At 40.1% G+C, this 144179-nt stretch overlaps 1 protein-coding gene across 9 annotated transcripts; it reads left to right on the top strand.

Moving 5' to 3' along the window:
* Positions 1 to 29966: 29966 nt before the first annotated feature.
* Positions 29967 to 89380, top strand: LOC133503422 (ephrin type-B receptor 3-like). 9 transcript variants are annotated; one of them, XM_061825050.1, is made up of 16 exons: positions 29967 to 30666; positions 60512 to 60576; positions 65293 to 65965; positions 69644 to 69799; positions 70690 to 71025; positions 74017 to 74141; positions 74768 to 74930; positions 75186 to 75294; positions 76649 to 76701; positions 77256 to 77378; positions 80306 to 80553; positions 81500 to 81715; positions 82621 to 82770; positions 83038 to 83237; positions 85972 to 86127; positions 87863 to 89380. In XM_061825050.1, the coding sequence occupies exons 1-16, from the start codon at positions 30603 to 30605 to the stop codon at positions 87969 to 87971; spliced, it is 2946 nt and encodes a 981-aa protein (XP_061681034.1). In that variant the 5' UTR covers positions 29967 to 30602; the 3' UTR covers positions 87972 to 89380. The 9 variants fall into 9 exon arrangements, with proteins under 9 accessions (XP_061681034.1, XP_061681032.1, XP_061681029.1 ...); XM_061825048.1 differs by having other exon boundaries at positions 77244 to 77378; XM_061825045.1 differs by having other exon boundaries at positions 77244 to 77462.
* Positions 89381 to 144179: the final 54799 nt, after the last annotated feature.

The raw sequence follows: 144179 nt of genomic DNA, 5'->3' as shown, positions 1-144179 counted from the left end.
AACAAACAGCGTCCTCTCATTTAATAAATAGACTTGGCCATATGATGGGATGCAGGTGAAACGATGAGAGTTTAGTTTCCTGGAAGAATAAAAAAATATATATTAGAGGTCCAGATTTTAACCCAATTGACAGAGAAAGCACGTAGGCGCAAGGTTTTCCGTGCATTTTTGGAAATAAGCATAAATGATATAAATTGTATTCTGCAGTATATCAAGTAACTACAACAATGCAGTATATAAAATGGATTACAACAATCTAATATTTTGTACCAAGAACATGTTACAAAAAAGACATTTTTCAGTTAAATGTAATCTTTCTCAGGATATCAATAGTTGAAAGGTTATTGGAAAAAGTATTTGTGCTTGTAGTCAGTATGTGTCAATAAACATAGCTAGTTCAAAACGAATTATGCTTGGTTTTTATGTCTCCCTCACAGTTCTGAGGTTCAGAATTTGAATGCTGACTCCGGCCTTCCTATATCGACTTTGCATGTTGTCTTTGTGAGATGTTTTTTTTCCCCTCCAGGTTGTATGGTTACTCCAATGTTAATTTTTTTGAAGACTAAATTGTCCAAAGGTGATATTGTGTGCATGAATGGTTGTGCCCTGCACTGGCAACCAGTCCAGGGTGTACCCTGCCACTTGCCCAGAGTCAGTGAGGATAGGTCGTAGTCCATCTGCAACCCCAATGAGGTAATAAAAAAGAATAAGGAGGGTGTATTTTATTGCATTATTTATCAAACAGTTCTAAAATTACAACAGTACTACATTGTGCAGGTCTACCTAAAAAAGTTTTCCAGCGATTGTGTTATGAAGTGGTTCTGTTAAAGGCTTGTTGGTGATAGCAATGTATTTATGATCCATCAAACAAAATGAAGAGGAAACAAGGAAGAAGAATCTGAATATTAAAACCAAACTGGCATCGCTTTCTTATAATTTGCGAACTGATCTCTGTGAAAAATACAAAACTTGGATGTGGGTGCATAAAAAGCCACGGGAGCGTAAGCCTTGAATGTGAACTGGCTTAGTTGCTACATTCACAGCTCCTTCTTCCTTCTTTGTATATGTTTTTCTTCACTTTGAAAGTCAGATGAAAATCCATTTGTAAGCGTTCCAGTCTTATCGGCTTTCCTTCGTGCCCCACACTTTGACAACTGCTGGTTTACCTTTGTGTGCATGTGTATGTGTGTCCCAGAAAGAATAAATCTGGCACTCACTGTAACTGTCAGACACTTATCTTTAACACAAATAACCATCTTAGACCATAGTTTTCACCAAGCAGTTTGGTTCAATTTATGTCAAGTATGGCATTGATTTTTTTACCCAACATTTCTATTTTGAAGTATTCTAAAATATGTACTGTACTTTCTTAATGGATCATCATCATCATTAGATATACATTACTAAATATTAATATCCTTTAAAGTACTTGTGTTAAAGAAGTATAGTACATAATAAATAGGTGCGCAACTTGTTCAAGGATTCTCCTTCTTTCCTCAGCAGTGGTTCTTCCACTCGGGCATGTTTGGCATCTTTCTTATTGGTCCTCCCACAGCTGAAGCCATTAAGCATGCTACGCTTCACCTAGCAGTTCCAAATGTTAGAAGTGTGCAAATTGTTATCCGCAGTAGCTCAGTCTGATTTCCCCAACACAGCTGGGCCCCCTTGAACCAACCGGGTCACAGCTTACCTCACCTTGTGACCAGTAGGGGTCACAGAGGAGAGGTTAAAAGATCAAGTCCACTTCCAGAGAGGCCACTGTGAAGGGAGATAGGGTGCTTCATTCAGTTATTGGATTATGGCGCTAATTATCACGCTTCTGTGTTGCTTAAAAAAAAAAAGTATATGCCCCAGGATATTTTTCAATATATACTGATACTTTTTTTTTAAAATCTGAGCTCCACTTAACCTCCACTTAACGTCATCGTTATTCTACCATATATGCAGCTTTTATGCGGGTTGAAATTAATTGCATGAGCTACCTTCACCAGATCCAACAATCAGGAAAAATGCAATAGAATTTCAAAACAAATTTAAAAACTCAAATGTAATGAATTACTTGATGGCAAAGAGACCATCCATAGCATACATATTACAGAAATTCCCTAAATTGAAAAAATATTCTAATAACACAAATGTCAAATGTGTTGATATTGTGAAAGAAACTGTGATATGATATTACAATCTAATTATTCCATATTACACAATACTTTCTGATATATATTCCTATGGGTAAACCATGACCCATCAAAGACAATTTTAAATATCCGAGTCAAGTATATATTTTTTCTCACCTCAGTGACAATTGCTGCCATAAATTATGATCCACATTTGGTTTGGGTGTTTCAATAAAATGGATCCAAAATGTTCAGGCCACAGCTGAGAAAATTAAAGTGGTGTCAGAACGGACACTTAGACCAACACTTGCCTGTGTGAACATCCTGGTGTAAACATTTCCGTGGGATAGGTGTAATAGGGTTAAAATACTGTCAAATGTCAAAGAAGGTCATCAAAGTGAGTTCCTTTGATAGAAGTTTTTGAGGGGGGGCAGTTCTTCATTTCTTTTCATACCAATAGCATTATCGACCCTGAAAAGGCAAATATTTGAAAAACACCAAGAGAAACATGACATTTGACATTAACATTTAAACCAGTCGGCTTTACACAATATGATCAAGATCATGTTGGAGTCAGCGATTCACATGTAGAAGAATTATTGATCATTCATTTGAAGTGCATGATGAGTTATTGAAATGGGTGTCTTTGCATGACTCTACAAGTCTCTTATTATCTCTACATATCTTGTATCATAACATCCCTACTGTGGACGTGTTGGTGAAAATGCAGACCATGTACATGTCCAGTCGGGCCACAGCATCACAATCAACAACTACGTCGGACCAGAAAGATTCAAATGTTTGCGGCGGTATAATTTTGCAACATTTTCATAGTTACCCCAAGGTGGACCAATCAGTTTCGCGATTTCCATTCTGAACCACATTATGGTGAGATTAACTACATATACCTGTAAATTTTCTATGGACCATTCTTGAAAAACTCTTACTGCGATGGGTCAACAGATAAATAATTTAAAATCTCATTCTTGCAAATGTATTCTTATGATGGCAGTCATTAAAGGAGAATCACAGACACAATCTTTGATGAGCATTCATCTCACTTAACATAAAAGGGAAGTGATGACTGACTGCTGAAGTCTCAAGGGTGGATGATAATGTATTGGTAATAATGAGATTAGTTAATGAAAAATGCATTGAGGTTAAGTAAAGTGGGATCAGACACCTGGGTTGTAGCTGTCACCTCTGACTGACCAAATACTGTGGCTGAGCAAACACACACACACACACACACACACACACACACACCACACACACACACCCACACACTCTCTCTCTCTCCCTCTCTCTCTCTCTCACATCTCCTGTACCTCTCACCCTTCCGTCACCTCCTGACTTCCAGCAGTCTCCGGGGATGCATTTTTCTCCCTGTTCCTCTAACGCAAACACATACTCACTAATCTCTTTGCCTCATTGATTGTCACTTGGTGTGAGTTCTCACAAAAAAGTAGGCCCCACACCGTCTCCCCCCCACTCAAGCCAACCAATGGGCCAGTCCTTCCATGGCTTCCATACCAGTCCCCTATTGGGCATCCAGGATGTTACTCTGAGAGGGCAGCAATGAACTTCATCTGTGTCAGGATTAAAGCCTCAACTGGGTTATGACAAATCACAGAGTCTGATCCTTTGAAATGCAAAGTAACATACGGTGTATGGGAGGTAATACACATCCCCCACCACCCTTTTATTTTTTAGCTTTTGCCTGTAAACGTTGCTGTGAAATTTGTCAAGGATTACTCTTGTAGCACAAATCATGGGATTGTTCTCAGTCTTGACAGCCTGGAGGAATATTATGACTTTGAAGTGAGTGTGTACACAATTTCAGAAGGGCCTCTAGAAATAATAAAAGAATGTCAATGAAGAAATACATTACTGCGATGTTGCCGTTTTTCAACAAATATCAAGAGGACTTGAATGAAATAATCCATAACCCCACTCATGCCTGCCATCATTTTTTTTTTTACACCAAGTCACCTTCATGACAAAAATCCCCCCCGTGGACTTTCAAAGAATTTTTTCACACGCACAATGTGTTTGCAATGTGTTGTCTTGCTGTGACAAATAAGCACAAATGGTCAGGGGAATGGAGGTTTTACAATAGTAGACATCCTTTGTGCTGTGAACCAAATAGAGAGAGAGAGAGAGAGAGAGAGAGAGAGTGTGTGGGCCTGTTAAAACTGAGGCGACAGATGACCCAGGAAGTGTGAGGCACTTGGTCACAAGGGCATCCTGTGTGAGTCATTCTCAAAGGGAGATTGGCTAAGGTGTTGCTGGATGGACACACTGGAGAAAAAAAAAAAATGCTTTACCGCTTAAACACTTCACGGTTTCATTCTGGTGAATTGTCGGTGTTTTCAAATTATGTTTGCAAATTTGGGAGTGTCTGACAAACGCTCACCAATTCCTGCCTAGTGCTATTTTTCTCATAAAACCATACAATGTGTCAAGGTCCAGCAAGGAAAACTTACGTACTTGATTTCATTAAACGTCTTCCATTTCATTCTGTGTACAAAAACTGCATCATAAACTGTGATCATAAATACTGTCATCTCCATGTTCTTATTTGTTGTAAGCTGATCTTGATTTTTTTTTTTTTTGTGCAAATTTTTTTCACATGAAAAGGTAAAGGTGGCACAGTGGGGCAGCTGTAGAGTATTGGCTTCACAGTTCTGAGCACCGGGGTTCAAATCCCAGCCCCGCCTGTATGAAGTTTGCATTTTCACCCCGTGCCTGCGTGGGTTTTCTCCAGGCACTACGGTGTTCTCCCATATCGCAAAAACCTGCATTAATTGGAGACTCTAAATTGCCCCTGGGTGTTGCCTTAAATTTTTGGAGGAAGAGTGAGAGGAAGACCAAAGAGAAGGTGGGTGGATATTGTGAGGGAAGACATGAGGACACTGGGTGTTAGAGAGGAAGATGCAGGAGATAGGCTTCAATGGAAAACGACGACACACTGTGGCGACCCCTAACGGGACAAGCCAAAAGGAAAAGAAGAATAATTTCCTCTTGAAACAAAGGAAAGAAGCAAAGCAAATTTATTTATATAGCACATTTCATATACTAGGTAACTCAATGTGCTTTACATGATTAAAGATTAAAGATTTGAAAACAAAGAGATAAAACATTTAAAATGGGATAAAAACAATAAAAATGACAAAAATATTTTCAAAAAAGATAATTAAAACTGTATACACTGCAAGTAATATGATCAAAAAGTGGATATATTCTAAAAAGCATGCGATAAAAGAAAAGTTTTCAACCTGGATTTAAAACATTCACACTTGGGGCTGACCTCACCTCTGTTGGCAACTTTTTCCATTTGTGTGCAGTATAATAGCTAAATGCTGCTTCACCATGTTTGCTTCGGACTCAGCGTTCCACTATTTGACCTGAGTCAGTCGATCTCAGAGCTCTACTGGGTTTGTATTCCGTAACCATTTCTTGCATGTATTCAGACCCAAATGATGTCATGATTTATAGACAAGTAGCAGAACTTTAAAATCTATTCTAAAGCTGACTGGAAGCCAGTGCAAGGACTTTAGGATTGGCGTTATATGCTCTTTGTTTTGGTCAGAACGCGAGCTGCAGCATTCGGAATGAGCTGCAGCTGTTTCCTACTCTTTTTGGGGAGTCCAGTCAGAAGACCATTACAGCAGTCAAGTCTACTTGCGATTAAAGCATGGTTGAGCTTTTCCTGGTCTGCTTGACACATACAAGACTCTTGATATGTTTTTCAGGGGGTAGAAGGCAGCTTTTGTGATTGACTTGATATGATTGGTAAAAGTCAGGTCGGAATCAATCAGAACACAAAGGTTTCTTTTTTGGGCTTTGGTTTGTAAAGATAGAGAGTCCAGGTGTTTACTAACAGGCTTTGAAGACTTTTTCATCGAGAGCTATGAATTGTTCTGTGTTATAGCAAGCTGATTTTTAATGTCTCATCTCACAGATGCACTTATTAGTACTTTGATAACCACCAGTTCACCAAACTTTAAGGATTTAATCTGTAAACCATCAAAGCACTCCTCACCAGAACCAAAACTTGACTGAAACGGTTATGAGGCACGTACACATAAAGATGAATAATGAATGGGTGCATAGTAAATAAGCACATCTCCAATCCTGGCACATCTGCTGTAAAAGCAGTGATTTTATCCATTGGAAATCAAAATGTATGTTAATTTTCATCCTGTGATACAGAGAGCTGTAAGAAAAATCCTTTGCATGTCAATGACAAATCTACACTGAGCCTTCGCGTCGACATTTAAATCTGTAGATGGCATTTCATTCACTCTCTTCATCTACTCCACCTGAGTTTTTCCATTTGACCGATATTCATTCTTAATGGAAGTGGTTTCATCACTAGGATGGATGGACATTTCACAAAAACCACCACATGACATTGACAATGCTAAATTTGACATAAAGCCACTTCATGGTATTGATAATGCTAAATTTATTATAAAAGGTTCCAAAGCCAGTGTGACCATAATCAAACAAACAACGGAAAGTAAACAACTACTACATTTGACCACAACAAAGGGAAGGAAAGGTGGAACTAATAGGAGAACAAAATAAAAACTGTGATCCCAAATGACAAAGGACTGAGACTATGTTCACAAATCAACATAAAGAGGAGTAAGGGTGAAGTTTTTGTCTTTGTAATTTGGATCTAAGAGATAAATTAACCAGAGTAATTTATTGTTAATTTATGTGAAACTATAAACACAATCTAAAATAATACTAGAAAAATGAAATATGTGATGGTGGAAGTTTTTTAAATATTGGTTGATGGTAAACATGATGAAATTTTGCTGCTATTTTTAACTGTCCTTTATTTTGCTGCAATAACAGTGACAGATATTCAATGCGTATCATGTTTTTTCCCCATTTAGTTGAGCATCAAGTTTGATTTGATGATTGCTAATTCTGTGCATTTTTTGGTTTATGAATTGGTCATATAATGCATACGTAGAGGCACTCATTGGATTTTTATAAAAAGGCCAGTTTGTTAATTTTTTTAAAGAATAAGAAAACATTTCCTCCCGACAATGCTCAAAATGGATCAGATTAGTAGATAGATAGATAGATAGATAGATAGATAGATAGATATAGATAGATAGATAGATAGATAGATAGATAGATAGATAGATATAGATAGATAGATAGATAGATAGATAGATAGATAGATCGTGGTATACCCCCACCATGGTCCCCCACATCCCACCACTACTCTGCTTAGGTTTGGGGCGTAACCCCACTCTGATTTAGATTGGGTTGGTGTTGAACTAACTGGATGAAAAATATATTTTGTCCCTTCATGCTTTCATCAAATACTAGGCCTTACAGGTACAATACTGCTTCAATCAATTGGTGGAAGAAGGTGGATTGAATCCGAGGAGCCGAAAATTAATTTATTTTTCCACATTTGATGCATCAAAGGCCACATGCCACACCTGTACCCCCACGGCTCTCTGAGAGTACCTTTCAATTTGCTAGATTACCTCCTTCTCTCTGTAGCTCTGGAAACATCCAATGGGACTATAAACCAATAAAAAAAAACACCATCCATTTCTTCAAACACTTCACAGTCAGAATAAACTAATTTACTCTTCATCCCTTATGTCAATTGAATTCCATCTAACATTTGTTTAATCTACAACTCTATTCTTAATCAAATTCGAAGGTACTCATAGTGACTTTTCCAGAAATGTGAGCAAAAGAGAGGACTTTATCCTAAACAATGTCCTCCAAAAGGCTAATAAAAATAATAATATTGTGGCTGGGATACGTTTCTGCTCTAGTGATGGCAAACGGTGTAGAAAAAATGGATGGGGGGTTATCGATAATGTTGCATTTCCATGTAATGACCTCACTGACTTTATTTAGTAGAGGCGGGATCACCATTTTGTGGAGAAAAACATTTGTTCAGGGGGGGCTTGAGATCAGTTTTAGGGGGCTTAGAGAATAAACCTTTTCCATTAACACATACATAAATATTTTGGGGGCGGCTTGAGAAGATTTAGGGGGGCCGAAGCCCCCTTAAAATGGGCTTAGCGACACCAGGTAAAAATAAAAAAGACCATGAGAGACTGCTTACTTTCGTCCATATCAATGACAAAACAATGACAGCGTTCGAGACTGGTCGGCAGTTCAAATTCCAGCTCTCACTGCCTGCTGTCATAATGTCCTTGGGAAGGACACTGAACCCTTACTTGTTCCCAGTGGGCCTGGCAGCCCCTTGGATGGCAGCAGCCGCCCATTGGGGTATGACTGTGTGGGTGAATGGGTGAGGTCACAGGTCTATACTCCTAGGAGATTGCTTCAGGGGAAAACTTGTAGTTTGTAGATTTCATTTTAAGTATAACTTTTGCGACACTAATCCTGGAACTTTAATGGCACACCATGTTTAATTATTGCTGTCCAGGGAAGCGTTATAGTTTTAAACAACCCCCCTGATAAAAAAACAAAAACAAAACAATCTTAATTTATTTATTTCACAGCCATTGATCAGATCATAAAACAGATGGACTACAGCATAACATTGCCCCCCCCCAAAAAAAAAAAAAAACAAGCTAGTGATATCTTTTATCTTGTCTGTCTGAATATACAATGAGACATGAGCACATTGGGAAGAAAAAGGAGTATGTATCACTGCAGGAAAGGATGTGGCCTTTCCTTTTCAGGAAGTATCGCGTATCTGATCAGAGATGTTTTATGACAATGTTAGTCAGGGGAATTCAAATGCCCTACATTTGAACAACAGTTGTGCTGTTCTGGATATTTATTTATGCTGTTTTAGATTGGACTAACAAATATTGGACTAAAAAATAAACCAATAAAACAAGCTTCAATTTACTGCGTCCAACAGAAAAGAAGTTGGGGTAATAACTCAAGTAAGTACAAATTATAACTTAATTTACAGGGCACTGTTTTCAACTGGGCGGGACGGTGGACCAGCTGGTAAAGCATTGGCCTCCCAGTTTTGAGGACCCGGGTTCGATCCCAGCCCCGCCTGCGTGGAGTTTGTATGTTCTCCCCTTGCCTGCGTGGGTTTTCTCCGGGCACTCCGGTTTCCTCCCACATCCCAAAAAATTTGCAACATTAATTGGACACTCTAAATTGCCCCGAGGTGTGATTGTGGGTACAGCTGTTGTTTGTCTCTATGTGCCCTGCGATTGGGTGGCAACCAGTTCAGGGTGTACCCCGCCTCCTGCCCGTTGACAGCTGGGATAGGCTCCAGCATTCCCCGCGACCCTTGTCAGGATAAGTGGCAAAGAAAATGGATGGATGGATATTTTCAACTGAGACTCTTATGGCTGCTCATTTACATAAGACCTATGTTTCCGTGCCTGAAAATAACAATGTCAAAACAAATTGAATTAATTTTTGAAAATAATTATTCTTTAGTAATTGGTCAAAACCAGGCATGTTCCGGAATGTGAACATTCACTTTTATATCAAACACTTAAAGGTCTACCGTCATCCCTGTATTCATTTTAATATAGATTTTGTAATGAAAACTACTTCTAATATTATTCACTTCAATGTCTATACGAAAACAAAATGAGCAGAGAGTGTGGCAGTAATGGGCAAAGTGGCGGAAGTCTCACTCGACATCCCAGTAGCACCCATATTGCCTGCGTCATTTACAGATGTCACACTGGGACAGTCGCGATTGAGAAGAGGCTGTGCCACCTGCTATGGGAGACGAAGAACAGACCGACCAATGCCTCTTCTGACACGGAAGCTCTTTTTGAAGAAGAAAACACCTCACAATCAAGTGAATTGACCGGGGCAATATTACCTTGTCGTTTCGAGCCATATTTAGAAGATATGCAGATCACTTCTAACCAACAACAAAGTCCTCGACAGACGGATGAGGAACCTGATGAAATATTCAAAATGACAGGCCTATAATTGTTCAATTTCCTAATTCTTTTACCAGTCTTGTGTATGTTGCGCACTCAGGAGGACCCATGCCGGGCCAAGTATCTACTTTAGCAGTGCCCAGACAAAGGTGGCCGGTGAGGTGGGGAGCTCCATTCTCCTCCCCGCACATGGCCAAATCACCTCCCCGCCCAATTCACCTCCGCGTCGGGGATAAGGCTGCGGCCGACGGCTAGCGACAACATTGCCACCACCGCCAAGCGACAACAATGCTGCCGCCGCGCACATCGACACATTTAGCAGCCCCAACTTACGTACTTTATGAAGTTATTATGACGCGGATCTTTTGTTATGGGGACGGAGATTTTTAAGATTGCTGCTTTCGGAGAAGTTGTTCGAGTTTGGTGACTATACATCCAGTTAGCTGGTTAGCTCGTGTTACACGCTACTAAACTGTTTTTGTCCTTCCATTTTATTGTTTTGTGTTGTATTCTATTATACTGTATATTTGATTAAATTCTCTTAAACACAAAACAAGTGTTTTGTTATATGATGCCGGTTTGACCAAGGGGATTTGTTCCAAATTCACATGTATTATATGCTATTAACTGTGACACAAATTAGTCCCCCACAACTATTCTTTTTTAATAGCCCTATACACACGTACACGTCATTTAGAACTCGCAAAACCCTCGTCCTTTGCACCTGTGCAATCCATTTTTCACGATGAACCGGATGTTTTGGAAAAGTGTGAATAGTAAATGCATCCTCCCGAGTGTTGGCGCAAAATCCAGCAATACGACGAGCCAGCATTTTGGCTAACACGATGAAAAAAAACAAGTAATTTTGCATTGGTACAATAAGTATAAACCAATATAAACACTCAACCCCGCTAACTGTAAAAAATGTCACTTCCTAGTGCTTCTCCAACACAAATGCCTCGAGAGGATTTTCATGGCGGGAGATGCAAAAATCCATATTTGACAATATCATGACGTGTGATGAAAAAAATGGATGGATCCATTCTGGCTGCCTTTTTTTATATTAAAAACATACTAAAAATCATGCTTTATGTGTCGGTAGACCTTCAGGCAACATATTAAAGATCTGTGCATCCATCTACTTTCTACACTGCTTATTCTGCTCAGGGTCACCGAGAGCTTGAGCTTAACCCACCCAACTTTGCATAAAGGTTCTACTACACTGCACTGGCTGGCATTCAATCTCTGAGCGGAGCGTTCATTAAAGTCCCAAATTTAAATTAAAACATCCGTACCTGCTATGTCAATATTAACTGCGACATTTTTGTGCCAGTAATTAAAAGAATACAACATTAACAAAAATGTGCTATCAGAAATGGAATGGGTCCTAGTTCTATCTTGAAAAGGGATGTTTTGTTTCTTTGTGTTTTACAAAACTTTAACATAATCATACAACTTGGTCAAAAACATTTCTCTTCAACCGGATATTGGGCCTTTCATGTCACGTGATTAAATAGAAAGTCAACGCAGTTCATGCAGGTAGATGCGAATCTGTGTGGGGAGGTCATCCGCGCCAACGCATGACGCCGGCACACACAAATTCCCCTCCTTTGCCCGAACACGCTATGTTGGGACGAGCTGGACTCGTCTTTGAAGAAATATTGTTGAGGCCTCCCTCAGGGGAAGAGCCGCCCTTTGCCGTGTTTACATCGCTGATGAAGCGCTTGCACCTTCATGTCTCACTCGATCAAACTCAAGCGAACGACGCGAAGTGAGGCAATCTTTTGCGTCCAGTAGGTACGTAGCATTCGGCACTAATTTACCTTGTATGCCCGTTCCATATGCTCTCACTAATTTCTCGTCCTCAATATCTTATGTAAAGCATATTTCTTGCATAACATATATTGTACTTACGAATTTTATGCTGTCCTACAGCATAGATTATCATCAACAACTTTGACATCAACATCAGCCATTTTGACATGTACTTTTGCGCTAAAGTTTGTTTTACCATTTTTTGTGAGTGATACTTCAGCGAATATGAGCACCAAGATGGGCTGAGGATGTAGCTGGAAGGACGGATAGAAAGGGTTCCTAAATTTTACCCCCCTCCTCAAAGTGCAGACTATGATCATCTTCTTTACATGAGCAGATAAGCTTGACCCTAAACCAAACAATGTTTTCAACATCTAGTGAAACAACAATGTGCTCTCTCAACTAAACCAACAGACCACCTTAAGAAAAAAGAAGCCCCACCCTGGGCACACTTCCCTTGACTCATGACCAGCCATCCGGACCCCTGACATTTCTTTTAACAGCATAAAGAAGTCCCATAATGAATTAAGAAAAAGCTGGAAGGAGACGGAAGGAAGGATGTTAAAGGCTTCCTGAGCGGCAGCTGACAGAAGCCATTGTCAATAGGGTGTGAAATTCCTGCTGGGATGAGACCTCTATCTGGTAAATGGCTTAAAGCACAACAAGATGGAGGAAACACGTCAGCCTGTCTGCCCACACTTGCCCCATGAGTCCTCCTATCATGCCCTGGTAGAGTGAGGAAGGTTTTACCCTCCCTACTGACCTTTTACGGCACCAGCAGTTATAAAGACCAATAACAAAACAACGATAGAACAGTGGGCAGTTGTTGTCCCATGAGTAGCCTCACAAAGTCAGAAAGCTGAGGTTTCATGCTAATGAAAAATGTAGAATGAGAAAAAAAATGGATCACACAAATTGGCCCCACAGTTCCACCACATTAATTGCATCAGAATTCGCTTGGAATTTAAGTTGATGCAATGTTATGAAACATTCTTTGTTGATAAAAGGAGCATTCAATTTTATTGTGAATCCAGAGCTGCCTCAACAATATGATAATGTAACAAAATGAGCAAAAAACGATCACAATAGAAGAAAATTAAAACTGAGAAACATTTGCTGAACTGAATTATGCAAAGGATGGATATATCAAAAACTTTGAAAATACAATAGAGAACAAGCTTAATGAATCACCCAGTTTATACCTACGAGTAAGAATTGTGACTTTTTTGGACCAGGGTCACACTACTCTCCATGACCTCTCCTCAAACTCCGTGACACATTTCTCCAATTACAGCCCAGTAATTAGTTTAGTACATTACACAGTTCAGAGGTGGGACAGTTCTTTGCCTGGAGCTGGTCACCCCCATCTCAAATGGAGAGATTCATGCAAATCTGTTTGTTTCATCAAGTGTGAATTCAATTTGCAATTTTCTTTTTAATCGAGACCACCTTTGCCCCCAGCGAATAGGAGGACACCGTGGAGCTCCAAATTTGTCAAAGTTTTGATGAACAACAAAAAGGGAGGGCAAGAGGAAAGGGCAAAAGGATAAAAAGGGAAGTCAAAGTGTTCTAATGGCAGTCAAATATGCGAAATCCTGACAATCTTGAGGCGTTTGAAATGTCACCCAGATGTAACTGGGCATGTCAGAAAATGCTTTAGACAACATGATAAATAATATTCAGTCAAACCTAGATAACTGCCAATGTTTAACAGTTAACTACATTGGAAATAAAGTATTTGTCTTTGTCCATTCATGTGTTGAATGACCACTTTCTAGATCTTATACATACAGTTGGACCCCCGCTATTTGCAGGGGTCTAACTAGAACAAAAGTCCGACAGAAACAAGGATGATGTGCTCCGGTTCAGTTTGTTCTCGCAATGCTTGTGTGGGTTTTCTCACGGTGCTCCAGTTTCCTTCACCTAAAAACATCTACAGTAGAGTATATTTCCACTGGAAGGTAAAACTTGAAAAACTGAAACGTCAATCAACACCGGACAAAATTACTTGGGCAAAGCCAGAGTCTGCTTTACTTACAATGCAAGGCTTCTTGTTTCAAGGTAACTTTTGGTGCGTGTTTTCTATCAGCGTTCTCCTTTCAGAATAAGTGTTCGGACAAGTGAAAGTAAAAAAAAACAAAACAAAAGATAGAGATAAGACTTTGGTGCTGGTTGAATAAGGTTAACTTGTCTTTTTGGTGAGTCACAAAATTGGGGCATGATGGCACATCACACCAACAAAAAAAAATAAATAAAAATAAGAAAGGGTTGAAATCCTGGAACAGTTTTTCAACACATTTTGATTGTATTCCAATTTTTATGGGATATGACAGCTTCATTCTTTATTGTGCCACTATATAAGGGCGTCACCAAAAAAGCACAAGAATTGCCTGATTTATTTGTGAAAACATGAACGAACATTCTCCCTTTCATCCTAACCCGAGTACACACTGCCAGTAGCACTTACTCCATCCACACGGGACTCACAATACAGTACAACCTTCCCATTGATGTGAACCTATCATTTTGATGTCTCATTCCTTTACAAAACCAATCAACAGCAGCACATGCATAAATACACAAAGTCCATCCATTATTGTATAGTCCAAGCATTTTCCATCAGAGGCATTTCAACATCTTCATCGTTTTGAATGAGCTGCTCAGATGTTCCGACTGCCCCATTTACACTAACATCAACACAGCTTTGTTGTTATTTTGGTCACGAGCTAATAGGAAGGACTCTTTGTGTGCTTTCCATGGAGTAGCCAGGTGCAATTATAGAAAAAAAAAATGTTCCTCATCTGAAACAATTGTGAAAACTTGAATGCCAAAGTAATGAGCTTGGACTCATTTGTGTTGTGCATGCACACAAATTATCCACAAAACTTAGTCTTTCTGACTGATTCGGATGATTGTGTTTCATGAAATGTGTTTAGGAATCCAAAGGTGCTCCTCGACTTTCAACCAATGAGGCTATAGTTAGGTTTGAGACGGTGGGGGCGAGGAAGTTACAGCGTGTGCTGATGACAGACAGCCAGTGTTCTCCGTTCACTGTTAAAGATGAGGCATGCAGTAGCATGACAGACTGTTATCATGTGAATGTGAATCAGCCCCAAAAGCAACAGACCACAAATCAAAACACTGACGGCAACATGACCACATTTTCCATTTTAGGGAGAACATGGGTGATGAGTAAAAGGCTCCTTGGGCCAACTGGTGATGTTATCTCTGAAATATTCTTTCTTTTCTGCAGGTTTGCAACTACATTGATGACATTAACGAGTGTGTTTATAATGGCTGAGTTTGACCTTTTGAACAATTCCATGCTTCAACTTTGTGAGAAAAAGGAGAACTCCTTTAATGTTCGGTTGCACAAAGTATGGTCCATTTAGGCATGCCCAGATAAGTTCTGAATGGAACAGCTTCATTGATCCACACAGAGCCCTTCCCTGAAGCGTGGATGTCATTAAAGCCACCAAAACATTTTTTATTCCACTTTCAGTTGTTGTTGCTATAGCAATAGACAGGTGTCCCAATAATCAGATTTCTTTTGTCATACTGTACCAAATAGCCTATAAATAATACACGTGTCCATTTTCAATGCTGCTTATCCTGGTTAGGTTCACGGAGCGCTGGAGCCTATCCCAGTTGACTTTGGGCAAAACGCGCTGAACTGGTTGCCAGTTATTCACGAGGCACATATAGATATGGACAAACCATTGGTACTCACTTTCACGCTGTTACTGAGTGGGAATGCAACCCTGGTTGTGTGCACCAAAGTCAGGCGAGTGTACCGCTACACCATTAGTGACTAAACACTCAGCAAGTATACAAATATGAGCTCTTTCTGGCTTGTAGCGCAACACCATAAACACAATTAGCAATTACACCAGAGGATATTCAGGATATTGAGCCCTGGTTCAAAAACTATTTCTTTGCCAGTTCAAATAAAAAGCAAACATGTCGTACTGTTGAACTACATTAAAAGGCAAATAATGAGTAAGAAAGAGAGTCACCTTGTCTCCATTAAGCTATATTTTCCATCAGAGTATAAGAGTCTGTCTATTATATTCCGTAAAGGAAATAAAATGAATTATAAGTGAGAATACAGAACATTATTCAGATAAGACAAATCAATAGTCTGTGATAATGTGTAGAAAATGATAAATTAATTACATGTAAAGAATGTTATTTGCTATCGATTCACAATACACCTTCATGTAATAGTACTGAATTTCTAATTATAATTAAGAGCATTGTTAATAAAATTGATACAATGCCACAACAGAGTTTGTAATTTGCTGTGATTTTAAACTTGCAATTAAAGTCTAACGTCATTTTCATTGTCGTCCAATGAATTCATAAGTCTTCATTGTGTCAAGGTAGTTTATTTAAAGTAAAACACATTCATATTTGAAAACACCTGGGAGAATAAAGGTTTGAAAATAATTTAACAAGTCAAATTCTTTCAGAAAAGCCTTTCATTGAGTTTATATCCCCATATACTTTTTTCATGACAAGTTTGACTTATTATTTTAACAATCTGTATAACCTGTGATGTAATGTGTGACCCCCATTTATTTCTCTCATTATGAGAATGAAGGTTTTGGATCTGGCTCATCTCTGGCTAACTTCTTTTTGCAGAGAACAAGCTGCCCACTGGGAAAAGGATAGAAAGACTTTATACATGTCATTGTAATGCAATGCAAATGAATCCTACCATACATTACATATAGGACAAAAATAAGGCAAAATATGACAAAGTGTTTGTTTTGTGCCTGCGTATGTATACAATTGACTATGTTTTGAGGGTGGGGCGTTCAAGTACTGGTGAATGCGTTACATGTGGATGTTTGGGCCTGGTGGCCTGTCTCACCAATGCACCTACACGCCCCTTCCGTGAAATATTTGGTCGTGAAATACGGCGAGTGTGCAGCAGCTTGTTTGTGTGGATGTCCACCTAATGCTGCGCAGCTTTTGCCCCCACCCCAACATGAAAAAGTCCACTTTGAAATACCAGGTGCTCATTTGGCAATTCCAGGCAACTGGGGTGTTTACATTTGAGCAACTGAGAGGGGAAAAAGACCAGATGCCCCCCTTGTGCACCTCAGCAGCGTCCATACAGAGATCACTCACATCGCCATGGGTGACAGACCTGTGAATTTGAGTGTGTGTGTGTTTTTTTTTTGGGGGGGGGCACACTGTGTAAAGTCACTAAACACCCACTGATTACTTTCAGCAGGGAAACATGAAATAATGCAATAATGGTGAAAATTAGCAACTAGTGATTTTTGCTAAGTTGCTGCTAAGTTTTGTACCCATCCATTCATCCAACCATCCATTCTCAACACAGCGTATCCTCTCCACGGTTCAAATATTTTGTACCATTTAGTTATTTATGTATTTAATAACATGAATGCAACAACATGAAACCCACGCTCTTCTCTCTGTGGGTACTTTGGTCCATGTATAAAGTAGTAAAAAAAAAAAATCTAGATAATGGGCTCGACAAAGCATACTTTTATTGCAACCACATCAAAACATAACACTCCCATAAATGCAAATTATCAACCTAAACATATTGAGAACAGAGCATAAAAATGTTTTTTACGTCCTTTAGGATTAGCAAGTGGTGGTCAGGCACCAACTGTGCAGCCTTGCAAGTATGTTACCGGAATGACAGTAAATTCAAGTTCTTTTGATGCGCCGCCTAAATGGGGAGCATTCTGACACAGTTGTAGTCAAGCAGACATTTTTAAACACAGAATTTTTGCCCATCTCCAAATTTCTCTTTTTGATTTCCTCTTTTTTTTCCAAACGGCACTACAGTCCTCACAAATGTTGATGAGCACTTCAAGTGCTTCATTCATCAGTAAAAGTAAAAACAATCTGGTTGGTACATGGCACACAATCAAACTAATTTAAATGTAATAGTTGTTCAGGGTGGCAGTTGAGGCATTTTTTTTGTTAGTTACATCAGAAAGGCTATGTTTTGTGTTGTTTGTTTGTTTTCCAGAATTTACAATAACGACTTAGCAGACTTCTACAAGCAATAGTGGAGGGGTGAGGTATTGGCTAAGAAGGAAGCCATTAAATTGAGATGCAGAACGAGATGCTGATATATCTGAATGTTAATGCAAAATGTGGTAGATGGGTATCTACAGTGTGCAGGTTATTTTTTTAATTGGAATTATTCGGGCCAAGACTCCAAGGCTAAGTGGCATTCTACATTCATTAGGTCTGCCACCACCTGAACAATTATAAATGTATCATTCTTGACGAAATCCTTAACGTCATTCTCATATCATTAGAATAAATCAGTGTATCTTTCCCTCTGAGTGGATCACAACAAATTACTTGATACTGGTATTACGTAACACTGCTGGTGGCATTTAGAAAGTACACCAATTCTTGTTACCCCATGTGTGTTGCTGTCTGTCAAATTCTTGCTGTACACTGTCACTTGTGAATGCACGCACAAGTGGATGCCGTCATTGCAACTGGCATGTGAACAGCACATAGGCCTGTCCGGACGTGAGTGAGTGTTCTTGAATTATGACCCTCTCTATTGGGGGTGTTGCCCATCATGTTATCACAGCTTGCAGGTTTACAGAAATTGAGACAGACTGAGACAAAAAAAAAGAGAGAGAAATTGAGATAGCTGGATATACTGAATATGATATTTTGCCCAGGTCCTCCCGTCTGGAGTTTGTATGTTCTCCCCAGTGCTTGCAGTACTCCCTTTGTCTTCCTTGCACATTAATAAAAACATGGATGGTCGGTGTTAAATAACCATTGTGTGTTTATAACTGGCCTGTGATTAACTGACAACCAGTCAAGGGTGTAACCCTAACCTATCACTAAGGTTGGGCATTGAGAACCAATTGGAACTGTGATTAATGTTCCGGTTATCCAGGAACCGTTCAAATGTCAAACATTCGGTCCTCCACCTGCAAAGAAATTGTGAAAAGCAGCAAATGAGCGGCATAAAGCAACGAAGAAGAACGGCCACGATGTGCTTTTGCCAAAGAGCAGTGGGAGCAGACAAAAGTGTGTCCAAACTTGATTAAAATGAATGATCAGTTGCCGCACTGCCACACTATGAATACGATTATCATGTGGAAAGCAGACTTTCATGTGTACCATCTGACAGTCCGATTCACCTGTGAGCCTGAATAGGATTAACTGTAGACAGTGAATTATTGAGTGAACCATTGAAAGAATTATTCATTCATTCATTTTCTGAGCTGCTTCTCCTCAGTGAGGCGGGCACTCTAACCAGTCGTCCACTGTGTCACATTTCCAAACCATAACGTCATAATATTTGAATACCAAATAAACAAATAAATAAATAAATAAAAAGCATAGCTACGCTTTCCTGGCGCCATTGCCCATGATTGCTTGTCGCAGTTGCTTAACATGAGCACACTTTTGGCAGGCTGTGACCTTTTTCAGGTGGCAGCTGGCTCCTGCATTGGGCCCTTGTTGGTGGTTGGGGCCCCGCTCTCCTGTAGTTACAGGGGTGGTGGCAACCGTGGGGCCTGCTGGGTGGTGAGGGGAATTGGACATAGAGGTTGGTGGGATAGTACTTTTGCTCCTTCCTCTTCCATTTTGGACTTGCCAGAGTGCTTCAGTTGGGCTGAGGGACCCCCCCTGGGTCCTGGGTAGTCGGCACCCCTGCATTTTCAATAAAAATCAGGATGGTTAAAAACATAAAATATAGGCAGAGGACGTATTTCAAATTCCACTGATGTACAGAAAAACCTTTCCAGCACAAGAGACATACACAGCTATCATTCTGCATGGCCATGCAGCTGAACTGGACAAGTAAGTGTTAAAAAAAAATACTCACACAATGGAATCATTGGCATCACAACTTGATGATGTCATAATTTGTTATGCACAGACATGTCAGAGCCCTGCAGCAAAATAATGAGACTACCGGTTCTATATTGAATCAAGGAGTCATGTAGAGGCTGGGACAACTACAGTATTTACAGTAAATGTGACACTGGAATATAAATATGCATGATGTATGTATGTGTACATATATATATATATATTTTTTTTTTTGGGGGGGGCGGATTGCAGCAAATGTATTTTGACAATAACATGCACTGCACTTTACACTATATTCTGTTAAATAAACGATGATTACAGTTTTATTTTTAATATTTTAATATATTGTAAGATACTTTATTAGGAACTTTTTCTTCTTTTTGTCACACAGTCAAGCAAACACAAATCGAAGAGGTGCACTTGAATGTTCAAACATGACCTCAGCAGACGGTAAACAGATGCATTCCTTCTACATCTATGTTAGGGGAAATTACCCTCCACACCTCTAGGTGGGGTTGGTCTGTATTCATCATTCACAAAGACAAAACTGAGTGTAGATGTTGGCTAATCTACAAGAAAAGCAAATTTTGCCCAGCAATTTCACAGTCTTGAGAGATTTACTGGAAATGTAAAAAGGCAGTCTAAACAAGAAGGTCTGACCAGTGAGTGAATGACGTTATCTAAATATTTTTGTTAAATTACTTTTGTTTACATCTTTGACCCTCTAAAGTTAACAAATGTTTGCATTGTGCGTTGTATTGTCTTGAATCTCGCTACAGCCAAATTCCATTTCTGTCTCCCATTGAAACTGCTTGTACCCTTCCAGGGGTTACACTTGTGCTCCTGAGTCTCAATTGTTTCGTGAAGAATTTCATTTTATCGTTGAGGGTACCACCTCAAGGGCAAAATATCCATCCATCCATTTTCTGAGCCACATATCCTCACAAGGGTCACAGGAGTGCTGGAGCATATCCCAGCTATCTTCGGGCAGGAGGCAGGCTACACCCTGAACTGGTTGCCAGCAATTGCAGGGCACACGGAGACAGACAACAGTCGCACTCACAATCACATTTACAGGCCAATTTAGAGTCTCCAATGAATGCATGTTTTTGGGAAACCCACACAGGCATGGAGAAAACATGCAAACTCTACACAGGCGAAGGAAGGATTTGAACACCGGTCCTCAAAGCTATAACATAGACGCTCTAACCCAGGGGTGCTCAACGCGTCGATCACGACAGCGTGCCAACGAAAAAAAAAAAAAAGACATCAGCCTTTTTTTTATAACTTTGGCTCACCGCTCATGTGCAAACAACGGCAGTACAGGAAAACACGTTGTGAGTGAGTTCCCCCCTATTTTAAGCTCTGGCTTAAGAAATTTTAACAAACATGAGTATGGATGCTCCAGTAAAGAGGACAAAAACAAATAAGTATTTACTGTGACCTACACACTGTTATATGTACTCCAAAAAAAAAACAAGAATCTAAAAGCCATATGCCAAGAACTTGTGTGCCAATTTGTTAATAAATGAAAAAGCTCAGAGAAATTTGCCGTAACTATCAACAACTTAACCAAAATGTACTGGTAACAATGCTCTAAAAGAACAGAGAACTTTTTTTAATAACAAGAACATTTATTAAGAGGATTAATAGTTTGTAATAGCATGCTCAAAAACACATTTAAGTTAAATGTATTCAGCATAAGAAATATTCACATCAAGCAATCAAACTATTTGGTCCTAATTTCAGGTTCAAACTCAGCTTATCACGTCTTTTTGTCTTTTATATTTTTTACTACAAAAAAATAACAACTGGGTAAATGCTGCTTCTTCCTAATGTTTGTAAAAGTCCTGGCCGGGTTCCACCATGTTCTGTTCCTAACATGCAAGCTTGTGATCACAGAGAGTCATCTGGTATCATGAAGAAGCTAATAGGGACAGCGCACACATGCAACACAATGCCAAGGTAATAATAAGCCCTTTGGTGCATTACACATACTCTTGCAGTAATAAAGACTTTGCATGCAAGCAGACAGGCTACACTGTACAGACCAGTGAACACACCCACACAGGTAATAAGGCCTTGGCACACACAAATACCCACACACACTGTTGGGTGACATCTTGCCAGGTGTTGTGTGGCCCTACTCTGTGGTAATTTGTTTATTCATGCAACTGTAGAATCACATTTGGATGCCTTTGTTTTAGCTTTCACATCAGCAGTTTGCCATTTATCCTGGGTTATGGGAGACATTTTCATATTTGTGTACATGTATTTGGAGGTTAGGTGGGGATAAAAGTATTCTGCTTCCCATTACCCAACATTTGCTTCATGGTATGTTGCACCAGATCGGAAGTGGGCAGATGGGAGCCATGTTGAATGGTAGCCATTGCTAAACTGAAACCATTCTTCCATCCATTTTCCATGCCACCTATCCTCACAAGGGCTGCTGCCGTCCTGGAGCCTATCCCAGCTGACTCTGGGCACACCCTGACCAGATTTCCAGGCAATAGCAGGGCACAAAAAACAATTATCCCTCACATTTACACTTACAGATCATTTAGAGTAATCAGTCAATTTATTATGCGCATTTTTGGAATGGGGGAGGAAACTGGAATACCCAATGAACATGCAAACACCACCCTGGCGAGGTTTGATTCCAGCTTGTGTCCTCAGAACTGTGACACAGATGTCCAAACCCGTTCCTACTGTGCTGCCCTAAACTAAAACCATTTGTTTTAAGGGATAGTGAGTTTGTCCCAAATAACCATCTCTGGGATAAGCGGTGTTGGTTGGAGACTTGAACCCAGTTTAACCCGACTGACAGTATGGAGAGTATCCATTTGTTGCTGTAGATTTATCCTCAGAAGAGGACTCCAATGTCTCCCATATCAGACATGAGATTTCCAATACACATATACTCACTGTGGTGGACGGTTCGTCAAAGTGCAGTAAATTCCTCCCTGGTTGTTTTATCAGTATATTGGTTTGTTTTATTGAAGGGATGCTGACAGAGAACCTTACTGACCTACAGTAAACAGCATGCGCCACTGTTGTGTGCCCTCGAGGTTACGCAGACTGCAGGGAGCGTTGTATTTTGCAGCTGAACATGCTGAATGGTCAAAGGCCAACATACGATTTCTGGGTACAGAGCACCAACGGGGGCCCCATGAGGGAGACACTGTGTTGACATTGTGTTTGAACACTTTGAGCAATGTTATTTCAGACAGTGTGGGGCTGAGCGACAATCCATCATTATGTTATTAGACCAGCGCCGGTGATTATTCATCCTGGACCTTTGATTCTGGGCGACGACTTAAAGCGTCCTGCATGAACCTCTTTCCTTCACAATGGACTCCATCCGTCCATCTATTTTCTGCCGGCTATCCCTTTCAGCGCCACGGGGATGCTTGGGCCCCATCCCGGTTGAACCAGAACAAGAGGCAGACATGGACCAATACCCAATCAATCACAAGTAGAAGGATGGCAACTGAGAAATTGATCCAAGGCCAGGTGTAAAGGCAGCTATATTGTTCTACGTTTCCTCAAACATTTTATCAGTCTAACTTATAGGAAATAAGCCACAGTGGAAAAAAGAGATACTGTAATTCAACTCCAATTATAGGAATAAGGACAAAGTGTATAAAAAAATATGAAACAAAAACTCTGCTTGCATTTACTGACACAGTATGAGCAACAGTATGTCAGTATTGTGACAAAGTCCAGGGAGTCCTCGGGTTGAATCAGTCTCGACCTAAAACGTTTCGACTTTACAACGCTCACCCCCTGTTCGCCATTTTGTCTAGCTAGTGTGCATAGTCCTCGTCTGTGTTTTTGCCCCAGTTGTATCTTTGCATTTTTCGCCCTCCGTTCTAGACATTATTTCCCCAAAGAAGAAAGCTGTGTCTTTTAGCAATGCTTCTGCAGCCAAAAGAACATCCATTATGATGGAAATAAAGCTCAAGATCAGAAAAAGATCAGAGAAAGGAGAGCCACTGACGAAATCGGTAAAGATCTAGACTTCAGTCAGTCTACTGTGGTGACAGTCATTAAAGATAAAGTCCATTTTTTAGCAGATGTGAAGGGTTCGGTTCCTTTGTCGGATACAGTGATCATAAAACAACGTTCTTTGATACTTGTCGAGATGGAGAGGCTACTTACGTAATGGTGCATTTTTATCCAAAATTATTCTTTGCTGAACAAATAAAAACTTCATTGTTTCTAGCTCCACCCTTTTGGTAATATACCTGTGCGGTTTTTAGTGTGGTGCCAGACCTTCTTGGTGGATGTCAATCACGTTAATGAGAGCTCATTTTTACAATGGTGTTGGTTGTTCAAACAAATGCCTGCAGATGTGTTCCATAGTGTTGTATTGTGCAGATCATGCTGGCTAGAATATGAACTTGAACTCACGTGTTTTGACACTTGACAGTACAGGCAAGAAGGTTTTGTTTCAGTTATTATCACTAATGAAGAATCTCCTGTTCAACAAAGGCCTCCACTTTCCATACCACACAAGTTTAAATGGCATATTGACCATATTTGATGTCTAAATTAGTCTGGATATCACTAATCGACTTTGTACTTGCACATTGAACTTTCCATTGGTTTTAGGCTATATTTTCAAGTACCAAACGCTGCACAAACATCATCTGCACAGTGTAGGTTTTTAACAAATGGGGGGGGGGGGGACTTGAATTTTTTCTTCTTTTTCTGTACTCCACTGTACAACCCACCCGATACACAGTTTAGCTTTTGCTGGAGTAATTCCCCTAAAAACACATTATTTTTAATGACATCAAAATGGCTTGTTGACAAAGTAAAGAAGAAATTTTCAGTCTTCCAAAACCCTTTCTGGAAAAAAAACGTAAATCACAGTTGAACACTTCTAAGAAGGGAAATAACTGCATGCCATTTGAGTTGGGAACAAATGTAATCACTTGTCTGCCACCTCATCCGCAACACTCCCATTTCCCATCCAAGTAGCGTGCAGACAACCTCCCGTTTCTTCCAACATTCCCCACATAATCCTGCGGTACTGATGAAAGATTGATTCTTTCATTGGTGCTCCCTAGTACGGGTAATTATTTGGGGCAGAGACAGCTCCTTGTGCATCCAATATATGACTGGCTATGAGTGTGTGTCTGTCAGTCAGAATGCCATTGTGACTGCATGATGACTCATATAGCCGCATTCAGTTCCGAAAATGAATTTGTGAAGAATGTGCTTATAGGTTATAAGGATTATCCTGTCCTGATGGGAATATTCTACACAATGGATGACAACACACATTGCACAAGTAAGTTGCTTGCAACGGAAAGTCACAGCAACTTGTAGTGCGAAATATCCACCAGACTGACACTGTCGCATACTGTGAAATGCATTGCTGTATCATTTTGACAGCGAGTTATTTTTTTAACTTTATCAACTACAATGTTTTTCAATCCAAGTTTGCCAATATGATCTCAACATGTATGTACTCTTAGAACCGACCCCCGTGGTATTGTAAAATTAATAGATACTGGGGTGAACAAGTTAAAGGAGCCATCAATGCATACATTAATGCTGCAATCCATGTTATGTGTCACCCCTTTGTAACGTCTGGCATGTCCTCTGCTGTTCTTCTTTCATCCTGGAATACAAAGTTTATTTTTTTCATTTCCTGCGAAGGACGTGAGAACCATTAAAGGAGTTCAGTCAGCCGTTTGTGTTGGATAACTTTTCCCTCCATCCATCCATTTTCTGAGCCGCTTATCCACACAATAGTTGCGGGAGTGCTGAAGCCAACCCAGCTATAATTGGGCCTGAACTGGGTGCCAACCAGTCGCTGGGCAGATACACGCAGACAACAGTCGCACTCACAATCACACCTACGGGCGATTTAGAGTCTCCAATGAATGCATGTTTTTGGGATGTGGGAGAAAATCGCCGTGCCCGGAGGAAAAAAACAAGCAGCCACGCGAAAACATGCAAACTCCACACAGGCAGAGCCGGGATTTGAACTCCGGTCATCAGAACTATGACGCTAACATTCTAACCAGTTGCTCCACCATGCTGCCGTTGCTTAATTTAGTCTAGTCTCACCTCTGCCATATTTATTCATATTCTTACATCATCGTCTTACATCACAGTTAGCACACTAAATATGGTGTGATAGTGGTAGTGAAAAGCAGTACAGAATGAAGTTTGATGAATGTTTGAGGGGAAATCATCACTTCATGATAATACATTTAGAAATGAAGGAACATAAAATTAAAAACTGTAGCTGTTAAAAAATGACTGATTTGATCTGATTTCCCTGAAAATAAATGTTCATGTATCTATCTCGACATATTTTTTTTCAGATTTTATCACGTTTGTTAGCTGGCATAGCCTCCAGCACTCCCTCAACCCTTGTGAGGATAAGGGGCTCAGAAAATGGATGGATAGATTGGTGGCTTTATTGTCTTGTATGATTTCATTCTATTTACTTAGCTGGCATCTAACGATCCCCTTTTGAGTGTGTGGAGCTGTACCATTTTCTTGAGTCAACAATGTCAGACAGTAGCTGGTGGCTGCAGACTTTGGGGTGATGGAGAGGAAACGGAGCATTGAGCAGTTAGCACAGAGGTGATGATTTGTCATTTGGGGACTGGAACAAGAGGTGAGACCTCAAAAGTGCATGTGGTGTTTAGTGTGTTTGTTTCTGTGCGTTTGCGGTGCGGTGTGTCGAGGAGGCTAGTTAATGGCAGTCCTCTGGGGAGTTCAGTTCGAACTGCATTTGTGATCCTGTGTTAAGTGCTCGGTCAGTGGTGGAGGCCTGAAGGATTAGGCTAACCCCCACCCAACCCCCACCCTACCCCCACTCAGCGACAAAAATTCTGTGACCCGCCCTCCCAGGTCTGACACATGCACACATTGAGATTCTCCAGAGCCACAAACCAGCCATTCCATCGCCACCAGTACTGCTACCAGCAGCACTCAACGCCTGTTCACTGTACACACACACACACACTCGCACACACACACACACGCACATGTCAAAAGACTCTCTAGCATAACCAGCAGTACCATTCCCTTAATATTCCTGAAGTAAAGCGATCCACTCACACTCACATCACATTAGTACTGCTATAAGACCAGACCCGGACCTGAGAGTTTCAGTGTATGTGTGTTTGTTATATGTGTGTCTGCAAGTTTTATATATGTGTGAGATGGGGTTAATGGGTGCGTTTGTATTTGAGCCCAAGCATAAGATTTGTAAGGGCCGAAGAGAAGTCAAAGTTTGCTGCGTGTCGGAAAAGGTCCACGGTCGGTCCGTGCGTGTGTGTGTGTGTAATCGAGAGCGTACATAGACACTGATATCCTGGCACAAGATGAGTGGGAGGAAGGATGGCTGAGCTTTTTTGTGAGTGTCTGCTGAGGGCCCAGTAGGTGTAACCATGAAAAATTCCCATATGGCGGTAAAATGTCTACCACTTTGCGAACTGTGTTTCTAATATGTGCCAGGTGCCGTGAGACATTCCCTGGACCACATTGTGAACCTTATCTGTGCATGGGTGACTGTACTTTACTATTGATATTGGGTCACACAATAGAAAGCAGATCATACCCACATTGGTTTGTTGTTAGGGGTATGTTGCATTATAAAGTTGTTATCACGATGAGAAGATAGGATAAAGCACATTCCATAGTATAATGTAATCTTTCGTGTTTGTGACCATGGTAACGATGAACTATTGATAGCTTATTGCCATTAACCAAGAGAAAGGTAAACGTTTTACTGTCATTTATATAGTAAAGACCCGAATGAGACACTCCATGAAAGGAAAAACATCAATTTGATAATGCTGATATTCTAGTTGCTAGAAAATATGGATTGTGTAGTTTATTTATTTATTTTTTTTGCCTCTTTGTGTCTTAAATGTCATAAAACACTATAGTATAGTATATATTTCTGTTTTCTCACAGAAACATATTACTTGAAAAAATCTCACATTCATGCTTGAAATCTAAAACTACATTTTGGGAACGTTGTCTGAGCTTATTTAGATACGAGTCAGTGCAGTCAGAAGCCTGTTGCGACGGGGGGGGGGGGAGTTGCAGTTGTAATCCTGGCCTCTAACGCGGCGACGAGGCAGCCGAGACGGGGCTTTGGTATCTTTAGAATCTAAAGATCTAAAGTTTAGATGGTGTGCTTTGAAGCAGCCACAGATCCTCTTTCCGAAAAGACACATTATGAATGCAGTGGTATATTTTCCTCATCTTAAAGAAAAAAAACTAATAATAAAGTAACAATGCATTATTTTGAATTTAAAAAAAGATTTCACTGTTATAATTATTGTTAATTTATTTATATTTGGAGCAGTAACACCAGGAAGTAAATGAAAGATTGTATTCTTGATTTAAATAACATTGGTAACAGTAACGACATCAAAATGGAGGAAAAATCCCTGATGAGGATTTATCCTTAATCCTAACATTATAATGTATGAAAAAAATATTCCCCATTTTTTTGCATTTAGCTGGCAAAAAATAATGAAAAATCCTAATGTACATTTTTAAGTTACATAGACATTTCTCAGGTGTCAACATTTTATTGTCCAATTATTTATTGTGGTCCTTTGCGTCTAGCCTGACCATAAAACACCCAAATGTGGATTTTCCTTTGAAAAATATTTTTCCCCATCCAGCAGTCAGCGTTAAGGCGTCCGTGTAACAGACACACAACAGACCACATGGTTACGTCTGTCTGCCTGCACCTCCCAGGAAACGACATCCAATCACCTTTCAACTTCACACTAACAGACCAGTCATTTGGCCTCACTGCAACATTTTACAGGTCTCCTTTCCTAGCAAACGCCTGAACTCTTTATATTCAGTCCACGAAAAACTTCCAGCCAATGCATTCCCTTCCATTGACATCGACGCTGGCACGTGTAAACAGAAAAAAGTTAAAAAATCAAAGTGGCCTGCTTGGATTAACATTGACGTATCTTTTATGCGCAGAATGTGACAATGCCAAGTTCAGCCTGGTTCTACTTCTTTTTATATGTATATTTCAGAAATGTAAGAAGGCAATACCATTCACACTATATCAATGTTGATTAAATAGTCTCATAACATGCCCCAGTCATTTCTGTGTAGGTTTTTCTTTTATCGGTAATCCCATCTCCTTTGGAAGAGCGAAGCAAATATTTCAAGATTGTAAACGTGATCATATCTCCTAATGACTGCAAAAAGAAAATAGAAGCTAAAAGCCCAGGAAGAATATGGTTCAGCACCACTTTAGAGAAGGCAGGCCGAGCACTTAGTGATACGACAAAACAAATGGAATGGCAAAAGGGGGAATGAAGAGAACGGCTGGAGAGTTCAGAACGTGGCAGATACCCTCTCACCTCCTGCTGTCGGGTTTAACAGAGGCAAAACACTTTGCAGGTCTATGGGCCGAGGGGGACGGGGGGGGGGGGGGGGGGATTTTGTTAGGCCAAGGGTGCTAAATTACTCTCCCCGTGCGTGTGTGTTGGTGAATTAATATTGTCTGTCACTGTGAATAAAGCAGAACACAATCTGAACATTCCTTGAAACTAATGTAATTATGCTATGGTATTCATTGTATTAATTCATCTGTAAAAAATCATGTTTTGCATGTTTTAATGTCACTAGGAACCCGAAGACGACCTTTTGATTGATAATATTTTCCTCAAGTATATATATATATTTTTTTTAAAAAAATAAAAACGCTCCTTTTTCTTCTGCCTCACATTTTTTCCTTCTTTCCCTTTCTCTTTCCCCCCTATGAAGTGATCCGCACGGGGGCGCTGTGCGTCCGTGCCTTCGGACCGGAATCCCAGTGACTGTTCGAATTCCGTCGAGTGAGGAAAAAGCAGTGCCACATTGCAGAAAGATAACAAAGGAGCACGACAACGTCACACAACACTGATATCAACCCCTGTAACGACGCCGCTCTGCTGTTGCTGTAATTCTCTCAAATGTCAACGCATTGATTGCATTTTTTCTTCTTTTGTTTGTCTGAGGAGAGAAAACTGAGTTTTTTTTTTTTTTTTTGCTGTCCCGATTCCACATGCAGATTGCTTGCAAGACTCCAAGTTGTTTCTTTCTAATGAGAAGAAGTCAAGTTGAATTTGATTGGAACAAAAAACAGGAGCCAACACGGCAGTGGAGGTTGACATTTGCCGGTGCTGGCTGACCCCTCCCTCCAACACTCTCAACCCCCCACCCCACCCCGCCCCCCATCTCTCCTGCCTCTCTCTCTCTTGCTTTGCTTCTCCCTGCACGGCTGCACGCTTCATTCCAGTGCACTGAGCGAGGCAGACGGTCCACAGCAGCAGCCAGCGCTGATCAATCCGCTCAGGGAATAAAATAGTGTACCAGTTGAAACCCGAACCCCGGAATACCTTTTGTCCGTGGATCCAGGCCGGCTAACACCTTTTGCTTTCTTTTTCTTTACTTTCTTTTTTTAATGTAATTTTTGCTTTGGACTACTCGCGCTATGCTGGTGACACAAGTGCGTATTTCGTCTCTGTTGTGACCAAACCAGAAAGTCTTTTGAGGATATTCCGCGCAGAAGTGTGCGTGGTATATTTTGGGGGGCGTGAGGGGTTTCTTCTCAGTGACTGCTGGAAGGGGAAATCCTGATTGTGGAACTACTGCGCCAATGGTGTGGTGCCGGACTGGACCACCTACTCGTAGCTGACCCGCTCAGTGCGCGGAGAAGGGGGACACCGCGGGACTTCTGGTGCACGTTCCTCCGGTTCCATTGAAAGGCGCGTTGGAACTAAGAAGAGACGTAGGCTGCTGTGCTTCGAAGCCCCAATCGCGCACCTTCTCGTGGTTTCGTGAATGGTTCCGTGGGTGTGACACGGACGGGACTGGAAGGAGCGGACTGTGAGCAGCCCGGGATTGTACCCCGTTCCTCTCGTGGCTCTGTTTACATGAGCGCGTTATGACAATGGATTACATTCTGCTCTTGTGCAGCTTCTTGCTGCCCGTAGCCAGTGCAGTCGAAGGTAAGAAATTCCATTTCCGAAGTCAAGTAAAATGTTGCATTTGCCCGCGTTTGCCGGTTCCAAATGGGTCAGGAGCGACATCTACACTGACCCGGCCAACGTGCGTTCACTTGTCAGTCTGGAATTTAAAACCAGATCGTATTTCAAGGAATGGAAGTCTGTTTTAGGGCAGGAGGTGCAGCTTTCGTGCACAACAATGGGAGTTGTGTATTCGCTCTTTTTTCTCCTTTCTTTTTCTTTTTTTTCGACATTAGCCATCGCCTGCTGTTGCTTTCTCTGTATTTTAGACTCTAAAAGAGGAAATTAGCGACACACTGAATCCCTGCCGTGCTGCCGGTGGTGGTCGTGAGGACCCCCTCCTCCCCCGCCACACACACGCACACACTGACACGCGCACTTTTTAAACACTTTTCTGCTAGTCTTTTTGGTTTGTGTGCCCTTCTGACATGTATGTAGACCGTCATACATACAAAGTGGGTCTTTTGTTGAACCGGAAAACTTTAAAAATCTTCGAAACGCGTCATTAAATTGAACCCCCCCCCCCCGCCTTCAAATTTCGTTTAATTGTCATTTAGTTTGAATGAATGTAAAGAAAACAGATAACACAAGTCATAAAATCACAATAATTACTTTTATTTACTTGCGAATAGATGTGAGCAATTCGTCTATTTTGGATCTGTTGTACTTTTACCCTAAATGTGCATGATGAATGCAGGACTCGGGATGCCTTGCGCTGTGAAAAGTGGGCCAATGGACCACCGGCATGTGTGCACTGCTTGCGTGATTGTGTGGGCCGTGCTATCGTCGTTTTGCTTTTTTTTTTTTTTTTTGGAACAAATTACTTACAAAAGGGTCAATTGGTCTTGCCTGTTAGCGCGTTTTCCTCGAAGGAAATGACACAAATAAATTCAGCACACAAAAGGTCATTAGAGTTTTATATATCGGACAGGATGTAGTTAATTAACAGTTCCACCCCGTTACTGCGTTTTTCCTCATGTAAATTACATTATGGGATGCGGTAAAAAAAAAAAAAAGTTCTGAGGGTGAAATAATTTAACTCCTCAGCCATGTCGCTTTTATTGGTCTCCGGATATGAAAGTTGCATTGTAGATGTGAATTGTAAAACTATAAATTCATCCGAACACACCGAAATAAAAATAATTAAAGAAATAAACTACACTGTTAACGACTGCTTTCGATACAAGAGTATGGAAGACAAGAAAGGAGGCCGTAATGTTATCATGTATTTTGAAATTGTTATTTACTAGGAATAACCCTGTCCTGGATATCGGAGCGATTTGACGAGTGCTTTCGAACACATGGTTTGAATGGATGAATTGGGACATGTTGTGCTCAAGTGAACTCCAGATGTAGACAGACCGAGGCTGAAAAGAGCAGCAAGAGTATATACATTTATATATGTTTTTTTTCCCTGACACCAGCAACGAGTGGGTCGCGTCTCTGCTTTGCAAACGGATGGATTTCACTCAACAATAAATTTCGCTACAAAAGTGATGTCGTAAATTGTGTCCAGACTCAACCGGCTTAGGGTTTACCTAGAAGCTGTTAATACAGCGCAGTGATTTATGGCGAACACGGTCTGTATTTTGTTGTAGTTTCGCAAAAAAAAAAAAAACAAAAAAAAAACGACTGAGCCTAGCGGGGGAAGTTCAGCCGGCCCCACTGCGAGACTCCCCGGGTCTCGAGGTCACGCAGCCCGGGGAATAATTCATGGAGTCAGCTCTCTCTCTCTCTCTCTCTCTCTATCTCTCTCTCTTTCTCTTTCTCTCTCCCCCTCTCGTTCTTTCTCGGACTAACTTCCATTTAAGGTTTTAAGTTTCAAGTTGTCTTGTGGGCTTCGCCATATACAGGGCAGCGAAACAATACAGGTAATTTACAGCCACTCTTGAGGTTCCGCGTCTTGTTTGCGGTGGCTGTTTTTTAGTGGCCCAAGAAGTGGGTTTGACATTACTGTATATGCAAATGCAAAACACAAAATTAAGTTGGAGGGCCATATTTTAACAAGGATTGTAAGTTGCATTTATTTATTAAATATTGTTTTCCAAGTTGATAGGATGCTAGTTCTAAAGTATATGTATAGTCTGAATCTTGGGGATTTAAGTGTTTGATATTTCGCTCCAGGGAATTTAGGTACGGTGTATATATATATATATATATATATATATATATATATGTGTGTGTGTGTTTTTTTTTTAAGAACTAAATAAGCTTAGGGGATCGAGGCCTGCAGCGAAAGTGAATCCAGATTTTAAGTGTCTCTTATGTGCATAGAGTCTCAACTCTGCAGTCTGAAGAATATTTCCAACATTTGAAATCCTCCTCATTGAGAGTACCAGTGGTGTTCAGGCTCATGTTTTTTATTCGTCCATTTATTTGATCATAAGCGTCCGACTGGGATGCAATATGTCATTTGAAGGGAGCCAATGATTAGATGGCGGCTATTATTCATTTTTGAAAATTACATTTCCTATGAAAATAAATAAGACAAATGGGCGTCCAATCATCCTTTGTGATATTATAGCTGTATTTATGGCTCAATATGGAGTGATTGCACAGCTTTGATACACCCGTTTATGTGTTTACGTGGGTGAGATCACACCTCCACGGGAGCCTTCCTGGGCCCGTTTACACTTGGCCAATGATTTATGTTGTATGTGTGTGAGTGTGCGTTTGACAGCGGGGGTCCTTGTCACTGTCATGATTTTTATCTTACTACAATTATCACGGCTTCTTCCGAGCGTGAGCAATGACACTAAATCACATTATCAGAATAGAAACAGCAGCCCGAGTATTTATTGCACTGAGTTAATTAAAAAAACAACAACAAAACGCTTGATGGCAGCTGTCCGACCATCTTTTCTTATGTTAAGAGCGATTTAAACATTTCCATAACAATAGAAGGCAAATTACGAAACAAAAATTTTTTCGGGCTGCAAAATTTTAGTGTGTATGTTTTGTGTTTTTTTTTTTTTGTCAAGAAATTTGAGGACCAAAAAAGGTTAATTTGCCATTAATGCTTCTAATTGATATCTATCTATCTATCTATCTATCTATCTATCTATCTATCTATCTATCTATCTATCTATCTATCTATCTATCTATCTATATCTATCTATCTATCTATCTATCTATCTATCTATCTATATCTATCTATCTATCTATCTATCTATCTATCTATCTATCTATCTATCTATCTCTCTCTCTCTCTCTCTCTCTCTCCTCTCTCTCTCTCTCTCTCTCTATCTATCTATCTATCTATCTATCTTCTAGCTCATTTTATGAGGAGCATAGAAGTGTTGGCAAGGGTGTGATTGTCACATGGAGGCTCTTACAAAGTGTCAATTGATGTGCTCCGTATCGATCAAGGGGGGGATCGATGCTCCTCAGCCTTTTAAAAAGGCAAAATAAGATGCGAGGCAGGCAGACTTTCTTGCAGTGCTCTTGCAAGGACCAATTACCAATTCATAAGGCTATTAATCACTGGTACTGAATTAATTGAGGGGGCGATTTGGCGTTTTTGTTCAGATGCGCTCATAAAATAAAAATATGAACAAGCACAAGCTCACATCCATTAAATAACTTATTCTTCTAATAATAATAATAATTATTGTTATTGATGTTATTTAGTTGTTGTAATTTAATTTTTGTGGGCATTATTATCATTATTATTATATTATTATTAGCATCACGAGTGTATACCTTTATCTTCCATTCCGCTTATCCTCACAATCGGCGCTGTTGTTATTATTGTTATTGTAATGATATTTTGTGGCTCAATTATGATGCTTATTTGAGCGGAGCATTGCCGTTGTTTTGTTGGCATCGTCCAAACACTCCTCAATTAATTTAAACATGACTCTGTAAATGTGTCCTTTTTATTCACAATTTGTGGCAGTTTCTATAACTTCCCAATGAAGAAAATGCAGCTTCATGATATTAGATTTAAATATATTTGTGTGTGTGGAGAGCACAATTTGGTCCTGATCCAATTTGTTTTTGTCCAGCCTCAAATGAGGACTTTTGCTGAATTTTGTGCCATCCCCGTTGTTATTATTCTATCGTGTATCTGTGATTGTCTGTATTGTCCTCTTTCATACGAACTAGTATATGTGAGCAATAGAACCAAAGCATGGGAGTGCGGGCCCTTAGTGTTCAGGTTCTTCCGTCTGATCTGTCGCGTATTTGTCTGCCAGGAGCTCTATTGAACAGATGTACAATGATTTAGATTTGAATGAACAGAAGACGCTCCGAAAGGAGGGCAAGTGGGGGGCATGCAGACAGCAGCAACATGTCAGGGTGGGACAATGATGCGGAGGTTATTGTGTAGTTGCGGTATGGCGATGTGGGCAGAACTGGACCAGAAAGCAATGGCATTGACAATCTTTATGCTATCCGGGTCTGTAGGAGTGCTCATGTACACAGATCCGTACTTCATGACTCAAATGGTGGCGTGGAAAGATTTACTGAGCTGGAATTCTTATGAAGGCAGGCATCGGCCATTTTTGGCCAGCTGGTGCCTTCACACACAATGCTGGAGGACGGACGGCGCAGACAGGATTTTTCTACTCTACTTTATTCAGAATAAAAAAAAACACTCAAATCAGCTCATGTCAATTTGAAATTCCGCTTAGGTTGTCAATCAAGCCGTGTTAGGATTACATAAAACGAGATTGAAGGAACATAAAAGTAGTTGCAATATGATTTTGTTTTCTCACTAATTAAACACAGGAGTGAGCGTATTTTTAAAACTTTGCACCTTTGTAAAGGGGTTTTGGTTTGACATGCAGTTCTACATATAAATGACTCCACTCCACAACAGCAATAAATATTCAAATTAACTGCTCAAATTAATATTCAAAAAACAAAGCTTCGGTTGCTTGTACTTCATTGTAAATTGACACGAGTCTAGTTTGCGAGACAAGAAAAAAAAATCTGTCCATTTTCTGCCGTGCTTGTCCTCATTACAGTCACCGGAACCGTGAGCCTATCACAGCTGATTTTGACTGAGAAGCAGGATACACCATGGAGTTGTCGCCAGCAAATCACGGGGAGGAAAAAAGTAAACACGGAATATAAATTGCCAATAATACATCAAATTGCAAAAAAAAAAAAAAATAGTGATGATATAAATTATACTGTATAGACAGAACATAGTGGTACAGTAAATATGCATATAGAATGATTTGTTTCAAAAATGGAAAAAGCTATTTTCCTTCAAGTAATAGAACAGGATTATAATTTTCAAGCATTGTGGATAGATATAAGCACATTGTGATTTACTTGGTTGTTATGAGAGTGAGGAAGAAACAATTGTAATGTATTTGTTACTAATTGAAAAAAAATGAGTGTGGGTCTGCCACTTCAGTCATGGTGGAAAAAGATTGGAATTGTCCCATGGCAGTAGACGGACACGGACACGGAGTCGGATTGTTTTACATCGGGAAGGAATCAAAATGTGGGCAAAGACATGTGGCTGCTACTCTGTGATGAATGCAATCCAAAAAGTAACTTAGTTACTTTAGTGATTATTTGATTTTAAAAATTAAAATAATACACGTACCTGTATTAGTTACATTCTACGGATGCCAATAATACACCGCAACATAAACTGTTGTGATAACTGACAAAATAGTAATAATAAAAAGAAATACAAATGATATTAATCATTTTTTTAAATAAAATTGACCTTTTTGAGCAAACATAAATACTTGGTTTTGTATTTAAAAAAAATGACAGTTTTTCTGGATTTCCTGTATTATAAACAGGTGACTTGTTTTTCTAAAAAATAAAAAAATGAAAAAAATAAAACAAGCCCCCAAAAAAGCGCATGTGGTGTCAATCGATAACATCTTAAAAATGAGACAAAAAGAAAGTCTTACTTTCAAAGGTTACTCCGATCTCTTTTATTGTTGTGATCATTGCACAGTACGCAATGTGCAGGCCTCTTTGTTATTTTGGATTTCATGACACTTCCCCAACTAGCTTTGCGTCAATACCGTGATTTATGGTGAACATTATTTATGGTCGACCTACAGTGTTATTTATATCTACAGGTAGGACTCCCTCTGAAAGCTTCAAAGTAACCGCGTGATTTAAAATGTTTCTTCAAATTGATGGTGTTCTTGAAGATGCACAACATTTTTTCCGCTGCACAGAGTATACAACGAACTACACTCATTTCTTCTTTAGCTGACAGAAACTCAAAACAGTGAGAGCTTTAAAATGCCAACCTCTCCCCTTTTGTCTATTGTTGACTGAAAACGTGATTTGGGGCATATGTGTTGTTATGGGAGGACATGATCCCTCCCAGAAAGCCTCATAGCTCCGTTTAAATTTCACCTTTGTTTTGTAATGTACAGTTGTCTGTTGCGTGTGGGATAGTTAAGAATAGTGTGTATCATCATTCGTTTGTCAAACAAAGGCTGAAACTTGGTCTAAATTTATCATGTACCATCAGTGAGTGATACATGTATTGTTACCCTCTACTGCAAACTGGGCAATTTTTGCTCAAGAAGACCTAAAATCTCACTTCAGTTTTGTTGAAGTGCGTGTTACTCTTAATGCAGTAACACACAAGGGCATAAAATAGTGGCTTTAATCCTACTAGTATTTTGTAAGCAGTAACACATTACATAAAAGTCAGAAAATGTGTGGAATCAATACAATTACTGGCTACACTGTAGAAATCCTAATCTGTTGTGGATCTTTAAAAAGACATCAACTAACATACATGATTACTGTATCTCATTTGAAATTTGTGTGTCATGTCACCGAAAGGCATTGTGTAATCCAAAAGGATATCAAGATACCTTTTTCAAGACACACAGTGTGTGTGTGCGTTGACTCATCTCATGCTGGCACCGCCTGGAGCCCAGGGGCCCTGCGGGATGGCACGTCTTTGACACCCACTGTTGAGCCCAAGCTAGGGAGGGCAAATGCGTCTGGGCTTGCTCACCGCTGCTGCTGTCTCGAGCCAACAGAGCAGAACAGGACACACACACAAGCGGTTGGAAAAGAGTGAACACAAGCAAGATAGGTGACACTGAGTGTGTGCAAGGGGCTATAGTTGGTGGGTGTTGGAACGAGCAAATCAGTTTAGTTAGTGAGTTAGCAAAGCAGGTCAAACTTGTGTCTATCATAAGATCAAAATAAAAGTTAAATCGTGAGTCTCTACAGACAAATGATTCACTAATCCGAATTCGCGGAGAGCTCACAGCGAGAGGGACATTCCACTCTTTGACTGTACAACCTGAGTGACTTTCCAAGTTCTGATGACACCTTTGACGTGGCATGAACGACTAATGAAGTTGACGTCTCCTAAGTGACGCCTGCGCCAGATGGTCATAAAATGGCCTAAAAAATGGTTCAGAAAACATCTAATTTAGAAGAGCGTTAGAACCTGCTGTGCTTTTCACCCACGCCCTGTGACCCTCAACAAGAGGTCACGAGGGGTCCCTGTGCAGATCCCTGCCAGTGGGGGAACTAAGTCCCAAAAGGCTAAGTAGGTTTCTTCTTAACCATACTGGTAAAGCTCCAGCGGCTATCCTATTCCAGACATGAATAAAAATACAATGAAAGAGGATGGATAAATTTAAATAGACTGGCTGGTTAACTTTCTGCATTTTGTTAATACTGACTGCACAGATTTTGTTTCAAGTTCAGTTTGCTATGGATTAGTTTGGATAATTTAACTAATACTGTGTTTCCACAATGGAAATGTTAGCCGCGGAAATAAAACGACATTGCAGCGTAGCTTTAGCTCACCAATAAGTGCAACAAGCAAGAAAAATGTAACAGGATTATTCAGCCGGGAAGACCAATGGCTTGTCATCTGTTGTTTTTAAATCAAGAGGCCTGCCCATGTCAGTATATCAGTCCAGTACAATACTTTAAAACTGGACACTGCAGATGCGCTACCAAAAATGTACAGCTAATTTCTTGTTTTCCTTAAAAAAAGAGAAACGAGAACACATGAGACCAAACGGCCTTACTGGGGAGCATTGCGCCTTTGCACACGTCATACAGAATTGGACTAGAAACCTTTCTGCACATATGATGTCCATTACTTTGCACCTAACTTCATTGATAGTCGAGAGAATGCGGGAGGTTGGGAGGGTGAGGTTAGACTGGAGGAAATCCACCTCGGACCTCACTTCCACAATTACATTGCCACCCTCGTAGTCCTATAACAAATTCAACTGACGGCGCAGGAAAAGAGATCTTTGATATGTTTAAACGCAGAGAGTTACGGCTGTCTGGAGAGTGGCCATCGCCATGCAACATCGGTGCCTTCAAGGGGAGAAAAGCCTGGTTTCAGTTGAGCAGGTCTTGTTAAATATATCGATGTAAAGGTTGAGAGGCATTTTTTTGAAGATGATTCAAGACATGCACAGCAACTTTTGTTTGTTCTCAGAAAGCAGTGCTGCACCCATATATTGGTAGCAACAACTTTGAAGTCAGGGTTAAATTTGTAGTATCAAGCATCCTTGCTGGTTCCTATTACACTGATTTCACTTCTCAAGCTTCCTGTCAAAAACATTCATCACCTGTCCTTGAAAAATCCTCGCAGACTCAAAGAGATCGTACCTCTTTTGACTTTGGAGGGCAAAAACAGCAGCACTTTGAAACAAACATTTTCACCCATGCAACATGTTTACAAGTTCATTTTTAACACACTCTAGCACATTTCAGTTGAAGCAGTACCAATCACTGACCTTTTGTGACGATATTTGCATAATCCCCATGGTCCCGTGGAGCTGCCTCCTGCGGACACTGCCAGCTGTGGCAGCATTTATTTAACCTTACTGCAAGTTAGATCTTGGTCTCCCTGGCACGCTGACTTTAATGTCTAAAAGTGCAATAAGAAGTGGACAATAAACAGACCAAATAGCCTAAATGTCCTGTTAAATCGCACTCATCTTATGGGCAGTGGAGCAAATGTGGAGGCGTCAATTTTTTCTTTTCGCGTCGGGTGTTTAATGACGCTGACAGTCCTGACACCAGTCCATTTGGTAACAGCGGACAGCTGTTAAACAGAAGGTGTTACTTGAGTTGTTTGGAAACAAAGACAATTTTTAAATGCCCAGATTTAAGACTAACTTTACAGTTAGATAAATATAACGAAAAAACAGTTGACATTAAGTATTACATTGATGATGCTGATTTTTTAGCGCAGTACAAGGTCAGAATGAACATTTTAATGAATACACTCGGCTATAGTTCTACAATTTAAAATAGTGTGCCCTTAATTTCAGGTTTGATCAACAAAAATTTGCAGGAATTCAAAAGTATATATTACTAATGTAATAAAATTTACTTACAGTAGTTTTGTTATATTTACCAGTCATCAGCTGGACGTGACCTCAGGAGGAGTTCTCATTTATTCTAATTGCATGTTAGGAAAATATAAATTCAGTTCATTTCTGTGCTTGCGACATGGAGGTTGTTAGCACTGATTTTAACCGAACTTTGGCAATGAGTGCTGTGAAGGCTAATTGCAATGCACAAGATAAAAGCGCTGTACAATACAATCTGACCCTGCCTCTGTGGCAAGTCAGACCACAAGCAGCTTCCTTTACACTCTCACACCCCACCGAAATCCTCTCATTTCTGCCTCACACACACACACGCACACACACACTAGGATAAAGCAAAAAGTGACAGTTGCTTAATAAGTCGACCATCCACATGTGCGCTTTACCTTCACTTACTGCACAAGCACCGACCACTTTCCAAATTCACACCCAACCGATTCTTGGGGTCACAGTCTGGCTCCACTTCCACCCATTCCACCACTAATGAATCAATCAGCTGGTACCGTTCGTTTCAATGCTGTCAGAGCCCATCGATCAGCCGGTTGCTCATAGTTTCTACAGAGCACCGGGGGAGCCCAGAAATCAAGAGTGAAGAAGGGGTTTGAAATATGCAGACAGTTCAAAGACTCAAGAGTTTCTTATCTGCTGTACTGCTCCTGAATTATGGCATTTGGATGTTGGGTAGCAGTGTGTACGTGTTTGAAATGGAAGAAAGTGAAGGGATTAAAAAAAGATCAAGAATGCAACTTGTCTCCTTCTAGAGTTTATTCATGGTATCTGACCTTGCATTTTTACCGTAGGAAGAGTTGTGCATTCATATTGAGACAAGAAAAGCAGGAGGGAATTGCGAGACAGTTTCAAAACTAAGTATACTTCGTATTTGACCTTAGTATATATAAATTTCTGTCATTGCTGTTTATTCTACACTTCAATAAAAAACATTAGAAATGTTTTGACAATAATTGCTGATATACTCAATAAAATAAACACACAAAGTTGTTTTAAGTGTCACAATTTTGTCAGCAATTGATGTTTTATACTTGGGCCAAAATTATCTTCTGACATTATTACATAAAGAATATTTCAGTAGTTCAATTAAAAAATGAAACTCTTACAGGTTATTATACAGATTTACTACACAAACAAATATTTATAATAATAGTGTGTGGGTTTTTTTTCCAGTTTTTGATGACTAGAGCTAACACCTAATGCAAACATACAGTTCACCTTCTCAAGAAATTAGATCTTGAAAATGACTTCTCACATAAAAATCTGAAAATTACTTTCCCTTGTGTTTAATAAATGTGTTTAATAAATATGTATACAGGGATCTCGTTTGATGTGCATCCCGAATCTGAGACGATGCATAAAGTGATGCATAAAAGAAGATCATTTTTTGCCTGAGGACGCAATTCTATGGATTAGTATTCTGGCGTGGTGCCGCGGCATATGATTTTTTTTTTTTTTTTTTTTTTTTTACAAGACAGAGCTCTAGAGTGCAACTAATTTGGTCGCCTGTGTGCCCTAATTTCTGAATAGTGTGGCTAAAAAAACGAGAGAGTCCAAGTTTACATGCAGGAATTTGAGGAAGAGAAAAAAAATGGTTTGAAAGCAGACACATGAAACACATCTGGTCTCCAAACCAATCAAAGATAGTGAAGCCGTTTAATTGGCCGTGGTGTGTGTGTGCATGTATGTGCCTGTCTGTCCGTGCACATGCATATGTGCTTTTCAGAAAATAGAATTTTTTCAATGCCGAAAGCCACCTTGACACTGCGGGAACACTTTTTGGATTGGAGTCCTGCTAATAACAACGAGCTGGTATGTTGAATTTGGAGGAATTTTGAAACACAACTGGGAACAAAAACCACGATGGGACATTTCCCGTTTCCTGTCATCTTGCGATTGTGGAACGGTTTGCACCAAGAATGCGAAGACAAACGTGACAGCATACACAGCGCGCATTATATACAGTGTAGTATGACTCACTATTTGTAAGAGATGCTGCCATTGAACATTGACAAATGAGCATTTAAAGAAATGCTGCAGACTTTTGAAAAGCAGTACAAATCGTGACTGACAGCATGTTGGATTAATTGACTTGTGATTGTCTTAATGTTGCTATACTTTATACTTTTTCTTAACCAAATGAAAACTAGATGGGCAGTATATTGGGAGTTACAGCATTAATGTGTGTAATCTGTTAATACGTAACAAATGTTTACTGTTTGCTCAAGTGGCGTTTTGGGGAACAGCATCAGAATGTGTTTTATTTATATATATATCCATCAATCCATTTTCTTTGCCACTTATCCTCTCAAGGGTCGCGGGGAGTGCTGGAACCTATCCCACCTGTCAACGGGCAGGAGGCGGAACCCTGAATTGGTTGCCAGCCAATTGCAGAGCACATAGAGACAGATCGTCACACTCACAATCACACCTAGGGGAAATTTAGAGTGTCCAATTAATGTTGCATGTTTTTGGGATGTGGTAGGAAATCGGAGTGCCTGGAGGAAACCCACGCAGGCACGGGGAGAACATGCAAACTTCATACAGGCGGGTCCGGGATTGAACTGTAAGGCCGACGCTGCCCTGTGTGTGTGTGTGTGTGTGTGTGTGTGTGTGTGCGTGTGTGTGTGTATATATATATATATAATATACAATATATATATTGTTCAACATTACAAAGCAGATGTTCAATATATTCTAGTGTCATTTTTTTAGGGTTAGGACTCATTGTTTCCAGATCTGCATCCTCTCCTGGGAGTAATGTAGTCTCAAATGTAAAATGATGTGTATGTAATATAATATAGTATCACTTTTTAATTGATGAACCGACATAAACAGACCTTTCTATGATATTCTAAATAATTGAAATGCGCCATTGTATACAGTACACATCATTGTTATCATCATATTTGTATTTTGTACTTACTATATCATAAAGAAGTAATTCCCAATACTGCATCACAACAGGGATGCACCACTGCATACTTCTACTTTTATCACTCATTAACTGCCTGTGTCTTCCTTTTCCTGGCATTTTCCCTTACTTGAAAGATTCTGCTGGTTTCTGTAACAGACTGGGAATGTTTGTCTTTTTTTTCTTTCTTTTTTTAATGTCTGACAGCGCAAGCCGGTGCTTATAAATGGCAACAATTTGTGAATGTTTCACTGATAATGTCAGAATGGAGTATTTGGGGAGAAAAATAAAGTCGAAACAAAAGGTTGGGAGGGAGAGAGTAAACACGACAAGCACAACAGTACTGTAGTGTCTATTTCGTATGCAAATGTTCAACTTTCCTAATATCAAAGCTGTGCTCAGCAAAAGGTGAATATCATTGTTTCGTTTAATACTGTATGTATTTATGTTTTTCTTAGGAAGTGTCATCCTTTGTCAGACGTGGAGCACAGAGGACCAGCCCAAATGGGCTTCAGTTGTAGCATATCCAGAATTTTTTTTATTTGCATCAACTTTCATTCATTTTATTTGTCCTTTTTTTCTCCCAGTCTTACCCAAGCTTAAAATGTCTCCTCTTGAAATGTCATTCTCCTCTTTTTTTCCTCACCACTCCTCTTCTGCTCGTCCAGCCTGCTTTCTCTTATCACAATTGCTGTTATTTTCCTCTCCCTTTTATCATATGCCTGTTTAATTTAATATAAAACTCCCAGTAGGCACGTGAGACAGATGTTGTTTACTGTTCACTATATAGAGGTGACAACTCCTGATAAGTTTCCTGACCGTGACTTCCACGACAGTTGATTGAGCAACCCTAACCCTAACCCTCATTAAAAAGCAATGCCAAATGCAATCCCCACAACACCACTGAAATTGTTCCCTGCTTCTCATAAAGTCATCACAAGTGTTAGTGTACAACACAACTCGCACCAACTTACATGTGCTGTGAATATGGCAGTTTTGATTTTAGATTTTCTTAACTGTTGTTGTTTGATGTCTGTTGACCCGAGTCATACAAGGTTTGACAAAGGGAGGTTTAATGCAAAAAGAAAGCACCTCACACACAACAGGATGTATTGCCACAGGGTGTCTAAGCGTAAGAGGAATGAGACATCTAGGTTTTAAATGCCTAAGAGAAAAAGTGGGAAAGCAAGGAGGAGAAAGTTGTAAGTGTGAAGGGAGCACACACCCACAGGAGTCAGATAACCCCTAGCTAGATGAAGGGAGGGTCAAGGGGTCAAGTTAGGAGGGCTTGGGGTGTGGTTCGGGGAGAATTTTGGGGAATTATAATGTTTAAGCCTCCTCTGTCAGGAAGGGGATACAAAAGCATTACCGTCATTCCCCAGAGAGGGCGGTGACTAAGAGGCTGGTGATGATTAGTGATTCATTTTGGCTTATCATCAATCAATGCCACAAAGATAGACAGGACGGTGCCAATATTCCATCCCTGGAAGGAGATCGGGTCGACCTCTCTTGAGATTCATACACCATTTTTCTCCCACATTTTGTTAATTTAGCAGCCAACCTGCCCTTGCATTTAGTTATTTGTGAATCTCTGCTACGACCTGGACTGGAAATCTTTTGGTCTCCCCATAATTAGTCCATTTCAGGCAATCCATACAGTCTCAGATTTGACTGCTGCCCCAAGATTTTTGAATGTGTGGCATTCCTGTAATACTTACAGCCCCACATAAAAAATATTTCTATCCAAACAATTCCTCACCTATTAATTCATTTAACAATAAAACAGCTTATGTTAGACTTCGCCGTCAGTAAAATGGATGAGAACCTGCAGGTACAGAACAATACATTGATAGAGCAACTGAAGAAGTAATTCAAGCAGTAAGAAGTCATTTGAGTTGCTGCAGTTTTGTCATATCTGGAGGTCATTTGTTGGAATACTTTCCAACCTTAAAAGAGTTTTTGGAGTACATTAAGTGACTTCTCTATCGCATTAGAAAAGATTGCATGTTTGCTGCCTGTTCTATGCCTATTCGTGAGACATGAAAATTTTAGCCTTCTTAAAAAGTTCAACAATGCTTCACTATAAAATGGACAAAACAGTGAGACCAGTCGATAAAACCAAATGGGTAGCTCAAATCCAAAAACTGCTAAAGTTATGAAACTACTAATCCAAACATCCTGTTCCAAAAAAGCCATTTTCCTTCAATTTAATACTGATGTCAACGCCCACGGTCACTTAGTCCAATCTCTTGTGGCCTTGCTGTAGTGAAAAGAGAATCCCATTAACACTCGTCCCAGGACAGATTTACCGACCACCATCCCTGGGGAGACATTTCTACTTTCATTGGTTCAGTGTCAGCGTCAATGACTAATCAGGTCAATGCTGATCCATACCCAGGAGTTGGAGCACTGCAGACTCCATCGAGCTTACCAAAACCCCAAGAGCTCAGGATTGTGGGGTCTCCTCTTGGATGCACATGGAAGAGAAGAATTGTTTTCCCATTCCATTTAGAGAATGAAAAAGAGTACCGGTAATTGTTGTTCATTCTCTTGGGATTGTCGCACTGAAAACCTGCCCTAATCGGGCCAGTTTAGGCATAAACAGGGACATTGCTATTGTTTAACTTGCTCAAGGTGTGCTTTAAGTATCACACTAGAACTGGAGGGGAGGTGAGGTAAACAACCTGGTAACTAATAAACTTGGTGAAGTTAATTATCTTCTTTTAAGACGTTTCCTTATGTGCAAGAATTTGAACTTGAAATATGATGATATAAACCACAACTAATAATGACAACAACTGAGACTGATCTACCATAACTATAAATAATGTTGACTTGAGACTAGAGAAACTACTATAGTTCTAAAGTAGTACTAAACTACTAAACTACTACTACTAGATAAACTAGAGTAACTACTAGAGAAACTAGAGTACGGTAATTGTAACTAGTTATTGCTTCTACCACCCAAAAAAAAAAAAATGATAGGGATGGCCAGTAGCACTGCACTTTATGGTTTATAACACAATATTCCTGAACATTTTCACTGAATGACCCTATTTGTCTGTGCAAAACTTCATGGAGATCTGAGTTTTAGCCATACCGGAATATGTGTGTTGTATGTGCACTAACGTGCATTGTGTGGTCCATAAATCAGTCAGTCAATGCCTGTTGGCCTTGTGTGTGTGTGTGGTGTGTGTGTGTGTGTGTGTGTGTGTGTGTGTGTGTGTGTGTGAGCATATGGAAATAGATGTGTTGTGGGGGTGATGTGTGACATCCCTCTCCTTCCAAGTTGCCAGTTGTAGTAACACGTCATTGAACAGTGGATAATGCATAAGCCTGCAGCCCAATCCATGTTGTGATCTTGCCTTGCCCAAAAAAGGATGGTGAGATAAATAGATGACAAATTGAAAAAAAAACGATGTAGCTTCAGTGCAAACAAGTTCAAAGAGTTCCTTCCTTATTATCATTTTATCATCCTAAATGTCCTGTGAGAAAACAGTAATTGAAGGATGTTGACGTTTCACAGTAATTTTTCAGTCAAGGTGTGAAACTTCATCATACCTCACTTCCTGCTTAGTCCCTAATGCCCCTTATATTTTCACAGGGATATAAACAGCCTCTTTCTCAGAGGTTTATGCTACCTCAAGGGAGCTTTGAGCACAACAGGACACCTCCAGATGAAAGTGCCATAAAGTAGACAAACTTCTGGCCGCTTGGCTGAGTTGAGTCTAATCGAGTCACCGTAGAGGGTCCTTGTGCATGGGTCAGTGATGCAAGGGGGTTCTGCAATCATGATGCGATTATTTAGGCATCCATCTTGTTGGGATGATGACATTATGATTTTGTTTGTGCCTGTGCCTGTGGTTAAGAAAGATAGATGGCCCATCTTCTGGGTGTGGAGTATGTGATGCCATTCTGTGTTTGTGGATGAGAATACACACACATACTACCAACTGTATGCGTGCGGTTATGTGCGATTCATGCTATTTTTTCCTGTATGTGCCATGCCAACGCACAGAGGTCTTTATGTAATTGAAGCGGGTCTCTGTAAGGCCCCTTGCCATACGGATCCCGGAAGAATTGGATGTCCATCCATCCATCAATTATCTTTTAATTGCCCACAACACGTGCCCGGGTTATCTATCCGGTGGTTAGTCTATGGCTTAAGTACATTAATATCTAATAAGCCTTGGGACCATACCAATCCCTGACCATGAGACTGACCAGATAATGGGGTCATGATGCTACATGTTCCTATCCTCCATTTATTTCACAATGTCCTTTTTTCAAATGTAATTTTAATTTGATTAGTAATTGCTCATTTTTGAACCATTAAAAGATTAAAATTTCCTGAACCTACCAGTAACAAAAAATGATGTAACAGGGTCAATATAGTTTAGTTATCATCACGATCGCAATAAACTATATAGTCCTTTCTGGGAAATGTTCATTTTTTTAAACTATTTTTTTATTCCAATTTTTTATTTATAAATTTATATTCGCATATGGAACACTGACACGTTCTCAAGTCATCTTCAGACTGTCTACCAGAGTATTACCAGTTAAATAAGACAGGGAAACTTCATGGAGTGTAACCTTGAAGTAGACATGATTCTAACAATAAAATTAAAAAAAACCTCTGGTAATATAGAAAAATCAGGACTTATGGTTACAATAATAAATGGGGAAAATATTTCATTAGCATGACAATGACAAGTCGTGTTTTCAAACTAGAGATTGATGGTGGGAGGCCTGTAATAATATGTAATATTTACAAGCTCAATATTGCCAGTACTGGAGGACAAAAGTTCATATCCCGGGAAGAGATTTTCTGTTCCTGCTTTGTTCTGCTACTTAGTTTGTAACAAGCAGCTAAGGCTACGGTGACACTCTTTTCTCAGCGAACATCAGTGACAAAACCGAATTGTCATGAGACTCCGTGGGGGACGGAATGGGCAGATGAGAGAGGCTGTAATTGCCGTGGAGGCCTAGCGAGGTTTTTCAGCACTCAAAAATGTTGCCGCGGCACTCACAGTGCAGATGAGAAACCTGGTGGGCCGTAGTAGAAAGGGGTGAACACAACTAAACCCGATAGTAATATAAGAGGAGGCGGTCTTTAGTGGGATGGTAAGCATTCGTATTCCCCTGAATCTCTGAATTGCCGAAACATAAGCTATGTTTTTAATTTACTCACAATGCCCGCCGTATCTGATCATGACACGTAATATTGAATATTTGTATGTGTGTGTCTATAAGTGAATGACCGATTGTAAGTGCATTTTGCAGGGAATATGGAAATAACAGGATCTTTTGAATGTTTTGGTAAAAGCAATAGAAAAGTACCATTATAAAATATTTATTGAGTAGCAGTGTTTGCTCCCCTGCGCTGATGCCGACTCTGGAAGTTTTTTTTTTTTTTTTTTTTTACTCTGCCGGGGCCACAAACGTAATACAAAACTTCCCGGCCTCCACATTTGGTCTGTTGAAAGCCTGGACAGAACATGAGAAATGTGAAGGGATCCCATCAGTACGTGACAGGTCAGTAGGGATACTGGTATCCGTGGTAGACCACGAGTTGAACCGGAGTGCACCTTTGAGCCTCCGGGACTCAGCAGCCCCCCCCACATACTCCAGTACACTTGAAAACAGAGAGAAAAATGGCCAAAATCCCATGGGCCAATGGTTTTGCCGTGGCTTCCAGGAACAATGTATAAATTTAGCCTTTACAGTTTATTGCGGAAGCAGAAGCAAGTTTGTCATTTATAAGCACAAATGATTTAGTTAATTGTGTGATAAAATCAAAACAATGGAATGTGACAACACCTACAGTAGTCCGTTTTTCCGTTTATTTTTTTTTGCCATACTGCATACTTACCTTTGCTGAATTAATAATTTCATTGTCAAAATGTTCTATTTGCAATGCATATGAAATGTCAAAAATGTTGTATTTTTGCACTGGTCTGACCATATTTTGTCTTTTAATTACTACTCCTTTTGTACTCTCTCTCTCTCTCTCTCTCTCTCTCTCTCTCTCTCTCTCTCTCTCTCTCTCTCTCTCTCTCTCTCTCTTTCTCTCTCTTTCTCACAACACAGGACGCACACACTTATTCTGTCCATGCTGGTTCATTAGCAGTACTCTTAGCTGCTCAAGAGGGTATTTCCATTCACAGTAGAGGTCTTACAAGTCAAGTTATTACAGCAGCCAAGTGTGAGATTAATTAACTTGGTGGCGATTAGGAATCAGAGTCCAATAAGATCTTGGAGTCGAAGGAAAGTTAACGGTGGGGGAGAGACACATAGTGTGTGAGCAACTCGTATTTACTCAAACACTTAAGAGTATGCTGGATCCAAAATAAAAAACAATGAGCTATATATAAATAATGATAATATCTCCTATATGTCACTTACTTAAAGACATTTAGGCCAAATAAAGTATGTTTATTTGCCACTACCTACTTCAAGAAAGGGAATTGAATCACAGGATAAATACATGAACACCTTTTAGTTGCCCCCTTTTTTCTGTCATAATTAATCATAAAACATTAAGTCCAATTAAAAAAAAAACAAATTCACAATGTGAAAACAGTATAAAGGATCAGGAATAAAAAATGAAGGACAAACACAGACTACCTGCCCAGGAGTTCTTATGAATAGATGCTGTCAAGGCGCATGCGTGCAGTTGTTCCCGATAGCATCTGTAGTTTTCGACATGAGGCTGTCCAAGGCTTTAAGTGACACACCCTTGCTGCTTTGTGTGTGGGAGTCTAGTGAACCAGATATCTGTACTTTAATATGATCTTGGCGGATGTGAATTTGTGTGCTTTCCATAGAAAAGGGTTTTGTGTGTTGCTGCTTGTCAGTCATACACACCCTCAGAGCCTCGACCCACCAGGTTGCATTCCGCACTTTAACTGCCCTATCCTCCCTTTTGTTCTCTCAGTTTTTGACCCGACTGCCTAACGACTGGGCATGCAGGTGAGCTGTAACAAGCCGTTTCCCTTTTTATTTTAAAAGCCACTGCAAGAAGCACAAGATTTCCCCATCACCTTAGCCATTGTTTTCTGTGGTAGTTTGGTCTGTATGACTGATGATCGTGAAGGTGGAGTGAGGTATAATTACTCATCTGCTAAAATTCCCCAAATGCAATTTATTTCCCTTATTTTAATTTCCCCAGTTTTTTTTCCTTACAGGTAACAGGGGCATACCTGGCAAATTAACAAGACATGAATAATGGACTTGATAATTACAACATCTCAATACATCACACCATGATTCATCAAGAGACATTTTTTTTTTCTATCAAGTCTTCACAAATTGGTCCACATTTAATTTGGGTGATTTTAGTTTTTTTGTTCATCCCGTCTATACATACATACAAAGGAGCAAACCTCAAAGATTTTGGGTTTTTACCACCGCAGTAGTTTTCAAACTGTGTTAAAGTAATTGGAAGCCACTGGTATTTGAAGCATGCAGACCGCACTGGGGTTTTGCCCCTTATTGCAGATTCGCAGGCAGCTGTTCCGGGTGTAACAGGAAGTGGACATCTTTAATTAGATTCAACATGATCATTACTTGATGTTCTGGGAGTGTATTGTCAAGTGATGTGATACCATGATAGATGACTGTATTAGGATAAACGAAATGAAGACCAATAGACAGAAAAAAAGAAAGACAGCAACTATTGAGACAAAGAGTCAAAGCCCTGTGCTCAGCCTTTTTCTTGTGGCGTTCAGCCATTCAAAAAGCTGTGGTTTTCATTCAATATCCCAGTTCCAGCTCTTTCTCGAGTTCAGCCCAATGAATAAACAGGATTTGGTTGTGTGTCTGTGTGTGTGAGAACGCACTCTTTCGCTCGCTCTTTGTATTTGTGATGGTGTTAATAATGTTTTAATACATAATGCACTGTGTCCTGTGTATGTCCATTAGCATTACGTAAGTGCACAATTTCCACTGCCCATGTTATAGGGTACACTTTGTTGGTTGGAACTCTGCTGAACATTTTCTGAAATAGGCTATTGGAGCTGTGAGGCAAACAGTTGCACACAATCTCCTTGTATAGGCATCACAATAGCGCACCTCAGTTTGATCAAAATTACCTGAATGTTTAGACGTGTGTTGGAGAATGTTTATACACAAAGTTTGTTGCCCAAATAATGAAACACGTGGAAAAAGGAGCACACACCAGTGAATTCATATCCATTCTAGTGATTCACACAGACACTTTCACAAGAAACTGATTATCTTGAAATTCCAACAAAGCTTCCTTGGAGAACATGTCTCTTCGATCCTAATGTCCCTTTCCTTGCTGCATGGTTGAGTTCTGGATCCAGAGAGATTTTGTGACTGTTGATACGGACTAGTGGCACAGAAACAGCGCATACACAAAAAAAGTGCACGTCATAGAAGCGACAACAGGGAGAGGCGTAGCGATGTAGATGATTGCTCCCTGGGCTACAGTAATGCAATGAGAAAAAACAGGCACCATAAGGCTGCATATGAGACACTGACACTTCAGGGAACACACAAGACATTGGAGATGTCTGAGCACAAACACACACAAACTCTCTGAAGGCCTATGTATGTCAGTATGCCAAAAAACATGGTGGCATTGAAACCACAGCTGACGCTTTAGGGAATGTAAGAGAGTTGAACACCTCTATCCTTTTCTCATCTTATTTGTCTCCTTTGTTGTTCATGGTTGGGGGAAACAGGGCTGAAGAACCAGGTGATTTTTGTTGTTGTTGTCTCAACGTCATGCACAAAATAGGTAGCTATTACAGTGTCTTCTTAAAGTCTTATAAATAGGAATGGTTGAATGTTGGTAATGATAAATTTAAGAGTTTCGATAAGTGTTGCCTGCTTGTTATTTTGGTTTGTTTCAAGTCTTTTTATAGAAGTTTGAGATGTGCTCTGCCTGTGCGTGAGTGTATGTTTGCCTCTCATTTCCATGACAGTCTCATAAATCAATCAGAGCTTCCTGAGGTTGCACTTATTCCACATTGGGGTTTAAATATGAGTCTTATAGCAGGTAATGCAGCCTCCCCAGGGGGGCTGAGGTGAAATGGAATAAAATCAACAGCTGTAGAATTACAAACAGACACAGACAGAAACACAAAAACACACTACTTGGTCTCACCCCCTTTGTCACGCTGACTAATACAAACACACGCGAACGCCTGCAGAATTCAACAAGGAGATCGCTATTTCCATATGCAGATCCGCAGGGTGAAGGCAAACGTGCTCCCTGCCCGCTTGTTTGCATTTTTTCAGTCTCAGACAGCTGAGTCATTCACTAGAAAATCAGATGATGGCATCAAGGCTTCTCATGCAAGGGCAAACACTGTTTGGTCACAGCAATCCAATGCCTGACTGTAACAGTACTTAGTGTCAGCTCCATGTTCGGACTTGGAGCTGAAATGAATTGATAAGGACAAAACATAAAAAATAGGAGGGGAGAAATTACTTCAAGGGTGAAAAGGGCTCCATTTTTGGCAGAGGCTCCATGTATGTCATGTAAACATCCCATGCCCACTGACAAATTTGGCCAAGTGCCGATATCCTGGATCTGGTTAAATACAGACCTAATGCCCTTAACATTTACAAATGAGCAGGGCATCTTCCCAAAATATGATGTGAACTCCCACGGGAGAACTTTGATTCCTACAAACAAAGCAGCAGTATATCATCAGTAGTGTTAAATTTATCATCTAGCATTTACTGAAGTTTTTGTTGACAGAAATCCAAATAGAGAAGTATGGGTTTGCACTAAAAAGAGCTATACTTTACGATGATGTCAACATCAGACGTGTGACACTGTGATTAGTATCCTGTGAAAAACCCCAATATTACGTTAGAAAAACGTCAGACAACCTTGTGAATCAACAGAGCGGAAATGACTAATTTCCGATACAATTTTGCAGTACAGCCTCACCCTCGAAGCAGAATCCCAAAATAAAAAAATAGAACAAAGTCAACAAAACTACAACAAGAATGCTGTTATTAAGTCACAAGTGAGCAGTCTTGCGAGCGCCCTTCACGCATAAAAATAAGACCGTCCATGTTCAACGAAGAGGCACGTTAAGACAGGAAGATAAATGTGGAATGTCAATGATGGGAAACAAAACTTTTTACATGAGCTTATCAGATCTCAGACGTTACATACTGTTCTGCGCAGCAACTTTAAATCAGAATCAAAATCATCTTAATTGGCCAAGTATGTCAACAACTCACGAGGAATTTTGTCTCCTGAGCATGACATATATGTTGAGTTCAGCAGTAGACAGACAGTCAATTGACAGAGAATACTTTTGAGACATTGGAGCAAGGTAACATCCATCCATCCATGTTCTTAGCTGCTTATCCTCACAAGGGTTGCGTGGAATGCTGGAGCCTTTACCAGCTGTCAATGGGCAGGAGGATACCCTGAACTGGTTACTGGCCAATCGGAGGGCACATCAAGACAAACAGCCGCACTCACAGTCACACCGAGGAGCAATTTAGAGTGTCCAATTAATGTTGCATGTTTTTGAGATGTGGGAGGAAACTGGAGTGCCCGGAGAAAACCCACGGAGGCACAAGGAGAACGTGCAAACTCCGCACAGGCGCGGCCGGGATTTAACCCAGGACCTTAGAACTGTGAGTCCAACGCCTTCCAGCTGAGCCAACATGCTAATAAGATAGTCAAGGAGAAATAAGGCTTTAAAAGTTAATGGTTCAAAGCAGTCAGATACATTCATGATCGGTAACAATATTTTATTTGCAATTGGAAAATAGCAAAATGTATCCAAATGGGATGATCCGGAAATAAATCACATGGATCCCATCTAGAAATTCATTGTGAAAAAAATTTATCAATGATCAAAGAAGGAAGGCGAGTGCAGGAGCAAACCAAAAGAAGAGCTCATGCCTCACCTCCAAGTGTGCTTCTGCTTATGATTGCATACAAACTATATGGTACTTGCACTATAATATGTGGAAAACTGATATTTTGAATAAAAAATGTTGTCATTTTTATTTATATGTATAGACTAACTATTGTTCTGCTGTGGTTCACACCCCGAGTCCCCTTGTCCGTCCTCTCCCTCAGTCTGTCCCCTAAAACTCTTTTCTGTTGGGCTGTATTTTCAATAAACATCAGAATAATTAAAATGCAAAAATAAGCAGAGTATTACAGATACACACTTAAGTGGATCTGTCTTGTCATGTAAATGGCATAATTCCATTTGAAAATGTATTATTGTTGCTGACACAAAGTCAAGACAATGAGTCTCCTTTCAACTAGTTCTCTTGAAATAAATATATCCAAACTGCAAACGGACAGCTTGTAATGAGTTAACATGAGCACGCAGTCTTGCGCATGACGCATCCTAACGCGCATGCACTCACATATACGTGGAGAGGCACACCTGGTTTACAGACACCTGGCCCTGGGGCTACCTGTTCGTCAGATCCTCTTTGCTTTGTAATTAGTGGAGTTAGAGAGGGAAGGGGATGGGGAGGGCGACTAGTGGCAGGCTTAGGGGAAAGAGATGAAAGATGGAGGAGGCAAAGACAAAGAGGCCCATTCCGTCAGTAATACAGGAACTAGGCTACACTTTATTAGCCCTTGAAAAAGCCAATAGTATGCGCGGTTGTGATAACACGTACACGTATTCGTGCAATTTGCACTTTGTGGCGTGTCACAAATTACGTCTGTTGACTCAAACATTTGAATTCAAAATGAGACCGATGCTGTCGCAAGTCGAGCTATGCCGAGATTGGTGAGGGCAGAAAATAATTGAGGGCAAGAGCCTACTGATAAATGAAAAGGGCAAAGACAGTTCACCAGACTTCGGCACTGAGAGCGATGATGCACAGGGAAGACACAGACGGGAAGGTAAGCAGAGAGCTGATTTGCTTGCCTTCGAGAGTGTAACCCTGTTAGCACAAACACACCGCAAATGTCTTGTGTGACAGTCATTGTAGTATGACTGACACAGAGAGCTAGTCGGGTGAAGTATGTGTGTGTGTAGACAGAAGAAGGGAGGGGGCATTTGTCATGGGAGGCAAGTCCGTTCAGGAATTCCACAGAGGAATCACCTCCTTCGCCCGTCTATGTCACAGCAACCAATTACCGAACGTCCCAGCGTGAGTGTGTGTGTGAGCATGTGTGCGTGCTAGAGGGGAGGTTTTGACCAAAAAAAAAAAAAAAAAAAAAGATTTCAGAAGGGTGGACCTCTCTTAATCATGGCTCTCTGGCCCTGTACAAAGGCAAAAAAAAAGACTGCTTGAACAATTTGAATTTCAATAGCACCTCTCCTCCTGCTCCTGCTTCTGCTTTTTGTCTCTCTTCTTCCTCTTTCTGTGCCACAACGCTATGTGGATGACAAAAGCCGGGCCAACAAAGATAGCGCACAAAGCAATCAGGCTAATAGCGCTAATAAGTTGAGCGTGGGGTCCTCACACTCCATGTTGACACATTTCACTGTTTCTGTGGCTAAACAGAAGCTCAAGTGTTTGGCAACCAGGCGCCGCAGTATTTTAATGGAGTGGCCACCACATGCCAGCTTGCCATGTGCTTGTCGTGTTTGACTGTGGAGCAACGCAACAAAAGCAATTTGAAGAAAAAAAGGTCAGAGGAAGATAATTAAGGTATGGAGGAGGAGACATAAAGGGAAGGATTTTAGGGACTCATTATGGGTTTTAAGGCCCTTCATTTGACTCCTTTTACTCATTTTGCAAGATTCATGTTTTACTAATAAATCAGCTTTCATCAGCAGAAGCCAGATTGTTTTGCACACCCACAAAAACAAGCCATGTGTCAGATTCATGTTGGATCTTAGCTTCTAAAAGGATTATTTGCTAAAAGGGCACTCGGTAGAGCACAGGCCTCCACCTAAGCCTTTATCTACCTCCTCATTTCTTCGCATGCTACTTCCTGGTTCATGGAGCACAGCAAGCAGATGGGCAATCACAATCTGAAGTTAAGGGTGCCTTGTTTCTCTGATGCCTGAAAAACTTGAATGAACTGCTTTAGCTGCAAACCAAGGTTATATGCGTTTTACAGTAGTTTTTACTTTGTTTCATTTTGACCTTTTCATATTCAGTTAATTTTAATTTGGTTTTTGGAGCAGGTTTATTAGTTTTTTATTCTTTAGTATTTAGTTTTTGTTTCGTTTTTATTAGCTTCAATATTATTTTTTAGTTTCTTTTCATTTCAGGCATTTGTATAGTGTCAGGTAAAAAAAAATCCATCACAATAAGTATTGTTGTGTATTAAAAACGGGGCAAAAAATGCCCTTTTAAAAATATATATATTCAATGTCCATCAGATCAAAGCAAGGACTATTTACTAGTTCACCAAATTTGAAGTACAAGAAGTGCCATGCATCATACTGCTTCTAAGGTTAGACTAGATCCCTCACAACATACATTAAAACCTTTCATGAGACACATGCTATACTATGGCGTTTTAAACAATCTGTTTATATATTTCTTAGCTTTTATTCTCATGGGTTTTTTATTGTTGCTAAACTGCAAACTTCTCATGTGGATTTTCAGATTTGTGACTGTTAGAAATAAAACTGGCATTGATTTTACCTTCTTTACTCTACATCCAATGAAAGTGTTTTCAGTCTGTTTAGGTTTTCTTTTTCTTTTTGAGGCCACAAAATTTGTGACAAAGTGTTTCAAGTTTTCCCGCTGTCGAAGTAGTGCTGTGAAAATGTCATGTTGTTGCGGCAGTCCAATCACCTGCTGTGTCAGCGAGACAAACTCCTGTCTGCTTTCACATCTGCCTGTCGTGGCAGGAAGCAACAGCATTGTGAGACCGTTTTCCACAAAAAAAAAAAAAAAATTACATGCAGGTTCTGTGAAGACACTTACTGTCGGTGGCCATCTTAGCTATTTCCGTTAGTAAAACAACAAAAACAGCTTGGACGTCGAAGTTAGCTTCACAGCAAAACCTGCACTTGTTCTGGCCAAAGACGCCCGTTGCCGTCACTTCTAGCCAACACACAGTAAGTGAATTACATCACCCAAAAAGGCAGTTCAACGTTCCTTCCATATACAGTCTGGATCAAAGCGTTAATCTGAAATGAATACATTAGAAATCATTGCCAAACGCTCATGTTTGAAATTAGTTGACAACGATAAAAACCCATCTTCTGTGTCTGGTTTTAACAAAAGAAATTTGCAACTCAGAGTGCTGTGTGTTTTTGTATTTTGAATTTGCGTATGAGTGAGTGTGATGTGGCCATAGGGATAAATGCTTCGGTGCCCTCCCCTGTTATTAGTACAGCCCTGTCATTACAGGATTAAAAGAGGGTGAAGGGGTGCTTTACATGTGCCTTACCCTTGTGAGTGCATTCATGAGTGCCCTCTTTCAGATCTTTACCATTTATATACCTAAATGTTCACCCCTCATATAATTGTGGAAGGGGGCAGAGAACACATTCAATCAATAATAATGTTTTAGCAACGCGTTCCCCAGGTTGCTCACACAAAGACGGGCTAATTAAATAGGTTGAGTGAGCGGTAGGAGCTGGAAAAACAACCTCATGTATGCTGCAAGTCACATCTATCACGCAAACATACATCGAGATCACCAAAACTGAGAACGGAGGGCAACAAGGGAGAACTTTTGAAAAGAGCCAGGTCGTGTTGGAAAAAATAAGCAACAGGTGACACGAAGTTTAGAACCCCCTCCGCATATGTGTTTTACATTCAGTGTTTTGGATGATCACTCGCCTGATTTACTTTGTTTGCGTTTCCATATCCTGTTAGCTGCAATCACTCCACGTCTCAGTTCACATATCCAGGAATTGGAAAAGGTTCATTGAAATGATGTTAACATAGGGAAGCTAAAAGGTAAACTGAGACATGCTCTGTGTACCGAGGAGGGTCTCGTACTGACAGCTTGTTTTTCCCCTCAACCTGTCCTTCTGGTTCTTTAATTTTCCCAATCCAATCACATGGTGAGCATGTTTTTTTTTTTTTTTTTTGTATTTTATTTTTTTTATTTTTCTGAAGATTTCAATCAACAACAAAAACAAATTAAAAAGTCCACATTTTTAGACTCAACAACTGTCCTGTGACAGAATGGGTGGCTTTGACTTGAACCTAAAGTCACGAATATTGCTCATAATATGAACGTTGGTTTCTTTTGTATGGTGCTTGATTCAAAGGAAGAAAGAAAACATATACACACTTGACAGGGAGTGGCCCGGCTAGAGAGAGCTCATCCATGTTTTAACTTCGGTCCATTGACTAAGAATTGCTGCTTCACTTTGGGCACAATGCAGGACTTAGCACCAAACATGCACACGCACGCACACGCACACACTCACTTATACACACTCTTCGATGCAGGCAAGCCCAAGCCTTCAACAATGCAGATGAATCTAGAAAGGGGGGATGGTGTTTGGTTGTGTGTGGGCGTGTTTGTGTGTTTGTGTGTGTCATTGCTGCAAACTCCACACCACAAAGTCAAACTCCACAGGTGTGTGCTTTGCATCTCCCTTTTTTCCCATGTCCCACCACCGCTCCTTTCTCCCTCCTTGTTAGTTCCCATTTCACGCCAGTGTGTGTGCATGATTCTTTGGAAGGTCAGCGATAATAATAAGCCAGGCGCAAGGTACAAACAGCTCAGTCATAATAATAATAAAACACAGTCAGTTGAGGTGTATCATTTCCACCACTCAGCTTACTCCCTGCACAGCTATCAATAACAGGCATCAAATCACCTATTGTCATGTTATGAGTCATGGGAAGTTCTTCAGCTAATATCCATTGACACTTTGTGAAATGAAAACACAAGTGTGTGCGAGTTTGGGGAGAATGGCACGGTCATACAATGACAGAGCATTGACAAAAGCAAACTGCCTTTGTGATTTGTTTTTTTTTCCAAAGCATTTTCAGCATCAGCACAGAGGCACAGAATGCTTGACAAAGCAACTGTTGACTTTGTACAGCTGCATGTACGGTACATTCTATTCACCTACTCCAATAGAGACAGTTGTCAGTGGTTTCTCCGTTCCAGGTCATGATGCCCGAGGGGGGCCAGGTTAAACCTACGTACACATTTTATTTTACTTTTTGTGATAAACTTTGCTGACATTTGTGCTCGGAAGTCCAACACTTACACTCGAAACGCAGGGCGACCATAATTCACCTGGAATTGCCAAATTTACAGTTGTAATCACAAGGTCTTTGACTTGAATGTTGCTTGTCACTTATGGTGCTCTTCAGTGTGACAGTGGGCCAAAAAGTAATAGGATGTTGACGGCCATAGAACACGTCTTTTCATTCTACTACACTTGCCAGTTTGTTCTCTTACAAAAACAAATACACAGTATGCAATAAAGGCTTGAAGCACAACTTTTTATCAATCTTGGATGTGCAACTTTATCCTGTTTTAATAGTTTCTTCCTTGGCCTGAGCGCCACCCATTTGTAGACATCATTTAAGTAGTGTTTGTGTCGTTGTGCTCATTACTGACCTTTGCTGCCTTCCATATCAACACTAACCCTCTCAGAAACCTTTAGTGTAAATTCAAAATAGTGTCCAAAGTTTGTGACCGGGTTATATTTTTTTTCTCCATGCAGTGTAAATTGTTGATCTGTTGATCAACAGATCTGTTGATCATGTGTTACCCCAAGAAGAAACGCGTACTGGGAAAGGGAAATGCTTCTACCCATGACCAGAATAAGCACAAGCCCACTAATAAGCACTGCTGTTTCATCATTTAAAACTACCTTGTAGCATAGAACTGTGGTACAAATAATAACGGTGGCTTCATGCCGTGCTTTGAGTGCCAGGTAATAAAAGACTCCATATTTATTGTCCTCCTTCTCTGCGATCACAAAGCTGGCAGCATGGGTGAAAAAAAGAAGTATGAGACCAAAAAATAGAGGTCGAGAGTAGAAAAGTGGATTTGGAGTGGTGTGCGTTGTCCACCATATTGTGTTTCAGGAGCCTATCGTAAGTCTTTATTTGCAAGTCAAAGTGTGTCGTTTTGTCAGAACGTGAAATTAATTGAAGCGTGTTTACCTTTGTTCTGGTTTAGAGCTGCTCCTTTGTGTCACCGAACTTTATCACCCCTTATTCAAGCCTTCTGTCGGCTCACAGATCATGCCAACTTTTACAACCTGTTACTGTAAGAGTGTGTGTGTGTGTGTGCGTGTGTATGTGTGTGACAGTACCTTGTGGAAAGCAGAACCCTTTCCTTCTTAGTGGTACCTCTATTTCTGTTCTTCTCCCCTTTCCTTCTGTGTAAAAGCACATATCTAATGAGGGCTAATTAGTTTAACAAGGAAGTGCAATAAAATGGCCCACATCACTTCACAGTTTTTCCACTGAGATCTGTGTCTGGAGATCTTCCGTTCACACTCTCAAATGCATACAGTCCTTCTTTGTTGAAGCGGCATTACTTGAATAAATTTTTACTTGATATCAATTATGTTATTTACTCTGTTATCTCTTCCAGCTTCGGCTTTCAACACAATAAACCTCTTTTATTTTTATGACACCGATTGTAAACCTAGTGAAATTTCTATTGAACTCATCTGTCTTTGTTTCACTGACCTGGATATTCTGCTTGCGTTTCCAGAGACACTGATGGACACCAAGTGGGCCACAACAGAGTTAGCCTGGACTTCGCACCCTGAGACTGGGGTGAGTTTATTATGCAGCCTGTTTGATGTGCACAAACATTCATAAACATAATATGTTTTCAGCCCGAGTTCCCATGAAATAAAAAAAAAAAGTTTTCTCACCGGACTAGTTGCATCTTTGGTAAAGTACCACATACACTCGTAATGCCCAATACTGCAAGATATACTGTTAATCCTGTATGGCTCTGTCACGGCAAAAGGCCACTTAAAATGTGCAGTTTATTTAGACTAAACTGAACTAAAGTTTCACATTGGTTTAAGCACCATTTATTTTATACATTACAACGTACAGTAATTCATCCAATGTGTAGGTAGAAGTGATTTAGAAGTTTATTGACTGTGCCTTTTGTGATGTTTTCTGATGGGTTTAAAAATTCATCAAAAAAGTGCAGGTCACCTTTCAGATAGATGGATCATTTGAGAAGTTATTTTACTCAATGTATCCATTGATTTTGAGGTAGATTAATTGTTTGTTGACATTTAAGTTAAGGTTATGTATATGCATCTTTTTTAAACAATATTCTAAAGTATTCAAATAGATATGCATTAAATAGAAAATATGTTTACGTATAAATTTGTTTGTATCCCAAGGCACTGACAAGGAAATTTCTCCCTTTTTGTTCTAAGTGATCCACCCTTCTTTACTTTGCCCTTTATTTTTTATTTTGCCACAAGTAACCCATCCTTAATGGAGCCAGATTACTCTAGCTGCAAGAATCAAATTAACAAACCCCCACCATAGGCTTTGCCTTCTCACTGCATTCCACCTTCTCCTTGTGCTCTCTGACCCCGCCTCCCCATCATTAAGCTTCAATGTGGCAGGAAACATATAACATAGAATGCAAATTCAGAAACACATCGCTGAGCAACAAATGCTCCTTTTTAAAACCTCCAGATTTCCAAAGTCATAATTTCGAGGAAAGGACATGATTATCATGTACTTATCACCACCAAATGTGCATGTTGCTCTTATTGCCATTGACTCATTACATTTGCTGCTTGTTATGAAAATCTGTGTTTTAGAGGTGCCATTACAGTGGCTGAGAATACAAATACAGAGACCAGGAAGAGAGAAATGTCGAATTCGGCACTCATAAAAAAGCCCCAAAATAGTTCCACTCACAGACAACACGATCCCGAGAGGCTCTCTTGGCTTGTCTGAGTCACGAATTCTCTGTCTTGCTTTACAGTGTTGCAACAACAAAAAATGTCTACCTTCCCGCTTTTGGCATAACAAATCCAATAAAAGCAGGCATATGTTGCGGTATTCAGGGGTCCTTGGTTTATGAGTTGTGTCCCTGTGGTGCTGTCATAGCCTGAATTTTACTACAAGTTGACGTGTGCATCAGTGAACCTGCGGTAATCCGGTAGAAAGCGCTTAATAACAGTAAATACAAAATTTGTGTTAAAAACTACTTTTCTCCGACACTTCTTTCTTTTCCAACTGCTTAACCTTATATTGGTTATGGGAGTGCTGGAGCCTAACCCAGCTAACATGGGGTAAAAGGCAGACTACATCCTGAACTGGTCATCCGTCAGTCACAGGGCACATATCGTCACCATCACAGAGTGGGAATCGACCCCACGCTGCCCGCACTGAAGTCAGGCGCGTGTACCACTACACCATCAGTGATACCATCATGTATGTAAAACAAGTAAATGAAAAATCTTAAGTGCAGACTTAAAACCATGTCATCTTGGACAGCGTAATAATGTATTCTTAGTTCACTGCACACCATTGCAGGGCTGCTAAATCCCCCCTGTATTATCTACTTTTCCTCCCTTTTGTCGTGTAATGCGAAATCCAGATTTATGTATTTGCGTAAGTAATGGGTATTTTCTTGAGTTTCAGACTTCCAAATAGAACACTTATTTTTATTTTATTAAATTTTGTTGATGCATCGAGTCTTGTAGCCAGTTTCTCCCCAGTGTCTATTAGTAATAATGCCTAGTACATTTCATTTAGCCCATTTTTTTAACAAACAGAAAGCTATGGTTATTGATTATCTTGTAAAATAAAATATTGTAAAGAAGGAACACATTTAATGATGCAAGTGGTTGTAAATATGAATACCGATTCATGTCATGTAGTTAAGGGAACATGTCAAATCTTTTTGACTCATTTCTGCAATTGCCAAACAAAACTGTACTCTAAAACAAGTTTGTTGTTGGATAAATATTTTATTGCATATTACGGTTGTCAGCCATTTTAAAGACCTTTTATGGGGTCTTGCATGCATGAAAATTATTTGGGTATTAAAAAAAAAAAAAAACTTTGGCAGCACAGTGTTGCAGCTGTAGAGTGTTGGCCTCACAATTCTGAGGACCGGGGCTCAAATCCCGGCCTCGCCTGTGTGGAGTTTGTTTGTTCTCCCCATGCTTATGTGGTTTTTCTCCAGGCACTTCGGTTTCTTCCCACATCCAAAAACATGCATTAATTGGAGACTCTAAATTACTCTACGCCCCGAACTGATTGCCAGGCAATTCCAGAGCACAAACAAAGAACCTTTCCCACCTACAGACAATTTTGAGTCCTCAAGTAACCTACGGTGCACGTTTTTCGAATGTGGGAGGAAACCAAAGTACCCGAAGGAAACCTGCGAAGGAATGGGGAGAACATGCGAGCTCAATGTCGGTGAGGCCGGATTTGAACCCGGTTCCTCAAAACTGTTAGGCAGATGTATTAACCAGTGGATGAGTGTGGCGCTCCTTTATTCACTCAAACTACTTAATTCATTCAGTCTGGGTAAATGATCATGTAAATGCGTTCTACTACTGTGTGTGTCAGGTGACCTTTCTGTAAATACACCTTTGGTAGATTGCCCTGGAAAGTGCACACCCACAGTAACATACATTCAAGCACGGACACGCAAACACTTTGCTCTTTTGCAGTGAGCGATGCATTACACTTAACTAAATCTCCATTGGCACTTCATGCTTTTAACCATCCCATTGACCTGGCCAGTGATTATGGGTTCCCTCTTCTACTTACTTCCTGCCAGACCATTGTTTTAATCTCAGGGCCGAGGTATGTCCATCTAGTCCCTCTCCCTTAAAGCCCCTCGGGTCTTAGATGAATAGCCTTGTCCCCCTCACATCCATATTTTAGCCTAAATTACCATGCTCAGCAACAACTGGCGATGGAGTTTGACAAGTGCTTTCGTTTCAAATGTTCAAATGTGAACCTAAGTGCTTTTCATATATAGTACCGTGTTTATTTACGTGTACAAGACTTGCATGACAAAAACAGAACAAAAAAATCATTCAGCAAGCAAAAGGTCAAAGGGTCAATCTGATGCTTTAGGTTCGGTTTAACAAGAGCACCATTCTTCATCCGTAAGGATTAACTACTACAGCATAACATTAAAACATGAAAAAATTGGAGTTGCCTTTGTGGTTTAAATGCATAGTGCAAATAAATGATGACTAAGATTACTAAATGAACACACACTGTTTGTGTGGAAATCAGAGCAGGTCCCCAGAATATCCACCCACACAGACGCGCTGTACTCACAGGGATCGCTGTTTGAAGTGAGAGTATTTAATTGTGGTGTCCTCATTTACGACTGAAAATTGCATTAGATTACAGCGTCTCACACTGAAGCTTTTTACAGCCTAGTTTGCGTTCACTCATTTAATGAAGCTGGTAATCAAAGTTTAGGAAATTTTAATCCAGTTTTATCCTTAGTAATTCACCCCTAGGGTATCGCAGTAGCACTGAAAGATGTAGTGAAATGAAACAAACAAGAAGCATGTTAAGAAGCACACTCTTTCTTTCATATCAGAGGATGTCACAATAATTGCGCTTTCAAGTGTAATTGGTAAAAAAAATAATATGTATATACTCTCTGCCCAGATACCCGAATGTGCTGAACATGCAGTGATGACTGTGGGTTCAGAATATGTCAGGCTACTGCAATTGTGATGAATTTGCAGTTCACATCTTTGGTTTTTCTTCCACACTAACTACGGAGACTCTCAATCACTGGCAACTTCATTCTATATGCAGTGCCTTCACAATCGAATAAAATCCAATACAACACAAGGCAATTGTATTTATATTGAGCATTTTATACACAATGTAAGTCAATACATTTTTATGATTAAAAGCATTTATAAACAAAGCAAAAATACATGAAAATACAAAAAATCAAAGACAGCCGACTAAACAACTTACTGTGTGCCACTATTCGATCTGAGTCTGCTTATCTCAAAGCGCTACTTGATTTATATTCTGTGAACATTTCTTTAATGAATTCAGGACCAAGGCCATTTAGTGATCTGTAGACCAATAGCAGAACTATACAGTACATTCGGGTAGCTCAATGGGAGACAGTGTAGAGACTTTTAGAATAATGTGATCCAAATTCCAGCTTTCTGAATTATATGTTTAATACTTTTTTGGGGGAGTCCAGTCAGAAGAGCATTACAATAGTCAAGTACACTTGGGATATGCATTATGCTTCTCCTGGTCTGCATGAAACATTCAACCACTCTGGATATTCAACTGCTCAGAAAGATATTGTGCGTTGATTGCCATTCAAGGGCAAAGGCAATACTTTGACAGTGTGGTCATGATTATAGTTCTTTGCAGAACACCCCTGGTTCCGTGCTTCAAATATTTAGGCCTTCTCCATTTACTCTAAAAGTTAACCTATATATATCACAAAATATGGCAATAGGCTTGTCTAACCTGTTTTTGCCTCTTTCTTTCCAGTGGGAAGAAGTGAGTGGCTATGATGATGCCATGAATCCCATCCGAACCTACCAAGTGTGTAATGTGAGAGAGCTCAACCAGAATAACTGGCTACGCAGTGACTTCATCCCAAGAAAGGATGTGCTGCGAGTATACGTAGAGATGAAATTCACAGTGCGTGATTGCAACAGCATCCCAAACATCCCAGGTTCCTGCAAAGAGACCTTCAACCTCTTCTACTATGAGTCTGACTCCGACTCAGCCACAGCAACCAGTCCATTCTGGATGGAAAACCCATATGTGAAAGTGGACACCATTGCCCCAGATACAAGCTTTTCCAAGCTCGATTCCGGACTGGTTAACACAAAAGTCAGAAGTTTTGGGCCTTTGTCCAAAGCTGGGTTCTACCTGGCCTTCCAGGACCTTGGGGCTTGCATGTCCCTCATCTCAGTGAGGGTTTTTTATAAGAAGTGCTCCACCACCATTGCAAACTTTGCAGTTTTTCCAGAAACAGCAACTGGAGCTGAGGCAACATCTTTGGTGATTGCGCCTGGAACATGTGTCCCCAATGCCTTGGAGGTGTCAGTGCCACTAAAGCTATACTGTAATGGAGATGGGGAATGGATGGTTCCCGTGGGTGCCTGCACCTGCTCAGCTGGTTTTGAACCAGCCATGAAAGACACTCAATGCCAAGGTGGGTATATGATACAAATGTAACATCGAACATGAATAGATTGGGCCAAACTTTATCAACTTGAACCTACTGTCCCATCACTCATTGATGAACCAATTGGAGCTAATACTTGAGCTGCAAGTGACATAAATCACTACTAATAGGACTATGCAAGTCATTTCTATATAATTTGATAAATAACAGTGAGTACAATTGAAAAAAAAAAAGAATTTTCCTTTTTTGTTTTTTTTTTAGTAGCCGTCTCCCATGCTGATACAGCCATGACATAAGTCCTATTTTGAAAACAATATTTAGGATAAATGGAAACATTTCTTTAATTATGTATTATATATATATATATATATATATATATATATATATATATATATCCAATATCTCGACGGGAGAACAATCCACACTGTCAGCAGGAGTATACCCTCCTGACCTTGGTTTAGCCAGGCACCTGGTTGCTAAATAAATGGAAATGCAGCAAAGGCTATCTGTTTATGAAAGCAGGGAGGTCCCTGATGATGGTTTCAAGGTTGATTGAGAACACACAGCAAGTTCACAGAGGTTGGGAGCAATGTGAATTTAGTCAAGCAAGGTCTTTGCTGAAATGGAGTCTAGGTGACAGCAGGAGAGGGAAGGTTAAATGGAAAGTGTTTTAAGGGGTTTGGGGGTGTAAAATTAGACTCCGGTTATACAGGACAAATAGAGACAGTCAGATGAGATAAGGGGGGAGCTGGCAAAGTTATTGATGATCATAGGTGATGGAGAGTTTGTTCATTTGAAGCAGAGTTACCTTGCTTTTTGGGGATCAGAAGACTCCTTTTTTTGTAGAGGCAAATTTGAACAAGCATTATTCTTGCTCCACTTTGAACAATTGGCAGTCAGACAACTCGGGACACCTGTACAATCTAATGAAATCCAATCCAAGAGCTATGCCACAAATATTGCTTTTACAAACATAATACAACAGTTTTTTTTTTAATTGACACCGCCAAAGAGTGATTCATTTAACAACAGTTTTAATAGTGATTGCAGTTTGCCGTAGTGTGAAATTCTCATAGCTCTTCATCTTGTATTGCTCACTGAGCACTTGAATGTATATATTTAAGACAGACAAAAGTTTTAAGTTTGTCTAAAAATGTGTGAAATGTATGAAAGTTTGCTTGGTACAAAACAGTTTTGAAACTTGTCTTTTCATGCAATGAGACATTACATTTCTAAACCTTGCACATTTGAATGAGCTCTTATAGGATCTCATGTACCTAAAGTTGTGACTCGTTAGCAAAAGTGGGAGGAACGAATTGCTTGTTCTTAAGTTCAAGAAGTACTTGAGTTTAATGATGTACTTGTATTTAAGTAGAGCAAAGTATTTGTACTTTTACTTTTTCAAGTATCTATATTTTGAGGGGCTTTCCTGGTGACTTTTCAGTATTATTCCTTACTTTTTAAACACAAGTCTCTCCATTCTACACCTTCCATTTAAAAAACAAATTTGTTACTTTTAAAACCTGCTAAGGTTAGCAACAGCATGGCATAAAAAGCACAATGCTGAAAAGTCATAAGCTTGCGATAACAAGGATACCTGCACATTGTTTTGTGTATGGCTGCATACACATTTTACAATCCCAACAGGGGAACTCTTAACTGGAAATATATTTTCATAGGTAAGAAGATTTATTGGTTCTTTCTTCAAAAGTGCTTGCAATGAATCTGAAATCTATCTTGTTGAATTCTGGCTCGCCGGCAGTAATTGATGTCACATTTAAGCATCAACAAATTGAAATTAGCCATAATTTGGTAATTTTCACATACAGTTTCATTCAATCTACTACTTTTGACATCTCTGCGAAGGCTGATAATTACCAAGCTTCAGTGGTCCATTTTGAATTTCTATACTTCATTTCTATTTTACTCAAAACACTCTTTCCTGTTTTTTTTTTTACCTGTGTGCTTTTATAAAGAACATTATCTCAGTTCGCCCCTCAATTTTTCTTCTGTTCACTCCCCCCACACCTCATTTCATTCCAATCTGAAGGCCATTTCTCTCATTAATACACCGTCCCATTTATAGTAAGGACGTGTGCATTACTTTTAATCGATGAGCCTCTTCTTTCCTTTCCTTTCCTTTCCACTCATTTGCTCTGCTATTTCTTTTTTCTTTGCACCACACTTTCCAATTTCACTGTTCATTTTAATCAGCTTCTTAAGCTCTATGTTCTGCATGAGAGGATAAGACACAGGAGAGAGGCAAAGGGGGAACGCTTGCGGGATTAACATTTTCACTGCCTCCACATCTCCCTCTCCCTTTTTTTCTACCCCTTGTCTCTTTCTTTCTCTTTGTCTAGTTGGTTCCTTAGGGGGAAATGGATGAAAGGCGCAGGATGACCTCTTTACTTGCGAGAAGTGATTGATCAGCACTTTAAAACATGGGGAAAAAGCTTAATTTAATGGGGACGCTTGCTCAACCTCTTTCATTTGGCTAACATGTTGAAAATCCTTTATTTTGAACTCCCTAGAGTTGAGAAATTGCTTATGGTTTTCTTTGTATATTGGTATGAACTAAAATGATCCTGCATAGGCTCATCCAACTGGTGGCCATGCAAGAAGCTGCCTGCTATATATCAAGGTCATTTTTGCGTTTATCCAGGGCTACTTCCTTTTAGCCACTGGGGTGGATAACTCTGATTAATGGTGGAAGAACAAACACACTCTGTGTTAATGTACACAGCTCAGCAAACTGGCGGGCATGTGCTAATATTGAGTTTAGGAGAACAGGAACGCGGCAGCAGGAGCAATAAGTGGTCTGCTAAGGTGACCTCCAACCTTTTAAAAGGAAGCCTAAACCAAAGTAAATGAAACTCAGAAGCTAGTGAGAGACTATTTTATGTAGCTTGATCTTGAACAGTCATGATCAACATTGAGTAAGTTCTTTATGTACTTCATTAGGTATCATTTTAAAACGTCATTCATATACTAATCACACATTCTGTTAATAATACAAAGCCTCTAAGTCCCACTTCAAGTTCGCTTGAAAAACAACACAAAAGACATGTAGTCAACATGGCAAAAATCAATCGCCAAAGCCGCATCTGGGCAATTGTTAGTACTGTCGTTCAAAGCATGGATCTTTTCTTGAAAAACTCAAGTGGTACGGTGGTGAAAGAGATGCAGTAATGGTGTGAGGTCAGGCTGAGGATAGGCTGTGTTCAGATATATATACATACATTTATATAAAAAAATGTACATTTGAAATTAGTGCTTGTATTTTGGTTCAAATCCTTACATGCACATTTTTAATGGCTTAATTCGAAACGCTAGTCTCATTCCACCCTCGTTTCCGGAAATTATTCGAGTTGTTCGGCTAAGAGTCTTGAGAATGTGCACCAAAGGAGGTTAACCAACATGCTTAACCAATCAGATAAGATGTGAGTCAAGTCATGTGATCTCAGACAGTCTTTCAAATGTAGGCCACATATTTGCAAAAGCATAGTTATAGAATTAAATTGTGTTGCAAATCCTTTCAAAATGTAATTTTTATTCAAGGCAGATAGTGATCCATATTTCCTATTTGGAAAATGTAACACCCAAGAATGATTGTACATAATCCTGTAATATTCAAATTCCTTTCCGAATCAGTAAATTAGGATTAGTCACACTTTTGGTTTCCATATTTCTTCCTTTCCACATTAGCCTGCAGCCCTGGCACCTTCAAGTACAAGCAAGGGGAAGGCTTCTGCTTGCCTTGTCCCGCAAATAGCCGTGCCAGTGCTGGAGCGGCAAGTGTTTGCTCCTGTCGAAACGGTTACTACCGCTCAGACATAGACACACCGGACTCCCCGTGCACAAGTAAGTAAAGATTGCTTTTATTTTTCATTATACCCATCGGTCTTTTCTCCTTGTCACATGAACAAGCTTGTCACAGTGGACTTTGGGGTGACAAATGACCGGACAAATCAATTGATTTTAAAGTCGGAGTCGTAAATCCCAAACTTCTCTCATGCATTTTGGGCCATCACTAAGTCTTGTCGCATTTTGGAACAGGAGTTTGTTCCCACCGGGGCACACAGAAGGCAAACACGTCTGCTTGCTTTCCCAATGTTATCTGAAATGTTATCATCCTGGCCCAGCTGCCTTCAAAGAGAGGTCTATCTCTCCTCAACGTTTTTGACAGACTAACTATAGCGCTTTTATTAAACGCAAACATGCACCCATAGGAGCTGATACATTTACCGGAGACCGCGGAAGAATCTACATTTCCTGTCTGTTGTAGCGGTGAGGGGGTTACCCTTGGTCTTGAGGGGCTGAGTGTCCCCTAGCACACTGAGAGATAAAGTTCCGGTAATTGGATAAGAATTGCCAAGTGTCTGCCAATAGATTCTCACTCTTGCCATTCCTCCTAAATCACATACACACACGCACATAGGGAGTGAAAGCAATTCCATTTTTTCCCCACTGAACTGGTGGAACAGACTCATTAAGAAGAAGAAAAATTAGTTCGAATTAAACTGTAACTACAATACCACAGCAAAAGGGAACATTTGAGGGTCACAAGTTGTTGATTTTAAATATGATTGAAAAGATATTAAATTAAATTGTAAAGACACAATCAGAATTCTTATCTTCTCGGACATGACTGCACGATCAATACGACACATTTTGACACGCCTATTATGCATGAAGATTTAATTCAGACTCATTCCCAACCTATTCTTCTTATCCCATCACGTCTTTTGCAGCTGTTCCTTCCGCCCCACGCAATGTCATCTCCAGTGTGAATGAAACTTCGCTGGTTCTGGAATGGAGCGAGCCACGGGATCTGGGCGGCCGCGACGACACTTTCTACAATGTCATCTGTAAGAAGTGCCTGCCTGAACGGGGAATGTGTTCCCGCTGCGACGACAATGTGGATATCTCGCCGCGCCATCTTGGTTTGACCCAGCGCAGAGTGGCGGTCCGCAACTTACAAGCCCATACGCAGTACAGTTTTGAGATCCAGGCCGTCAATGGAGTTTCAAACAAGAGCCCTTACACGCCTCAGTTTTCTGCTGTGAACATCACCACTAATCAGGCCGGTAGGTTCACTTTGCAGTTATGAAGCCAGGTCGTCTTCCATAGTTTCCTTCGGAATCACTAAATTATTTATAGCTATACAGCCATAGTATCTATCAACTATGCAATATATATACTATATTCTATGTCAAGAGACGTTATTTTAGATCCCTATATTGACATACGGTACATACCCATATAGTATTTTTCCTTGAAATTGCATGAAATGAATGGCCATTTTCCATCTTTTTGCCATTTATTCATAATTAACCCATTTTATATTCAACAAAGGTAGAAAGTATGAGTAATTCAAATGAAATAAAACATATCCACATCCCCATAAATTACTACTGAACGCAACTGGGAGTATATACTTTGTTTCAAAAAAGTGCATTCAAGTGTTATTCAAGGAATGCAATAAAGAAATTAAAATTAATACAATAATAACAATACAATTTAACCAGTAAAAGTCCGACTAAAAAAGTTGTTTGAGAGGTTGAGTTTTCGGAACACAATTATGCCAGCTTGTTTTGAAGGCCTGACTTTACTTCACTGTGGTGTCCCAAGTTGAACATCAGGGGTCTATCTAAAAGGAGTACGTACATAAGAACTGTGGTGTGGGTAAGAGATGAAGAAAAAATTAGAGAAAGAATAAAGTAGAGTCATGTTGATACACACTTAAATAGATACTGTATATCAAAGCTATGATAGCTCTGTCTGGTGAGCTGTAAATAAAGTGAATAAAAAAGTAATCCAAGACTTCTTTTGCAAATACCACACCGACCGAACCAGATCCTTCAGGTGGGCCAACCAAATTGTGAAAACTCTTAGCAGTGAATCACTCCACTAGTGTGTTGGTAAAGAACACTAATATGAATTATAAAGTGAATATTGTAGGAAACATAGAACATTGAAAAATGTGAACGCGCTGAGTGGCCTCAGCCCCCCTTTCTAGGCTTCGTGGAGCCTGTCGCATCAGTGGTGACGGCCCCTCAAAAGAACAGAAACTATATAGTTCCCTAAGTAGGTGAGAGGGAAATCTAAAATAGTGTTATCGAATAAAAAGCGTTATATTGTCCAGTATATTCTTTTATATCACACGAGAATATATATTGTTATATCACACAGCTCCACTACCTAGCCTAATCTGATCTGTGCAGAACATGTGGCCTTTGTTCAAAACATACTTAGCAAAAGGCATTTCTGACTTCTTGCTTTTTTCTACCACCACTTCAAATAGCAATAGGGAAACAATTCAACATGTTGAACCCTCAATATTCTAGTAGCCAACTGTTCCTATCCCACTGTTCCACCAGCCTACGGCAACACTGGTAACAAGGTCAATGTAATCAAGTCATTCTTTTCTTTTGTTTGTAATTGTATAGAAGATTGCCGGATAATACCATCTTGAGGATGTGATCTACCATATCAAATGTATTTTAGGTATATTGAATATGTGATTATATTGGTTGTTATTATGGGCCTGCTGTATCGCCAAGCTGTATCACCAATTATGATATAGTTACTTTTATGATTGTTATGATGGTGTTTTCTTTTTGTTTTTTAGTGGTTTGGTATACTTGATGGTGAAAGTCCATAGAAGGACTTTGTTAAGGTTTGCTCTGGCCTCTTTCCTCTCAACTTTGAATATATTTGGTCACTTTGTTAAATTTGCTCTTTCTGCCAATTCAGACAAAATAGAGGATTATTTGTGGCCCCATCCCCTCCTTATTTTCTCCCTGTGGCCTTGTCCTTTAACCTTGAGCCTCTCCTCCTCAAAGATGTTATTGGAATGCCTTCTCCTTTTGGGTCTTGGACCTGAAGGCTCCATGATCCCTTATGATAGGCCTTCATTGTTTTATGAGGGGTGCTGCACAACAAGGACAGAACCTAGTGTCTTTTCATGGGTAGCCTAGGTCAGGTCAGAGCAGGAGGAGCGGAAAAGAGGGGCAAAAGTGCATCATCCCATGATTAGATTATTACCGGTGTAGTCCCAAGACATTCCCCACATGTGCATTCAACTTTAAGAACCAAAATAAATACAAGGGTGGTGATAAGCCCCAGAGGCCACCTCCATGGTTACTTTTACATCTGCTCCTGCTGGACAAAGCCTAGTCCCCCGGCCAGAGTAAGTAGGGGATCTACTCTGGAAGCATTGTCTTTTAAGAAAGAAAGAGGTGTGGACGAGGTCTGGGGTAGGGTGGGCTTGCAGGGCAGAGAGACAGAAAGACAGAAAAAGGCTTTGGGAAGCAAAGGAGGGGAGAGGAGGAACAGAAGGATGCCTGGCCCCAGATACACACTGGATTTTGAGGAGAAAAATGCAAAGGGGGGGGGGGGGAATCAAAGAACAAAAGAACCGGGGTTTGATCCCCAGTTTTAACAAGAATTGAGTGCCTGCAGGGCTGGTATGTTGGTGAGAAAAGGGCTAAAGTTTAACACAAAGGGGTGATACAGTGCTGCAAATCTTGATAAAAACGTTAAGATTGAAAGACTGCAAAATGTCAAAGGAAGGTGCAAGTGTGGAAAAGTGAGCAGTTTTAAAGTTCATAGTGAGCCTCTTAAAGTTATGAAACAAAGACCCAAATGTAGGAGAGGGTGAGTCAGAGATACAGATCAGGCTTGAACCGAGAAGAGAGGGAAGAGAGACTAAAGCATTTCAATTGGCTGGAAAAGGCAAATAAAGCCTGAAAACTCAGGTGGGTGGTATACCGCTGTGTTATATTAATTCTCCGTGTTTCTTTTAAAATGTGACGTTAGTATATCATTATTCTCACATCACAGTTCATGCGGTGTCCACATTTACAGTGTCTGTGTGGTGAATTTTACCTTTTGGACTCTCTGCCTACCTCTTCAAGGCAACTGATGTTTCACCAATAAGAGTGGGGATTTTTTTTTATAAATGTCTAGACTTTGCCTCTATATATATAGATACACACACAATGGCCTAGGACTTAAACTTTCCAAATAAGAAATCTGAAATAGTCGGTGTGGTGCTTTTCATTTGCATTTTGTAGCTCCGTCTGCAGTACCAACAGTTCACCTGATGGCAGCCACCGCGAGCACCATGAGCTTGTCCTGGCTGCCTCCAGAAAAACCCAATGGAATCATTTTGGATTATGAGATTAAGTACCATGAGAAGGTAAGCAGAAATGTAAGTCCTCTAATTCAATCCAATTTCACTGACACTCATGGTCACCGTGTCATCTGCGCATTTGTAAATGAGTAAAACAATGCCACTGCTGATAAACACATGGTTGCAGCGAAGCAAGTCACCAGTCCCAATCTTTGTTTGCGTAATCCTCCCCAAATTATTTCCCGTTCATTTTCGCTGTGCCTGAGCATTTACTATATCGCCACTCTGCTCTGGCTTTCTGTACACCCCTGATACTTTTCCTCCCTCTTTGCCTTCTATACTACCCCTTGTCTTCTCCCTATCATTCTATTAGAAATTATTTTTCAGGGGTGCACAGAACTGTGACTGGAGTGCCTCAGGGAGTAAACAAAGGCATTCAGTGTATATCTTCTGTTTGTTGTCTTGCCCTCGTCCCAAAAGATTAGCAAACCAGCAATAACATGTCTCACTATTTCTGCTTCTTACTTTTTCATTCCCCTTTCACCAGTTAACAAAGTGAAACTGGTCAGCCGTGTTAGGAACAGCAGCTCATCGGAGTGGGATGAAGAATAATGAGACATCCCAGGGATCTTGTACAACATGTTTTATGCTATTTTTAAAAAGTTTTCATCATTATCGATGTGTCTCTGCAGGATCAGGGTGAAGCCATCGCTCATACAATGACGGCCCAACGAAGCAATGCCCGCATTGAAGGTCTCAAGGCTGGTACGCCTTATGTGGTGCAGGTCCGTGCACGAACAGTAGCTGGTTATGGACGGTATAGCAGCCCAGCTGACTTCAGCACCAACTTGCAAAGTATGTCACTCTCGTTCCACTTTTTATTATTCAGGGGTATATGGGGCTTAGCTGAGAAACTTCATGGTAGGATACGAATATGCCTGTGATAACAATGATGGCTCCGAGGCTGATAGAGCTTTTGTTGTTGCCACACCCATTTTGCATACAAAAAGAAGCTGCTTAATTGTGAGATGCAAACCATACAAGCCTATATTCTACACATAAATTTCACCAAATTGAGATGACAAGGTTTCTTTCTCCTTGACCCTCAAGCTGACCCACCGAAATTGTGGCAGGAGCAACTACCCCTCATCGTAGGATCAGCCACTGCAGTTTTTGTCTTCATCATTGCTGTTGTAGTGATCGCCATTGTATGCCTCAGGTATGAATATGATCGTTATTTCATGAAAAAAATGATGCTATACAATGATTTTCCATACTGCTCATGCTCACTAGTTTCAGAGCCGTACTGGTGTCGACCCAAAACGACTTTGAGGGAAAGGTACATACGCCCTGATCTGGTCACCAGCCAATCACGTGGCCCACACAGACATTCATTTAGACACACATTCCAACTATGGGAAATTCAATGAACCTTCCATGCACATTCTTGGAAGAAACCTGAGTACCAAGAGAAAACTCACACAGGCATGGGGAGAACATACAAATACTAATACTCAGCATCTTGGGGTAAACCATCACCTTAGACACTGAATGTAACATGATGGAGCAGGTGTTTAACCCGATAGGCTTGAGCTCCAAATTCAGCACCAAGTGTAGAGTTTCTGACCACAAACAGCCCAGTTGTCTTTTATACGGATGACAAACTCTGCTTTTTACACATTTCACAAAGTCAAATATGATTGTGGTTTAAACATATTGTATTTATTTGTCCTTATACAACTTATTTGTCAGGCAGACTGCCACATGTGTGCAAATATACATGTGAAAGGTTGACACCCACCACCGACAGGCACCCACTCAGTTCCCTTCTCAAGCCCGCTCAGGCAGTGGCTGACAAGCGTGGGCATCGGTCACGCTACAATGAATAATAATCTCTCTGACTCCCCCTCCTCTCACTCCTCTTGCCTCTCCACTCTCCTCTATTTCCATACCATTTCATTGTCTGTCTCGTAGGGTCTGTACTGCCATAAAAGAACAGTGAGAAAATAATATGGGCTTCGGCATATTCTCGGTCCACATTAAAATTTGAAATAAGATGCAAATCACCACCGGGTATTAGTGATCTGGTTAATGGTTTCACAACAAACGAAGCACATAAACATGTAATGCCAAAAACCCTGCTCCAGTGCTATGCAATACTTAATTTGTAGCCGCGTTCTAATTTCCCCTAGTACAAATAGGGGAAAATGGAAGCAAAAAGAACAAAAAGAAACGGGGAGGGTGAAAAATGAAAACTGTGGATTGGATTAAAAACACAACACGAGAGTAAGCATCTATGCAGAAACTAAGGTGAAGTGAATTAAACACTTTGATGCAAGTGTAAAGGGGGCAAACGGTACAGAGACTGAAGTTGTACTTTCTGTTTCAGACAATGTTGTGAAATCCGCCAGCACTGATCCAATCTGATTCCACTATGTTTTCTCTGTTTCTAAAACATTGTGTGGTTATGCTGTTGCAGCATCACTAGAGATCTGTATCTTTACTGTCACTGTATTTTCACCTTGTTGTTGCCCACATTATGGTTCTGATTTATTTATTTTCTTTCTAAACAGAAAGCAAAGGAATGGTTCGGAGTCAGAATACACAGAGAAACTACAGCAGTACAGTAAGTACCTTTGATGGCATGCTTTTCCATTTCCTGTCATCTATTAAAAAAAAAAAAAAAACACACCCACTAAGAAATGACAAAGCATCTATAAACCCCGAAGTGTCATATGATGTTTACAGAGCACTGCAAAAGTTGTGTTCCCGCTCAGCAGTACAGATGATCTTATATCTGTACTGTTGTGCAGCTTTCCAAAATGACAGACTCATATCATGCCACTATTTGGCATCCTGCTTTGTGATAGCAATTGCAGTGCCAAACTACCTGAAGGGTGGAGGATGGCGCACTGCAGTGCGGTGATTAGTTGAGAGTGATTAGTCACTTCAGCTGCAAATAACGCCATCCTGCCTCTATACAATACTGTGACCATGACAAATTCTATTCTATTCCTTTCCACACTGTCGTGGAAGCCTGAGCTCAATCATTTTTTCTGAGACTCAACCTAAGCTAAATTGACCCACGCAGCTGGATGTCAACATGTACGGTGATGCTATTTAACTGAACCTCGACAACATAGATTCACTTTCCTGTTCTTGCCACTGAATCCCCTATAGTCACTCCGGGAATGAAGGTCTACATTGACCCTTTCACCTATGAGGACCCCAACGAAGCCGTGAGGGAGTTTGCCAAAGAGATAGACGTCTCATGCGTGAAGATCGAGGAGGTCATCGGCGCAGGTAACCCACCAAAGCTCCTGAGCTACAGGGGGAAGACTGCTAGTCACCTCCAGGCCATACCGTTAGAGGACTTCACACCAAGCGGTACTTTCACTCAATTCATCGGTATAACCTTACCCCCTTCCCTATCAGATTTGTCACCTCTAGTAATTCCTCTCTAGTCTAGTCTCACAGATTATAACTAAATTAGACTCTTCACTTCGATGTGATTCTCAGAGGCACCCCAATATTTTTGCACCTGTGAAACCTTTTGTGTTAGATATTCACTTGTGTTGCCAAAGTTCAATCCAATCCTTGGACTGGTTTCACAAAGACTTTTCATAAACACGCACAGCAGTTTTTTTTATCAATCTCTATAAAGAACATTAAGAAAGGTTCAAACTGCTATACTGCGAAGACAATATGTTTGCGTTACATGATATATATCCATGCAACCAATATGACAATATTAATGACTATCTACAAAGCTAATTATTATTTTGAAGACAATCATTGTATTGTTTTTGCTGGTTTTAAGCTATTAAATTGAGGAAAAGGCAAAACATACGTGTCCCGATACGCATATCAGGAAACATTGAATGTCTACTGTAGAAGTGACTTCAGAGTTATTTTACAACTTTCATGGAAAATCGAGACTTTGGCTTATATTTGAAACATTGCTTACCTCCATGATACAGTTGTGAGTTTATTCAGAGTCAAGTTTGAAGTAGACTAAAATAGTCATTTAGTTTTGTGGAACCCTCAATTCTAAAACATGTCTTATCTTTTGTCACAATTTAGGGCATAGCCCAGACATCTGCGGGGATTCGGCCAACTTGATTTCTTGCAAGGGTGGCGGTGCATGTTTACCAATTTGGCAGATCGGTTTGTGACAAGCTGGGCATTTTGCCTCAGTGAGAGTCAAATTTGGTGATGGGAATTTGGTCTCAAAATTCTGTCTGCTCATGGCACATCGAAGTGACAGCTCGTCTTGATTTTGGTGTCTTTGATTGGGACACAGGCATACAGATACTGAGGTCTGCAGTCATATTTAAGTCAGCAACTGTTTTCACCATCTCATTCTGGATTTGAAAAGTGTATCTGGTTACTTACTTTGTCTGTTGCCACAACCACCAAGAGCAGTGGCAACCTTCCACATACGCACGGATCACTGTAAGGATGGATCGTCCTCTTGTGCTCAGAGATGCCTTCATCAGGATTCATCAGCCCACCATATTAACATGGGATGAGAGGAGCTGCTTTGATTGGCATTGAATTAGGTCGGCTGTAAATACACCCACAGCGGCGCAACTCACCCACTTCTCCAAATTCCACCAGGTTGCGCTGGTCTGTGAAATTACAAACACCGGTCTAACCTGCCCCTAGCACACAGTTGCGCGACCCACCATGCCGAATTTATGCCAGCCATAAAAATAGGAGACTTGATTTATTATCGAGTTTAAAGTTCTTTTGAAACCAGTCCATGGAACAAGAGAGTAGCTGTGCAAGGACAATGATGTTATTTTTTTGTCCAGAAGTATTGGATGACGACACATTTCAGCAGTCTCATGACTCAAAGCAAAACAGAAATTAGACTGTTAGTGAGGATACTGTAGTCTCACACGTCTTCAATTTTTGCAAATTTCATTTTATTTGTTGGGTTTTTAAAGTTCAAAACCACCTACAGTCAGATGGTTCTAGTTTGTAAAATGTTCTAAGTTGTTCTATAAAGCATCTCCTGGGGCAAATGTGGGCTCTAACACAATTACTATAACCTCTTTACTTAAGAGGTAGCAGTGACTTACACTTCCACCAGATACCCCTGGAGTAAAATATAATATATATTTTCAAAAGGGGCGCGATATCATAGAGACCCTACTGCCAAAATTGGTTTGAGTCCGCAGAAGTCATTTGAGAATACATTCTGTCAATCTAGTATTTACTTTTATGTCCAGTCCTTGCACAGAATACTTTTGGTTAGTTCTCTCCTCAAAGAGCCTTCCCTGAAATTTTATGTCGTTATTGTGTAAATGGTAAACACTTTCAATGTATTTGATATATTTTATAGCTATATACTGTACCTGCTTAAAGTACTTCAGGATTGTGCCAAGTGAGACTGATTTTTCTTATCATTGTATCTGAGCCAAAATAGAGGATGTTGTGATAGCAGAGAAGGAAGTGCCTACTGATGCTTCTGCTACTACCATAACTACTGCTACTACTGCTACTACTACTACGACAGCTCTCCTGCTCCTGAGGCTACTACTTTGAAACCCGCTGCTTCCCAGCATTTGCAGTGACAATCCCATTTTCCATGCCCCCCTTCTCTCCTTTATGTCCCCCTTCCCTTCTTACATTCCTGCCCCCGTTGCCCACAATTTCCTTCACTGTGCCACCTCTTGACCCCTGTTGCAATGGATTGCTGTGGTCATCACACTTGGTGTAGAATCAAAACATAAACCATCCATCGGCCCCAGGACCCCCAAACTTCTATCTCCACCTATTTCCTCCTCCTGTGCTTACTTCTCCGATCCTTCCAAAGCTTAGCTCCACCCCCACTGTAAATGTCACCCACCCTTCCTAATACTTCCCTCATCCACTCGTATTGCCATCACATGCCATTATTTATATTTCTGCATCAATTCACATTTTGTATCAAATGCTTCAGTTTAATGGCACATAATCACAGTGTGCTCCTCCATCATCGCCGTCCTTTGACTATGGCCTAGAGTCCTGGCTTTGTTGTGCAGTTGCCCCTGCCCTACACTGGCTGCCCTTCCCTTTTTCCTTGGTTCTAACCAGTTAATTGTCCCCTGTCCCCTATTTCCCCCCACTCTCCTCCACTCTTCCATCATACATCTTTCCCCACCCTTTGTCTTTCTCTCTTTCCATGGTTCCTCTCCTTCCTTGCTGTTTTTCTCTGCCTGTCACCACCTGGGCTCACACAGGAGAGTTTGGTGAGGTATGCCGTGGTCGCCTCAAGCTTCCCGGCCGCCGTGAGATCATTGTTGCCATAAAGACTCTCAAAGTGGGCTACACTGACCGACAGAGGAGAGACTTCCTCTCAGAAGCATCCATTATGGGCCAGTTTGACCACCCCAATATCATCCGCTTGGAAGGTGTGGTCACCAAGAGTCGACCAGTAATGATTGTGACTGAGTTCATGGAAAATGGAGCACTGGATTCTTTCCTAAGGGTGAGGACGAACTCAATGCAGGTTCAGGTTTTTCATTGTAACTGTGAGATATTCAATTTAAGTAATGCTTTGAACATTTTTTTCCAAGTTCAAGTTCAATTAACATTATTGTCAGATGTGTTATACACATGACATACTATTTCTCAACAAATAATATATGCATAAAAATATGCTATTATTTACTTAACTCACATTGGACATTCAAGTTATTTAAATATGTTCGAGATTGTACATTATCATCTATGCATGTAAGAGATGAGAGTATAAGAGAAATTGGAAAGTATTAAGTATGGATAATTCAGGGAACAAAATGAGCAGAAAATCAAAAGGACTGTAATGTACAGCAGTTTAATACCCACCCATGTTTAATATGCACGCCCACTGTAAGACCACAATTCTGGAAAACACTTTTGCCGATGCATAATGCATTTTTACAATGCATGATTTTGCTTTTACCTACTATGATCAAAACATGATTATCTGTATGTTGTTAATTTTTTCAAAGAATTATTCTGAAGTTAAGCACTTTATTTGAACACGTAAGAGTATGTAAACTTGTGAGCACAACTTCCCAATCTTACAATTTGCAATCATACGTACATATAGGAATGAAAGTGTAGGCTCCACCTTTTTCATAACCTCTGAGTGGGGGTGGCATATTTAAATGGAAGTGTACAGCTTTTCTTTTTTTACATAACCTTTTTTTACATAACCTCTTGATAACAGATTATGTGAATATTTTTTTCTTCCTTTTTCCCCTATACCTATGTATAATATGCATGATTGACTTTTGACATTTTTTGGGGGGTTGGGTGTGTATTGTTATGAGATTATGTTATATAAAAGTTACATATAACTGACAAAAAAATGTACATAAAGAGAAGCTGAGTTATATTGACATTGTTTTATATTTCAGCTAATCATTGGTACTCTTTTCCTTTGCCAGCTTAATGACGGGCAATTCACAGTGATTCAGCTCGTTGGCATGCTGCGTGGCATCGCTGCAGGAATGAAGTACCTTTCAGATATGAATTACGTGCATAGAGACCTGGCTGCTCGTAACATCCTGGTCAACAGTAACCTAGTGTGCAAGGTGTCTGACTTCGGCCTATCTCGTTTTCTCGAGGATGACCCTACGGACCCGACCTACACAAGCTCACTGGTAAGCTTCTGACGATGTTAGTGTGCGTTATTGTGTGTGTGTGTGGATGTGTGTGTGTGTGTGTGTTTGAGTCTGTATAATTGTGCTACAGCCAACATTTTTACATGAATAAATCATGTATTAATATGTCAATTCTAAATGTGAACCCATCTCACCAAAGGAATACCTAAGACTGGAATTGGTCTACTGCAATTAGACACCACATTTTTTGACTCACGGATATACGGTAGCATCTTTGATCTCAATTTGGACGGCAGAACAACATAAAAAATGCCACAACATGTTCTCTCAAAGTTTTCAGGGGAAATCATGCTTACAGACCAATATTGTATACATTGTATTACATTACTTATTTTAATATGGCATTTTTACACTTGCTGGTTACCCCCTTTGTCCTGCACTCTACAATATTGCTAACCGTTGTTGAGAATGCTATATTTTGCAACAAAAATTACAGTGTTTTGCAAAATTTCCCACAAAGGCAGTTCATGCTGGGACAAATTCTTTTTTTCTATAACCCCAACTATCAATGACAGTAATGGCAACCTCAACTTTTAAGAGTAATTCATTTATTGTTGTTTTTATCAAATTAAAAATAAATGGAAATATGAACTAAATACAGCAATTAAAACACTAGCTTGTCCCGCTACTAAGTAAAAATTACCACCCAACGTGAATACGTGTAGTACATGCGTACTGTTGTTATCCAAACTTCATATGTTCCTACATGTCATTGTTTTGTAGCCATGTTACTAACCTTATATGTTGTATGTCTTGCACCCTTATGTTTGTGCATAGATTGCATTTATCTCACCCTCTCTTTTCCTCTTGTATGTGTGTGACTCTGTGTTTGTGATCCATCCCTCCAGTATTTCATGCTCACCTACTCATTCGCATATCCACAGGGAGGGAAGATCCCAATTCGATGGACGGCACCGGAGGCGATTGCCTACAGGAAGTTCACCTCAGCGAGTGACGTGTGGAGCTACGGCATTGTCATGTGGGAAGTCATGTCTTATGGAGAGCGGCCGTATTGGGACATGAGCAATCAGGATGTAAGCTCACAAAACAAGTGCAGATTTATTTGAGACTGTTTGAGGGTTCTGTTCAATTGCATTGCTTTGCATACTTAGAAGGCCTTGTTTTCTGTTTCACTATTCTGGCATTTCTGCCTTTCTCATCCTACCCACAACTACCATCCTTCATGTTTTAGAAGAGGCCTTTCTCATTTTATTCATTTTCAGATTTTTTTCACTCTCCCTTTTGCTCTACAAAGTATTTGGCAAGTGGAGGTTACTGGTGTTTCTTTGATCATTGCACAGGTGATAAATGCCGTGGAGCAGGACTATCGACTGCCCCCGCCAATGGACTGCCCCACAGCACTACACCAGCTCATGTTAGACTGCTGGGTGAAAGAACGCAACCTGCGACCCAAATTCACTCAGATTGTTGCCACCCTGGATAAACTAATCCGCAATGCCGCCAGCCTTAAAGTGGTCACTAACAGCACACAGTCCACTGGGTAAGTCGGAGGATTGTTGCACAGATGACAGAACTCAATGTTTGCTTTGACTGGTCACTCCAAAATCTCAGGTTTTTACTGAATCAGACTGGCTTTAGTCAAGCAACTACTCGAGACAATTTGTACTACCGGTAGTTAAGCATAATCCAGAACAATTACAATTGTGGATTATACTGTGCAAATACTCTTTATGCAACACATTCTCAAAGGGTCAAAATTTTACACTAGAATTCCTGCAAAACTAAATTTGGGCCAGTATGTGTATATAAATTAGTCACTTAAAAAATGCTTTTGCAAATGAGGAGCCCAGTTATCCTCTCTATATAAAGTCAGTCGTGCTGCCGTTATCCACAAACTGTTTCTTGGAAAGAGTTTGAAGGATATCCTGTAAGATGGCAGAGTTTGGCTGATTGGGACTGGGGAGGAGGTGACCTATCTGTCTGTCCCTGCATCAGGGTGTTTTTGTCCTGAGGGAAGTCTGCCGACAATCCTGGGTTGTGCTCAAGGGGGAAACTAGGGTCTCGGTTGGCCACTGTAGTGCCGTTCTTAGAAGATTAAGCTTGCAGTTAATTAGCTCGATTAAGGCGATGCAAAAAGAAGATGGGAGCGCCTTTTAATTAGCCACTAACAAGATTTTAAACGGGCCAGCAGAGAGGTGGCCTCCTGCCGACAAATCAGCGATTGGGAGAGACGGCTTGTCCTGTTTGGCATTGAAGGCTAGCTGGAGGCTACCTAAACTTAGTTTGTCATAAAGTTCTTTGAATGATGTAAAATTGTCATGTTTGACTTCATTACAGACTGCACCATAGGAGGTCAGAGTAATGAGCCATAGTATTTGTGATACTAGTCCAGGCTCCCATTACGTTTAGCTGTTCACTTATTTTTTCTTCCAGCCGTTGCTTCCCTTATGATTTACAAACAGATATTCCAAACACCCACTGCTTTGCTGTCTTAAAAAAAATAATGACCTAAACTTTGGAGAAACTTTTAGTTCTGGCTCATCTCATTACCAGTGGAGAGACTTGGACATTACGCTGTGTTCCTACTATGCTCCTACTGGTTGCGCTCATGTGGCCGGCAACATTCTGGGTCTTTTTTTAAGCTAACATTAGAGAAGGCGCACCAACGATAGTCTATTAAAGAAGAGCGCTAGTCTGTCTTTAACGACAGCTTGAGGCCTAGAGCGCCGAAGCATAGCTCTTATTAAAAATCACTCAATCTACACCACTCAATGGAGCCTCTGTATCACAGTTATTAGCTCCAGTTCCTTGCCTGTTCTCTCTTTTTCCAACGTTCTTCATTCCCCTTTTAATTATTAATGAATCCAATGCCATCAAAAAGGATGACAGGGATCAACAGAGCAGAGAAGAGGGGAGACAGTAGCGGTCTTTCTCTCTGGCTGCTCCCAGGTCTTTCTCCAAACTCACCCCCAACACACCTCCCTCTATAACTCTCCCCTCCCACCTCTTCTTCATTCCTTCCACTTTTCTCTGAGTTGTTACAGTTTTATTAAACTTCCAAGGTGGGCTCTCTATCTGAAGCACTGATCAGCATAGGGGCTTTAGTTTTTTTTTCTTTTTTTTTTTTAAAGGCAACCTTCTTTGGCCTGTTTTGGAATAGTGCATGGGTGAAGAATTATGGAAAACATTGCAGGAATAAATCCTTTTCATACAAAACAAGACTGGTATACAGTATACAATAGCAACATAAAGATACAATATACATTCACCCACACATATTGTTCAGGGCCAATCTGGAAATAATCCCTATGCATACTAATCGATATATACTGCATAGTGCTAAACCTTTTTTGCCTTGATAAGCACAACACTTGTAATTTTTCACCCAATTTGTCGCCTAGATGCACTCTCTCACATGGTCCTTCACACTGTAAAGAGATTCCCACAAACTCAATTACAGGAAGTCTACCCTATTTTTCCAGGTTTTTGAATTGCTTTGTATTCAGTATCTCATAAATACCTGGTGATTTTAACCAGCACCCTCCAAAACCCTGCAGAAAATGTTTAGTTGGTTGAAAGCTCTTACTGCAAATATTATTTTCCATTTTCATTCATATATGTTTTTAAAGTTTTTTTTCATATTCAACCATCATGATCATTCCAGTGTCACCCGTACACATGATGTTTTTTGGGTTTTTTTTTAAATACCTAAATCCCCTTTAATACTGCCTTCTAAAGACAGGTTTTTCCATCTTTTGGTGGGCCACTCCTCTGTATGCAATTGTTCCAGGAAAATTGTGACTTCCGAGTGGCAGCAATAGCCTACCATCATCAGGTTTTATGTTAAGCCAAAGGCCAATTGCCAAATATACTGTCTGAGTCTTTTTTTTTCCAAATCTATTCCAAAAAGAATTGCTATATTTATCATATATTTATATATAAGATTTTATTTGTGAACATACACCACCCCTCACCAGCTACAGCGCCAGCATCCACCAACCAAACCTCCAGCCAGTCTCTCCAGTCATTAAAGTGACACCCACTTAGCTCAACTCCCCCACTCCCACCCCCCACACACACTCCACCCACCCCACAAAAATGGCACAAGTCCTTACATGTGGCGGAGAGGAGAGGAGAGAGGAGGAGAGGTGGTGAGGTGGCGCTCAGCGGTGAGGCGTTTTGGGAGTGTTAGGTTGGCCCATAGAGGCAATGGAGTAACCACCTTAACCCTCTCTCTCTTTCTCTCTCCTCCTTACCTGCCTTTCAACACGCAGGGTATCCCAACCCTTGCTTGACCGCTGCGTGCCCGACTATACAACTTTCACCACTGTGGGAGACTGGCTGGACGCCATCAAGATGAGCCGCTACCATGACAATTTCATCAATGCCGGATTTGCTTCCTTTGACCTGGTTGCCCAGATGACAGCAGAGTGAGTGGAGTTGCTTCAACTAATCAGGCCTAAATTGTGCAATGCGGCTTGACCTTGCCAGAATTTTCAAAAGGCTCATTCATGGCTAGAATAAACGTGTTCAGGTGGTGATGGTAGTGAAGAGGCAGTTGTATTATAAGTTTAGCAAACATAAAACGTAAATAAAGCACGAAGCAGACACAGCAAAACAGTAGGAATTGCTGAATGGTACCCTGTATCTAAATTTTGTCTTGAACGTTTTTAGTATGATTTAACGCAGACTCACTTTGGCAATGAATACCCCCCTTCCCCCACCCACCCACCCACCCACACCAATTAATTGTTGACCTTGAAAATTCACCTGCCGCGTGCTGTTTACAAACAGGAAATTATGTAATGGGACTCATGAAAATAGGATGCCGGTGATGATCAAGTAAATGAATTACGATTGTAATGATAAATAAATCCTCCTCATTAGCTGCGTAATAGGCACTGGAGGTTGGGGTAATTTGTTTCAATTTGGTCAGGCTGACAGGTGTGGTGTACTGTGGCTCTCTGTTGCCCCAAACGGCCAGTAATTCCTCTAATGGTGCCCATTTATTATCATTTTATCCCCTGTCGCTGTGCTGATGGGGATGACAAAAGATGAAAAAAAAACAAAAACCTTCATGTGTTTGTGCATAATTGCGGTGATACACCCTCACTGATCTTTATAAACGATGAATAAGTGGTGCATTTGCTCATATTTGCATGTTTGTGTTCTGTGTTGTGCTCAAAGAGATAAAGCCACAAGTCCCTGGGTCAAGCACAGTACTAGGTATCTTAGTGTAGTACACTATTGGATTATCTACAATTTCTGTGTGATTGAACGGAGAAGACAGACTGTGGCAGAGTCCCAACAGTAAACTGATCGTTGTCCCAGACGGATTGGATTAGACCCTTTTAAGTAATGAAGATGATTCACTCTCTCCGGTGTTTTAAATGTGTATTTACCTGCATACCTCGATGTTACATTGAACAAACAAACAAAATGTTCTTCAAAGCTACGCCTCCATCAAGTGACAAAGTGGAGTTCACTTTGCTTGATCGATGTTTTAAACTCATGATTGTGTAGCAAGAATGATGTTGTCCCTCCCATTGTAATAGTTAGCATTATAGAAAAAATGCACTTATAAATAATTAATGATTATTATTTTAATATAATAATATAATTTATTTTTGAATGCCTGATCAAAAATCATGGCTTTTGTGTTCCACTTTGCCAAAATTATTGCCTGTTATGATTCTCTGTTTTACAGGGATCTTTCTAGTTCCATGAATTGGGTAGTATTATACCTTTTACAACAAAAGTGAAAAAGACAAAAACCCCTGTATGGTCCTTGTACTTCTTGGAAACAGAAGCTTTTGAGCACGTCATGCTGCTCTAATTGTCTACTTGCCTAAGAGTTGCTACACGTGCTATTTAATCAATAGCCGTCACTTTCTGGCAGTTTAACTCGTGCCCTTTTGCTCACCTGCTGAGCAACAGAAGCACAATCCTGCATTTCCCATTTTGTTGCCTGAAAGTGAGGGAGGCATTTACGAGGGATGACCAAGCTGGTGGATCGTCATTATTCCTACCTGTGTTTACTTGGGCCTGAAATGAGTTTTATAGTTCAACGTTTGAAACGTGCTGTTTGTCATATTTTATTTTTTTATGACTGAAACACCTGCCCTCACTTTCCCTTCTTCCTCTTTTGCTCTTTCCACCATTCAGGGACTTGCTGAGGATAGGTGTTACATTGGCTGGCCACCAGAAGAAGATTCTAGGTAGCATTCAGGATATGAGACTACAGATGAACCAAACCCTTCCTGTCCAGGTGTGAAGAACAAGGCATCCACAGTGTTGCAGTTGCAAGACGGACAGTTTGAGAAAGAAAAGGGGGAGGAACCGTGCCAGATCGAGCCATTGGAAAAATCCAAGCTGCCTGACCCATCTCTGCCAATTAGACACTACAAAACTGACTTGCAGTGCCTCAGACGTGTTTACTTTTTGTTTCTCACCACTACCACTTCCTGTTTTATGTTATTCATCATGTACTTTTTCTATTCAATCACAATTTGTGTGTGTCTGAAAGAGGGGTCAGTTTACCCATCCCATTGAAGCCTCACCAGCTTTGGTGTAGGCTTACTTTGCATGATTGTGTGTGTTAGGGAGCTTGTCTTTGGTAACTGAAATGTCACAGTGATCCTGATGTGAGAACCTCCTTCCCTCAGCCCTGCGACCCAGCTTTGATGGACAGGAGCAAAAAATGAAGATGCTGGAGGGGATAAAAAAGTACAGAAAGGAGAGTGCTGACTATTCTTTCCCTGACGTCGTTTCAGTGCACATGTGTTGTTTTCCATCTTCATATTGAAGATGTGTTTTCTATAAAAGGGCACTTGCTGAAGAAGGGTGAGGTACCATGATGGACTGAAGTAAAACATCAGATAATTGTGGAGGTCAGTCAAATACTTGTTTAAGGATACTTGGACTCATGTTGACCTGAAGGAGGGTTTTTACAAGATCGGGATCACTTGCTCATCAACGGTTTCCTTTTTTGTTTTTTTTGGTCCACATTGAACTTTTCCCTATCTTTATGACTTTTTTTTTTTAAATATTAGGGAGAATTGTGGTTTCCAAATGGCTGGTCAAAATGAAATACCCCAAGTGGACCCTTGCTGTGAGATGGGGACACAAGGACTGCGGCAACACAATAGACAGACCACTAGGCCTTTTTTAGTGTGTGTATGTGTGTGTGTGTGTGTACGAGTGGGCGTATGTGTAATTAAGTGTGCTTGGATGTGCAGGTGTGTCACGTTGCACACAAGTATACTGTACAATACAGCTTCCGCTTTTTGCCACTGTGGAGAATTAACGCATGAATTGAATCCTGAGAAGGAACAATTATATTTGGAACAATTATGCTATATTCTGTGGACAATTGGTAAAAACAACCTTTTTTTTATGGATTCTCAAAGTCAACTTTGGAGAAACATGTATATGCATATAAGGTATGCAGAGAAACCTATTGAGGACAACTTTCTTCTTACTAGTCCTGGATTCAGAAATCATCAAAATTCTCGTTTTAATTTGATGGCATCCCTCCCCATGTATTTATTTGTGACCTATCCCCTCTCCCACACCCCCCTACCACCACCTACCAAATGGATCATTCGACCATTTGGGAACCTGGACATGAAACAATCAGATGGAAATGCAGAGGATTCAGCTGATGAATTGATGATGATTAAAAAAATAATAATAATAATAAATGACATATACAGTACATTGTATATTGTATTTTGTTGATGCTCTAAACAGCAAGTATGTTTTGCGGGAACCGTAAGATGGGCAAATATTAAATTAAGCATTCTATGGCAAAATGAAATGAGGTGAAGGCATAGAGATGAAGAGCAGCTGGGCTAGCTGAGTGCTTTAGTCAAAGCTCATTCAATCCATTTCCTGAGCCGCTTATCCTCATGAGGGTCACAGAAGTGCTGTAGCCCATCAAAGCTATCCTTGGGAAAGAGATGGTGTACACCATGAACTGGTTGCTAGCCAATCACAGGGCACATAGAAGCACAATAACACCTAAGGGCAATTTAGAGAGTCTTCAATTAACCTGTAATGGATGTTTTTGGGATGTGGGTGAGAAAATCCACACAGGCACATGGGAGAACATGCAAAGTACTCACTGGCAGGGCCGGGATTTGAACTCTGGTGCTCAGAACAGTGAGGCAGATGCTCTAACCAGTCTTCCATCATCCCACCTTTAGTTACAGTTAATGAATAAAACTACAAACGCATGTTGATTCTTTGCAAGATTTCAATTTCTGAATCCATGCTCTAAATGTAAAAGGAAATTTTGAAGCAGTGAGGAATGAATAAAATATTGTCATAGTTTTCAGTTCAAAACCTTTTTATAACTACTTATAACGCAACTTATTTTATATAGAATTTTAAGCATGGAGTAAAGGGTGGGTCACACAAAAGTACATGTTATCAGCTGCCTCTGAGAAGAGTTCAATGCAAGGATTTTCAGTCAACTTCCTCTCAACATGATCTTCATCAACTGTCAAAAGCAAAACCGATTGGTGTTGTCTGTCGGGTCCATTAATGCTTCTAACTGGTCTGACTTTGCTGGGACACGGTGAACGCAGACATATGGCAGGCTGACCTATCATTATCTCTCTTCATTTCCTGTCTGGCCAGCAATCATCCTGTCTCGGCGCAGTCTTCTGCTGATGAACAGCTCTGGCATGCACACTACCAAAACCTGCAGGTACCATCTTACTAAATAATTTCGTCATTTTCATACAGGCCATTCGGGGGAGTCATGCTTGTCAACTTCCAGACAGTGTGTTTAAGTTTAAAAAGTGAAGGCATTTGTATGTGAATACTGCAGTAATTTGCTATCGATGTGATACTGTGATATTGTTTGTGGCCGTGCATGTCTTTCCTGTATAGAGAGTCCCGTTAATAGCCACAGGGGAAATTACGCAAAACAACCATGTGGTTGCTTTTTTTTTTTTTTTAATCATTATTATGCTACAGTGGTTTCTCCTCATACTGCTACTAGTGCACATCAAGGCTTACTCACTTTTTAGACTTATCAGTCGACCATAGATAATAGACAATTAATCACTACAAATGCAGTACACAGTAGTATTCGATTTTCAGATTGTGCATCCATTTTCAAAACAATACCAAATTACTGTTTTAATCTGGATCACTCTCTGGATCACAAGGCCAGACACACTCCCAAGTCATTGATTGTTTGGCAGAGATTTGACATTTGCAAGTAAGGACAGCAATAAAATAAGCAAAACAGCCACGTATCAAGACAAAAGAAAACAAAATGCTAAATATTCTTTATATTTGTTCATAATTTTACTTTTTATGTACCTCCTTGCAATGGAAGGGTGGCCTACGCTCACTGTTGAGATAACACACGTAAAATTAGGATTTAAAATTCAAAATTGTACTCTGGCTAGCAGAACTGGAGTGTTTTGGAAGCATGGCTAGACTTACTTATGTGTAACCTAACAGAACAAAGTGGACGATGATTAGAAGGGTAAGTGTGTCTGTGTGTGAATACATATGCATATATATATATATATATATATATACGTGTGTGTGTGGGTGTGTGTGCGTGTGTGTGTGTGTGTGTGTGTGTGTGTGTGTGTGTGTGTGTGCATGTGTGTGTATATGTACTATACGCAGGAGCCCACTAAAGAAAATATAATCTGTGCTCTGGCACTTGCATGAACATTAGACAGCTTCTACTTCCACCACAGATCATTTGAATTTAACATTCACATGACAGAAAAGACCTTTTGAATCGTTGACGATGAGCCTGGCTGCTGTAAAAAGTTGGATTCGTTTGTCTGCATGTCTGAGATAATTTATCCCTGAAATTGAGTCAACATTTTCAACATAGCCTGTGTTCAAATTTAGACTCTCATCATTATTCTGACTAACATGCCTATTTTTTCTTTTTGTCTTATTATCTATAACACACACTGCTAATCTGTCTCAAACCTTTCTACTTTCAACTTTGCTGTCTTCTTTAAGTTGGTTAACAGTACGTAGTATATTTTGTCTACTTTATTTTTTGGACCTCATTTCTATTTTTTTCTTTTTTGCAATTGACAGTGAAGAAAATAAGTATTTGAACACACTTCTATATTGCAAGTATTGTGCGATTTTGGGGAGCAAGCTCTTTCCCTCAGTCAGAGCATTGAAGATGGGTCATAGCTGGGTCTTTCAACATGACAATGACCCGAAGCACACAGCCAGGAAAACCAAGGAGTGGCTCCGTAAGAAGCATATCAAGGTTCTGGCGTGGCCTAGCCAGTCTCCAGACCTAAACCCAATAGAAAATATTTGCAGGGAGCTGAAACTTTGTGTTTCTCAGCAACAGCCCAGAAACCTGTCTGATCTAGAGAAGATCTATGGGGAGGAGTGGGCCAAAATCCCTCCCGCCGTGTGTGCAAACCTGGTGAACGACTACAAAAAACGTTGGTATTCAAATACTGATTTGCAGCTGTATCACACAAATAAATCATTAAAAAAATCATACATTGTGATTTATGGATTTTTCTTTTTAGATTATCTCTCGCACAGTGGACATGGACCTACGATGAAAATTTCAGACCCCTCCATGATTTTTTAAGTGGGAAAACTCACAATATAGCAGGGTGTTCAAATACTTATTTTCTTCACTGTATATATATGGTACAAATCACAGGAAAAAGGGAAACAGTGTATAGAGCTCGTGCACGTGACGTCACCATTTTCACGGTGCTATATTGCCGTCAAAAAGAGCAGCTCGACAGTGTGGGAGACATTGAACCGGAGGAGAATATTCCCAATGCCTGAGACTTGCTGTGCTCTTGGTTGTTACAACAGACAAGACAGATATTCACAGAGGTCATTCTATAGAATACAAGCTGAAAAGATCAGAAAATATCGATGGATTTCGGCAATTACATGTGATGGATGGTGCCCAACCAAATACACACGACAGTGTAGCGATCGCTTCATTTCAGGTAGGAATTATTCTTCTCAGTCTCAAATTTCCAAGAAGTATTTATAATGCCAAGTTGGTTCATTTGAAAATAATAAGTTTAAAACAAAACAAAACAAAACGGAAAAAAAAAACGATAGGGAGACGTTTCCAATGTACACGGAAGTGTGTTAAACTTCGGTAAACGTCTCTCGACAGACTTTTTTTTTTTTTTTATATGCATTGTTCCCAAATGAGTCCAATGCGTATTTAAAATAAGAAAATTAACCGTCAGTTACACAGAGGTTTATTATTCTTTTCGACGTATTTTTAAATTACTCTTTTGTTTTAAAATTGTTTTTAAAAAATGACCTGCTTTCCTGACCATGCTTTTAAAACTTTTTTTTGTTTTTTTATAGTTCTGGTTTGAAATGGTAGCATAACAACTGAGTTTTTCTTTTGACATGAAATTCTCCAGTTTGGGCTACATTGGTTGTCTCACTTAGCTTGATTGCAGTTAAATACATGTGAAACAACTTCAATACAATATTTTAGTAATGCTACAAGCACTTTGTGAGTGAGTATTTATTTCTGGCAGAAGAAACAGAGGATGCATGGATAAAAAGATGGAAATGTATGGATGGATGGTTGGACAGCAAAAATACATTCATCTTAAAAGATGGCAAAAAAAAAAATCATAGATCTTTTCAGTTTGTTTGTAATCACATTTTTTTTTTTTAAAAGTTGGAAATCCACATTGTGCCATTAATACGCAGCACAGTTTCCCTGTATTGTATTTCCTACCCGCCAATTAATATGTGCTCGTCTCTGAGGGCCCTGAGCCAACGGTTTTGTTTCTCAGCTAATAAAAGAAAGATGCTCAGATCATAGATTCTACCTCATCCAACACCCGCCTTGTCCCCAGGCCCCTGTCTTCTTCCTCTCCCTGTCCAATTACAGAAAATGTAGAGCCTTGGATCTGTGGTCTCGGTGTCTGGATAGCTGCAGATATTTGCAACACATAACACACACACATATACCGATATATATATATATATATTGCATTTTTTGTATTGCACCAAGAAAAAATATCTTATATTTGAGACCGACGGTGCTGTTTAGTGAAGTTTCCCTTGGACGATTGAAATTAAAGGTTCATGCATTAGCTCTGATGAAGTATGTATACTTATTTACAGTGGATAATCCATTCATTGACAACTTCCATGTCAATTTCCAAATTTAAACGGGAAACACTTGGAAAATGGATCCAGTGCATACTCAGCCTTAATTTTTGTAAAGACTATACTCCAAGGTTTTATGAGGGATCCTATTTTCAATAGCTGTCTCTCTTTTCTGAAATTGTATTGAATTGTATTACCTTAAGGGACTCTTAATCTAGAGGTGACAGGTTACCTGAATTTTTTTTAGCTAGCATTTTTTTGGGAAGTATGAAGTTGCATCCTCACAGACAGGCCATATCATGCACGTTGGCCTGCTTGGAGAGTTATCATCCGTGCTTTGTACGTCCCTTTAAGGTAAACGTACTACAAGATGAACTGGAACACTGCAAACATTCCTCCATCTATTGACATTGTGTCACGTAAAATATCGATTGTGTGCAGACCTGTTTCATCAAAAAACTCATATACGATAATGCAGGGAAAAATGATTAGGATGTCAATAAAGAATAAATTCTAATCCTCAGTCGGTCAGTGGGACAGTATTAGCATAAATATGAGCGTGCATTAACATGCCTTAGCCGCATGTCGGTCAGGATGATGATCAATGCGGAACGCAGACAGACAGGAGAATTGCCACCACTCACACTCCTAATCATCTCTCAACGGACTTTCCCTCATCTTCCCCCTTACAAGCTTCCCACAACAAGGTACTTTTTCTTTCCCTCTTCACACTTTTGCAGTAATCCCTCCCTTTCATTGGAGCTGGGCACATCTAATTGGTCACGTCTGTATGGTGACACGGGGACCCGACATGATGGCTGGACAAATAGCAAGGTGTTTAGCGTCAGACCTCTCTCGGCTCAGCCGTGCACAGGCGCCAGTCGACTGGAAAACCCAATTACTGCTCCAACTGCACAATTTACTAATTGGCAGGAAGTCCAAACAAAGATTTAGTGCTCCGATATCTTTGCTTTGGTCCATTATTAAAGTAGCAGCATTGCAAAAAAAAAAAAAAAAAAAAAAAAACTTAAATATAAATGACTTGATTTCTATGAAAAACAACACTACACAAATGCTTTAACCAGCTAGTTAATGCCAATATACTTGCAAAGTAGAGCAATGCAAAAAAACACACACACACTATATTGCAATATGAAAATATCACATCAATATATTTAATCCATTCATTGATGTGAAATCCCCCCCAAAATAAATCTATCTTTCTTATCCTTATGAATTGTTGCCATAAACCATCCTGACATATAAGTATAGTCACATGCCCGAGGCCTACTCTGTAATTTGATTTTAAATGGTACCACTTTGGGGTTGAAAGCATTTGGATTTATTATTCCTAAACTTAATAGAAGAATTGTTGAACATTTGCAAGGGGGATGGGGGACATTACCAAGAAAATACAAACACTTCTTAGCCACCAGTCACACTACTTAAACACTTTATTGTCTGTCTTCTTACCATCTGCGACCTTACTGCATACATTATTTAACAAACGACAGCAATTTGAAAATAAATGTGAGGTGATTTCTTTTAACATAATCACTCACTATGAATAGTAATAAGTAAGAAATGACAAATATTTCACGTTTGTCGGGAAAAATAAAAACAACTCTGAAAACCGTGGAATATCTTGGCTCATATCCTCTGCTTCCAAAATGGGGCGTTGGGCCATTGGTGGCCCGCATAAGCCTTCTATTGTCGATTGTTCAGGTGCAGCTGCATCTTCTGTCTGCGAGATGGTTGGTTATGTCTGCCGAGGCGAGGGGACAACAATCAACATACTGAGCAGGTGACTTGAAGTTCATGGTCGAAGCTCGACAGGTGGTGAGAACGCGTCACATGTCGGAGGCATTATAGCCTCCAGGTACGACGAGGCTGTTCAACAAGCACATTAAAATGCGACTGGGAGGGGAGAAGACAACCTTGGCTCCCGTTATGAAGATTAGACTTTTAATTTATTGCAAATGGGGCGTAAAAGAATGACTGTGCGTGACTAATAAATCACATGGCCTAACACGAAAACTCATTCATAAAGGACAAATACCGTGCATGTTACTTGCTGAATTAATAATACTTGTGATATTGACATAAGATTTAACACAATGCAAACATATTTATCTGTTTGTACTTGTATTTAATTAATATGGTGACGACTTTGCATTTCATGGGATCAAAGCAAAAAGGGGAAGGATTTTGTATGGGGGAGAGCCAACTAATGACCACGAGTTAATGTGACCCTTGCAGGCACTTAATTGCCAAGGAACCAGATTTGGTTACGTATTTGGGATTAGTTACTACGAGGCATGCATTTTCACAACGGCAATCAACAAACAAAACATGAGAGATTCCAAACTAAAGTGAACCAAATACGTTGAAGACGAGCATAAGGAAAACATAACAAAAAAATTAAAAGCACTTTACTCATTGTTTTTATGTTTGAGTTCAACTATTTCCGTGAGTGCCCTGTAAAGGGTTAAGAAAATTGAAAAATATATGTATATATATATTGTCCAATTTATGGACAATTGATGTTACTTTTTCTTTTTTTTCTTTTGAATAATCTATCTTAAACGATAACAAACAGTTGGAACTACACACACTTTAAAAAGACAGTGGAGACATTGTCATCTCAAGGTCAGTTTTCCTCTCCATTGGTACCATCGGAAGACATGAAGGTAAGGGCCTTGTTCCTGCCTGACATCTCATTAACTGCTCATCGATATTTATCAGTCTTAATCAGAGCTGTGGCAGCTCCGCTGTGATTACTTCCTGGGTGGGAAAGCAATCATACCTCGTCCTCCCTGCTGTCCTTGATTTGTGGGGGGTTAAACTGTCCGACGTGGTTGAAATAGTTTGCGAGTGCCATGCAAAAAGCAGATTGGGATAGATAGATAGATAGATAGATAGATAGATAGATAGATAGATAGATAGATAGATAGATAGATAGATAGATATAGATAGATAGATAGATAGATAGATAGATAGATAGATAGATAGATAGATAGATAGATAGATAGATAGATAGATAGATGTCCAAGGGATGTTCACACGTAAACTAGCCATGCAAGTCTTTCGTCAGGTGTCCAGTTTTAGCCCTTGACCTCTCTAAAGACCTCTAACAAGGCCAAAGAAAAGGAGCCTAATGTCAAGTGGCAGGCAAACAAAGGTGCATCCACAGGGGGCATCAGCTAATGTGTGAACATTCTTCTTCTGGGCTTTACAGCTGTCTGGGTTCTAAAGCCAGTGATGGTTTTTTTTGTTTTTTTTTGGGTGGAGGGGGGTGTGGGCAGGGTTCAGATCATTACAGTCTCAAACTCGCTTTGTAACATTGATGCTGAAATACAAAAAATAATTGCAAAGTGTGGACATGAAAAAAAATCAGAGAGTAAAAATGAGTATGAGGAAAATTCAGAAATTCCTTTGTAAAATAAGATGAAGTATTTTGTGAAAATTAGGGCAGTGTTCAATTCTTCATTTTTTTTTCATCATTTTGGTCTGTACTGGCTAATCAGATCATTGGGGTCAGACGATGGATCACTCACAGGCATCTGGTCAAAGAAAAGACATCTGATTGGCGAAAACTGTGTCCCCGCCCACGGCCAAACGCTGTCATCATATCATGGTGGACGGGGTCACTCTCAGGCCATATCATGATGCATCATGGGTAAAATGTGTCCCATTTTTACTGGAAGGATGAGTACAGTTGTGAAATTAAAAAAAAAAAAAACTATGACAGCCGGTAAACAGAAAGGCCATCATTCTGTTGAAATGAGGCACAGATTTGAATCATCTAATTAGACGTTCACACTTTAACGATAGTTGTTGGCCTCATGATACATCAATGAGTTTTGCATTTAATTTCCAGAGCGAGACAAGCCTAGACACAGAGAGCTCACATAACACATTAACAAAGATTTGCATCAAGCTTAATATAGGAAAATGCGCTATCAGGATGTTAATGGTGTCCAATAAAGAACAATAAAGGTTTTTCGATAGTTGGGTACTTAGCGCTAGCAATTACCTCTCATTACATTCCAGATCGTTAGACCCCGTCATATTAAGTACGTGGAAAGTGCAGAACAACATTTACGCACTACACATCTATAAGTAGTCCCGCATGTATTATTGTAGTTGTGATCACCTTCACATACTTGTTTGTAATGTAGGATTACAGTTACAGGTCATGCAAATCAGATCAATCAAGTTCAAGATGGAAAATTCATACATAAACAAGACATAGATACAAACAAGACACGTTCAATTTTGGTCTGGCTGCCAGATTAAGGTGTGGATTGCATCCAAATATTTTTTGTTTTGGCTCACTCACACAAATCACCTCAATTATATTTTCATAAGAATTCACTCACACAGTTCAACAAGTAAATCACTAAATTGTCTTCTATTTTTTTCTTTTTTTTGCCTTTAGTAAAAGTTTATGAGTTTCTCATGTCCCATTTTATTGTTATTATTTCTGCCATTGCCAAGCATGAATATTGATGGGTTCTGTGAGGATTACATATAGTTAGTTAACATAACTACACAACTGCTTTTCAAGAAATGACAACAATTATATACCAACATTTTCTAGAGAAAAAGAAGCATTAACATTTTTTTTTTTTTTTGCATTTCTTCATTGAGTCATTTTGGGTCTTATGTGAGTTTAACCTCCCCCACAAAATCGCCTATTAACTAAGAAATGTGCCATTAAAAATTACATGGATCCAAAATATTTCACTTTTGTTTGAGGAATAAACTCAAATAAATCAATCCAAAAATAGACGTGCTTCCAATTAATTGCCATCTAAAATACAGATGGGTCTTCCCGTCAGGAATCACTACTTTGTGTCCATTTTGATATATTAAATACACTGGTCAAATTTACTACAGCACTTGTAAAATTTATGTGACCACCTATTGTACTGTATCATGAGGAGGCAATCTAGCTTCATGAAGTGTTAAACTGACTTTTGATTTCCAAATTATAGAAAAGGAATTACTGTAAACAAGCATACCATTCAACCATGAAAGGGATGTTTTTCCCATTATAAAAACAATAATACAAATTTATGAATAAAATAATAATGTGCTTTTACTATTTGATTTTTAATGTTCACATTTTTCATAATTCCTCCTACAGGTGTACAGTATTTCCTTAGTTGTGTATTACTTACAAAATTTCAAAACTACTTGGTAATTAGTAGTGTTGTTACTTTAAAGCAGCTGTGGCATAAACCTTTCATCAGGTGGTGGTCTAGTAAGTTTTGTATTCACAACAAGTAACAGTTCTTAATATTTAAATACAGTATTTTTCAGGCACTTAAGAAGATAGTTTTTGCAGCCTTTTGCACAGCAGAAATCGTGAAACTACCCACGGGTATGGATTGCGTGTGGTTATCTCTGAGTGTATGTTTACTATTACGTGGAAGGCGCTGTTGCGACACCATGCATATCTTGCATGCATTTCTTCATAAGTGTTGCTTTGCCGTGAGACACGCAACAGGTAACAGCTTTGTTTTTTTTGGGGGGGGGGAGCAGGGGCGGGGGAAATTTAGTCATGCTTGACGAGACGATTGCTACACAGCTCCTACTACACAAGCAAAACATTGGCTGTGATAAAAGCAATCATTCTGCAAATGCTATCAAAACACAGTATTATTGGCTGTACTGATAGTGTATTTCCACACTGATTAATACTTTTTAGGGGGGAGGGAGGGGGCGATGATATATGATCTACAATTGTGTGCGGGTAAAAGTTATATTTGGTCATGTTCCTTGCGAATGTTGAGTTTCATATGATACATGAATGATGATGAAGTATTGACTTTTACACAATTAACATTGTACAGCACTACACTATATGATTTCAAATGCAGCCTGGTGATCTTGATAAGGGGATCCCTCCTTCGCAGTCCCTTTTCAAGGTTCCACCCCAAAATGGTTTTGTGTTTTTCCTTGCCATACTGAGGGGTTTAGATTAGTGGTTGTCATCAATCTTTGTCAATTATGGGCCTGTCAAGCGCTTTGAGACTTTGATTAAGGGCTATTCAAATAAGCGTGATTTGACTAGAAGTTCTATGTGACAAAAACATTCAAATTTGGATTTTTTTTTTCCCGTCTTTCTTTTTCCAAAAGACATTTTGAGTTACAACTAGTCTGTTTATCACTAAAACCATAGGAATTTGTACCACAGTGGGAAACTTTTGAAACAGTGTCTGATAGCAGCTGCATTATCAAGGATGTGCCCATGCTCATCTTTGTGCAAGAAACAGTTCAAAGAAATAAAAACGATGCTATTATGCTGTGTGCTATTGTGCACCCCTAAGGGGTCACATGTCATACTTTGAGGGCAGATGAATAGTAGTGACATGCCGAGTTACACAGAGAGAAACAGAGATCTCACATACCTTCCTGTTTAGACCTTCGAAATTGGTTTGAACTGCCGACCCACTGGTCAACAGCTCAATTCTGTCACTCTCAACTTGCCACCATGTGTAGTTGCCATCATGTGGTTGTATTTACTGGCTGGGGTGCTTTTCTTTCCTCAGGACATACATCCCCTCATTGGGCTGTGATTATCTGCAGACTTTATTGACTTTGCCAGGGAACATCGTTGTCTCACACACACACACACACACACACACACAACACACACACACACCACACACACACACACACACAACACACACACACACACACACAAACACACATGCACACACACACACTCTCACCCCCGCGCGTGCACACACACACACATACACACACACCTCTGGAGCCTCCCTTAACAGAAGATGTGTACACATACCTTTGCAACAACCCTTCACACAAAACACACCAAAAAAATTAACACCAAACTTGCATGCCTGTGCACGAGTCACCTTGAACACTGATACTTGAAGACTTTGGGAACCACGGAAGGGTAAGTGGATTGATTTGAAGATAGTGGAGACAAGCTGTGATGATGATTATATGCCTTTGGTATGGTTTGTAAATGAAAAAGCCACAGATGATCGCTTAAAGAAGTGTTCTTTTCTTACTACAATCATCTTTTGTTGCTCCGTGCTTGAAGCGTTATCCCTCTTTCTTCATCCAATACCAATTTGTTAATCTATTGCCATCTGACTCTCATCTCTGCTCTGGGGGTCAAAGAGAGGTCATGTTCATCAAGATCAGTTCTGGTTGGATCATTTATGTACCCATGATTGAGTTGCTCAAGATACATGATCTCTCTTTATTTCTCATCCTGCCTCTACACGCATGCTTAAATTGATGAAAAGGCAAATTAAGAGTGATTGTTATCACTCTGGCAAATAAACCACATGCTTGTCCGTTTGTTGTCCTAATCGGCCACTGCATGTTTCTCTGAAACCTCAATGTGTTTGCCGTGCGCTCAATTGAATGACTTTTGCTGCAGAGAATGTTTGTCAGTGCCATGCAAACTGCATATATCTAATATTTCTCTCATACACTTTAAAGCAATGTCCTTTCTATTTTTTGACTTTGTAGGAAAACATTCAGAGAAGGTCAACCCTGATCAGACATCAGTGAGGTACTGTAAATATCCCATGACATCATAGTACTGTTTATCTAAGGGACAGCTACTAAGCCACTAGTTGATTAAAGAATTTCAACATGACATGGTGACAATAGTGTTTTGACACTAGCTGTAAACAAAAACATTTTTGAATTATCCTTTGAAATTCTCAGTATTGTTTCAAATGGTGCTTTTGTGTTTTCTACCCATTCTAATAATTATACTATTATGTAGAAGAAAGGATATTGAAGTGAGACATTGTGGCAGAATCTTAACTAAGAAAAACTTTTACATTATATTCATCCATATGTGCAAATAAAATACTGTGAACATGCAACGAATGAACTGATGTGAACCAAGTAGATGGCTCAGTGGTGCCTTGCTCAAGGGTCCAGCTATTGAAAACAAATAAGCAAATAAAGAAAGAAAATAAGTCAATCATTGGTGCTGTAGAGGAAAATTTTTCACCCCAAATCCAGCAATATTCAGGTCATATTTGTTTTTCTTTGTACAATCTAATGTGTAATGTGTTTTAATCATTCACTTCAGGCTCAAATGCTCTCACCACTTTGATTGAGATGTAGCAAAGAAGGGATCGGAAACGTCTGACTGATGAATAGCTTTCACTCATGCTGGAAAATGGGTTCCTCTCGGAAGGGGTTTAGTCAGATAATTGCCATAAGCAAGAAAAGGTGCTTGGATTTCTTTGTAAGGAAATAATTTCAATCTAATAGGATTTGTCCGTCCCACACAAAGAAAAAAACATTTAACCTTGTGAAAGATTAAATGTCTCTTCGAACATATTTAAAGATGATTTATGTTCTCCAGATACTTTAGCCCATCTTAATTTCTGTGAGATTCCAAAGTTGTTGGGCTTACTGACGGTTGCTGAGTAAGAATTTGGCAACAACAACATTTAACATCAATCTATAGAATTTCATCAAAGTGAAATGAAGTTACAGGACCATTTATTTTATTACACGGTTGTATAAAGTATCAACAACATTTATCAGTCATTGGTGTCATTTTGAACAGTGTTGTTTGGATTTACAGGAAGACAACAAATCAGTGAACACTAATTTGTGAGTAATATTTCAGTCCAAGCATGTCAGCATCCCATTCATCACACTTTCTCAATGAATACCCAAGTGGCATCATCTGCTTTGTTTAAATTGCCTATCATGCACTTACATACAGTATCTTGTCTTTAGGTGCTTCCAATTAGAAAGAAGTGGTTCGGGGGAAAAGCTCGGACCACAAAACCATTAAGAAATCAGGACAGTGTAGTCTGTGGAAATTATCCAGCATACCCATCAATGTGTCCACAAGCCTGTGCTTACTTGAGTTAGACTTTGTAAACTATCTGACTGATAGTTGGGGTGTTAAACAATTATCAGGCTTTGCCATACTTTGCTGAAAGAGCTGCCCATTTGTTTACATGAACCCTCTCCTGACACAATTTACCAGTGGTACATGGGACCATCTCTTACCAGTAATCAAAGAATGCTCAGAGCCTTTCTGCAAATCCAATCATTTTTCCATCCATCCATTTATCCATTTTCTGAGTGGCTTATCCTCACTAGGGTTGCGGGGGAGTGCTGGAGCCTATCTCAGCTATCATCGGGCAGGAGGCGGGGTACGCTGAACTGGTTGCCAGTCAATCGCAGGGCACATGGAGACACACAACAGTTACATTCAGAATGACACCTAAGTACAATTTAGCGTGTCCACTAAAGCATGTTTTGGCGATGTGGAAGGATCCCGGTGTGTCCAGAGAAAACCTACGCAGGCACGGGGAGAAGATGCTCATCTACACAGGAGGGGCTGGGATTTGACCCCCGGTTTTCAGAAGCCAACGCTTTACAGCTGTGCCTCTTTCTATTCAAATATCTGAAAAAAGATGTTTCTACTGTTGCCATGATTAATTACTTGTGATTATCAATCAAATTATGATGAAATTGGTATGGTTACATTTTTATAAAGGCTTCAGTTTGATTCATCATACTGTATGCCAAAGCAAATAGGTGCCATATGCAACAGTAGTACATAAAATCAGCATCCCATCCACTTACAAAGAATATAACTTTATGTATACAGCGCATATGAAAATGGACTTAGGCCTATTGTGTGTCTTTTAAGGTGTCTGGGCTCAGTAAAGTTAAGTGATAAATCACTGATTTTACTATGATTGCGATCTATTCCACCTTTGAAGCTCAATAGTGCATGGAACTCAATTTTGTGTCACTCGCGTTGCGCAAATATCAGAGCATAATCCATACTAGCCCCCTTGCAATTGAAGCTTACTCTGCCCCAAAGTGGAATAAAACACGATTAATGATTTCAATTACTCTGACCCAGCCTCCCATTTACTGTGCCTGGAGTCTGGACAGAAGGAGACTTACTGCATAAAAAAAAAGCCTGTGGTGAAGGATGTTTCCTGGGAGAATGACTCAGAGCGGAGGCTGGCTATTTGTGCTGGCTCATCAATGGGGGGAACAAAACTTCTCTTTGTATTGGGGCTTCCCCGTTAGGCTTGGGAAACACATTCCAGGCTTCAGCGACTGATGCTGCTGCCTGCTATGCTGTCTTTGAGGTCTCAGGTATTAGCAGATTGATTTTGAATGTCAATAATTTGGCCTGAGTATGAAAAATAAATACATTTCTCACAGGCAGAGCCTGCTCCTCAAAATTCAAATGGCTGATAGGGACTACATGCAAACACAATATAGTTATATGGGTTCATGTTGGCAGATATTCTCCTCATTATCATTAGAATTATTATTGGATAGGTGATTTTAGAAAAAAAGAAATAAAACAACTTTGATGCTCCCACTAACTTGTAAATAATTTGTAATTCCTGTTTCAATGTAAACAAATAAAATGTGACACTTATTTTATCCATCCATCCATCCATCCATTTTCTTTGCCGCTTATCCTCATGAGGTTCGCGGGGAGTTCTGGAACCTATCCCAGCTGTCAATGGCCAGGAGGCAGAGTACACCCTGAACCGATTGCCAGCCAATCGCAGGGCACATAGAAACAAACAGCCACACTCACAATCACACCTAGAGGTAATATAGAGTGTCCAATTAATGTTACATGTTTTTGGGATGTGGGAGGAAACCGGAGTTCTCAGAGGAAACCCACGCAGGCACGGGGAGAACATGCAAACTCCATACAGGTGGGTCCCGGATTGAACCCGGGACCTCCGAACTGTGAGGCCAACGCTATACCAGTTGATCCACCGTGCCGCCCGCTTATTTTAAATGCTAATAATAACACTCACTGCTCCAATGTATTTGGGGTAGAATTCGCTCCAAGGAATGAGTTGGCTGAATTGAGGTTAGTAGCATAACACTCATGTATTTTAATGCACTCGGGCATATCTGAGATCTCAAAAGATATCTACAGATTAACTAAGGTGGAGCCACTCAAACACAACTGAGACATTCCTGTCTCATTAGCCAAACGTCGTAATTGCCCACGTCAGATTAGCATATAGACGGATGTTACGCGTCTCATGATAATTTTTATTTCTGGTAGAAAAAAACAATTACAGGTTAATGCTTCTCAAACTTCATACACTAAGTAGCATCTCCAAAAGCACAGAGCTCTCCAAATACCACCATAATGACCAACATTAAAATACAGTAATGTAGTAGGTTTTATAGCTAGAGCGTATTTAAAATACTGTAATTGTACATCACTGTATTATTATACACTACATGAACAACACTGTACTTGAATATACAGTGAAGAAAATAAGTATTTGAAAACCCTGCTATATTGCAAGTTCTCCCACTTAGAAATCATGGAGGGGTCTGAAATTTTCATTATAGGTGCAGAGATAATCTAAAAAGAAAAATCCAGAAATCACAATGGATGATTTTTTTAATGATTTATTTGTGTGATACAGCTGCAAATAAGTATTTGAACACCTGTCTATCAGCTAGAATTCCGACCCTCAAAGACCTCTTAGTCCGCCTTTAAAAGTCCACCTCCACTCCTTGTATTATGTGAATCAGATGCACCTGTATGAGGTCGTTAGCTGCATAATGACACCTGTCCACCCCATACAATCAGTAAGACTCACACTTGTAACATGGCCAAGACCAAAGAGCTGTCCAAAGACACCAGTGGCAAAATTGTACAACTCCACACGGCTGGAAAGGGCTACAGAGAAATTGCCAAGCAGCTTGATGAAAACAGGTCTACTGTTGGAGCAATCATTGGAAAATGGAAGAAGCTAAACATGATGGTCAATCTCAATCGGAGTGGAGTCCCATGTAAGATATCACCTTGTGGGGTCTCAATGATCATTAGAAAGGTGAGGAATCAGCACAGGACTACATGACAGGACTTGGTAAATTACCTGAAAAGACCTGGGACCACCGTTTTCAAGGTGACTGTTGGTAATACATTAAGACGTCATGGTTTGAAATCATGCATGCCACGGAAAGTTCCCCTGCTTAAACCAGCACATGTCAAGGTCAGTCTTAAGTTTGCCAATGACCATTTGGATGATACAGAAGAGTCATGGGAGAAAGTTTTGTGGTCAGATGAGACCAAAATTGAACTTTTTGGTCACAATTCCACTAACTGTGTTTGGAGGAAGACAAATGATGATTTCCATCCCAAGAACATCATCCCTACTGTGAAGCATGGGGGTGGTAGCATCATGCTTTACGGGTGTTTTTCTGTACATGGGACAGGACAACTGCACTGTATTAATGAGAGGATGACCGCGGCCATGTATTATGATGTTGTGGGGAACAAATAAATCATTAAAAAAATCAAACATTATGATTTATAGATTTTTCAAATTATCTCTCTCACAGTGCACATGCACCTACGATGACAATTTCAGACCCCTCCATGATTTCTAAGTGGGAGAACTTGCAATATAGCAGGGTGTTCAAATACTTATTTTCTTCACTGTAGACAAATAAAAAAATGCTTGATGATTTAACTATAGGCGGCACAGTGGCGCAGCTGGAAAGCGTTGGCCTCACAGTTTTGAGGAACCGCGTTCAATTGCAGCCCTCTCTGTGTGGAGTTTGCATGTTGGGTTTTGCAACATTAATTGGAGTCTCTATATTGCCCCTAGGTGTGTCTCCTGCCCATTGACAGCTGGGATTGGGCTACAGCACTCCCACGACCCTCGTGAGGATAGGTGGCTAAGAAAATGGATGGATGGATTTAATTAAAATGTAATTTACATGAAAGTTTGAAATTATGATATGAAAACTATAAGTGGTGAAAAACATTATGCACAGTTTGAACATTTAGTTCAGTGAGACCTTGTGTACGACAAGTGATTGGAGTACCACACTATGAAAATCACTGCCATAGGTCATCTTGTGCTGCTTGGTTTACGATGCAATTCTATTCCTAAGGCTAGGGAAAGCAATTGAAAACAATTCTATTTGAGAACCTTTCCCAAAAAATTACATTGGTCGAAATCGGTTCTTTGCTTCTCTCATGGTTCTGCATATCAAATCCTCAAAATGTTGCAAATGAGTGAAAGATTTTTGGTTTTAAATTTTCCACCTCATACAGATTCATTGTTTTCAGCCTTTTATTGCAAACTGCTGAGTGACTTTTAAATATATATATTTTTGGATTTCTTAAATATTTATTCTCACATATATATACATACAGTATACAGTATAGAAATATATCAGAGGTGAGAGTTGAAGCACTTTCAGACAATGGACTCAGTCAGACAATTCCAACAGACCCTAACAATATCCTTGGTTCTAGACTGGCATCTTCCCCTACCATGAGGAGGTCATCTGTTGACAGCTCTGCGTCCTCTCTTGTTGCAACCACAAATCCAATTGCCACGACCACAAACTTGATCATTGATTTGCAGCCTTGGGTGTCCTGATCCAAAGAGAACACATGGACACTCTTATAGTGTGTGTGAATGTGGTCGTCATTATGAACAATCCATAATGAGCACAGGATTCCAAAAACACAACACCCCGTGAATTCTGACAGGGGTTCCTCACAATTATGCCCCTCTAGGTCTCATCGTCATTGCCCACATGAGCATTAAAATACCCCGGCAAAACGAGGGAGTCCCAAGCAGGGGTACTTTCCAAGCCCTGCTCCAAGGGTTCCAAAAAGGGTGGGTACTGTGAGCTGCTGTTTGGTACAAACAACAGTCAGGACGAGTCTCCCTCTCACAGAGGGAGAGTAAAATTCAGTTAGTTTTATTGGAGGGAAGCACGCTGCACGTTGAGGGAATGGCTAGAGTATTGAGTGTGTGCGTGAGAGAGAAAATCATTCATGTGTAAAACTCCTGGGAAATAATGGCGGTTTAACTATTTCTGCTGCTACAGTACTAGCAATCAACTGCATATGAAGACACGAGAATGATGGAAACAATGCGATCCTTGTGCAACTGCCTGGATGAGACATTCAACTCTCTGCTGGCAGATCACAATGGTGACTTGCTGGCCAGTAGCTGCATTGAGGAAGAGCTACAGCTGTATTGCGTAAGGAGTAGGTCATCAACAAGTGGAAAGGGCACCCACTCCAGTGGTGGACTCAAACTTAATTCTTTTTGTTGGATTTTTTGCAATATTAAAACGATAAATGTTTTACTATCTCTAATCTTAAAAAGTTTGAAGAATATCCTTGACAAAGAAACATGGACCTTAGAGCCCTTAGTCAGGGCAGATTTAGTCAGATCCCCTCAAATCTACAAGACTTAACACAAGTTGTATCCTTTATGTTTGGAGAAGTGGCTTCAAAAGGACTACAATTCCATTAACTATTTCTCAAAAGGCTTAAGAAACCTTCTTATAGGGGGTAGGCATCGACATATGTTTCGATATCTGAACCCATTTTAACTATGTTTATAGATCACTAAACCCACAGCTAGCTAAGACTACAATTATTGTGTAGTCACATTTGGATCCTTAGATACATTGTGACTGAGTTTCTGATGGAATAAAGATCCACTCGCCTGGCTTCTGTGCACGGAGCGTGGGTTCGATTCCTATTTTGTAATAGTGTGAGTTTCCATGTTTGTCTCCATATTTATGCCCTGTGATTGACTGGGAGTTGTTCTGTGGTGTAATTTCACCTGTTGTCTAAAGTCAGCTGGGATAGGCTCTGGCCCCCAATGACCCTGAATAGGATAAGCGGTACAGAAAAGGAATTGATGGACTTTGTGACCAAGACAAATCCCGGTTTGCGAGCTTGGCACAGGCACAGGTGTTGAGTGTAGGCGTGACGAACGTTTTTGAACAGCGAGAACGACACAGGTGTTGCCCGTCACGCTAAACTTCAAAGCAGTTCCGCAGCCTTTGATGTCAAGGCGTGCCGATACCTGGCCGCAACACACAGACACAAATCCCATTTGCCAATAATTCCTCCTTTTCATACATCCGACATCAAGCAAATAGGAGGAGAAGAAAAGATAGAAATACAAAACAAAATGTGTTAAGTGGATTCTTTCGTCGCCTGTAATCTCCCCCTGTGCCTGTGGAAATCAGCAGTGAGGTCGGACAGTAACAATGTCCTTTTCAGCAGCCGATGAAAGCTTTCCAAGTCATTCCCTATTCTGCGGGGGCCTTTGTGCTACTTATCCACTTATTCAAATCTGTATAAATGGCAACATGTCCTATTAGCAAGCTGAGAAAAGGAACTGCAAATTCTTTGATATGTATGGTAACAAGACTAAAATGATGAACAGAGAAGGCATCGTGAATATCCAGGCCCAGTCTTCTTGATCTGCTCGACTTTGAGGCATTTTATACGAGGTTCTGTGTAGCAGACTCCATGAACATGTGAGCAACGAAGTGATGTTTATAGGCCATAGCCACAAAAAAAAAACGAGATTTTAAAAATAAATTCTCTTCACACTTAGAAGCATGCCAATGGAACGAGTGACACAAGCCCTAATCATAAAGTTATTTGAGCAAATCAGAAGGAGTTATTCCTTGAAAAGCCAAACAATTACTAACTGAAATGAGGAAAATGGATGATGGTGCAGTAAAGGCATTCAGTGTTTCGTGAAACTGGAAACTCTGAAAAGGGCATTTGAAAGCCAATGAGATTTGGAGATCCCACTTGTGAACTAGGGGTAAATTGATGGACCCTCAGAATGACAGAGAAAGTGCCCATCATCAGTGACCGGCATGTTAAACATCCATCCATCCATCCATCCATCCATCCATCCATCCATCCATTTTCTTTGGCGCTTATCCTCACAAGGGTCGCGGGGAATGCTGGAGCCTACCCCAGCTGTCAATGGGCAGGAGGCAGGGTACACCCTGAACTGGTTGCCAACCAATCGCACTGCACATAGAGACTGACAACAGTCGCACTCACAATCACACCTAGGGGCAATTTAGAGTGTCCAATTAATGTTACATGTTTTTGGGATGTGGGAGGAAACCGGAGTGCCCAGAGAAAACCCACGCAGGCATGGGGAGAACACGCAAACTCCACACAGGCGGGTCCAGGATTGAACCCGGCCTCAGAGCCTCAGAACTGTGAGGCCAATGCTTTACCAGCCGCCGCATATGGGCAGCATCGAATGGAGAGGTTAGCAAATCTTCTTTGGTTCTGCAGACCAGGGTCTTCATCTAAACAGAAAGTCAAAGGAACTAAATGTTTTTCGGCGCAACAATTACTGGAAAAAAATGTGATCTAAAAGACCAAAGTGCTTTGAAAAATGTATTTTAGCTGAAATAATGGTGCATCTGTACATGGACATGGCACCTGTCAAACTAAGACAACTTCCTCCAGATAAAAAGAAAGGAATTCTTGCGGTATCAGCGAGTAAGCCAGTAGCTAGTGGATGTAGAGTGACAGATGATACGAGAAGAGAGCAAGGCTGACCCGCCTGGTGCGAGGGCAGCATCAGGAGTCTGAGCATGTCAGCACCATATCTGTCATACCCCACATATTAGTGAAGGCAAAAACGAAGCTATGAAGTATAATTGCTAATTAGGCCAGGGCATGACCTCCCCTTGAAAGAAACTCTGAACATTCCTCGCTCCTCCCGATTGTGCCTTTCCACCCACACCGCTAGGTCCATTCTCTTAAAATAATGAAGATAGTTGCATTGATCTGCAATCATACTGTTCTATCTATCATTTAGGGGGAAAAACAAAAACAATGGAGAGGCAATGAAGGGGTGTGAATTAAAAAAAGGGGGCTAAGCCCTTCAGAGATCTTTGAATGTTGCTAAACAAGATTAGAATTGGTCGGAATAAGGGTAAAGGGTTGCTTGCCTTGTGGGGGGCAACGGGATGGAGTTTCCTTGGAGGCACGAGCAAAAGAAGACAATGGTTAGATTAGCCATCTGTGGGGCTTGTGGTGGCTGCTATCATTAACTGGCTTAGGGCCCCACAGTAACACCAGGCACCCTCCTCCACACCCTTTCTTTAAGCCTCGTGAAACTTGTGCAAGGATTCTTGTGTGACATGTTGTGGCAGGCTGATGTCTGATGGAACTGATGATAGCGTATCGAAACAGCCAGATATAAGTACCCATGCATATAAACATTTGTATTTTCTCTGCATCCCTTGTACACTTGCCAGCCAACACACCGCAACTTTGCATAACCTCCCCATGGCACCAATATCCTCCCCACCTCCGGCATCACAAGTCCCAATTCAGGGACACACAGTTTGACATGTTCTTTGTTTGGCTTTTTTGTTGAAAAGATCAGGAATTTTGCATATCACTGCATGCCGGTTGGAGGACACATGGCCAAAGCTGGGATCTAATTCAAGTATTTTAGCTCTTCTCTGTGCTCGGAAAGGGGAGCTAGGAGAACAATGAGTGCAATGTATTTAGTTCACATGAGGCACTAATGCTGCTTTGATATTTCATTTTTTTTAATGGGGGCATTTAATGAGGAAATTGTATATTGTCACACTCAAGTAGATACAACACTATATTTATTAATTCTACTATACTGTATTTTTTCAAGACTCAGTTTGGACTACACAAACACATATTGTCATTATATTTGTGTAGAGCATTTTTTTAAATGAATTTTTAGTATCAAGACCAAAATGGGGATACACTTTCCATAACAGTTAATTGTTTATGTTGTGTAAAAGCTTCCCCTGCTTTGCATTAATGCCCTCCCCCTGTCAAGTGTTTACGATTATGAATCCAACATAAATGTCATCATAGGAGGTAGAAATAAATGCATTACAATGTTACCATTATTATGTCCAGGTAATTTACACAGACAAATGGTTAAAGGTACCATCTGTTTTCAGATATTTGCTTTTGAATACACAAAGAAGCCATAGGGCTACACTGAAAAGAAAAAAAAAAAGTATTGAATAATGTATTTGACATTCTTGAGATATTTTTTTTCTTTTAATAAAAAAAGTCTTAATTATACAAATAAATGTTGGGGCATATAGTAAACGGGTATTATAATAAACAAGGATTACATCACAGAGCAAACCCCAAAAGAAAGAAATTCCACACAGTATTTTTTCCCCCCTAGGGACAGACACAACTATTTACACAATCATATAACTCTCTTCATCTTGATAATGGTGTTGATGTGCCAAAAATATTCAATTTTTTAGTCCAACTTATACTTAAGTGTAGTTTGGCAAGATGCTGGACAGTCCTCATCGTAATGCAAATACTGAGTACATACACGAGTAAATGTAAATGTGAGCCTTCATCCTTCTAAGTTTATAAACACGTTTTCAAGTCAAATACAAACGTATCCTTGTAGCATTAAGGGTTTATTAATGGAAGATTATACCTTTATAATTGAAGCACAGTCTTTTTAACCCGACCTTGGCTAACTGGTAAAATAAATGGATGGATAAATGGAGTATGTTGTTTTCTTTTATGGGTCTTGCTGATGCTCCTTTATGCAAACATGGGCAAAGTTAAGAAACATGAATGTAATGTAAGTGGTATTTTGTGACATTTCACTGGAAATATTTAATAACCATGAAGGGGTTCATTTAAATTGTGACCACATATTATCAAAGTTTGCTTAAGAAGACATGTTTCTGTTTTACTAAAAACCCATCTTGAGCTACTGATGGTGTAGTAGTACACAGGCCTGACTTTGGTGTAGGCAGTGAGGGATCAATTCCCACTCAGTGATGGTGTTTATATGCACCCTCCGGCTGACTGCCGACCAGTTTGGGGTATAGTCTGCCTTTCGCCTGAAGTTAGCTGGTATAGGCTCCATGATTCCTGCGACCCATGTGAGGATAAGCGGCTTGGAAAATGGATAGCTGAACACCACCTTGTGTCCTTGTGTCCACGTAGGCATAGGCCGATTATCGGTTTCAAAGTATATTGTGTTTTTAAAAAATTCTGTTTCAAAATCATTAAGACTTTGCATCAGTGGTACGAGATATATTTTATTTTATTTTTCTGAGTCATCTGTGTATGCAAAGTGTCCAAGTGACGAAAAATTCCAAGGATGACAGAAGTGGGATGTGGACTCGGATAGCTTCGGTGACCCAACTTCTTGCATTCAATTTGATGAATTGATAAATTCCAAACACCAAGAACATGAACCAAAAAAAGTATTACCCAAAAGATTTTTTGTGTCCAGGTATTTTTGTTTTCCATAGATCCAGAGGAGCATTTGTGAACTCAGACGTCCTTATTTTTATTTTATTTTATTTTGTATGCTCTGCGCATTGGTACACAGTTGAGGTGGAGCAAATCTTCCTCAGTTTTTATTATTATTATTATTATTATTATTATTTATTTTTACGATGGGTCTGGTGCAATATCTGTATTAATTGGCTATCAGTAAAAAAAACAGATCCAGATCTTGAGCTGGTAGGAGGATGAAGACTAATGCATTATACAACCACATGGTTTGGTAGCTTTAAAAATGTATTCCGCGGGGGAAATAAATGTCATATGACATATTAAAACGTTCCAAATGGTGGGCAGGATACATTATTATGTGTTATGGATATAATCTGTAAGCAAGATTAGAACTGCATGAATTATGGTCCACCCTCACTAAATGATGGAAAGCATGGGAGGTTTCTTCAAATGTTCTAAAATGTTTGTTGTGGCAATTTCTCTTTGTCCTTTATGTGTAAATGCATAATACATGTTTAAAATATGACCATCTGTGGCGCTGAGAGCCACTAAAATATTTGAAACTGTCATCTTATTATCTATTACTTAATGGACGGTCTACTGGTAAATTCACACTTGCTTTTGCCTGATTAATGCCATTGTCTCATTAGAACTTCTGACGGTGCCACAGAGATTCAAGCGGTACTTTGTGATGGCGACTGTGTGCAAACGAGAACCAGATGAATTAATCATAGAATGTTTTTTTAGCACTCCAACTGTCTGAATGGTACTTGGAAAATGCTAATTGCTTGTTGTTTCCCCCCCACCCTGCCATCACCTTTTGAGTGCTATTTGAAGTGCAGCCATGCTATTACAGCACTAACATTTGGGTACGAGCAAATGCATTTGGGGTGGAGATGCAGCTCGGATCCGCTTTCACAGAAAGGTCCTTGTTCCAATAAAAACAGACTCTCCACTCCGCCTCTGACCAGTCACTTTAACAGATGTTTAAACCAAAGGAATGTGTTTTGATGTCCTTCAGAAGAAGCCAATTGAGTTATTATATGTCTGTCCTTGCCCAATGTATCTGATTCAGTGTTGGAGGCATGACCAAACAAGCTTCATATTCAGACAAATGTATTATTTATTGTTACACTAGCTCCACACAGACAACCCCACTCCCCACCCCATCCTTACGGCAAAAGACAAGGTTATGGGTCAAGGGCACACTTTGGAACTTCAGCCGAGTTAAGAACAGGAAGCTGCTCAACAACCACAATTAGAGACCTTAGTGGAAACAGCAACGTCTTGCGAATGGGTTATTACAGCTGCAACAACATGAAATCATATTTTTAAAAGTTTGGATGAAAAATGTCCAAATATATTCTGCATTACATGGCTCGAAATCTACTAAATCTACTCGTAATATAGCCAACTTAGTTCCAGTCTGGTAAAGTTGAAGCACTGAGAAATGCCTTTGGCAATACAAATCAAAATTTGCCATATGCTATGTTATATATAATTAAGTTAAATAATTCATTAACAGTGACATTATGGGGGAGGGGCCTTCTTTCCCTCGCTTTTGAATACTGTATACTACTGAGCATTGTGTAAATCGGGAAGGTACATAATTTATATGAATAAAGTTAATTGTATAGTTCTATTTTGGGAGTCATTTTTTGTGCATTTCATTCTGACCTGCTTGCATCAACATGACCTCACTCACAACTAGGGATCGGCAAAAAACGCTTACTTTAATAATCGGTTTTAACCGAACACCTGTAGCAAAAAAACGATTAACCGGCTTTAAAATCGGTACCATTGTGGTGTTTACATAATTCACCTGCGGGACCTCGAGTTGGGGTGCGAGGTTACGCACGGACTGTTTTTGTTGTTGCTCTTCCGGAGTGACGAGTTCACAGAGTTCCCGCTGTTATGCGAGTAGTGTTTTGATGTCTGCCAATAAAACAAGTTTTGTTCTTGTGTCCGACACTCCTTTTCTCCGGCGCTACACCATCTATCGTTAATTTACTCCGCGGTAATGGGGTAGTTTGTATATAATATTGACAAACAAGCTTGTTGAATGTGGCTTTCAACAACGCACTCGTGTAAGTTAAATTTTTGTTCTTTTTTTTGTAAAAATGTTTTAATGTTAACATTCTTGATAAAAGTGGAAATGATATTGAAAAAATAGCGCAATGTGGAATACTGGAACCGGAAGAAATTATTGGAAATTTTAACCGATTTCGAAAAAATCGAAAACCGGTTATAACCGATTAATTGTAACCATTTGCGATCCCTACTCACAACCAAGAGATTTCCATTTTTTATGACAAGTTACACCAGGAACTGTTTCTAGTCTAGTAGATTTGTCTTTGCAGTGTAATATTAATTTTACACTACATTTTACACTTCTGCATTCATTCGTAATCTATAAAGTAAAAAAAAAACAAATAAAAGAACACAAACATTAGCTTATGCTGTTGCTGTACCTTAGCTCTGAATGCTACAGTCTCACAGGGCATAAAGATACTGTACTGTATATAGATATTCATAGAAATATATGTCTATGCATAGACATCTATGAAAACCGCTCTAACAGTCAGATGTGACTTTGGTGATCTGGTAGATCTGGCCAGTAGAATTTCCCACACCACCTTAGCTACTGCACATGTCAGTGGGTTCAGATTTCTGTTGTCCATACCAGAGCTGCATCATGATTTCAGACAACAACGATGAACAAAACAACTTTACTCTTTCATTAACAATAGTAATCCTACCTCCAAGCCTGGGATTACATTTCAGACCATGCAAACAATAAAATACATCCAAAATAATACCCTAACCCTAACCCTAACCCTAACCCTAAGCCTAACCACAATACTCTGAATACGAACTAGATACGATAGATGAGGCCAAGAGCAACGAATAGCACAAAAATATAGTACAAACATTCTATTAAAAGTACAAAAAGGGTCATGATACCTATAAAAAATATTTTGAAACGTTCCCTTTTTTTTACTACTATTTGTCCGTATTGTTTTTGTCATTTTTGTTGTTTTTGTCACAGCTATTTGTGGTGCCCTCCATTGACCACCTGCCATTGTATTTAGAGAAGCATATAAAGTAACATCAGTGGCACTTATTGAACGCATGGATTCAGTCTATTTTTTTTTTTTTTAAAGATTTTCTGCTCCCGTCCTGTCACAGCAGTGCTTCTGGAATTATTACTATCTTTCCTAGAGCTCGAACGACGGATCTGTGGGAGATTTTGGGGATTAGGTGTTCTCCCAGAGTCGGGTTGACAGGGCACCTCAGCTCATCCCCTCTCTCCCCTGAGTATTTACACAGCACTTGGCTTGCCCACAGGTGGCCAATATGCCGTTAGCTGGGCCTCTGTCACCCCCTGAATGGCTTGTGTGCACTTATAAGCTGAGGTTAGCGTGCAAAGCGGCAAGCGATACATTCGCTTGTGTAAAGGTGCTGAAAGGCAGACGGGTCATCAGTCAAATAGCTAAACCTCTGATGCACATTGTAAGCTTACACAATGGTATGCAGCTCATACACGTGTCCATTTTCAATAAAAGGAGACAGATTTTCTTTATTTGTTGTAATGCAGTGATTTAAGACTTCACAGACTTACTTTCCAACTCTCTGAGGGCGGAGTTCAACTATGGATAGAACAGTTACATGGGAGCCACTACAAATAACTTTCGAAACAAAAACATGACCAACTCTGATTTGCCCATGATCTGATCAAGTTTGGCTGTAAATATATATATATATATATATATATATATTTTTTTTTTTTTCCTATTTTGCAATTTAAGTCCAGGTAAAAGGAACTTTAGTGTGCTACCTCTCATCAAATACAGCTGGAATAGGTCCCAGCTCCCCTGCAATCCTAAAGAGAACAAGCAGTATAGGAAAAGGAAGGATGAATGAACCCAACATGAGCATTGGAAACCATTACACGGTTTACACATCCCACTGCCGTGCTTCCATTGGATTTATTCTGACTTGAAACACAGCAGTACTGTGAATGTAGCTGGTCAAGACATAGACACAAAGCAGTACACCAGTAAAAATGAAAAAAAGAATAAGTTCGTTTAAAATTTGTATTAATAAACAAACTAAATCAAAAACATCTGGAAAGTGCAGCGATAGAGCTGTAATTTTTTTTCTGTTTATGTATAATGTGATGGCACAGTGGAAAATGTGCAAGATCTAAAAATAAAATAAGGTACTTTGAAAACAACAAGCCAGCTTTTCAGCTGGCATGGCCATTTAGTATTTTTCTAAGTTAGACTACAAATAACTTTAATTTCTAATCCATCCATTTTCTTTGCCACTTATCCTCACGAGGGTCGCAGGGAGCACTGGAGCCTATTCCAGCTGTCAACAGGCAGGAGGCGGGGAACACTGAATTGGTTGCCAGCCTATCGCAGGGCACATCGAGACAAACAGCTGCACTCCCAATCGCAACTAGGGTCAATTTAGAGTGTCCAATTAATGTTGCATGTTTTTGGGATGTGGAAGGAAACCGGAGTGCACGGAAAAAAACAACGCACGCGTGGGGAGAACTTGCAAACTGCACACAGGTGGGGTCGGGATTGAACCCAGGTCCTCAGAACTGTGAGGCCAACACTTTACCAAATGAGTTACCGTGCCACCCTTAATTTTTCACTGACCTTCCAATTCTGTAACTGTTTGATTGGTGGTTAGGATAATTGTCAAAGACCAGTCACAAGATATGTTACAAATATCTCACTCATTGACAGGTGATTTATTGTGTTATAAGTGTTTTGGTGTATTTGTTATAATTTGGCATTTCCGGAAATGGATTTGACTTCCATTAACTGCTGATTGTTCATAGCCGCATTGCAAATGCACACATCACGGACTGCTTATGCTGTTAGATATCATTATATTCTTATAAATAGGGTTGATTGCAGGTAGTCACCAAACTAAACATTTTGGCACGTCAAAGCCAGAAACCTACAGCTGGAACGATGATTAATTACATTTATGATGTCTGGATTCCATGCAGGTGAACCTGTTTCAGGGCATTTCTATAGTGCGTATTCACTGACTGACACGCTTTGCAGGGCCACTTAATGGACTTGGGGCCCCTCATTAGAATTATTATTTACACCCGTAAAAAAAACGAAATCTACTTGGCTGGGATTGTGGCACACAGCCAAGTGGAACTAGCATATAGGCACCGTAACCGGAGACCTCACAAGCTGAGATGTTGACGGAGCGAGACACATCAAATACCGTGAGAGCAAGCAATTGAATGGAAGGGATAATGGCGCAAACACTAATGTATAACATGGAGTACTTTTGAATACTTTCACAAGAAACTACTGTAAAAATATGCTCTAACAAATCGCCATTCACACACACACTTATAGGGCAGAGTCACTGCAAAACCTAATGACAATCACATCCATAAAGAATACTGTTATTAATCACACCATTATGGAGGAAAACACAACCAGTAAGCTTCATGATATGCTACCACCATGCTCCAAACTTGGGGATTGTATCTTCCTTTGGGTATTGTAGCATCGATCATATATGCAGTAATTGAAATACTCATGTTTAGATCATGTAAAACATCATCTAGAGAAGCTTTATCCATTGTCTGCAGAAAGGATCTAAGTCACGGAAAGCCTTGATGGCTGTTTACATAGTCATGTAGTGGAAAACGTGACAGATGGGAATCTCATCAGTTGTTTCAAACCTCAGTTACAGGATACGTTTATTGGGTTAAAAGCAATGTAGAGTTATTCTGGTAAAAATGGTACAAATAACGGTAAAATGTAAAGCACTCTAACCAATTACAAATATTTACATGTAATTGAGAGGAGATGAGGTGAGATGAGACGAGATGAGCGCGTGCAGGGGGGATGGGGGGGGTGTCAAATATGAAGTTTGGGAAAAGCACCAAAAATGCATTTAGAGATAGCCAGGATTTTAGCATGTCTTTATCTGAGCACCTTTTTCAGTCCATTTGGCATATTAAAAACTCAGATTTTGACCTAAGATGGTGTGACACTCATTAAATTTGCATGAAAACAGACGACACTGTTAAATTGCTGCACACATCAACGTTGCATCTTTTTTCTTTGTGAGAGAAAATTGTTGGAATGTCCACTTAATATCAAATCCCCTGTTCTAGCCTACTAAAGCCCAGTATACTGTCCAGGTAATCTCTTTGCTGCATGGTGCATTTATGTGAACATGTAAAAAGAAACTAAAGCACAGGGAAATGGACCATGTGTAAATACCCATCAACTGACACAGACCACAAAAGCAAAGTACAGGTGTGAACGCAACAAATAGTAACAGTGACATCTACACTAAGAGAAGAATTGGGGAACAACTGCAATTAAAAAAGGCTGCTTTTCCAAAGCATTTTCAAATCAAATCTAAGAGAGCCCTACAAATATCTAAAATGTAGATTGCAAGAGTAGACATTTACAATGTCATGATATGTTTGAAGTTGTACAATGTTTTTGAACTGTCAAGAGCAACAGACCTGATCGATCTTATTCATCCATCAAACGTGATAAATTTTGTGATATTTTATCAGATATGTATGCTGTCGGAACACTTACCATATTGAAATTTCATTTCAATAATATTTCAAAGTTTAAAAAAATCCATCAACCCTAACCCTATTCCATCAATCCATCCATCCATTTTCTTTGCTGCTTATCCTCACGAGGTTCACAGGGAGTGCTGGAGCCTATCCCAGCTGTCAAAGTGCAGGAGGCAGGGGACTCCCTGAACTGATTGCGTGCCAATCACAGGGCACATTGAGACAAACAGACGCACTCACAATCACACCTAGGGGCAATTTAGAGTGTCCAATTAATGTTGCATGTTTTTGGGATGTGGGAGGAAACTGGAGTGCAACATGCAAACTCCACACAGGCGGGGCCGGGATCGTACCCAGGTCCTCAGTACTGTGAGCCCAACGCATTACCATCTAAACCACCATGCCGCCCCATATGATTCCATTTTAGTAATTCAGGTATTGCATTTCTGCATCTCTGCATAATGTTTATCACATTGAGATGGGGAATTATGATATTGGTGAATGAATGTTTGACACTGCATTAAAAGTATTGTAGATGGAATATGTTCACTTTTGTATGTACTTTAACGATGATACGCGGTAATGTTTCTCCGACGCAAACAGACTGATATTCAGGTTGAATTTGAGCATTTTTTCCCTCTCTTACAATCAAAAGGGGAGATGAGAAGGATGACAATTGTTAATCGGAAACCTATTGAATATTTCCATCCATCCATTTTCTTCACCGGTTATCCTCACGAGGGTCGCGGGGAGTGGTGGAGCCTATTCCAGCTGTCAACGGGCAGGAGGCGGGGAACACTCTGAATTGGTTGCCAGCCTATCGCAGGGCACATCGAGACAAACAGCTGCACTCCCAATCGCAACTAGGGTCAATTTAGAGTCTCCAATTAATGTTGCATGTTTTTGGGATGTGGGGGGGGGAAACTGCATGCCCTGAGAAAACCCAGGTAGGGATGGGGAGAACATACAAACTCCACACAGGCGGGTCCAGGATTGAATCCGGGACCTCTGAACTGTGACGCCAACTCTTTGCCAGCTGATCCACCATGCCGCCCCTATTGAATATTTAACATTGAAAATCCTTATTGTTTATTGTCAACACACAAGTTTATCCCAGCCACAGACTCCGTGACTAAGACATGAATCAGAATGTCTACAATATAACAACCATTAATATATCAGCAACTGGTTGTGTAGAGTGTTTGCACAATGTGTCACCATAGTCCTTCACCACAAAAAAAATAAAATAAAATAATAACCTCAAAGTAGCAAACATACAGGTTAACAGTTAGTTGTTTGTCATTTTGAGTACATCACACACCAGAGATATGAACTCAAGTCACTTGACTTGGACCCGAGTCAGACACAAGTCATGAATATGATGACTTTAGACTCAACTTGAAAAAATGTCACAAGAACTTGAATTTGAGCCCCGCGGCACCTTTTTTGACGTGTGCGCCGCAAGCTACACATCAACTACGTAGGGTAGTTACGCTGGAAATGAGTAGTTCAGGTGGTGCAAAATAGGAGTTGTCGACCAAGCGAGTATAAAGTGGCCTTAACTGCAAACACATAAATAGAGCAATTCAAAGAGGAGGCATTCAAATATCACCTTGTGATCAACTGTCATTTCATAGATTGCGTCAGGGTTGTAAATCAAGCATTGCATTAACATGCACATGTAGGTAACATGCACATGTTAATGCATTAAGCATTAACATTCACAAAGCTGGAAATGTGGTAGCACTTCTGACCATGGTTACGAACACTATATGTTAGTGTGCTGTAGGAGCTCGGCGAAAGGATTAGCCTACATGACAGGTATTTTGGGTAAGTCAATATTTGTTAGGTAATGGACATTGAAATTAAGTCATAGTCATAGTCATGATAATTTCTCAACTGATTTTCACAAGATGTACTTTTTTGGTCAATGCCAAAGCTTGTACTAGCACCAAAGATCATTTAAAAAAAGGAAGACGAATTCATAGGGTGTGCTAAGGCAAGTAGATGGCTTTGCCACTGGCTCTGTGACAGACAGCCTCCACTGAACCACTAATTTGCACATCATTCATATGGAATGGAAAGTGAATCTTGGCAAATCCAAAGCTCGTAGCCAGGCAAAAGCTAGGCCCTCAGAGACCTGATCCTGATGAGCGATATCCGGTCCTTTTGTTTACTTGCAAACTTGTCAAACTTGCCACTGACATCATCACATTTTTCAGGAACTGACTGTCAACGCTCAAGTATGAAGCATGTCAAGTAGGACCAGAATTAAAAAGGAATATTTCATTTAACTTCAGATAGAGAAAACCTTCATGACTTCAGGCTTCAATCGCCGCCCCAGACCTCATCACATTCATTCATTTCCTTTTCCCTCCTGTTTGCAAATAAAGTCACTCTATGTTTTGTGGATTTTGTCAAGACTCGTTCTCAAAATGAAAGTAACTCCAAAAGACACTCCACTTTTGGAGTTTTACAATTTGGGGCCGAAATGCCGGAAAGGTTTTCAATGTTACTTAATTCTTGAGTGAATGTAGTGTCAACAAAACAATCAATGTTAATTTCCTGTTGACTGTCTTTATGGGAGTCCAAGTGCACTTAATGAGAGCTTTGCTTCTGAATAACTTTCAGGTTTTACTGCTAAGAGTGGTAAAATTTTTTTTTTTTACACTGTGTGACAATTGATGAAGTGCAAAGGCTCATATACTGTATGTACGAAATGGAAGTTTTATTACGGCAACAGTTCGACATTTCTATTATTTAGAAACTGATTCTGAATCGGAACAAATCTGAGTTCGGCAAGCATCACTCTTCTCATCAAAATGTCTTTTTCATGAAACTATTCAATATAAAGGCTTTAATGATGCCAACAAAAATGCCGGGAATGTTTTGACCTTGCAACCTGGCCTTGAATAATAAGAATATGGTAATACAGAAAACAGACAAGGGAAATAGGCCACTGATGGCCAAGTTTGCAGATTATTATCTCATTAGCCATCACATGCAACACAGGAAATCAAAACATTGTGCCTTTTTTTTTCATTTTTAGATTCTTTCTCACCTTACCCACAAGACCAGTATGTCAACACAGAGGCAAACAGGGAGATGGGTAATCATGGAACCATTATGCAAATTACTTCCTTTGCCGCTGTGTGGGAATCGTGTGTATTTAAACCTTCCTGCTGTTCCCTTGTTTTGGCCTCTACGTGTGACTGCTCATTAGTGAGGGAAACTCTCAAAATTGGGTCGTACAGGGAGGAGCAACAGCATCCGCAACACCCTTTGGCTTTTAGTTTTTTATACACAGTGTGTGTATCTCCATTTCTGGTCAGGCAAACTGAGGCAAAGCTTTGGGGCACTGTGCGACTGCTTTTACAGGAGTGCAACTTCCTGCAAAAGCTGTGTGGGTGTATGCGTGTGTGTGTGAGTGTACGTGTCTATGCGTGCATCTACCAGAGGAGAAAGGGACATGAAAGCAAAGCCCTCCCGTAAAGGTAGTACACTAAACATTAAAGTCGGAATGTGCACACAGGTCTTGTGGCTCCAACACACTTGGTGTTTATTCTCAGTTCACCCTCGCCATCTCCTGATCTCGCTTTTGATCACGGCTCTTCCTATTCACAGGATTCACTCCTGTGACTTCGCACACAAACATACACGCGCACGCATTCCCGCACACACAGACACACCGACAGTGTGTTTTCTCCTTTTCTTCTTTCCCCACTCCCTGGGTATAAGACTTTGATCTTAACCACAGACCAAGACACCTCCCCCCTTTCTAGTTGCCCCTATGCTCTTCATCTGTCTACGATCCATCGTATGAAATCGCTGTCTGAGTTTCTCTGAAATTCCCGTGATGTATACTTTGCCTTATGAATTGTATGGATGACTTACAATAAGTGACAAAGGGCAAGCAATGGGTGTAGATGATTTGTCCAAATATAGCAAATGGGCTGACTGCAATGTCCAATCACATAAATTTAACCAGAATCATGATGAAAATTGGTTTAAAAACCAGGTGCACTTGTCCATTTAATTCTCCTCGTCTCTATCCTGTCTAGTTTACAAGCACAGTTTAATTTAACCTACAAGGTTATCAAACATGCACATTAAAACATTTACAACTTCAAGAGGAAGACTCTTAATTCTTTTGAATTTGTAAAGGAATACAGGCTGTGATGTTGCACCATAAACTAACTAATCTTGCCAGGAGAGATTTAAATAATCACATTTGTGTTTGTGTGTACATGCACTTCTCCTTGTTTAATTGGGAGATGCTTATCTTTTGAGGCGCTGAGGGATCACTGCAGCTGTCTAATACATATGTGCTATGCATTTATTTATCCTGTTATCTAACAAGGTAAACACCACTTTGGATGTGAGTCAAGGTTGGGAAATATCCCCCCAGATGTGATCTAGACAGACATTATGTGCAAAATAAAAATCATTCTTTTTTACTTCAAGTATGAAGTTTACGTGCATTGATCTGCATCTGTGTATGTACTGGATGACAGATGCAAAATTGTCATGCAACCACCAGTGGAAGTGCTCTGTGATCCATTAAAAAATCTAAATAGCAGAAAATATTAAGGAGGTGTCTGCCTTTTAAGCTTCCAACATATTCAGATCCTATAGTTTAGTAGTCATTAGTTGAGCAAATTACAGCCTCCGGCTTTGTACCTCTTTGGACAGATTGCTACAAACTGAAGTTGTCTTTTTTTATTTTATTTTTTTTAATTCTTCCCAACACTAGGCTGTCTTTGATTTAGCTCTGCCAAATGTCTGTGTTGTTTTACTTGATGGGAAACAAACAAAAGACAAAGAGTGAGTTGGGCATAAGATCAGATGACTTTACTCTAATAACATTAAAACGAAGCCTAAAAAGCGTTAAGGAATTAAGAGGTGAGCTTGAGGGATGGAGATGAATGGAATGAATATCACAGGGAAGCGTGTTATACATCAGTCCCTTTAACTCCCCAAAGCTTCAGAAATTGCCTGTAACCATGGTAACAATGACAAGGCAGGGCAAAGCGAGACGTAAAGATGAAAGTGAGCGATGCGCAAGAGAGAAAAATGAGGTGAAGGTAGATGAAGATAGTAGAAAAGTCTTTTGCAAGCAGATGGAGATGAGAGGAGAATGACCCAAAGAGACACCGTCAGGAAGGGAGGTGTGAACAAGCTAAGGCACGACACTGACAAGTAATCTTATCGAAGTCCTGACCCGGAGCTAACACTGGGTTTTTCCTGCTGTTGGTGGGAAAAATGAGCCCGATGAGGACACTCAAATGTATCAATTCTAAAGGGAAGACATTTCACAGACCCCCCAGAGTTGCTGCATGGTCCACTGTTTAACAAATTGGACTCTCTTGGATGAGAAAAGTTTTAGGTCATTTGCATTTTTTTTCTTGTATTGATGGTACCCAGGAACTTTTCCCTTAAGGGTGGGGTCTGCAGCATTGCACATTTCTGATTTGATGATTAATTTAACCGCCATGTTTGTGCAACCAACTGTATTGATTTGACATTTTTGCTTCATGCATTGAGATGAAAGACGCCCAAACTAGGACCTACCATATATGTTGATAGATAATGAGGTGCTGGCTGTAATCGACAGAGAGATGGCATTTCAGTCGTTTGCCAGGCACTTGTGGGCGCAGCACTGCTGCCTCAAACAAACTATTAGCTATCAAACTATCCAACTCTGGTTAGCAAAAAAGTTAAAAGGAAAGGATTGGACAGATCTTAAGGCAAAGCAAGTGCACCCATATAAGATGGTGGTGTTCTACATGGTCCATCCACAATCAACGTCTGCACCAGTTGAAAGATGGGCACTGTAAACCCTAGGCTTGGAGGTCAGGCTGCCAGCCTACCTCCCTGTGCCCTCTCGTTCATAAATCAAGGGAGTGTGGCTTGCCTATAGAGATAGCAACATCCAGGTACCAAGCATCCATCGATCCATCCATTTTCGTAGCCGCTTATCCTCATGAGGGTCGCGGGAGTGCAGGAGCCTATCTGAGCTGTCAACGGGCAGGAGTTGGGGTACACGCTTAACTGGATCCCAGCCAATCACAACACAACACTCACAATCACACCCAGGGCAATTTAAAGTGTCCAATTAATGTTGCATGTATTTTGGGATGTGGGAGGAAACTGGAGTGGCCAGAGAAAACCCATGAAGGTACGCAGAGAACATGCAAACTCCAAACAGCCGCCACATCAAGGTACATTTTTGCAAATTTCAAACCTGTAGCAATGCTTTGTTTTGGTGAAAGAAGTAACTTCCTCCATCTTTAATATTAGAATTATGGTCAATTCTTCAACAGACATGTTGGCATGTGCTCAATATATTTTCTCTAGCCACAAATTTTCTTTCCTTTGTCAAGCATCATGAGGTATCCTCTTGCAGTCGAGCTGAACTTTCTCTTCTACACGTTAGTCACCCGTTTCAGCTTCATGCAAGTTAAGAATTGTTAATGCAGTACGCTACAGTATTTAGCTCAAGGCATAATTCACATTGAGCAATGCTCTTTGACTAAAAACTTTATACAACACTTTAAATTCCATGACATTGATTGGACTCTTGGTTGGATTCAGACTCCGATTAACTCTAGGAGAAGTCATAACTCAATGGGTTCACTAACATTTCACCCAGTAATATGAATGTAGTAATGGTGTGTCCAATTAAAACATCCATGTGAGGATACGCGGCTTGGAAAATGGATAGATGGATGGAGGCATGGATCCATTTTGGAGCTTATTGCAGCTATCTTTGGGTAATAGGTGGGGTGGACCCAGAATCAGATTCAGAATCAGAATATAGTTTTAACATCCAAGTATGCAAAAACACACAAGGAATTTTTCTCCGGCAATTGGTGCTGCCCTGGTACGACATTCAGAACAAAAAACAAGGAACAACATGGCAAGAAGAACAAAGAACAAAAGACGTTTCTGTTTACAGGACCTATTCCTTATAAGACGTGAAAATCTACAGTATAAAGATACGTTTCTTCCCACATTCCAAAAACATTTAACATTAATTGAACACCCTAAATTGCCCCTAGGTATGGTTGTGAGTGCGGCTGTATGTCTCGATGTGATCTGCTATCGGCTGACAACCAGTTCAGGGTGTACCCTGCCTCTTGCCCGTTGACAGCTGTGATAGGCTCCAGCACTCCCCGCGACCCTCGCGAGGACAAGTGGCAAGGAAAATGGATGGATGGATGGATATATATTACTAATACTAATACTGATTGGACCAGCAGGATGGGAGTGAGTGTCGCAACATACCACAAGACAGAAAAATAGTAGGTTCGCTGATCAAAAAATTAATGACTTAATTGCCAGAAGGAAAAAAACGTTTCAATGCCTGCTATTTTTGACTTTCATTGATCTGTAGTGCTTTCCCGGTGGAAGGAGCTGGAAGAGCTGGTGGCCAGGATGTGAAGGGGTTCGAAAGGATCCTGCCTGCTCTGGACCTAGTTCGTGTTGTGTGCATGTCCTCGATAGTGGGTAGGGTGGTGCCGACAATCCGTTCAGCAGTTTTGATTGTCTGTTGCAGTCTGAGGTCCAAATCAGACTGTGATCGAGGTACACAGTACTAATTGGATAACCGCTGTGTAGAACTGTCTCAGTAGCTCTTGTGACAGGCCATGCTTCCTCAGAAGCCACAGCAAGTACATCCTTTGCTCGTCTTTTTTGAGGATGGAGTTGATGTTCGTCTCCCACTTCACTTCATATAGACAAATGAGCACCCACGTTCACACCTACGGGCAATTTCGAGTCTTCAGTCAATCTCCCACGCATGTTTTTGGAGTGGGAGAGGAAACCGGAGTGCCCGGAGAAAACCCATGCAGATACGAGAAGAACATACATACTCCACACAGGCGGAGCCGGGATTTGAAGCCCAGTCCTCAGAACTGAGAGCCAGACGCTCGAAGCAGTCATTCACTGTGCCTCCATAAATATGTATACAGTATTTGTGTTTGGGTGTATGTCTGTGTGTTCTGTCTCCACCTGTACAGTAAAAATTAAAGAATTGGTTTCATAACGTTTTCCTCACTGTCATAACCTTGTTAGGTGCAATGTCTTAGGAAACCTTAGTTAAAAATGTTATTGCTTTTAATATTGTGAAGGGACAAATTGACCATAAAAGTTTGCGCAAATGCACATTCTGAAAAAAACTTTTGTTTAACTGAAGGTCAGCTGCAATACCTGGAAGGCTAAATATGGATCCCCGATATGTTTTTTATGCAGAAGAAGTAATCCTTGCTTCCAGCTATTGCTGATAAATTCTGTCTTTCACTCCAAAGTTTGAAACTTTTTTTTCTGCTCATATAACATGAATTGTAAATGTTCCTCTCATTTGGGTAAAATATTTTTAGACCTAAATTAATGAGAATATGGGAAAAATTATCAAAATATGCAATCCTGACCTAGACCAAAGAACATGCCATTAAATAATTATGTTGATTAGCAAGAAAAATGGGGGGGGGGGGTATTATGGGCAAATCTACTGTAACCACCCGGGGCAGGCTATGGCACCAAACTTGGAAGTGGACTGTTGATAACAATGTATTTTTCCCTATGGCTCATCAGGCAGACTTTGAAGATATATAGAGAATTGGAGTCTGAGGTAGGGATTAGTTAAAAAATATATATCTGATACTAAGTCATTATATTTTATGTGATAGTTTTAATTTTTAACATTGGCAAATATTTGTTGCTAACACAGGGTGAATAAGTGAATAAGTATATCCAGTATCAAATCACTGCGATTAGATAGAGCAGTTTGCTAAAAAAGGGATGGATGGAGGTACAGGTTTGTTTGTGACTCCATGAAATATTGGAGCACAGTTGTTCTGTATACAGCTTATAGTACCCATTTGCAATAATGCATTACATCCATCCTCACAAGGGTCGCCTGGGAATGCTGGAGCCTATCCCAGGTGTCAACAGGCTGGAGGCAGGGAACACCCTGAATTGGTTGCCAACAAATCGCAGGGTATATCGAGACAAACAGCCGCACTCACAATCACACATAGGGGCAATTTAGAGTGTCCAATTAATGTTGCATGTTTTTGGGATTTGGGAGGAAACTGCGTGCCCGGAGAAAACCCAGGTAGGCATGGGGAGAACATGCAAACACCAGATAGGTGGGTTTGGGATTGAACCCTGGACATCAGACTTGTGGGGCTAACACTTTCCAGCTGAGCAACCGTGCCGCCTAATGAGTTACAAGTTTTTTAAAATCCATCCATCCATGATCTCCCCATTCACGTGTGAGTTTTCTCTAGGTTCTCCGATGTCCTCCCGCATCCCAAAAACATCCACGGTACGTTAACTGAGGATTGAATTGCCAGTAGGTGTGAATGTGAAAGTGAATGATTGTTTATATGTGTCCTGTAGTTGGCTGACGATCAGTTCAGGGTGTACGCCATCTCTTGCCCAAGCAATACTGAGATAGGCTCCAGCATGCCCGTGATCCTATTGAGGATAAGCAGTCCATAAGGTGGATAGATGGATGGACTTCTACCTGATTCGAATCATAATACAAGGATCCATGTAAAACTGGCTTTTGATACGTTGCATTTGCAACGGGGAATGCACTTGGAGACTACGATTACACATTTTTTGTGTTTTCAACGATATTTCAAGTGTTGTGATGAACTTACTTAGGCGGGATTGTGGATCTTGCAATAACTATCAGTGCACATCCTTTTATTTTTCACTTAATACTGCAGATGCCTACTTTTCATAATAAACTTAATAAATATCATTTCACAAAAGGTTTCTTTATATATTCTCAATATGTTTTCTTTTTATGATAATCTGTTAACATATAAGCAAAACGCTAGTGTTGGGCGGAAACCTGTTGAAATTTGGTAAATGACAAGGGCAATATGGAAAGGTATCATGCACAAACACAAGCATTTGTAAATCTTGCTCTGGGAATTACATTTTTTTGATGGCATTTATTTATTTAGCCAACATGCTACTCTTAGCTACAGGAGACATTGTTGTCTCATACTGTAGCTGCTGATGCTCATAACCACCAATTTAGTCATATAAACTGGTCCCGGGCATTGTTACATGTGTGTGTGTGTCCGTATGAGAGAACGCATGCATCATCAAATACACTTTTAATCTTCTTCCAGCCTTCTCTATTCCACTGATTTACTCTATCTGGATTTTGGGGTCACACTGACTGAAGGAAATTAACAGTTACATGGGAACCATCACTGGCCCTTGCAAAATAGAATATCTGTCAAGGACTGAGGCCAGTCAGGACAGATGCTTGAAAGAACTGTTTATGACGAATCACCTGATGACAGGTATCCATGTTCACTTTCCTTTGCTATACAGTGCCAATTTTCATGTGCATGTCTTTGTTTTTGGTTTATTATCACTAAACAGACATGAAAAATGAACTGACGTCCTCTTGCCAGAGTTGAACCACACCTAGTTCTAAGAACATAATCCTGACGACGGATGGTACATTTTTTACATTTTCTCATGTATAAATGGGCAACCAATGTTGGCACACTAGCACAAATACACTTACATATACACACACAACACACATACACTCTCACATATACACACACACGATCTTTGCAACCTTGGCACATACTTGGAGGGCTGTCAAATACTTGCTTGCCAATTTGTAGCTAACTTCCCTCTAGCTCTTAATCCTCTCCTATCCTGCTTATTCTCCTCATCTGGAAGGACATATGGAATCCTTCAATAGTTTGCCTCCACTGGTTCCCAGTAAAGTGTGTGCTTGTGCATGCATGTTTGTGTGCATTTGAATACATTCATTAATGATTAATGGCTACTAGCAGAAATACTGAGAATCAGAATCAGAATTCTCTGTATTTTGCCAAGTGTGCCAAAACCACACAAGGAATTTGGCTCCGGAAGTTGCCGTCGCTCTTGTACGACAACAGACAGTCAATTGCAAGAGAATACTTTCGAGACATAAATACATTCTGAAAAAAAGTCACGCAGCAATAAATTGTTGTTAGCAATATGGCAATGACAGCACAATGTTTTTGGGGGACAATTTTCCAAAAAGATGCAGAGTTCTCAAGCAATTAGAGCAACTGGAGTGCCTGATAGAGCGATAGTCCAGTGCAATAAACATTGTTAAAAGGGTCCCGCTACGTCGGCAAATGTACGCAGTTTAAAGTGACTTGTAGTGCGATAATCTAGGACAATGCCGATTGTGCCAATGTTGCAGATAATCCTCAATGGATTGTGCTACTCAGTCACATGAGGGGCCAGTATTGGTCAGCAACGTAGCAATTATACACACTTGCTCCTACTTGTCAGTGTTGCCGAGCTGAACAATCCAGACAAGTCCGTCTGACTCATTTGATTGAACCATGCAATCGAATTCCATTCCAGTCATTACAAAGTGGGCACCACCTGCCAGGCAAAATGACACAGCTCGATTTACTGGAGCTCAAGGGTTGGAGTTCTACTCAACCCCAAGTGGATTATTAGATGGTCAGTAGAAAATATAATTAGGATTATTTGGTTCTTTCTCAGTTATTGAAATCATATGGTGAATAAACATACAGTATGTAAAATCTTACTTGAATTGGATCACAAATCAGTGATCTGCCAGTAGCATGAATAGAATAATGATCTTAATAATCTTACAGTTCTATTGTATGACAAGGACATTTGCCTACATTGACCGTCAAACCCCCCCACCACACACACACACACACAGCAGAACTGATGTTGAATACAATGGTTTCACAGTATGACTAAATCGAACCAAACCAAATCTGTGATTATTATTTGGAGAAAAAGGTTAAGACAGCTAATAAACAGCAGTGACAGGCCTTTGGGACCCATAACCACCTAAACACCCTGATGGACACGAAGTCTGTCACTCTGACCAACATGTGCTTTTGTCACATCACTCACTCACAATCGCAGTATCACATCCCTTGAAGGTCTCCCCCTTGGAAAAATACATTAGTCAGGCAGTCACTGTTCATTTCCAAGGTGCTTATGATTTATGAAAAACAAAAGTGGCGCTTTCATACATCAGATGATCACAAAGAACTTAATGAGGCATTAATTATGGTAGTTCTTTTTTTTAAATACGACATAGAGCAACAATTAACCTAGTTCAGATCACAATACGTTTTCTGCATAATAACTGTCACACTTTACAAACACATTACTGTTAATACTAATACTAAAATTAAAATTAATAAACGTATAGCAAAACCTACCCGAGAACCAATTTTTGTATCATGCTCCTGCTTTGGTTCTATCCTTCTTATTACCATTTTCCTCTTGAAATTTGCATCACTGGTATTGTCGCAAAAGAGTATACACAGAAAAATAAATTTATCGCTTTACCTTATTTTGTGCTGTCTCACCCTGTTTCCATTTGTGTCCCCTTTTTTTCTGAGTGTTTTATTTTTCTGGATTTGTCACACAGTTCAAAATCAAAGAGTCCACCTTACACTGATTCGATTTACATTCTGCATTTTCCTTCTGGTTTTCTATGGCCATTTTAAAACCATATTTTCTGACCTAATTCAGTCAAAGTTGCCAAACTATTCATAATCCAAGAGTCCACTGCCTAATCCACCAAATTGGGTTGGTTACTTTTGCAGCAGACAACAGCACAATATTATCAGGGACAAATAAAGCCCCATAGCCAAGCAGACTTAAAGCTACAGTAAATGGCGCATCCCAAAGGTGTTGGAAGCTTTAAAAAGAAGCTTGTGCAGAGGGACAAAGGAATGCTCGAACAGAAAAAGCCTTCGCCAAACTCTTTCCACAAAACTGAAACAGTCCTAGCCCAGTCGATAAAACCATTCGGCATGCACAGATGAACATACTGTGTTGATGTGACAACGCTTTTGATATTCATAAATGGTAGATTACAATACTTATGCTCTTGTCTTTAAATAATCATTGAGGTTTTCGTGGGTCATTCCGTGTACTGCTGATGGTTAGTCATTTAATTCTTAAGTGAAGAAGACTGTGTGAGTAATATGGGAGTCGTGCATGCTGATCTCCAAAGCTCTCATGCCTGTAGCAGGTGATTACCTTTCTCACTCTCCCCCCATGTTCAGCCTCTTTCAATATCAAGTTGAACCACTCAAGGGAGATGTATTGCTCAAGGCGGTACAAGAGATGACATATAACAATCACTGTCTCATTCTTGCTCTCCCCATCTTCTCATATTCTGCTGTTGTCACTTTTCCTCTTGATGGGAACAATGGGTACCAGACTGATAGCAGTGCCTCTTGTGAACTGGGATTACTCTGATAATGCTTTCATTGAAGTTGATGGTGTTTGACAAATGCATCAAGCTCCTCTATTCTGAACAGAGTGCACGCTGTTAAAAAATGGGAAGATCAAGAATATAATGTAATACAGCACAAAAAGAAAATGAATGAAAATGGCTTAAGCACAACCATCAAATGCACATGTGCCGTATTCTGCAAAAATGAGAAAAACAAGCCAAAGAAACAAATACAAAAAAGAAAACAAGCCAAATCGATAGGTTTTTACGATAGCGTACTTGTGTTGCGGATATTTTGTTTAGTTGCTGAAAATCACAGCACAGTGAGGAAAACTGTACCCTAAGACGTTTTCTCGTGTGTTGGTGTCTTAAAGTTTATGTGAAGTAGAAATAAATGCATTTTTTTCATTAGACACACAACAGAGAAAAGTTCTGGGAGACAAAACTATCAATTTCGATCGACTATATCTTATTGGGTCATAGCAGGGCGATGCATGGCATGAAAAGAGGATATCGCGGCAGCTAGCTTGCGAGTTTACTGAGGTTCCTCTTGGCCGATGGAGGAGCAGAGGCCTTGAGCACGGCTTCACCTCCTTGTTTAGGGATTTGGGAGCGTGTGGATCCACAAAACAAAGACACTCGAGGGCACATTAAGGGTTCAGTATGTGACTCCCACTACATTTCAGACATTTGAGCACACGCTTTCAGCTCCTTATATACTCACATTACTTTATGTTCTAACTGAATAACTCAAAATACATAACATTTAGGAATTTAGATGAGAAGGTAAAATGTGGCTTCCAGGAAAAATCAATATTGAAGGTTAAAGTATAGCTCCAGTAGGTACTTTAAGTAGCAGCAGTAGTGGTAGAAATGACCATTTTTTTTCCCCAGTATACACTGTATCCATAATACAAAATGACTACCCAGGAAGGCAGTGTTCCATACAGCAGGATCTCTACCAGTGTCGTTATTACAGCTTCCTGATCCATTCTCTTCCTTCTCCCCCAATAAGACTACCACATCTTACTGCTCCTCCTTCTCCAAGACCAGCACCATTGTGCCAAAGATGGTGTCACCCAGTCCGTCAATAACCACTCTATTATTGACCTTCTCCCCTGATGCTGCTGTTAATCATAATAATAATAAAGCAAGTTTCTTTCGGCTTGTCCCTTTCGGGGTCGCCACAGCGTGTCATCTCAGATGAACGCATATATATGTTTGGCACAATTTTTACGCCGGATGCCCTTCCTGACGCAACCCTTCTCAGGGAATGGAGGAGCCAGTGGGATACGAACCCACAACCCCTGGTAATAATAATAATAACCATAATAATCATATGAGTTGTTTGTAATGCACAAATAAATTGAAGCACCTGGTACAACCCGACTCCTCACAGAATTATGGCCAAGCGCATTGATGGATTTGCAATGGTTACAAAAAAAGAGCCCTGGAGCTCCCAAAGTGGGCATTACATAGTTCTCAGTTTTTGCACATTTCCTAAAACATGACCTATAAAGTCTGTCATTGAGAGTGAAGAAATTTTCCATTTGTTGGGAAGATTCTGTATAACCAAGTTAAATAACAACAGGTTTGGGTTCAGGGTTACAGCGTTACTCAACTCTGGCCGTACATGGGAAGTTTGTTTTATTTATTTACATTATATTGGTAATCACACACATCTCTTTCATCACAACACTCCATTTCTTTTAAGGTGGACCCCTACTGAAGTCATTACATAATTCCATTTATCTTTTACTTTGCTTTTACCCATTTTTTAAATTATTACATTAAAAAGTGACAATACCTCCTTTGGCTTAACCTTTGGCTTAACTTATTAGCACTTTTTCTTCCCCTAGCATTTGTGTCTTCTAACAACAAAAAAGGTGTGCATTTGTTAAAATGCAATATCACATGCAGCAAGAGTTTTTGAAGAAAGAACATGCGTCAGTGTCCATAAATCATTGTGAAATTGCGAGTAATTAATGCCTTTAATCTGTGAAAACCCACAGGTCCCCAACCTGTAAATATTTAACAAATCTGAATTAACTTTTATTTTTCTTTGCTTAATATTCAATCTGAAAGAGTATTTCTGCATTCTATGCCGAATGCTAGAAGAACCAAGCAATTTATATGTCTATGTCAAACTGAAAGATGGTAAAGAAAAAATGGGGTTCGGACTTAGCAATTGATTAAATATTTGACCCTGTTATCTGAGATTTTATAGGTGTAATAAATGTACTTTGTATCTAAAGCAGTTCTGTGGTAGTATGCCAAAATGACTCTAATCAAACAAAACAAGCAAAATGCCCACGGGGAATCTATAAGATGCACTTTTTTCTTAACAGTTAACAGTAGAAGTGTAAGTTTAACATCATCGTTCTGGATATTCTCTAGAAGACGTGAATGTCACTGTCTGCTGATAAAATAAGACTTTGATTATTACTGTATTTCTCAAAATCTCATAAACAGATGGTGGATGGAGTTTGCCCAGTCAATGGCACATCACTGAGATTTTAACCGTTTGAAAAAAGAGGAACTTAATGCTCAACAAAATGACTGGGAATTTTTGCTAGGTCAGTTTTCCAATCCCAGAAGCAGGTGAATTGTTGCAATATGCCGTGATCCAAAACTTCCACTTATAGAATAAGGAATTTTAGATCTATTTTTAGAGACACTTCAACTCAGCATTGAGACACAATTTATTTTCAATTTGTGCCTGAACCTATGAGACGTTTTTAAAGACTGAATACTTGGTTCCACAGAAAATATAGCTTTTAGAAAGAGTGAGGCCTCACCTGCTGACAGTACAGACGGATCTAAAGACAAATGCATTTCACTGAACAGAGGCAACAGCCTTTCTTCCATCCATTATCTAAGCTGCTTATCCTCACAAGGGTCACGGGAGTGGTGTAACCAATCCGAGCTATCATTGGGCAGGAGACGGGATACACCCAGAACTGGTTGCCATGCAGGCAGGGCCACTATTTGAACCCCAGTCCTAAAAACTGTGAGGTAGATGCGATAACTCGTCTTCCACCGTGTTGCCATCTTGTAACATACTTAGCCAATGGTGCTAATTGCATTTTACATTCTTCCAATTACATAAAAAAATATAATCCTTGACTGTTGAATTGCAATGTAACCATTTTAGACGCTCCCACCACGATACGTCCTTCATGAAGTGTCCTTTGCCTTTTGCTTCAAAGATTGCCAGGTTACCAGCGTGAGTGACTTAAAAAACAAAACAAAAAAAACACTTTCTTTCAAAAAATAAAGGTCACCTGTTCTTGAATATTGTTCACCTATTTTCATTTATTCTGAATAATTAGATGATAAATAACTCCCTTTTCCTTTACGTTTTATTTCTATTAGCTTGGATCATGGTATCTTAATCTTACCAATACACTGTGTGTTTGTTGTAAAGGGTTGTTTTAATATTCCAAAAAATAACAATACACTTTACATTGTACTGTTGGTTGTGTTTTGTCCATTATGATGGTGATAATGCACATTTCAAACTTATCAGCTGTGAAACAAATCAAGAAAAAAGACTTAATATTTTGGAGGATTTTACAATGCTTGCTATTTATAAAATAATGATAGCAACAAAGCAAGAGACACCGAAAAACATGCACCGTAATCCTTCATCATGTGATTTGTACATTATGCACCTTCGAGAGGCGGGGTGAAGTGGGGTGGCTCAGTGTATGAAATCTGGTTGTAACTTTGAGATGGTTATCATGGAACAGCAATGATTCAACCGGGAGCTGCTCCCCTACCCCTTTTCATACAATGCAAAGCAAAGGCTTGTTCCAAAAGTTATTCAACCGACACAAAACACTCTTGATTTGCCCGATGCATGTCCATGCACATCATGCTCATGTTTTGGTGTGATGTTTACAGACACCCTGACCTGGAGCTGGTTGTGAGAATCCAACAGTTTTCACAACAGCTTGCTACACAAAAGGTAGACTTAAACCCACACTGTATCTTTTCTCAACTAGTTTATGATAGTCATTACATTCCACTGGCAACGTTGCTGCAAAATATATTTTCTGCGTGAACATTTAACAGTTTGTCATAAAGAGCAAGAATGATAGTGACAATGGCCAGCTGTACATCATATTGCAAAAGTCTTGACGATAGTGATGTTCTCTTCAGCTGGCCAAGTCAAACAGAAAGGTTCGGGCTTGGACTAGAGAGATAGGTCCAGTACTGCTCCAGCCTATAACCGCCCATCATTATTCCTCCCTTTCCTCCCTGCTTGTCTGATGTATCGCCCTTATGGCTGGAATCAGAAGGCCCAGGGAGTGTCCCACAGTGAGAGATAAGACCAGACAAGGGTGAAATCATAGCCTCCCTATATGTTGAGAAGTCAGAGCCAGATTGAACTTTTTTTCTGAGCTCTTGGTCTTTAAATTAAACACACAGGAATGGGCTCGTGTGACGTGTCTGGATAGAAAACAAGGATCAATTAATCAAGATGAAAGGGGAAACTACTATCATGCAGATTGGTGTTTAAGAGTCTTAGCATGGAAACAAACTGGCTATCACCCTAGAGAAATATGCTTATGCATTATGCATCATTTGGAAGACTCTGTGTTTCTTCTTGTCATATTATGAAGTAGTAGCAAGGCAGAAAAACTAGGGAGCCATACTCCATTATTTCAAACATGCGTTTAATCTCCCTTTCTCCCTCTCACTTTCAGCCCAATGGTTATAAAGATCATGTATCTATATATTTTTTCTAGTCAACATTCTTGAACCTTTTTTTCAATGTGTACTGCAATATTAGTGTTTAACAAAGACAGTCAATTTTCAAAGGTTATTGCATACCTTCTGCTCCTTCAAAAGCAGTCTGTCTGATCATAGTTGCTTTATGATATCTTACAGAGCATTTAATCATGTCTGTCTGCATGTGAGACACCAAGCATAGCATGTGTCTGCAAATACCCAGTCAGGGAGTACATGGAGTACACTTGCACAAAGACAGGCTGTTATCACTGCATATAAAAAGGGGAAAAAACGATCTACCACAAAACCCTTGCCCCTTCTGAGAAATAGTGCTTATTCTCAGGAGTTTGTTTTAACTCTCTCAGGGCTGGCTTTAGAAAACAACAGCATGATAGGATCCACTTTCACCACTAACTGTACTTGTCTTTCTTTGTGAGTCTGCTGCAACCTTAGAAGTCATCGCAAATACTCGTCGCTTTTTCGGTGATACGATCTACTTAGAAAAGTTTCTGCTTTAAGTGAGTCGAAATATTATTTCACTTGATAGTGAAGGCCTCAGTTCCAGCTATGGTTCCTGCAATGAGTACCATAAACCCACCCATTTTGGCCGTGTTTTCTGTTTATGATGATGCCAAAAAAGGGGGCATCATGCAAGTACTTTATATATTTATGACTACTGTGTCAACATACAGTATGTTGGTGACAGGCTAAGGTGCATTCTGATGTGAGTACAGCTTCAGGTTATGCCACCACTATGGAAATGTACTTGCATTGTAAGCCATGAAGTGTCTGTACAGTGAAATATTTCACATGCAACCTAGGTTTGACTTTGTTTGAAAATTGACTATTTTGATTGGGATTCATCAGAAAGCTTATTACTTTATTGACTGTACATCATTATATTAAGTAAACGTATGAACCATGGTGACTTTCCAATTGGAAAATATCATGTAAGGGACAGGAATGCAACTGTCTCGTGCTCCAGCCCCCAAACAATGCAGCTCAGCCTCTGGAAAGCGGACATCCTGGCTTGCAATTTGCTTTTGGTGATTTGTCGACCTCATTTTTATCTCAGAGCAGATTGAAGAAAATGTGCATATTGCAAACAGAACTTTCAGCAGGATTTAAACAGAGCCTCTAACAGGAAATTTCATTGGTATTTTTTTTAGTTTTTTAAACCTTTTTATGTCCATCTTCATGGCCTTGCAAATTGGTGGATACGAAGGATTTTGTCCTGGAACAGTTTTGCTCTGCAAGAGAGGAGTTTGAAATACTCCCCCTGCTTATTTTTATTTTTATTATGTTTTATTATTTTAACGTAGCATGGTCACAACTGGTTAGTTAGCACACAAACTCACAATTTTGAGGACCTGGGTTCAAATCCGACCTCGCCTGTGTGAAGTTTCCATGTTCTCCCTGTGCCTGCGGGATTTTCTCCAGGTTCTTTGGTTTCCTCCTATTTCCCAAAAAGCATGCATGGTGGGTTAATTGATGACTCTAAATTGTCCTTTCAGTGTGAATTTGAGTGTGAATGGTTGTTTGTTTGTGTTTGCCCTGTGATATGCTGGCATTTAGTTCAGGGTGTTCCCGGCCTCTTGTCCAAACACAGCTGGGATTGGTTCCAGCAGGCCCATGACCCTAGTGAGGATAAGCAGAATAGAAGATGAATGAATTAATTATTCTGGTATTTATTGAAAATGCATCCAGACAGAAAAGGGTTTGAGGGGACAGACAGAGAGACAGCGTGAACAAGGGGGGTAAGGGGTGAGAATTTCAACACAAGTAACATTATAACAGTCAAATTGTGTTATTATTTTCAGATGGTGGGACACCCCCCGGTTAGGATGAGCAATAACTAAAAAGAGAATAAGATGAGAGAGGACAGAAAAGGGACAGACGGGATGTGAGAAAATGACCTAGGCAGTGCTACTGAGGAGTGTTGTGGTGAAATTGTTTTTTCTTTTTATAGTGTCTAAACACTTGTAAGAGCCAGTGAGCTGATATGTTAGGGTAATCTTAGTTATTATTAATGATCCCAGCACAAGCAATTGTATTATTTCTGTTCTTTAAGTTGTTTCATCAGATCAATGAAATTTAATGCAAAGACAAATGTCACAGATACTGTTCCCCAATTGTTTCAAGGCTGATGATAGAACCCCACATCAATGAAACTTGCTTTTTCATGAAATTAATGACAATGTGGTAACAGATCTCTCATTAACATTAAAGTTATGTTGTGGAGTTTTTTGGCAGGCAAGTCTCACACATGAAAGCCAATATTCCCCACTCAGAAAAAGTGGGTCTAATATTTCTTTTTGATGTGGTACAAACCTCAAATTTGCTGTTGTACCCGACAGTGGCAGGCACTGCTGCTGAACAGCCAAATCCTGCCAGCCCACCCAAGACCCACTGCCCCCCAGAGATAGAAAGGGAGAAGACAGTGTGAAATGCATTAAAATCCTGGGGGCAGGCAGGGTGGAGAGGCAGGATGCCTGGACTGGGAAACAACACTGATGTACTGAAACACGGTCCGGGACCAGCACCCTCTCGATCCCACATGAGCCCCACAGGAAACCCTGAACATGTGTGTGCGCCCAGATGTGAAGAGTAAAAAAAAAAAACTATTTACAATGAGTGATGTGAATGTGTGCTAGGTGAGTGAGTTATGAGGCACGGCTCCTGCAGTTCGGGCCCATCAAGCAGAACAGCCACAGACAGTGAGAGCCACCCTCCTCAGCCCTGCAGCACCAATCCTTGGAATCCTCCCAGAATTCCCGCCTGCCCCCCCTATGTTGGTTACCTACCTGCCTTTGAGTGTGGAAGGTGGACCCCCTTGACCCAGACCAGACAGGGACACTCAAGGAGGAGGAGGCGACCTTGGTGGGACTCAAGGAACAGAGATTAGAGAACGAAGAAGGCCCAAACATTAATGGTGGGGCCCCACTGCCCCCCACCAGGAGCTGGAGTGGGGGGACCAAGGCGGGAACCAGCTGGTACTGCTCAAGCACCTGTGCAACATGGGCAAGTCCTCCACCGATGGTCCCCAGGAGTCTAATTACCCATTCCATGCATGTGTCCTTTCATCATGGAAATCAGTCTAAACTGAAAGAAAAAAAACTAAGTACATAAATTAATAAAAAAAACAGCGTGAATGATTAATAGAATAATAACAAAACAACAACAGAATTCTCTACATAAGAGTATACAGAAGTCAAAAGTTTACTTTTACACTTAAAAATTGTCATTATTGTCAGACGGCACACAACCCAGGCAAAAGAAACAAGAACCTAGATTTAGAATGTTGAAGAAGTGTGACCAACTATGTATATATATATATATATATATATATATATATATAGAGAGAGAGAGAGAGAGAGAGAGAGAGGAGAGAGAGAGAGAGTTAGGGTTAGTAAGTGTAATTGATCTTTTTATTCCGCTGGTATTTTTACCCAACGCAATATGTTCTGTGAAGAAAGCTAACTTGATAAGTAATGATTGTGAAAATTCTTTTGGGAGGTCGAATAATATTAAATCGTCACGTGTGCACAATCTCCCTAATGTCCTTAACTCCATTGTCAATTCACCCACATTCTCATGGCATGACCCTTTGGCCTGGGCCTCTTCTGGTCAGCTGGCTTGCAACGGGGGGATTCGTAAACCTCCCTTGTTGTGTGGTGGTCCCCTTGCCCCTTGGCCCTTCTCAGGTCCATCTTTGGTCCTCTTCCCTCTTCTTCTGACTCAGCTTATATGGATAATTGGCTCCCCATTTTCCAATTGTTACCTTCCATAGAAGGATTCGGGGGTTAGCAGTGGCGGGGCACTCTGGGCAGTGGGTGCAGATGGTGGTGGGCTGGGGATGTGGCAGTGGAGCCCCAATGTTCGTTTCCTGGCAGCTGGTCCGGAGCTGGCTGATTACACTGGCTCCCTTTGGCATGGGTGTGGCCAAATCTGTTCATCCTTATTTTGCTTTCACAGCAACTCCTGACACCTTTAATGGCTAAAGTTGTCAGTGGCCTTTATATTTACTAGGCTATATCTGTAGACATGTGCCTATGGGATTTAATGGTTCGGTGAAAAGCCATTTTGTACTTGCTGTCCTTATGATTCTGTTGAGATATTATGTTAGTTTCCGACTTGGTACTCTCATCTTCATTTTTTATTTATACATGTTTTGTCACAGCATAGCCATTCCCACCACACACTTGGAACACTCCCTTGGCTCACTACCCCTGTCCTGTCTTGTCCCATTGTGTCCTGCCCCATATGCAACTCATTGCATCTCTTCCCAGTTCACATCCATCCATGTTCTTAGCCGCTTATCCTCACAAGGGTCACAGGGAGTGCTGGAGCCTACCCAAGTTGTCAGTGAGGACAATTTAGAGTGTCCAATTAATCTTGCATGTCTTTGGGATCTGGGAGGAAACCGGAGTGCCCGGAGAACACCAACGCAGGCATGGGAAAAACATGCGAACTCCACACAGACGGGTCCGGGATTTGAACCCGGGACCTCAGAACTGTGAGGCCAACGCTTTACCAGCTGATCTACCACGTCTCCCCAGTTCACATATTGATCAAATTAAATAAATATCAGTCACAATGCAAAGAAGCAGAGAGGAGTACCTTTTATCAAACACCCCTGATGCAAAGCAAAAAATGTAAAAATGTTTACAGATCTGCCATATTGAAATGTGCTATATTTACTGCCACAAAATTTCTACCTGAGCCAGTTTATCACCACCTCCAACTCCCAATGAACACACCTACTGCAGTATATTATTGTGGCCCTGTAAAAGCTAAAGGTGCAGTTACTTTTGAATCTGATAATGAGCTTTAAAGGCATATCAGTTTCTATGAAAAAGCCGAAGGGCCACACTGAAAGGAAAGCATTACAAGCTAAAGTTACAAAAATAAGGTCACAGATTTAAGACAATGTTAAAATAATAAAATAATAACAAACACAATCTTAAAATATTTGCAGAGTAAAATCTCAATTGGATGATAATACAGTAATACATTGTTGCAAGAATCCCAAAACAACAAACAATATTTAAAGGCTTGCACAGGCCTAATGGCAGCATTTGGGAAAAACAGTAACATTTACCTAAAAAAGATTGATTAGCGTTCTTATTCAAATGAAGGCAATAAACTGCTGCTGAAAACAAATTCCAACTAAATATGACCCAGGTTTGAGTTGAAGGGTAACTCCATAAATCATCGCTTCTCTTCCAAGGGACTCTATGGTACATAAGGTTTGCTCATAGACTGGCTTCTTCAAATATCCCTCTGGTTTCCTTCCCTCATTACAATGAACTATTAAGTTGCAAAATGTCCATAAATTCTAGAACTGGGAGGGACATGTTACATTTATTTAGTGTTGAGCAGATAGAGCTCCTTACAATAATACTGTACTTGGGCAGACTTGTAGGTTATACAGTATGATGCTATTAAGGAGTTAAACAATCACAGCAAGAACTTTTTGAGTCTACATGATTGTTTCTACATATGTCGAAATGTTAGTTTTACTCCGTTCATACAGAGAGTTGAGGACTGACTTCTTTGATGGGACATTAATCATCTGCTAATGATATTCACCTGTAAATGGTGGTGTGGGCGAGTGAGGTGCTATCGATCACATTTTGGAGCACGAAGGGGGAAACGCTGTCAGGTCTGTCAGATGAGTGGGCGAGGAGATGGATAGGCCTTCTTGACATGTTGCAGACCATTAAGGCATGCAGATAATGTGAGAAAAGGATCTCCGGATACGGTCAGAGCCACGGGGGACAATATGAGGCAACACAGTAGATGTGAGAAGATCATAAGAGCAATAATTTGTTAACTTAGCGTTTCACAGTTTTAACAAGAATTGAAAAAAGAAATAGAAGTGGGACAGCAAATGATGAGTTTGAGGGTTTTTTGGGAGCCATATGTTTATTTCTATTGAAAACACTCTCAGTTCAAGCAGAATGTAATTTAAAAAAAAATTCTGGTGCTTTATGTTGTGATTTGTTTTTGTTAACTTTCTTCCTCATTGGAACACATTTGTTGATAATTTTTAAGTAAACTCATGGAAAGTGTTTTTACTTATTAGATTGGACATACACTAGATATCATGAATATTACAAATGAACTCAAGATCTAACATACAGAATTTAACAATAAGCTTTTTCGAGAACTCAGCAACCGTTAACGTAAATGTGTATTAGCAGGGGCCTACAATGATTGCCTCAAGGCTACAACCCGAATGCATTTGAACAGGTGTATCAACACCCTGGTTGCCATCTTCGTGAAATCATATGTGTCAGGCTTTCAGATAACGGAGGGATTTAGGGAAGAAACCCTCAACCATCTGTTTTGCTCCACTGTTACTTGCATTAGCTCATGTGATTAAAATACGGAACATGAATAAATGCCATAGTAGACATTGCCCAAATGTTGAATGCAATCACAGTACAAAGCATTCGGTACAAATAGAAATATAGGTGTTTAAGATTTAAGAAGTGGGCATTGTGGATGACCAGATATATTCGGAAAGTGAACAATATGTGATTTTGAAAGTATATCTAAAAAATCTTATTAATCATACATCTTCCAATGACAATTATAGTGCAGATTAAAAAAAAAAAAGTCTTCC

This window comes from Syngnathoides biaculeatus, chromosome 7 (genome assembly GCF_019802595.1).
Source record: "Syngnathoides biaculeatus isolate LvHL_M chromosome 7, ASM1980259v1, whole genome shotgun sequence".
In the NCBI taxonomy this organism is placed as follows: Eukaryota; Metazoa; Chordata; class Actinopteri; order Syngnathiformes; family Syngnathidae; genus Syngnathoides; species Syngnathoides biaculeatus.
This window is presented reverse-complemented; position numbering and strand designations above follow the sequence as displayed.

Coding starts and splice junctions, on each gene's coding strand:
- LOC133503422 (XM_061825044.1), top strand. CDS start 30,603: ATGACAATGGATTACATTCTGCTCTTGTGCAGCTTCTTGCTGCCCGTA. Junction 76,702..77,243: donor AGAGAAACTACAGCAGTACA/GTAAGTACCTTT, acceptor TTCTTGCCACTG/AATCCCCTATAGTCACTCCG. Junction 86,128..87,862: donor GTTGCCCAGATGACAGCAGA/GTGAGTGGAGTT, acceptor TCCACCATTCAG/GGACTTGCTGAGGATAGGTG.